Below are 144,179 nucleotides of genomic sequence, written 5' to 3' on the forward strand. Positions count from 1 at the left end.
AAGTGATCGATGCGGCTACGCATGGAATCGATGCGGCTACGCATGGAATGACTTCGCAAAAGAAATCTTTGCACGGCCATTTCTTTAGATCTCCTTCTTCCCCTTTTTTTTTCTTAGGCGCCCATTAACTAGTCGGGCTTATTATTTTATTATTTAATTATTGTACTTATTTATTATGTTATTATTATGTAGATTTTTTTTTATTAAAAATATTTATTGCTGAAAAAGAAAAAGGTTTCCGGCCTCGCACGGAAACAAACATACATACATATTTGTACCTGTAAATAAAAATATGGCTCATAAATATAATAGAATATGGTTAAGTGAGAATAATATAAATAAAAATGTAAAAGTGTGTAAAAGCTAAAAAAGGTTAAGAACAAAATCTGAGTGTGCCGTAACACGGTTTTTGACCGGACACTACTCAGCTATATTGTGAAAAGTGAAAAGTTATCCCATTTCCCAAAAAAAATAAGAGTATAAGAATTTTTTTTTGTGGTTTGGTTTTTTTTTCATATTTATTTATTTAACATTTGATATTAAATATAATGATTTACAATACTACATTTTCACGATGGCTGCTATTTCTTGCCTCGCTTGGATCCCAAGTTGAGGGCTTCGTAGGTAAAGCCGTCAGACCGCGCGATTCATGCGCCTGCTCATTTTCCACGTTTCCCCATGTATCCGGGCGATGCGTGTTTGGCTACTTTGCAGTTGCTCCTGGACTCGAAACAACTGGTTCTGATCGTTCTCCTGATCTCTGCTCCGGTGCCGGATCTCTCGCTTGAGCGAGTTCTTCATTTCCTGTCCGGTATCTTTGTCCCCAGCACTGCTGTATAAGGTCCTCGTTCAAGTGGATGCTACGGCAGAGCTGGTTCATCCACTCGACTAGGAGCGCCAAGTATGATGCCTGGTCCCCGTATCTAACCTGTAGCCGCCGAAGCCGGCGGGCAGCTCGGACGGCCTGGTTGTACATGGAGGAGGACTGCACCATGTCTGGTGACTGGTCGGTCCCTGGTTGTGGCTTTTATAGCAAATTCGGGGTAGTTCTGATGACTGTTCTACCCATCATGTGATCGGGGCTTCTATCAATTCGTGCAATTCCGCAGTTCTAAGTTTGTCGCCTTTTGGAGTCGTCGGATTACGTTCAGAGGTTCAGGCGACATACAGGTCTTTAGCATGGAACACCCCAACATTTTTCCCCACTGCATTGCCCAGCTCATATAGCGCTTTGCCCTTACGCTGGAGTACAACACAGAGAATTCGATTCGGGCCAAGCTTGGCATTATGTCCTTCAGCTTTGTTACTCCGCTTGTAGTTTTTCCTATAGACAACTTGTCCTACGGAAAACTCTACGAGCTTGCTACGGGTGTTATATGCCTTTTCCGCGCATTTATGAGTTCGGTTTAATCCTTGGGTCACTTTTTGTCGGATAAGTTCCATCTTGTCTGGGAGACTTATCTGTGGATCTCCTTCCTGTATTCCACACAGTTTTCGTAGAATCGGATAGGCTGTCCATGGGTAACCATCTGCGTTCCGAACATTGCGTAATATGGTTCCATGCCTATCGACTCGTGTAGGCCATTCCTAAGGGCACACTCTATTCGACTTAGTTGGGAATCTCAATTTCGCTGATCGGTGGCAATTGTCGCTCGCCAAATTTGGAGTACCGATCGGTTTACCCTCTCAGCCGCGTTTGCTTGCGGGGAGTAAAGTCCAGTCCTTACGTGTCGAATACCGTAGCGGGTCATTAGCTCGCCAAAAATTTGAGACACAAACTACTTGCTTGAGTGTATGAACTCGGGGACCCCATATTGATGGAAAATTTCGGTCTCCAGGAATTTGATGACTTCTGCAGCTACTGCAAGTCTCATCAGCTGCAGCCAGACAAACTTGGAGAAATGGTCTAGGCATACAAAAATCACCGAATTCCCAGCTTTGGTCCTCGGGTATGGACCCATAAAGTCGATGAACAACCTTTGGCCAGCCAGCTCCGTTACCCGCTGTTCTCCCATGGGTCATTTTTGTTGGCGGTCTTGGTGATCTTGCAAACCTCGCATTCTTTCACTACTTTTTGGACATCTACAATCATTCCTGGCCATAGTAAAACTGTTTTAATTTGGCTAGTGGTTTGTGCAACCCTCCATGCCCTGCGGTTATGGCATGATGTGCTCTCCAGACTAGATCGGGTCGCAGCTCGGCGGGAACCCAGAGCTTCCATGCTCGAGTTTCATCCACGGCGTCGTTTAGGCAGAATCCCATCCGTTGATATACATAGCCTTCTGATGTTTGAACATAATCCGATGACTGGAACAAAGTCGAATCGAGGTTGATGTGTATGTCCAGTTCTTCCGCACCAGCCGCAGTCAGCCATTTTAGACTAGCGTGGTCAGTGGCCATCTACGTAGTAGTGCTGAGGATAGCGGCATAGCATTCCAACTCGGTTATGCTGTAATTCCGCTGTGCTTTGTTTAATTTGGCTGACATATAGGCAATTGGATGTTCTCCGCCCTCGTCATCGGTTTGGAACAAAACTCTCCCCACTCCAGTGGTGGAGGCATCACATTGGATGGTAAATGGTTTTTTAAAATCTGGGGTGACGAGCACAGGTGCTGTTGCCATGCTGGTTTTTAAAAGTTCAACCGCCTGATTGCCTCTTCTGACAATTAAAATTTCTTTATGCGGTCTTTCTTCAAACAGTCGTGAAGCGGTGCCGCTGTCTGGACGTAGTTTCGGATGAACCTTCTATACCAGCCTGTCATCCCCAGGAATCTCCGCATCTGTTTGGCGGAGCTAGGCTGGGGAAATTCCTGGATCGATTGTATTTTTGCATCGCCTGTTCGGATGCATCCTCCCCCCTCGCAAAGCGCCGCTGGTATAACTTTATCCATTGGCATTGCACAAGCCGAACGGCATGGCGTGCCGGGCACTGTAAACGCGGGTTTCCCTCTACTTTTGGTTTCGAGAGGTATTTGCCAAAAGGCGTTAAGTCAATTGCGGAAATGTAACACGTTTCCTGTAGTCGGCTTAACAGACCCTCAAAATGTGGTAGTGGATACGCATCTTTGATCGTCCGGGAATTTACTTAACGCGCATCGAGGCAATCGTGAGTTTTCGGCCTTTTTTACACCAGAGTTACCGGTGAGCTCCAGCTACTATTGCTCTCCTCGATCACGCCTAGACCTAACATGCGATCTAGTTCGGCATACACCAGCTTCTGTTTAGCTGGGGATATCGGGTAATGTCGCTGCTTGATTGGTAGGTCCTCGTTGGTCACTTCAATTATATGTTGCTCTTAGCTCGTCATTAATAATCCTTTTTCTAGACAAGAGGGATATGTGTCTATCACTTGCAGCAGCTTGTTCAAGAGTAAGCTGATGTGGGGTATAGGCGGTCTCGGGCTTGAGCGTATTGTTCATGTCTAGGTCTCCGGTCTTAAGGTCGAAATCCGGTGTTGTTTCAACGGCGGCAACCTAGCGTCTACCTTTACCGAAGAATGTGAGGTCGAACGTAAACTAGAATTTAATTCCAAAATAAAATCGTTGTGTCAGACCTGGCACTATCAAAAATTCTAGGTCCTTGGTTTCTCATTCCCATTCCACAGGTAACGTTATGGCTCCGGTTACTTGGGTCTCATCACCGCTAGCTGTGCGTACACATTCTTCACTTAGCTTCCTTATCGGCCGCGTCCGGTTTTTTAAGAAAGCATTCGCTCCTTTGCCAAGATTGCCAGTTCGCAATAGCGCCTGTGTCCAGTAATGCGAGTATCTTTTCTCCATCGACCTTCGTTTTGGCAAAGAAATGGTTGTCGTTTTGCATGCTCACCACCGTGTCCACCACCTTTTGCTTGAGCCGGAAATAGTCTGCTCGGGCATCATATAATTTTAGTATTTTCGGTGTTGTTCGTGTCTCGCTGTCTGCATCTTCCGAGCCAGTGAAGATACGTTCACGAGCAAGTTCGTACTCCCTCTCTCGTTGTTCTAGGCTCTTATGGGGGAAGATTTGTTTGGGCTTCCGTGTTTTAACCGGAAAGGGTTGGTCCTGGTCCGCCCGGCTATCCCGTTCTTGCCTGACGGACTCCGCGCAAAAGCCGCTGGGTTAGCTTCTGCATCCGTCCCGACTTTCTCGCAGAACCTGCACGTGGCATCGTGGAATTTGATCGGGCAGAATTCGTCCTTCGAAGGATGCTTCCTGTAGAAATCTGCTCCTTTTCCACACTTATAACACACCAGCGCGTGTAATGGGCCTCGGCATCCTTGTCCATCCTCATAACGCCCTCGTGTGTGTGTGCGTCCGGCAAGTACTCCAGTGTCTGGAATTCCTCTATTTCGTTGACCGCCGCTCGGCTGCGCATGTTTCTTCCAGTGTTTCTCAACTAGCGATCAATTCGGAGACCCTCTCTTTTGAGCTCCGCTAATGAGGTTGTTGGGGATGTTAAGAGCAATCCCCCCATCTGGGAGTTCATATTGTCTTTCAAGAGCTCAACGAATTCATCTTCAGCGATTTTGTGCTTGAGCTTGAAATGCAAGTTATGCATGTCCGAGACATAATCGCTAAAGGTTTCGTGTGGCCCTTGCTTGCGTTCCATTAATTGCTTGACTTTCATAAGGTTACTTCCGTTAGTGGAAAATGCCCGTCTCATTTCCTGGGTCAATGAGTAGTAGTCAAAATCGTAATCTTCTGCCTTGTCCTCCATTAACTACCAATAGCATTTCGTTGCTGCACCTGCCAACAGAAGATGGAATTCACGAAAGACTTGTTGGCGGCTGAGGTCATACAATTCTTGTAATCGGTCCACGCGGAACAGGAAACTTTCAACTGTCATGCCGAGACCGTTTCCATCAAACTTTAGGCTATGCAGCGGATGCCCTTAAAGCTGCCTCCAATTTTGCTCGTCGCTGCCGACTTCGGGCCTCCGTGCAGAAGAAAAGAGAATATTTAAGTTAGAAATAATCTGTTCTAAATAGACACCGTGTGAGGAGTTGAATAACTCCCCACAAATAGAAGCAGCAGCAGATGGCCGGCCGCTTACCAGATACGCGGCGAATTCGCGTAGTAACGGCGCGGCGAGGAGATCGAGAGAGTTTGGAGACCAATGAAGGAGACCAAGGATGGAGATCGAGAGAGAATGGAGACTTCGCGGGCAGAGCAAGAGTGCCGTATGCAAAAGGGGATAACGGAACTCCACCGGACTTTGGACTCTCGCGCGAACTTTGGGCCGGGAGAGGAAGTGCCACATCTCGGCAGTGGAGCGGCACACAGGCGTGCCACAAGCGGCCCGGGAATCAGCGGGACTGCAGCAGTGGGCGGAGCATCGATTGAAAGCGGTACGTGAAGGAGAAGTGGGTCATCCAGGAGGCACGGACTTTGGACCCAGAGTGGAGAGATCCAGCGGGCAGTGCGCAAAAGGGAAATAACGGTGCTTGGAGGCCCTATATAAGGCCGCAGAGCGCTGGCAGCTGGATCAGTCGATCACGAGGAGTCAAACCTTCAAGATCAATTAAAGTACCAAATAAACAGCCAGTCAAGCAAATAATCTGCGAGGGAGCTACAACCAGGCGAGTCGTCGGAAGCAGCGCCGTGGGAAGCATACAAGGAGCAAGATCGCCACGTCGAGACGTTCGGGATTAGGACATCAGGAATCTCCGAATTGAGACACAGGTGGCTGAGTTCTGAAAGGCATCACGCGGCTAAGTCAAGGCGTTTGTTTTCTAACTTTGTCACGACCACACCCTGGCGAGTCGCCCGGCGGGTCTGTCAGAGACAAGCAAAAGAGTCCTACGACGAAGAGCCGTCAGCTTGGGGAGGAAAGTTGTCTGCGACCCAGCGTACCTTGCCCGACCAAGCAGGACATGGCGTGACGGACGAGCGGTAGATCGATTTGCGGTTTCAAGAGGCGGCAGCCTGGAGAGCCCTGCGATTACCGGCGAAGTTCCCGAGCAGCGACCGCCCAGCTCCCCGAGCGCCAGAACAACGAGATACTGGTCAGAAGACAGCGCAGAGGACATCGACAGCGACGCCAGCAGACATTTCCGGCAGCCACGTTACCATCGCCGCGCGGAGCTCATTGGGGAGCGCAGGAGCGTCGCGGACGTCACGCATTAGGGTGAAGCCGGGTGGAACGTTCGTCTGCGCTAGGCGTAAAGCGAAGTGAACCGCTAGACAGCCTCCGGGCGGCAGCCTTGACTGTCAGCGCGAACTGAGCAAGAACCTAGCGGGACCGTCCGGGACAGAGCAAGGGACAGGTATTGCCTCGAAAGGCGTCAGCCTGGAGAGCAAGGCTTGTTCACCCTAGTCTGAGAACGGTGACGCTTCCCTAAGCCCACAAGGCCGAACTCGATGCGGGTCTAAGGCGCAACAAGCGACCCCAAGGCAACGCGTCGGCCAGCAAGCAGAGGCGGCCACTACGAGCGTCCCGAGACCCAGGATCCAGAGGAGGACGAGTCAACGCGTCGAGGAGCCAGAAAGAGGAGCGCCAGCAGCCGGCGGAACCAGAGCCAAGAGATACCGAAGCCAGCCCAGCCACACACCCGCTGTACTAATACCACGAGAATAAATCCCACTGTTACCATTTGAACACTTTATTTTCTCACTGATCTACGGGCAATCACGTCATATAAATTTGGTGGGACGAACGCACAATCTTCTGAGCTAGCCGCACGAATCTCGTAGCGAGAAGACACACTAAATCAGTTCGTTACAACCGAAAGAGTCCCAATGGATCCCGGGTTAATAAATTCCATAAAGGATTCTAAATATTAAACTATTTCCCGTTTCATGTATAACTTATTTACTTTATCTGTTACATACTTTTCCCCAAATACAATATACCTTTTTAATCTACGAGTAACGGGTAAATAAGAGACAAAAATTAACTTAGTAAAATCTACATTTACTAAAGAAGAAGAGGTCCCACAAAAATATGGATTGTTCAATGTTGAAGTCAAAAGTTCAAAGTACCGTTTAAGCTATATTCTGGTTCTGGATCATTCGACAGACAGACAGGTGGAAGTCTAATCTGACATCTTTTCGGGGCGGCGAAGGCAGTCCCTTCTGTTCGGGTCTCCTGGATGTCGGAGACTGCAATTCGGTAATTTGTGCTTTCAGCGCCTCTATCTGGGTGCTCATACCACGCTGTATTTCGTTGCTCTGCCTCAAGAGCTCCATCAATCTTTGTTCCCGCCGCTCGGCAGCCTCTAAGTTGTCCTACTCATGCCTCTGAAATTGGGGAAGCATACTTGATCTCCCCTTCAGCGGTTCTAGGGGTAGATTCTTCCCACCGGCGGCTCCTTCTATTTCAGTGTATTGGTCCAGATTGTTATCCTCAGACAGGGTATCTACCTGTCCTGGCTGATTCTGTGCGATCTCCCACGGCTCTCTTTCAGGTGAATCTCCCAGCCTTGGCGCGCTTGCACTACGGGGTTGGTGATTGTCTCCGCGCGTTGTTTCTCGGGTCACTCTTCCGGTGCTGGGTTGGAATAGGACCTCCTTCTTGGCCCCCTTCTTTGAAGGCCTCCGCTTTCTTTTGTGCTGAATAATTCAGGCACTAAAATTTGTCTTCACCTTTTTTTTCGTTTGGTATAATAGGATCACGTAATTCCTTTCAAAGCACCCGGTCAGCGATGTAATCGCTGAATAAGTCGACAATAAAATATTTTTAAACTGAGGGTGCTTCTCTCTGCTTCTCAAGTTTCTCTTCGTTCAAGAACCGTACGATATTTAAGCCCCAAAAATAAAACAAAATAAATATCCCTAACTAGGGTTGTTAGCCGCTTCTACACAACTGCGTTCCGCGTAACTAATATGCCCTTACTTTCCCTTTCTATTCAGCTCAAATGTTCCAAACGGAACGGCTGTGTTTAGATAAGGAATCTGTCCAAAAACCCCCTCCCACCGGTAGTCGGAAAATCAAAGACTCGAACCAAGCAAACGACCGGACAAATGCCTAGCACGTCGTGGGGCGTCGGCTCTGCGTTTCCTGTCAGTTTCCCCACCTCCCATTCTGTTCTGCACCGACAAACGAACAGTAGACCCGCACCGCAACTGCTAAATGCGTTACCGTAATGCTTGCGCTCCTGCTCTTTCTGGACTGGAACCTATCAAACGACCTGACAAATGTTTAGTACGTCGTGTGGCGCCGGCCAGAAATCACCTATAAATTGTATTTACGTTAATTTCAACATATAGTCGTTAAGGACGTAGTTGTAAGTATAGTATTATAAAAAGGATAACTCATAGTTCTTGATTTAAGAAAATTCTGGTAAATTTTCCCATAAACAAAACGGGGAATTACTACGGTTAAAAACTTTTCAAGGTCAGGCCTCTATTCTGCGACAACGTTCTGATTGAGTGGCCTCTCAACACTGACAGTCACAGAAGTTGGGGACTTTACGGTTACTAATTTAAAGACAAAAACAAATAAGTAGGTGCATATTTAAAATTATTTAAGTGCCCTGCTCTATAAAACAGTCAAATTACTCTTGTCAAATAAAGATGAAAGCTTTGTCATCCCTGGACCCTGGTAAACTTCTTAAGGGATATGAAAAGTCCTAGCGTTGGGCGCCAATTCTGTTACGTGGGCATATTAGTGCCCAAGTCCTGACAGGGACTTGGGCCGAAGGAGCGGCGTCCGATGTTCGGGCACCATTTGCCGGCATAAGCTACGTCGTATTCGGGTCGTGGGATCTTGGTAGGCCTCTCTCCTCTCCAACATAACGAGAATAAATATTTAAAGTGCCTGGAAAATAATATTAGTCATAAAGTTCGTCAGTCAATAGTCCACACTGCCCAACAAGCTTAGCTGTCGCTTGGTCGCAATACGATCGGGCTGTGTTTTGGCCATATTCTTTCCCCTTCACACATTCGGGTTCCAATGGATCGTCGCGGGCCGCGCAACACGATCCCCTATTGTCAAGGTTAACCGTCAAAAGTTATGTCGTTGTTCTTGACCTACTCCACTTCTCGCGTCAGCACACCCCCCTTAATAAAGCTCTAGCCCTTCATGTTTTGATATTCTTTTACATTATAAATTTATTGGATAATATTTATCTGCGTCCGTTGATTAATTTAATTTAATTGACAATTATTCTGTTAGCGGAGAGTATCGAATTTATCACCTGTGACGGTGCACTCATCAGCAAAATACTGACTATTCACAACTACAAACGTCGCTCAGAGCTTATAGTAGTCTAAAAAACTGTAAGATACTGCACGAATATTTATATATGTATGTTTATAAGAAAGGAACCGTGTCCCGACAAACTTACCCCTTCTTTAAATCCTGGGCGATGAGATCTCGACGCTCCGGATTCTGGGCTTTGGGAAAATGTTATATTGGATATATATATATACTTATACGTGCACCAAAACGCGGCTGTTCTTAAGTATATCAATTCACTTAAACACAAAATATATATATATTACGCCAGATCATCACAGCATCACTACTTTCTCCGACGTATGCTATTGGTCGATACGCCTCTGAACGGATGGTTCCTACAGCTGAACAAATTTCAGGTGCATGGAGATCACGGATACTGCGTTTACACACATCGCAGTATGTTGGATGTCGTCCTTATTGTTGATCCTCTCCACGTTCTTTAATGACAATGGCGGCGCTGGTTCGACACAAACGATTCTTTCGAGCTGCGATTGTGTTCTCCTCAAGGACTGTTGGATATGGTGGCTGGTCCTGGTGACAGAAGACTCTGTGTACGGCTGCTCCAGGGAAAGTCGCCAGCCCTCGAAGCTGCCGGCTTCCCTCAGCGAGACACCCAAATGGATTCTTCCCCTTTCTCTATTTGTCTAAGGTTATTTATACCAGACTAGAGCTTTTACTTGGCTGTCGGTATGGATCGGATAAACTAGGTGTTCCCACCTAGGACTACTGTTTCTTGATATCTGCTTTCTTGGGAGTCAACGGCCGGCTGTTGCCCATTGCCAGCTACCGGAGTATGGTTACCAGTAGGTTGATCGTGGCCGTTGTTCTGGCCATTTTCTTCTGCCTTTACCAGTATGAGTCTGGTTAGTCACATGCACCCCTCCCACTGGTTATAAATTCGTCGTTTTTTCTCTATGTGAATTCCTCTATGTGGAGGGCATACGTAACAGGTCCTAAGGCCTGATACGTAGCACACCAGTACTTTTCGTCATCTGGAGCTTGCAGGTGGTCTTCCTTCAGGATGAGGTCGATCGCAGGATCGGTAATCGTGACTTTCCCCTTCGTAAAGTTTATCCTAGGGAATCGGTCAAGACATCCTTCTGGACACCAGTCTCTTCCAGTCGTGGTCTGCGCTAATGGGAGTTGTACTTTTTAACCACTGCCAGGAAGATCAGATCAAACTCTGTCTGTCTACTCTATTTGGCTGGAGTCTTTTATACCGGACTATAGCTTTCGTTAGCCTCCCATACTGGATGAATTAACTGAATGTTCCCACCTAGGGGTACGGTTTCTCTATTTCCCCTACTTTAGGAGTCAATGGCCGGCTGGTGCACTTTGCCACCAGTTACCAGTGGGTCGTTCGTGGCCGTTGTTTTGGCTACGCGACACCCGTGAGTGGTCGAATTTGCCTTGCTTGTCATTTGCGCCCCTACCTCAGACTCTTTAAGCCCAGTTCCCTATTTCCTAAACCTTCCACTGGTCGAATGACCCAGAACCAGAATATAGCTTAAACGGTACTTTGAACTTTTGACTTCAACATTGAACAATCCATATTTTTGTGGGACCTCTTTATTCTTTAGTAAATGTAGATTTTACTAAGTTAATTTTTGTCTCTTATTTACCCGTTACTCGTAGATTAAAAGGGTATATTGTATTTGGGGAAAAGTATGTAACAGATAAAGTAAATAAGTTATACATGAAACGGGAAATAGTTTAATATTTAGAATCCTTTATGGGATTTATTAACCCAAGATCTATAGGGATTCATTCGGAGTCTATTTAGAACAGATTATATCTAACTTAAATATTCTCTTTTCTTCTGCACGGAGGCCCGAAGTCGGCAGCGACGAGCGTTAAGGGCATCCGCTGCATAGCCCGCCGCATAACTTTCGCCTTGGTCAGCCTTGGGACTTGCGTGGACTCCACGACTCGGGTTTTGCATTTCATTCTTTCCGACCGCTGATTTGGAGATCTGCATCCGGTCTTCCAACACCTTTGGGTTCCATACTAACTCCACCCTCCTTTAAGTGAAGGACTTCTTCAGCATGTCTGGTGGCTACGAAAGCAACGTCGATGCGTCCCGTTACTCGTAGAGTAAAAGGGTATACTAGATTCGTCGGAAAGTATGTAACAGGCAGAAGGAAGCGTTTCCGACCCCATAAAGTATATATATTCTTGATCAGGATCACTAGCCGAGTCGATCTAGCCATGTCCGTCTGTCCGTCTGTCTGTCCGTCCGGATGAACGCAGAGATCTCGGAAACTATATGAGCTAGGCTATTGAGATTTGGCGTGCCGATTCCTGAGCTTCTTACGCAGCGCAAGTTTGTTTTAGCAATGTGCCACGCCCACTCTTACGCCCACAAACCGCCCAAAACTGTGGCTCCTACAGTTTTGATGATAGAATAAAAATTTTAACTAAAATGTATAGCTCTCATCAATACCTACCGATTGACCCAAAAAAAAAAAATGTGCCACGCACTGTCTTACGCCCACAAACCTCCCAAGCCTGTGACGCCCACAGTTTTCATGCTAGACTAAAACTTTTAACTGAAATGTATTGGTCTCGTCAATACCTATCGATTGACCCAAACAAAAATTTGCCACGCCCACTCTAACGCCCATAACGCTTAAATCGGTGGCGCATTTAATCTCGCTTTGCTGCTTGCATATCTCCATTTAGCTGAGTAACGGGTATCTGATAGTCGACTATAGCGTTCTTCCTTGTTTAAAATGATCTTGACCAACTATGCCGACGACCTTTCTTAGGTTTTCTACCTGTATCTATTATAAATGAATACGGAAGCAAGGACTCCCCTCTAACAAATTACAATCTTCAGTTGAGAGTAAATCATCCTTGAGTTCCTCTAAATTGGCCTGAGCTTGTTTATCATAATGCCAGGACCCTGAGGAAGGATCAGTTCCCCAATGACTTTCGCGATCTCCTTTGGCTGAAACAATGGTGGTAAGGAAATAGATTCTGATTCGATTTGTGGTAGGACAAATGAACCAGTGGCAGGGCTCGGCTGGAAGACGTTTCTGAGATGTAAAGCAAATGTATCGGCTCTATCTTCGTCGCTGCGGACCCAGCTGCTAGATGAACTTCTTATCGGAGTGACTGTTTCGATTGGTGAGCTCAGATTTGGGTGAGCCATCCACAGAGGATGTTTTGTACTGGTTGGCGAAAGTTTTTTAATGTACCGCAGCTGTGCCCTTTCTGTTTCTTGCTTAAGAGCTCGATTTAGTGTGCGAGTGGCTTCCTTGAGACGTTGTTTTGATGACGGCGATCTGTTGGTTTGCCAGGCACGCCTCTTTTCTAGGACTAACCGTTCAATTTGCAGATTAATTTTGAAGTGGTTGGTTTGCACGTCCCTTCCTTGTGGTGTTGAGATAGTGGCTGCCTCCACGAATACTTCTTCAAGAGCATCGGTAGAGCAGTCGATGTCCGCTTCGATGTTGAAGTGAGGGGTTAATTTGATGTGTGTGCTTACATACTTTTTATATTTTCACCATTTGGTTCTGTACGACGTCAGCCTGAGAGGGTGATCTGTAGTTTTTGTGCTTTGGAGAAGAGTTATAAGCACTGGCGAATGATCTGACGACAGGTCCGAAAGCGCTTTCGCGGTTATTATATTGCGGGCAATGTTTTTTGTCACCGCAAAGTCTATTAGGTCTGGAACTTTCCTGGGGTCTGTTGGCCACTATGTGGGGCTGCCAGGGGAAACATAGTCTAATTTGCTGTTCGGTTGCATTGTATAATTGCCTTCCTTTAGGAGTCACAAGGTGTGATCCCCAGTGCGTGTGTTTGGCATTATAGTCCCTGCAGCTATAAAGCGATCTCCAAGCAAGTTGTAGAAGTCCATAAATTGTCCTTCAGAAATTGTAAAACGAGGCGGACAGTAGACAGCGGCTATGGTGAGGTTTCCGTTGCCTGACTGCAATTTGATAGACGTGGCTTGTAAGTTATTAGTTGCAAATCTTTGATGAAAGTGGTGCTTGATGCGTTCCCTGATTAGGATGCCGGTTCCGCCGTGGGCCTTACCATCTGGATGGTCTGTGCGGTAGAAAGTGTAGCCTCTTATTTGGAAGTTGTATTTGTTTGAGGTGCGTCTCTACCAGTAGCATAATGTCGATATAATTCATTCAGGAACTGTGTTACTTCAAGGTTGCGCCGTGAAACGCCATTGACGTTCCACATTGTAATTCGGCAGCTATTCAACTGAGGGATACCGGGCAGTGGAAAGCCCAATTTTATGGCCATGCTAAAATTCTCCAACATGATAAATCGATTCCGAAGAAAACGGATCTTTGCAAATCCCTTGAATACAGTCACACATCCTATGAGGCCCTGATTCCAGATATAGAGCAATGGGAGCAGGGCCGACCGGGCACGACGGACGCAATCTGCTTCTATACAGATGGCTCCAAATTAGAAGGACAAGTTGGCGGAGGTATATACTCCGAACAATTAAATATCAGGAAGTCATTCAGGCTCCCGGATCACTGTAGCGTCTTCCAAGGGGAGGTCCACGCTATAAAGGAAGCAGTAAACTGTTTAGGGAACATATGCCTCCAAAGAGGACACCTTAATATATATTGTGACAGCCAACGGCTATTAAATCGATCTACTCGACAAGCACCAACTCCCGTACAATAGCAAACTGTCGCAGATCTCTCCACGAGATGGCTAGTCAGTTTACTATCAGCCTTATATGGGTTCCGGGCAGAGCACCATCAAGCCTCTCCTCCCAGGAAATGAGAATGTCGGTATGGCAACTTGCTAGCTAAATTTAAAAAACTACTTTAAAAAACTAGCCAACACCCATTGGCAAAACGCACCACAGTGTCGTATCTCTCACCAGACATGGCCTGTGATAAGCAACAAAAAAACATCGTAACTACTCAAATTCAGCCGCACAGAGTGTGGCATGCTGTTGTCTCTGATTTCGAATTGTTTGCTTCATTTACAGCAATATCAAACAAGGATTCGTCATTAATTTGTTCATCTTCAAACAACTCTTGCAAATCACCAATTACCATGTCACCTTCAACCAAGAGAGCAAAATTCAATGTATCCTGGAATCCACGTTTTGGCACATATTTTTCCTGGATTTTAACAACCTTTGGCCATAGTTTCCTCCAGCATCTATTTAATGTTGACACTTTAATCTCTTTTAAAGATAAGTTTACCAACTCAAGGCTATCTTTATTAGAACATTTCTTCCAGCGTATAGAGCCGGTTGTAATATGTCTTGAAGGTGTAAATTATACCCTGATCCATTGGCTGCAGAAATGATGTTGTATTAGGTGGAAGAAATTTTATTTTGACATTCGGATGGGTTACACCTTTTGGATGTCCTGAGTCATTGTCAAATAGTAATAGTGCTTTAAAGTGAAAATTCTTTTTTTTCAGCCTCAGGTACAAAACAATTTAAGAACCGGTCTTTAAATAATTCTGCAGTTACCCAAGCTTTGGAATTTGCTTTCCAGTAGACGGATAATTTGCTTTTGTCTATCCCTTTAAACGCACGGGGATTGAATGACTTATAAACAAGCATTGGCTTTACTTGACAGTCGCCTGATGCATTACTATACAACAAAAGTGTAAAACGATATTTTTGTGCCTAAAAGCCAGTGAGCTACTTTTTAATTCTTTGATTAAAAAGTTCGTTTTGAAATTTTTTTCTAGAAAATTCCAGTTTCATCCGCATTGAAAACTTGGTTGGGCAGGAATTCCTCTTCTTTAATGAACCCCTGAATTTCATCTGTATCGGTATGTGGTAGCAGCTCCATCATCGGCCGATGCCGCTTCGCCCTAATTTTTGAGGCTATGAATGGAGAACCTTTTTTTAAATTTCTCGAACCATCCATTACTAGCGACGATATCTATGCTGAAAGAAGGCTCTCCATTTTGCTCGAGCAGTCCATAAATCCTGAATGTCTTTTCCTGAATGATCCGCTGGCTTATAGAGCTCTAAAGGGATCCAAATTCAAAGTGCTCTTTCCATTTTCTCCAAAATTGGCGCACGTGCTCTACTGGTAAATTTTGTAGATATAGATGACCCAATGCTTCCTGCACGTCGTATTTCAGTATCATTCTTTTTGATAGTGCAAACTGTCCGTGGCAGTTTGCCGATTGTCTAAGGGGTTTAGAATTTGTATTTTTGTTTCTATAGAAATGCCTTTTCGTTTTAAAGGAGCTCTATTCTTTCTTTTTGCCATTGTAAAAGCTGAATTTTTTTTTTTAATGTGTATTGATTTTTTAATTTAATCAAGCTGTACCACCTCTTTACTTACCATAAAATCTTTGACATTTTCTTTACGCGTCTGCAAAGCTCAAGATTTTTGCAACTACTAAAACACGCATACATCTGACAGATGTAAGACCGACCGCTGAAGAGACTGGACGTGTCTTGTCCGCGAAAAGTTCAAGAAAGTTGATAAATTAAATGCAAACAAAACACAAAAACTAAACTGGTTAATTTCAAATAAGCGAAAAGACGCTAAAACTTAAAGAAATTTAGGTTTCAACACAAAGTCGGTGTAATGTCTTTAACTAGCACATACATTTTTTCATCTTATAATAATAAATAAGTGCCACGCTAATAAAAGCTCAATGAGCTACGAACAGAATAAAGAGCGACTCAGCTCCGCGAGCCGAAGAGACGGTTACTTTTCGTATGTCTCAACGCGTGATAGCGAAGTGCAAAAAACGACCCTACTGCCGGTCGATAGCCAAAGAGCACGATCTTGCTCACCATGCTTACTTACGGCTACCCCTACTCCGACGGCGTGGAGTCAACAATGCAAAACCCCCCCACCATCAGTTTCGACCCCTGGCGCACCAACAACATGCAACGGTAAAACTTCTGCATCCGCACTAAATTTGTCAGCAACAACTACAGCTACGGCAAAAAAACCAACGACAACCACAGCTACGACTATTATTTCGGAATCGACAGCAACCGCAGCTCTAAATACAACGGCAACAAAAACCACGACAACAAATCAAAACCAAAACAAAATTCAGCAAGCGGGTCCGGCCATACTGACCGGACTAGATCCGTACATTCACATCAAGCGTAAGCTTAGCCCGCAGAACACCGCGGTAGGTAACAAGTCAAAAATAAACCGTGTCCAAGTAGAAGATATATTACCCGGGAGATCCAACAGCAATCGATTTGCGCTTCTAGCAGAAAATGAATCAGGACGGGCTCAGGAGACCCAACCGAAACCTAAGCCCCCACCAATTTACATTAGGGAGAAAATCTCGAACGCCCTGGTCAACAAAATTGTTGCGCTGACCAGAGACGAAAACTTTCATGTTGTTCCGGTCACAAAAGGGGATATCCATGAAACCAAGCTTCAGACCAAATCTGAAGACAAATTTCCGAGCAGTATCCAAAAACCTGGAGGAAGCTAGGAAAAGCTACTACACGTACCAACTAAAAAGCAGCAAGGGCCTGCAAGTGGTAATAAAAGGAATCGAGCCCGACGTAACCGCCAAGGAAGTTATCGATGATCTCAAGGAAAAAGGGTTTTCTGCAAAGAACGTCAGTAACATTATAAACAGGAAAAAAGAGCAGCAAACACTCTTCAGGGTCGAGCTGGAGCCAGACAGCAGAGTCTTAAAGAAAAATGAAGTGCACCCCATTTATAACCTGCACTACTTATTGCACCGAAGAATTAACGTGGAAGAGCCACATAAAAGGAACGGCCCAGTGCAATGCACAAATTGTCAGGAGTATGGACACACCAGGGCAAAAGTGTTCGCTTCGAACAGTATGTGTAGCTTGTGGAGACTTCCACAATTCGGCTATCTGCCCTGCCAACAAAGAAGACCCCAAAAATAAAAAAACCCGTTAACTGCCAAGGTAACCACACGGCAAACTACAGGGGCTGTCCGGTCTACAAGGAGATGAAGGACCGCATGCGAAAAGTGATAGCAACGAGTCATCAGAATACCCAAAAGGCGTACACTTACTCGCGTACGACGCCGGAAGTATTTTTCGGCACGGCTGCAAGATCTTCCTTTGGTCAACTAAATACCCAGAAGGGATTCTCATACGCCGATGCCCTTCGATCGGGGACGGAAAACCCACTCCAGTCTAATCTAGGAAACGCTCAGCAGATCCAAGAACAGTCGCAAAGCACTCTGGAAACTATGATGGTCACCATGCAACAAAGTATGATGGAACTCATGTCATTCATGAAAACGACCATGCAAACACTGGTTCAAAACCAGAACATGGTGTTACAGCTACTTGCAGCTAAGCAGTCCAAATAATCAGATGGCAAATCTACGAATAACAATGTGGAACGCCAATGGCGTTTTACGGCACAACCTTGAAGTAACACAGTTCCTGATTGAAAATCATATCGACATTATGCTACTGGTAGAGACGCACCTCACAAACAAATACAACTTCCAAATAAGAGGCTACACTTTCTACCGCACAGACCATCCAGATGGTAAAGCCCACGGCGGAACCGGCATCCTAATCAGGGAATGCATCAAGCACCACTTTCACCAAAGGTTTTCAACTAAACCACGTCTACAAAAGTGCAGTCAGGCAACGGAAACCTCACCATAGCCGCTGTCTACTGCCCGCCTCGCTTTACAATTTCTGAAGGACAATTCATGGACTTCTACAACTTGCTTGGAGACCGCTTTATAGCTGCAGGGGACTATAATGCCAAACACACGCACTGGGGATCACGCCTTGTGACTCCCAAAGGAAGGCAATTATACAATGCAATCATAAAACCGAACAACAAATTAGACTATGTTTCCTCTGGCAGCCCCACATACTGGCCAACAGACCCCAGGAAAGTTCCAGACCTAATAGACTTTGCGGTGACAAAAAACATTCCCCGCAATATAATAAGCGCCAAAGCGCTAACTCTTCTTCAAAGCACAAAAACCACAGATCACCCCCTCAGGCTGACGTCGCACAGAACCAACTGGTTAAAATATAAAAAGTATGTAAGCACACACATCAAATTAACCCCTCACTTCAACATCGAAGCGGACATCGACTGCTCTACCGATGCTCTTGAAGAAGTATTCGTGGAGGCAGCCACTATCTCAACACCACAAGGAAGGGACGTGCAAACCAACCACTTCAAAACTAATCTGCAAATTGAACGGTTAGTCCTAGAAAAGAGACGTGCCTGGCAAACCAACAGATCGCCGTCATCAAAACAACGTCTCAAGGAAGCCACTCGCTCACTAAATCGAGCTCTAAAGCAAGAAACAGAAAATGCATAGCTGCAGTACATTAAAAAAACTATCGCCAACCAGTACAAAACATCCTCTGTGGAGGGCTCACCCAAAACTGAGCTCTCCAATCGAAACAGTCACTCCGATAAGAAACTCATCTGGCATCTGGGCCCGCAGCGACGAAGATAGAGCCGAAACTTTTGCTTTACATCTAAGAAACGTCTTCCAGCCGAACCCTGCCACTGGTTCATTTTTCCTACCACAAAGCGAATCTGAATCTATTTCCCTACCACCACTGTTTCAGCCAAAGGAGATCGCAAAAGTCATTTGGGAACTGAAACCGAAAAAGGCCCCTGGCGGTGACCAAATAACCCCAAAAATGTTAATTGAACTTCCAAACTCTGCCATTGAGGTTATTTGTAAGCTCTTCAATGGGATTATAATTCTCGGCTACTATCCGAAAAAATTGAAAAAATCTATTATCATTATGATACCGAAGCCCGGAAAAGACCACACAATTCCGTCATCCTACAGACCAATTAGTTTATTATCTTGTCTGTCTAAGCTGTTCGAAAAATGCCTTCTAACTCGCATAACACCATATCTAGGAGCACACAATGTTATCCCTGCTCATCAATTTGGATTTCGTCAAGACCATGGAACAATCGAACAAGTTAACAGAATAACATCAGAAATACGCACAACCTTTGAGCATCGGGAATACTGCAGCGCAATATTCCTCTATGTATCTCAAGCCTTCGATCGAGTATGGCTAGATGGCCCCATGAACAAAATCAAAACACACTTACCTGATTACACTCACAAGCTTCTTGAGTCGTATCTATACAACAGGACCTTCGCAGTAAGGTGCAATACAACAACATCCGACGACTACATTATAAAGGCTGGAGACCCACAAGGAAGCGCGCTAGGGCCTACTCTGTTCCTCCTATACACAGCGGATATTCCCACGAACGAGCAGCTAACAACACCTACGTTCGCTGACGACACCGCAATTTTAGGTCGCTCGAGGTGCCCAGGCCGAGACACAACACAGCTAGCAAACCACCTCCTTGTAGTAGAGAGGTGGCTATCTGATTGGCGGATTAAAATAAATGAACAAAAATGTAAACACATAACGTTTATTCTCAACAGGCAAACATGCCCTCCACTGTTATTGAATAATACGCAGATTCCCCAAGTCAACGATGTAACGTATCTCGGCGTCCACCTTGACAGACGACTAACCTGGAGAAGACACATCGAACGCAAGAAAGTACATCTAAAACTAAAGGCCAGCAGCTTCCACTGGATTCTTTACGCTCGTTCGCCCCTGCGTCTGGACTGCAAGGTTTTGCTCTACAACTCCACTCTCAAGCCCATCTGGACATATGGCTCCCAGCTATGGGGGAACGCCAGCAGAAGCAACATAGACATTATACAGCGCGTTCAATCGAAAATCCTGCGAACTATCACTGGGGCACCATGGTATATTCGCAACCAAAACATCCACAGGGACATAAGCATTCCTACCGTAAAAGATGAAATAGACAAACAAAAAGCGTCCTTCAACGAAAAACTCTCTGTGCACCCCAATCGCCTCGCAAGAGGCTTGACTTGGGTTTCCAGCCGATCCCGTCTACAACGCAACGACCTGCCAAGCCAGCTATAACTTTCATATGACTGTGAGTTAGATTAATTAGTCTAAGATTTAATAAACTTATTGTTAGTATCCAAAGGGAGAAGATTCAATATATAAACAGCAAAGCATTTAAAAAAAAAAAAAAAAAAAAATCTGACAGATCAAATGTGGGATTCCCCTTTTTGACAAGCACACCATGCGTATGACACAAGTACAAAGGCATTAACGCGATAATTGACAGGAAACAAATATACACCGATATTTTGCAATCGTGTAAGAACGAGGTTTTTATAATAAATAATAGCTACGGCTTGGTAGTGTTTAGAACTACCTTCATGGTTTGAATACCTCATACGCCACTGAGGCGGATTGTCGCCCCGAATCAAAGACTTTAAAGTGTCTAAAGGTTCATCCCACTTATTTTAGAGATTTGTTCATACACTTCGACGGCGGGGGACGTGACTCTCTGTTCGGAGAGTTCTTTAATGTTTACTTTAAATAAATAAATCTTTGTGATTAGGTGCTGTCTGTACAGCTACCACAACCGGTTCATAGATCAGTTGACATTTTATACTCTTCTGAATTTGTATCTTTTGTAATATTAAACATCTAGTAGGCATTAAATAGCTCCCCGTCTGATTCCTCGAATGAATAATTTTCAAAAGTTTCCGTTTTTAATGTACATTCCTCTTTCTGGCTGCCATCGGGATCTAATTTCCTATCTCTCCGCTGAGAGAATATTGATTTTTCAGAATTTTACATGCATTTTGCACAAAAACACTATAATTTAGTTCTCAATTCACAGATAAGACGGATAAAAGTTATTTTCATATTTATTATACCCGTTACTCGTAGAGTAAAAGGGTAAACTAGATTCGTCGGAAAGTATGTAACAGGCAGAAGGAAGCGTTTCCGACCCCATAAAGTATATATATTCTTGATCAGGATCACTAGCCGAGTCGATCTAGCCATGTCCGTCTGTCCGTCTGTCTGTCCGTCCGGATGAACGCTGAGATCTCGGAAACTATAAGAGCTAGGCTATTGAGATTTGGCGTGCAGCGCAAGTTTGTTTCAGCAATGTGCCACGCCAACTCTTACGCCCACAAACCGCCAAAAACTATGGCTCCTACAGTTTTGATGCTAGAATAAAAATTTTAGCTGAAATGTATTGCTCTCATCAATACCTATCGATTGACTCACTCTTACGCCCACAAACCGCCCAAGCCTGTGACGCCCACAGTTTTCATGCTAGACTAAACATTTTAACTGAAATGTATTGGTCTCGTCAATACCTATCGATTGATCCAAAACAAAATTTGTCACGCCCACTCTAACGCCCATAACGCTTAAATCTGTTTACCGCCGGTAGGTGGCGCATTTTAATCTCGCTTTGCTGCTTGCATATATCCATTTAGCTGAGTAACGGGTATCTGATAATCGATGTACTCGACTATAGCGTTCTTCCTTGTTTTGTATTTATTTTGTATATGAAAAAATGTTTGTATTCTTAATATGATAATAATTTTTTAAAGCAATTCAAGAATGGAGTAAATATTTCACGAAAAGTACACATACATGATTTCCATTTATCGCGTAATGTTTATATTTGCCCATTAAATAGCGAGGTCCTTTTCTTCTCCACAAGGGTCGTCTTTTTATACCCTTGCAGAGGGTATTATGATTTCAGTCAGATGTTTGCAACGCAGTGAAGAAGACGTTTCCCAACACATAAAGTATATATATTCTAGATCAGCATCACTAGACCTGTGGGAAAATAATATGAAACAAATTATAGCTTCGGTGTTTTTTAACCTACGCTTGGAAATAACATTTTTTAAATAGTTTTGAATTTTGAATTTTATCAAAATCGACGACTATATCATGTAGCTGCCATAGGAACGATTGGAAAATTGGTTGGAAAATAATATGAAACAAAGAAAAGCTTCGGTGTTTCTTCAAATATTATCTTATACTATGGGAATATCATTTTTTGTATTTTTAAATTTAATAATTATAACTGCAAGGGTATACAAACTTCAGCATCCCGAAGTTAATTTCCTTTCTTGTTTTTTGTTCACGTTCACTCCAAAAAGCCGTTTCATTTCTGGAGGCAGTGTCGAGCGGCAGTCATCTCCGGATGTCTACATCTCGATCGCTCGCACTGCCCTCCGCTCTGCCTCTTCAACTCTTTCCTACGTCTCCACTCCACTCTGGAGCGCCTTATTTAAGGTAGGCTTCAGCAGTTCTATTTTTCAAGTGTCCAAATAAACACCTACGTACCTCGCGCCACAACCCGAAAATACTGCCGTCTTTTTCATGCCTTCGTTCTTGGAATTTTCTACTATTTAAGCGATAAAGTCACACCTCGCCCCATCATTATTGTAATTCGAGCCGGATTTCAATATCTTTGGATTTTCCTCCTATGGAGTTTCCTTGGTTTTTTGCCCAGCAGCAACGGTGGCTCGAACCGCTTCAGACCACTTATCATTATTATTTGCCGATCATGCAGCCAGTATTTCAAATACTATTTAGACTAACTTTCTGTTTGTTTTTTATCGTTAATCCAAAAGTGTATTTCAATTCCGTTAATTGTGCCCGACAATATTTCAGTTTCCTTTGCCCACAATTGTACACTTAAAAAAATTCCAGTAGATATTACAATGCTACTACCCAACTCATATATTCCTCAAATATATTTTTACCCGTTTCTTTACTCTACGAGTAAGAGTATACTAGATTCGTCGGAAAGTATGCAAAAGGCAGAAGGAAGCGTTTCCGACCCCATATATTCTTGATCAGGATTACTAGCCGAGTCGATCTAGCCATGTCCGTCTGTCCGGATGAACGCTGAGATCTCGGAAACTATACAAACAATAATGGGATTAGGCATGCCGATTCCTGAGATTCCTGCGCAGCGCAAGTTTGTTTCAGAAATGTGCCACGCCCACTCTAACGCCCACAAGCCGCCCAAAACTGTGGCTCCTCCAGTTTTAATGCTAGAGTAATAATTTTAGCTGAAACGTATTGGTCTCATCAATACCTATCGATTGACCCCAAAAAAAAGTTTGCCACGCCCACTTTAACGCCCACAAACCGCCCCCAAACTTCTAAAAATCGTAAATATGAACGCGGATATCTCGGAAACTATCAAAGATGGAGAAATGCGATCTCAGATTTAGATTCCGTAGCCCTGTACGCAGCACAAGTTTGTTACGCAAATATGCCACGCCCACTTTAACGCCCACAAGCCGCCCAAGCCTGTGGCGCCCGCATTTTTCGTGCTAGATACAAAATTTGAACTGAAATGTATTGGTCTCGTCAATACCTATCGATTGTTCCACGTCCGCTCTAACGCGCATAACGCTTAAGTCTGTCTACCGCCCACATAACCACATATTGAGATCACGGTTAGGTGGCGCATTTCAATCTCGCTTTTCTGCTTGCATATCTCGATTTCCCTTTGGTCCCATTAGCTGAGTAACGGGTATTTGATAGTCGAGGCACTGGACTATAGCGTTCTTCCTTGTTTCTTTTTGGGGTCTTCTTTGTTGTCAGGGCAGTTAGCCGAATTGTGGAAGTCTCCACAAGCTACACAAACTGTTCGAAGTGAACAGTATGCCCTGGTGTGTACATACTCCTGACAATTTGTGCATTGCACTGGGCCGTTCCTTTTATAATGTTACTGACTGCAAAGAACAGAAAACCCTTTTTCCTTGAGATCATCGATAACTTCCTTGGCGGTTACCTCGGACTCGATTCCTTTTATTACCACTTGCAGGCCCTTGCTGCTTTTTAGTTGGTACGTGACGTGTAGTAGCTTTTCCTAGCTTCCTCCAGGTATTTGGATACAGTTCTGAAATGTTCTTCAGATTTGGTCTGAAGCTTGGTTTCATGGATATCCCCTTTTGTGACCGGAACAACATGAAAGTTTCCGTCCCCGGGTAGCGCAACAATTTTGTTGAGGCGTTCGAGATTTTCTCCCCAATGTAAATTGGTGGGGGCTTTGGTTTCGGTTGGTTCTCCTGAGCCATTTCTGGTTTATTTTCATCTAGAAGCGCAAATCTATTGCTTTTGGATTATTTTTGACTTGTTACCTACCGCGGTGTTCTGCGGGCTAAGCTTACGCTTGATATGGATTTACCGATCTAGTCCGGTCTGTATGGCCGGACCCGCTTGCTTAATTTTGTTTTGATTTAGATGGTTTCGTGGTTTTTGTTTCCGTTGAATTTAGAGCTGCGGTTGCAGTCGATTCCGAAGTAAAAGCCGTAGCTGTGGTTGATGTTGTTTTTTTTTTTGCCGTAGCTGTAGTTGTTGCTGACAAATTTAGTGCGGATGCAGAAGTTTTACCGTTGCATGTTGTTGGTGCGCCAGGGGTCGAAACTGATGGTGTGGAGTGGGGTAGCCGTAAGTAAGAATGGTAAGCAAGATCGTGCTCCTTGGCTATCGACCGACAGTAGTGTCGTTTTTTGCACTTCGCTATCACACGTTGAGACATACGAAAAGTAACCGTCTCTTCGGCTCGCGGAGCTTGGTCGCTCTTTATTTTGTTCGTAGCTCATTGAGCTTTTATTAGCGTGGCACTTATTTACTATTATAAGATAAAATAATTATGTGCTGGTTTAAATTGGTTAGGGTTTTAGCGTCTTTTCGCTTATTTGAAATTAACCAGTTTAGTTTTTGTGTTTTGCTTGCATTTAGTTTATCAATTTTCTTGCACTTTTCGCGGAGCTCGCACGAGACACCTCCGCTCTCTTCAGAGAACAATGTTGTTATTCACAACTTGAATCGAAAAAGATATATTTTATTAAAACGTCGTCTCAGCAGTTCAGAATCCGCGTCGGAAAATGAGAGTAAAATCGAATTAGTCGCAAAACTAAAATTTATGAATGGATCGGAGCCTGAATGTATCGAACTTTGGGAAGAAACTTATGATTATCACGCAAAATTCATTAACAAAAACTCAAATAATCTTAATGATATAATTGCTACCTTTCCAATTTTTAAGCAAGCGAGCGCCAGTTACTTTGAAGTCATATTTTTTTAATGCAATCCTTTTGTTTTGTTTGTGTTGTTTTGTATATTAGTTGTTGTGTTTTCTGTATATTTTATGCCTTTATAGATTTCATGCTTATTTTATTTTATTTTTTTACATTTTTAGATAGGTATTGACTTCGACAAACGATTCCCAGGGAAGTCCTACACGCTAATGACTTTATGGAATAAAACCATTGAAATACTAACTGCGTTTTTCGATGGAAATCTTAAAAATGCATATTATATCAGCTTATTTTCCGAAATTAAGGATGGTGCGTATGTCGTTAAGCTTTTTCAATTAAATCTAAATTGATTTTAGAACATAAAATGTTAAATACCATACTAATTTTAATTTTCTTCTCAGATGTCAAAAATTGCGCTTTATTTAAATGGCTGCACTGCATATTAAAGCCGACTGTGAGGAGCTGCAAACAATCAAACCCACAAGTTCATGTGCCTTCGATTCAAGATTCGATTAACATTAGAGTTATTGAAATAGGCCCTATTAACAATGTGCAGGAGGAGAAGGAACGGAAAAAGCGCAAGTCTGAGATAGACAACATTCTAGTACAACGCTATATGGTGGTGGTTGATGAAAACGATGACGAAGATCAAGAGTTTTTTGTTTTCTATGGTAGTTATCGACTCAAGTTTCACTCCTTTATAGGGGCTTTAGATACCCTATTTAAAATTGTTCATGTTTTTAATTTAAAGTATTCAGAAGAATCTTATTGGGTATGGAATCTTATTTTGACATAAATTGTCCAAGAGACAAAATGAGTCACTCAGTGACAAATTTGATGCATTACCTTAAGAAACCTTTAAAAACAAAAAAAAAAAACGAATTTCACTCAGACTTTTGAAAGTTCTGTACAATTTTTAAGTTTTACGAATTCATTAATTTTTTATATTTACTTTTTTTATTATTTCTTATAAACATACTTATTAAATAAGAAAACAAACACATTTAAAAACATAGCAAAATGAAATTCTTTAAATGCTTTAAATACTTTAATGAAAATATTTGTTACTTTCCACACCTGAAAGTCTTCCACGGAATGATGAAAATAAAACAGTTTAAGTGCACTCAAAAAAAAGCCGAGTTTTTTAAGGAATTTTTAAGTTTTAAAAAATTTAAAGAGCATAAAAACCATACACAAAAAATTAAAAATTCATTAAAAAAATCAATTTCAAAACAATGTATTGTTTTTAATGCAAAAATGATAAGAAAAATTTTTCCGATGACCATAACTTTAGTGAAGGAAACATAGTTTTTGAAAACCCGAACGAAGGTAATGTAAATATCGACGAATGAACTTTTTTAATGTTTCAATCACAAATTACTTAAGTTTGTCAAAAAATTTTACTTGAGTTACATTCCACAAAAACTTTTTGTCGAAAAGATGTACTCACCACTCAGGAAAAAATTCAAACTGTAACAACGACTATAGCTAATGCTCTAAGACATGTATTTTTAAAAAGTGTTCCAGACACTGTTAAGCAACCAGTTGAAAATATTATTTCTTTTTGTTCAAACCCTTTTCAAAATATTGGCACAGAGTATAGACGGTTTAAAAACCTTTTAAGCAAAAGTACCTTTGCTAAGCCTATTACTTTAAACGTCAATAATGAAATAACAGAAGTTATTAAGACGAATAGACCTACGTTAGATGAGGCTAAAGTAAAAGGATGCAATATGCCTATTAAATACCAAACCAAGACTTTCTTTGAACTTCCTTACGTGCTTGACCAAGCTTTAGACAATATGGAAAGGCTAAGCAAATCCACCAACACAAAAAACTTCGCCAATTCTAGTAGTTTTTTAGCTCTAAAACGTAATTTTCAACACAAAATTGTAATTCCCGTTCTTATACCCGTTACTCGTAGAGTAAAAGGGTATACTAGATTCGTCGAAAAGTATGTAACGGGCAGAAGGAAGCGTTTCCGACCCCATAAAGTATATATATTCTTGATCAGGATCAGTAGCCGAGTCGATCTAGCCATGTCCGTCTGTCCGTCTGTCTGTCTGTCCGGATGAACGCTGAGATCTCGGAAACAACAAGAGCTAGGCTATTGATATTTGGCATGCAGATTCCTGAGCTTCTAACGCAGCGCAGGTTTGTTTCAGCAATGTGCCACGCCCACTCTAACGCCCACAAACCGCCCAAAACTGTGGCTCCTACAGTTTTGATGCTAGAATAAAAATTTTAGCTGATATGTATTGTTCTCATCAATACCTATCCATTAACCCAAAAGTTAGCCACGCCCTCTTTAACGCCCACAAACTTCAAAAAATCTTAAATTTGAACGTGGATATCTCGGAAACTATCAAAGATAGAGAATGGGGATATCAGATTTAGATTCTGTAGCCTTGTACGCAGCGCAAGTTTGTTACGCGAATATGGCACGCCCACACTAACGCCCAAAAACCGCCCAAGCCTGTGGCGCCCACAATTTTTATTTTAGATACAGCATTTTAACTGAAATGTATAGGCCTCGTCAATACCTATCGATTGATCAAAAAAAAAATTTCCATGCCTACTCAAACGCCCATAACGCTTAAATCTGTTCACCGCCGATAGGTGGCGCATTTCAATCTCGCTTTGTTACTTGCATATCTCCATTTCCCTTTGTTCCTTTTAGGTGAGTAACGGGTATCTGATAGTCGAGGTACTCGACTATAGCGTTCTTCCTTATTTTTTACTAAAATGTATTGTTTTTATCAATACCTATCGATTGACCCAAAAAAAATGTTAAAAAACACCGAAGCTTTAATTTGTTTTATATTATTTTCCGACCAATTTTCCGATCGTTCCAATGGCAGCAATATGATATAGTCGTCCGCTTTTAAAAGAATTAAATTCAAAATTAATTAAAAAATGTTATTTCCAAGCGTAGGAGGTTATATGTTAAGGAACACCGAAGCTATAATTTGTTTCATACTATTTTCCCATCAATTTTACGATCGTTCCTATGGCAGCTATATGATATGGTCTTCCGATTATGATAAAATTAAATTCGAAATTCAAAACTAATTAAAAAATGTTATTTCCAAGGAAAGGAGGTAATATGTTAAAAAACACCAAAGATATAATTTTTTACATTTTTTTCCGATTATTCCTATTAATCCTATGGATTTCAGACCGATAACTGAGAGACTAGTTTGCGTAGAAACGGGCGGACAGACGGACAGACGGACATGGCTAGATCGACTCGTCTAGTGATGCTGATCAAGAATATATATACTTTATGGGAAACGTCGGAAACGTCTCCTTCACTGCGTTGCAAACTTCTGATTGATATCATTATACCCTCTGCAAGGGTATAAAAACGGCAACAACAAGAAATCGACCTACGATCCAGCGAGATGCATGTGCAAAAATTAACGAATGTCTCAAACGTAAACTTGGCAACGTTTCAATCACAGCAAAACTATAACTACCCAACTTAACCACACAACATGCACTTTGCTACGTCACAGCGAAATGTTATCCACCCGACTCAGCCACACACCGTGCAGTTTTCTACGTCACAAAAATTTGCAGACTGTGCTACATCACAGCCAAACGTAAACATCCCGGTCACTTAGTCAAACTTTGGAAATTTTGTAACTTCGGCAAACGAATTTAATCAATACAGTACTTTTCCAATACATCAACCGATGTATAACGAGTATCTGTATGCTCGTACTGGCTTCTGGTAAATCCTTGAACTCACACCAATTTGTAAAGCGTGTTAACTCCCTTCGTAACGCTTATCGTTGGGATGATCGTAAGGTAATATTTGCAGTTCAACAAAAGATGCTGGGTGCTGCTCGTTGTTGGGTAGACTCTACGGATCAAATATTTCAAACATGGCCCCAGTTTACTGCAAGATTTTTAAATGACTTTCCATGTTTTAGCAATCCGGCACACGTTCACCTTAAGATGTCAAAAACGCATAGAGATTCCACCGAGTCACCGGCTGATTATTTCTACAAGATGCTAGCCTTAGGTAAAAGGGGTGAGCTACCAGATTCAGCAATTTGCACACACATTATCAACGGGATTAACGACTACGATTTAAAGAGAAAGGTATCCAACAGTTATGTTTCGTGTAACGAACTTCTACGCGATATTCTTGCATACTCAGCGCATAATATCATAAAGCATAACGCCAGTCAAATGTCAAACAAACGGGATCTTAACGTCAGCGTTCATAAGCCGAATTCATCCTTTGTTACAAAACGTCCTTTTAACGATAAGGTCGAAGTATTGGTTAAATGCTACAATTGTCAGAAGGTTGGACATTATTCTTCGAAATGTCCTGAGTCCCAGCGCGAGTCTCGTTGCACGCACTGCAATCGCATAGCACACGATTCTGCCAGCTGCCCTGATAGCACAAAAACAGTGCCAAAAATTAATTAAATTGACTCTGATTCTGATTCGGAAATCTCCAAATTGATCTCGGTAAACGGCAATGAAACCGTCGCATTCGTAGATCCAGGCAGTACGCGAACGCTAATTCGAAAGTCATTCGCCGAAAACGTAGGTGTTTTACAACGATGTGCTGTTACTCTGAACGGATTTGGTGGTGGGAAATTCCTTTGCACACAGAAACTTTTCGTGAAAATTGTGATTGACGATTCTGTTTACGAAGTTGAAGTTTTGGTCGTAGAAGATAAACTAATAACTGAAAATGTACTTTTGGGTAAGGATATCCTTTGTCGCGATGGAAACAAATTGATCACTCTCGGTAACGAGTGTTACGTAGTGAATATTCGAACGGATAAACGGATTGATATTGTAAAACGCTTCTTGCTTTGCGGAGAAAGCTAATGAGCTCGGTAAATGTCCTCTAACTAAAATGGAAATAACATTAACATCAAACGTTCCGTGCTACCCTAAGCCCTACCGTACGCCTTTTGCACTTAGACCTGTCGTCGGTAATATTATCTCCGAGTTACTCGATAGTGATATTATTCGTCCTTCGGACTCTTCTTATGCATCTGGAATTGTCGTCGTTGAAAAACAGTATTGCCGTCAAAATGCCGTTTCCAATGCCAAATCTGAAGGAACAATTTGCCCAATTAGCCGGGAATGCATATTTTTCTCAGCTGGACTTGCGTATGCGATATCATCAAGTCGCGGTTTGCGAATTATCCAACAATTCACAGCATTTGTAACTTCAGACGGCCAATACGAATATAACAGGATGCCGTTCGGTCTCGTCAATGCCCCAGCAGTTTTTCAAGCGGTCTTGAACAAAATAGTCAAACGTATGGAGCCAGGTGAGGTACTCGCATATTTAGATGACGTCATAGTTCCCAGCAAAACGTTTGATGAGGGTATCCAACGACTCGAAAAATTCTTTCGAATTCTTAAAGAGAGCAGTTTAACACTTCGCTATGACAAATGAAAGTTTCTTCAATCAGAAATAACTTTCTTGGGCCATATTGTCACAAAAACGTCGCCGCTGTAAAACGTTCAAAGCGGGAACGAAGGCACAAAGAGGAAACCAAAAATATACCGCTTGCGCTTATGTACATGGAACGAAAATATCTAAAAAAAATTTGTTTGGTAGCACTCTAGTTATACCCGTTACTCGTAGAGTAAAAGGGTATATATGAATGTTACTCGTAGAGTAAAGGGGTATGTATGTATGTATATATATTCTTGATCAGGATCACTAGCCGAGTCGATCAAGCCATGTCTGTCTGTCCGTTTGACCGTCTGTCCGTCCGGATGAACGCTGAGATCTCGGAAACTATAAGAGCTAGGCTATCGAGATTTGACTTGCAGATTCCTGAGCTTCTTACGCAGGGCAAGTTTGTTTCAGCAATGTGCCACGGCCACTCTAACGCCCACAAACCGCCCAAGACCGTGGCTTCTACAGTTTTGATGCTTGAATACAAATTTTAACTGAAATGTATTGTCCTCAACAACACCTATTGAATAGCCCAAAAAAAATTTGCCACGCCCACTTTAACGCCCACAAACTTCAAAAAATCAAAAAATCGTAAGTTTGAACGCGGATATCTCAAAAACTATAGAAGATAGAGAATTGGGATTTCAGATTTAGATTCCGTAGCCTTGTACGCAGCGCAAGTTTATTACGCAAAGATGCCACGCCCACTTTAACGCCCACAAACAGCCCAAATCTGTGGTGCCCACAAATTTAATGCTAGACAAAAAATTTTAACTGAAATGTATTAGTCTCGTCAATACCTATCGATTGACCCCCAATAGTTTGCCACTCCCACTCTAACGACCATAACGCCTAAAACCGGCCGTCTACCGCTATACTGCTTTCAAATCTCCATTTCCCTATGGTTCCTTTAGCTGAGTAACGGGTATCTGATAGTCGAGGTACTCGACTATAGCGTTCTCCCTCTTTTTTATTGTTTTTAGATCACGTCGTTTCACTAACGCTGCCTTTTGTTGGTGCCCAAATAAAATAATACCGCTCAAATTTTCAATTAATTAAGCACTAAGTTTATTCTAAATGGCACCAAAGCCTTATTTACAAAGTTAAATTTTTATGATTGTTTATTTTTAAGATTCGTTGGTTGGGCAGGCAGACCGATTTGTCTGTGCCTTTTAACTAGCGAAGGTATATAAAACGAAGAAAGGAAGTTAACCTCGGCAAGCCGAAGTTTGTATACCCTTGCAGTGATAATTATTAAATTTAATTTGAAATTCTTAAAAATACAAAAAATTATATTTCCAATATTATAAGATAACATGTCAAAAAACACCGAAGCTATAATTGGTTTCATATTATTTTCCCCACCAATTTTCCGACCGTTCCTATGGCAGCTATATGATATAGTCGTCCGATTTTGATAAAATTAAATTCAAAATACAGAACTAATTAAAAAATGTTATTTCCAAGCCTACGAGGTCAAAAAACACCAAAGATATAATTTTTTAAAATTTTGTTTTTCTATTATTCCTATGGGAACTATAAGATAAAGTTTTTCGATTAGGCTGGTTCCGACTCACACACTACCTGCAAAAGAAAGAAGATTTTTTGAAAAGTTTCAGCCCGGTAGCTTTAAAACTGAGAGACTAGTTTCCGTTCAAACGGACGGACAGACGGACATGGCTAGATCGTCTCGTCTAGTGGTGATGATCAAGAATATATATAGTTTATGGGGACTCCTTCACTGCGTTGCAAACTTCTGACTGAAATCATATTGCCCTCTGCAAGGATATAAAGAATTGGCAGGCGATCTTCGAACGTGCCTTCAGCGAGCGAGTACAAAATCGAACTAACTAAAGTAGATGCTTGCCGTGGACAAAGGGCCAGGCAGCGATTGTCAAAAGAAATTAAAAAGGGAGTAGCAATTACAGCAAATGGAAGAGTTGCCACGCAGGGCAAATAGAAAAGGCAAAAGCAAACATCGAAAATTTAATTTACGTTAAGAGTTGGAATTTTTAGAATCTAATTAGGCTGCGGCGTGACCAAACATCCCCTTAAACCCTTAATCCCCTAATACAGTCCACTCAAACTGTTTTTCTCGACCTACGATTACTGCTAAATTATTTCTAAAATAAAAACATATGTAGTTACAATATCCACAAATTTTTCTTTAGCAAAACGTCAGCAACTATATTGTGCAGGTGACAAACAAACGGACCGACAAAGAAAGATAAGCAAAGTCTTCACAATTCCCGCAAACATTTTTTCGATTTCAACGCAATTCGAACCCCATATTCGTACATTGAGACACGTACGAACAACGACATTTTTACCTGCGCACAGTGGGTCAAGGGCTCACAATAAATGTTCCTTCCAAACAAGCATATTGTAAGTCCATAACATATAACATATAACAATCCGAACATCCGATAAAGAAATATTTATTGAATTTGCCTATCCGACAATGTGAACGAATATTTTTTCGGACTTCGATTGGTTTCTAAGTTCTAGTTAATTTCTAGCCCGTTTCCGTTTCCTTACTTCTGAATTAAAATTGGAAATTATTTTTCGTCATGATATCATAATCAAAATCCGCCTAAGCCACCACGCAATCGGAGCATATGTCACAAGGAATTGAATTGATCGCGACGGATTTTACAGGCGGATAACTTTGGGGTAGGAGCACCTGGAGCGTTTACAGTGGCCTCAAATTGGATCAGACGGTCAGCTGTGGCCATAAGGAATTGAATTGATCGCGTCGGATTTTACAGGCGGATAACTTTGGGGTAGGAGCACCTGGAGCGTTCACAGTGGCCACTTATGGCCACAGCTGACCGTCCGCGACACCAAATCCATACTAAAATCCAAGTATTACGAATCTAGTATACTCTTACTCGTAGAGTAAAGAAACGGGTAAAAATATATTTGAGGAATATATGAGTTGGGTAGTAGCATTGTAATATCTACTGGAATTTTTTTAAGTGTACAATTGTGGGCAAAGGAAACTGAAATATTGTCGGGCACAATTAACGGAATTGAAATACACTTTTGGATTAACGATAAAAAACAAACAGAAAGTTAGTCTAAATAGTATTTGAAATACTGGCTGCATGATCGGCAAATAATAATGATAAGTGGTCTGAAGCGGTTCGAGCCACCGTTGCTGCTGGGCAAAAAACCAAGGAAACTCCATAGGAGGAAAATCCAAAGATATTGAAATCCGGCTCGAATTACAATAATGATGGGGCGAGGTGTGACTTTATCGCTTAAATAGTAGAAAATTCCAAGAACGAAGGCATGAAAAAGACGGCAGTATTTTCGGGTTGTGGCGCGAGGTACGTAGGTGTTTATTTGGACACTTGAAAAATAGAACTGCTGAAGCCTACCTTAAATAAGGCGCTCCAGAGTGGAGTGGAGACGTAGGAAAGAGTTGAAGAGGCAGAGCGGAGGGCAGTGCGAGCGATCGAGATGTAGACATCCTGAGATGACTGCCGCTCGACACTGCCTCCAGAAATGAAACGGCTTTTTGGAGTGAACGTGAACAAAAAACAAGAAAGGAAATTAACTTCGGGATGCTGAAGTTTGTATACCCTTGCAGTTATAATTATTAAATTTAAAAATACAAAAAATGATATTCCCAATAGTATAAGATAATATTTGAAGAAACACCGAAGCTTTTCTTTGTTTCATATTATTTTCCAACCAATTTTCCAATCGTTCCTATGGCAGCTACATGATATAGTCGTCGATTTTGATAAAATTCAAAATTCAAAACTATTTAAAAAATGTTATTTCCAAGCGTAGGTTAAAAAACACCGAAGCTATAATTTGTTTCATATTATTTTCCCACAGACGGACATGGCTAGATCAACTGGTCTAGTGATGCTGATCTAAAATATATATACTTTATGTGTTGGGAAACGTCTTCTTCACTGCGTTGCAAACATCTGACTGAAATCATAATACCCTCTGCAAGGGTATAAAAAGACGACCCTTGTTGAGAAGAAAAGGACCTCGCTATTTAATGGGCAAATATAAACATTACGCGATAAATGGAAATCATGTATGTGTACTTTTCGTGAAATATTTACTCCATTCTTGAATTGCTTTAAAAAATTATTATCATATTAAGAATACAAACATTTTTTCATATACAAAATAAATACAAAACAAGGAAGAACGCTATAGTCGAGTACATCGATTATCAGATACCCGTTACTCAGCTAAATGGATATATGCAAGCAGCAAAGCGAGATTAAAATGCGCCACCTACCGGCGGTAGACAGATTTAAGCGTTATGGGTGTTAGAGTGGGCGTCGCAAACTTTTTTTTGGGTCAATCGATAGGTAATGATAAGAACATTACATTTCTGTTAAAATTTTTATTCTAGCATCAAAACTGTAGGAGCCACGGTTTTGGGCGGTTTGTGGGCGTTAGAGTGGGCGTGGCACTCTACTGAAACAAACTTGCGCTGCGTAAGAAGCTCAGAAATCTGCACGCCAAATCTCAATAGCCTAGCTCCCATAGTTTCCGAGATCTCAGCGTTCATCCGGACAGACAGACGGACATGGCTAGATCGACTCGGCTAGTGATTTTATCTAGCATAAAAATTGTGGGCGTCACAGGTTTTCGCGGTTTGTGTGCGTTAGAGTGGGCGTGGCATATTCGCGTAACAAACTTGCGCTGCGTATAAGGCTACGGAATCTAAATCTGAAATCCCAATTCTCTATCTTTGATAGTTTCCGAGATATCCACGTTCATATTTACGATTTTTTGAAGTTTGTGGGCGGTTTATGGGCGTTATGGTGGGCGTGGCAAACCTTTTTTTGGGTCAATCGATAGGTAATGATAAGAACATTACATTTCTGTTAAAATTTTTATTCTAGCATCAAAACTGTAGGAGCCACAGTTTTGGGCGGTTTGTGGGCGTTAGAGTGGGCGTGGCACTCTACTGAAACAAACTTGCGCTGCGTAAGAAGCTCAGAAATCTGCACGCCAAATCTAAATAGCCTAGCTCCCATAGTTTCCGAGATCTCAGCGTTCATCCGGACAGACAGACGGACAGACGGACATGGCTAGATCGACTCGGCTAGTGATCCTGATCAAGAATATATATACTTTATGGGGTCGGAAACGCTTCCTTCTGCCTGTTACATACTTTCCGACGAATCTAGTATACCCTTTTACTCTACAAGTAACGGGTATAACCAGCTTCTTGAATGTAAGACCATGCTACACGCGTTGCGGGTGAACTTTGAATACTTCGGTCACACTACAAAGAATAAGATTTTTCGAACAGTGAAACTTTTAGCCGATCTGAGTACTAGACTTAAACCTAAATTTCTTTGTCTTTTGTGAGATAAAATGTACACCCCATGATAAGATAAGATGTAAGCCGATTTTGTGCGTCGCATGCCGAGAAGGATCTGTGGTGCAGGGTTGTGCTCTCGACTGCGTTCGATTCTCGCCTCTAATTAACTAAAAAGGGTATACAAAATTCATCAGAAAGTATGTAGCAGGTAAAAGGAAGCGTTTCCCCATAATCCGAGTCGATACTCTGATAGTGATCCTGACTTTATGTCAGTCTGTCCGTCTGTCCGCATAAACGGTGTGATCTCAGAGAAACTGTAAAAGTTGCAATACTGGGACTAAGCATGCAGATTCTAGAGATTACTGGGCAGCGCAAGTTTGTTTCGTCAGCGTGCAACGCCCACTCTAACGCCCACAAGCCGTCCAAAAAAAAAGAGTAAGAATGGAATAAAAATTTTAAATTAAATAAATTGTTCTCATTTATTATTATAGCTTCGGTGTTTTTTAACATATAACCTTCTATGCTTGGAAATAACATTTTTTAATTAGTTCTGAATTTCGAATTTAATTTTATCAAAATCGGACGACTATATCATATAGCTGCCATAGGAACGATCGGAAAATTGGTGGGGAAAATAATATGAAACCAATTATAGCTTCGGTGTTTTTTGATATGTTATCTTATAATATTGAAAATATAATTTTTTGTATTTTTAAATTTAATAATTATTGCTGCAAGGGTATACCAGCTTCGGCTTGCCGAAGCTAACTTCCTTTCTTGTTTGAAGATTAAATAAAAACTATCTTTTCAGAAAATAACTAAAAATCATACATATTATTGTACTTTCAGCGTATTAATCACAAAACGGCACAAAACGTAATCACAAAACGGCAATGTATTCGTTAAGATGGATCTAACGATTTTCGGAATTTGTTCACGTTTAATAAAACAAGTGCTAGGAATCTGGCATCTTCAAATATCTCAAGAACTAGAAAAATAGGGTTTTAGCCATTATTTTGAAAAAAAGCCCTTTACTACACTTGTGCTGTCTATCCAGACTCTTGTTGTTAGCATCTCTATTTGTCTGCAGCTGGAATAGATTGCGTATGAGTTGTGTGTCGCCATGGGTTTCGAAGTATTGTAGTGTAGCATCGTTGATTCGAGTCCAGGGAATGAAATCCATTGAACGCCGATGATGGAGTTTCCCGCCTATGTTGCACTTTGCTGCTTAACCGCCGTTAAGCGTAATTCTGCCTTTCCGGGTGTAGTGGTCCCTTTGTGTCTTGCTCTGTGGATTTCATCTCATTACCACGGGAAGTTTCTGAAGCGATGGCCTAGTTACTCTTAGCCGCGTAAGAACTTTCAAAGGCCTCCGATGCCGTGTCAGCGTTCAGGCATTGTTGGGCCCAGACCTAACGGATCTTCAAGATGTGAGTAATTGATTCGTCACTCGGCAACGGTTGTACGAGAGTGCAGCATTGCCCAATCCCCAAAATGCCGACAAAAAAATCAAGCCAAGCCAATAATGCATTTTAAATGAACACCGATCCACTGTGTGACTCTTTGGTTAGTAATCCAATTAACAATCTTCGATCCGAAAAGCAAGATCAGTGGTCTGGTCAACATGTTATTATTGACAAATAGAAATGTCAAAATGAACAAGAGAAAACGCTATAGTCGACGGCCTCGACCACCAGATTCCCGTTACTCAGCTAACAAAAAAGCGCCACCTATCATTCATTCCTTTGGCCCAATCTGCATCCCATCTATTGAGTTTGTCCATTATTTGGAATTGTTTGGTATTGTTTGTTTTTAATAATTGGTTCGACTTAAGTAATTTATTGCGTGTTGATTGGTATTGACAATAAGATCAAAATTTCGTGTAGTTATGGGCGACTGAATTGGGAAGGCATTCTGCTGAAACAAACTTTCGCTGTGCAGGAAGCCGATGAATCTACATGCCAAATCCTAACATTCTAGCTCTTATAGTTAACGAGATCTCAGCGTTCATATGGACAGATGGCCAGTCGGACATGAATGAGTCAACTCGTCGGAAACGCTTCCTTCTAGCAGTTACATACTTTGCGAGGACTTAGTATACCCTTTTACCAAAGAGTATGAATACATAGAAATGACATATCTGACTAGCAACTTAAGCTGTATGGAAATCGAATCCGGCTGAAGATTTTTAATTTGTTTTTTGTTTTCTTGCTTTTATTTTGATATGGTATAATTTTAAAAACAAAAACATTTTTCGTATTGTTCTTGTATATATTTTTACGGTTTTTAGGTAGTGTATTGAAGTTTTTTATATATTTTTCAGTTTTAGTAGTTGTTAAGTTTTTAAATATTTTAAGTTTTTATACCCGTTACTCGTAAGTAAAAGGCTATACTAGATTCGTCGCAAAGTATCTAACAAATAGAAGGAAGCGTTTTTGACCCCATAAAGTACGAGTATGTATATTCAGGATCACTAGCCTAGTCGATCTAGCCAAGACCGTATGAACGCTGATATATCGAAAACTATCAGAGCTAGAGTGTTGGGACTAGGCATGCAGATTCTTGGGCTTCCTGCGCAGCGTAAGTTTCTTTCAGCAGGGTGCCCCGCGCACTTTAACTTTAATTTAAAGAGAATTTGTTTTTATTATTATTTCCTATCCATAAGCCAAAAATGATTGAAATCGGTTCAGATTGTAAGTCACATGCAGATGTTTTCACTAATACACCACCAAGCCGCTAAGGGCGCTATAAGATAGTTGGGGTTGTAGGCCAAGTGGCGCTATAGAAGAAGAAAATATGTGGCGCTATATTGGCAAGGTGTGTTAGTGAAAAAAGCTCAGTTGTTTAAGCATATCTCAATCCCTCTGGCACTCCCTTAAGCTGAGTAACGGGTATCTAATAGTCGAGGCCATCGACCAAAACGTTTTCTCTTGTTTTGTTTATTATTTTAAGGTTTGTTTTCTTATTTTCTTGTATTTCCATTCACTTTTTTTATACCCGTTACTCGAAGAGTAAAAAAGATTCGTCGGAAAGTATTTAACAGGTAGGAGAAAGCGTATCCGACCCCATAAAGTATATAATTTCTTGATCAGGACTACTAGCCGAGTCGATTTAGCCAAGTCAGTCTGTCCGTATGAACGCAATGATCTTGGAAACTATAAAAGCTATAAGTACTGGCAGATTATAGAGGTTTCTGCGCAGTGCCACGCCCACTCTTATGCCTACAAGCCGCCCAAAACTGTGGCTCCTACAGCTTGAGTGCTAGTATACAAATTTTAACTGAAATATACTGTTCTTATTAATACCTATCGATACCAATATACCCACTTTAACATCAACAAATCGCCCACAAACTTCAAAAAATCGTAAGCATGAACGCGTATATCTCGGAAACTATCAAAGATAGAGAATTGGGATTGAAGATTTAGATTGCGTATCCTTGTACGCAGCGCAAGTTTGATACGCGTAAATGCCACACCCACTCTAACGCATACAAGCCGCAAAAAAACATGTTGCGCCCACAATTTACATGTTAGAAAAAATTTTTAACAAAGTTTGCCACGCCCATTCCAACGCCCTTAACGTTTAGATCTGTCTGCCGCCCACATAGCCATAAATTGATATAGCGGGTAGGTGGATAACAAAGATGTGTGAATACTGTTTTTTGAAAGAGACCGAAAAATAAACCAGACAAAAATACGGCGACTATATGTACATTATCAGGTAGAGGGCTTAAAAGTCAAATTTTTGAGAAAGTGCACTTTTTATTACCAACTGAGTTTAATGAGAATTAAATACTTTACAAGATTAAAATGTTTATTTTTTTAGCTCTATTAAAGAAATAACATGTACTTAAAGTTTCTTGTTTTTCATACCCGTTACTCGTAGAGTAAAAGGGTATACTAGATTCGTCGGAAAGTATGTAACAGGCAGAAGGAAGCGTTTCCGACCCCATAAAGTATATATATTCTTGATCAGGATCACTAGCCGAGTCGATCTAGCCATGTCCGTCTGTCCGGATGAACGCTGAGATCTCGGAAACTATAAGAGCTAGGCTATTGAGATTTGGCGCAAGTTTATTTCAGCAGCGTGCCACGCCCACTCTAACACCCACAAACCGCCCAAAACTGTGGCTTTTACAGTTTTGATGCTAGAATAAACATTTTAACTGAAATGTATTGTTCTCATCAATACCCATCGATTGACCCAAAAAAAAGTTTGCCACGCCCAGGTGAGAATTAGAATTTGCACACGGTTATACGATTACCACAATCAACAAATGCAATATCAATGTCAAAAACACAGGAGCCCCTCTGATTGGGCGGAATTTAAACAAGAAAGGAAGTTAACTTCGCCGAGCCGAAGCTTGTATACCCTTGCAGTTATAATTATTAAATTTAACAAGGAAGATAGCTATAGTCGAGTACCTCGACTATCAGATACCCGTTACTTAGCTAAAGGGACCAAAGGGAAATGGAGATATGCAAGCAGCAAATAACATTTTTTAATTAGTTTTGAATTTCGAATTAAATTTTATCAAAATCGGAAGACTATATCATATAGCTGCCATAGGAACGATCGTAAAATTGGTGGGAAAATAATATGAAACAAATGATAGCTTCGGTGTTCCTTAACATATAACCTCCTACGCTTGGAAATAACATTTTTTAATTAGTTCTGAGTTTCGAATTAAATTTTATCAATATCGGACGACTATATCATATAGCTGCCATAGGAACGATCGTTAAATCGATGGGAAAATAATATGAAAGAAATTATAACTTCGGTGTTTTTTAACATATAACCTCTTACGCTTGGAAATAACATTTTTTAATTCATTCTGAATTTCGAATTTAATTTTATCAAAATCGAACGATTATAGCTGCCAAAGAAACGATCGTAAAATTGGAAATAAAATTTGTAATTAGTTCTGAATTTTGAATTTAATTTTATCAAAATCGGACGACTATATCATATAGCTGCCATAGGGACGATCGGAAAATTGGTGGGAAAATAATATGAAACAAATTATAGCTTCGGTGTTTTTTGACATAATATCTTATACTATTGGGAATATCATTTTTTGTGTTTTTAAATTTAATAAATATAGCTGCAAGGGTATACAAGCTTCGGCTTGCCGAAGTTAACTTCATTTCTTGTTTAACATATAACCTCCTACGCTTGGAAATAAAATTTTTTAATTAGTTCTGAATTTAGAATTTAATTGTATCAAAATTATCATATATTATCATATAGCTGCCATAGGAACGATCGGAAAATTGGTTGGAAAATTATCATATGTTATCATATAGCTGCCATAGGAACGATCGGAAAATTGGTTGGAAAATAATATGAAACAAATTATTGCTTCGGTGTTTTCTGACATATTATCTAATACTATTGGGAATATAATTTTTGTATTTTTAAATTAAATAAGTTTTGTTTCAGACCAAATGGGAATTTCTTTAAGAAAATTTGTCAACACACTTGGGACATTTTTTTGTTAAAGGGGAATCCGATTAATGATAATTTATTCACTTCCGACCGAACACTAGAACAGGCCTAATAAGTTCATATATAAGGAATAAAATTGAATATGATTTTTCAGTGTACATTTGGTGACTGGATACGGATGTAATAGATAAACCCTCTAGGACAGCATGTCAAACGAGACGCGGTAGCATTATAGTCAGCAGCGGCAAGAGGCGGCACAACAGCAACATCCAAAATGTAATACATTTAACTAAAATGCCGCATGCGATCAGAGAAATATTTTAAAAACCGAATAAGTAAAAAAACTATTTAAGGATGAACGGTCGGAAAACTGGTGGGAAAATAAAATGAAACAACATACACTCAAAAAAAAAATCACCATAAATATTAGAAAATCGCCCGTGATTTCAAAGCGCCATTGATTTAAGAAATATTTTCTTGATTATAGAAAAAATGTTGATAAATGAAAAAATTTGAGGAATTCGCCATAATTTTTTTTTTTTTTGTAATGAAGAAGAGGAAGAATCGCGTTTTTATATATATATATACTAGATTCGTCGGAAAGTATGTAACAGGCAGAAGGAAGCGTTTTCGACCCCATAAAGTATATATATTCTTGATCAGGATCACTAGCCGAGTCGATCTAGCCATGTCCGTCTGTCCGTCTGTCCGTCTGACCGTCTGTCCGTCTGTCCGTCTGTCCGTCTGTCCGTCTGTCCGTCTGTCCGTCTGTCCGTCTGTCTGTCCGGATGAACGCTGAGATCTCGGAAACTATGAGAGCTAGGCTATTGAGATTTGGCGTACAGATTCCTGAGCTTCTTACGCAGCGCAAGTTTGTTTCAGTAGACTGCCACGCCCACTCTAACGCCCACAAACCGCCCAAAACTGTAACTCCTACAGTTTTGATGCTAGACAGAAAATTTTATTAAAATTTTAACTGAAATGTATTTTTCTCATCAATACCTATCGATTGACCTAAAAAAAAGTTTGCCACGCCCACTTAAACGCCCACAAATCGCGAAAACCTGTGACGCCCACAATTTGCATGCTAGATAAAAAATTTTAACTGATATGTATTGGTGTCGTCAATACCTATCGATTGATCCAAAAATAAATTTGCCACGCCCACTCTAACGCCCATAACGCTTAAATCTGTCTACCGCCGGTAGGTGGCGCATTTTAATTTCGCTTTGCTGCTTGCATATCTCAATTTCCCTTTGAGTAACGGGTATCTGATAGTCGAGGTACTCGACTATAGCGTTCTTCCTTGTTTTATTTAACTAATGGCGAATTTTTATACCCGTTACTCGAAGAGTAAAAGGGTATACTAGATTCGTCGGAAAGTATGTAACAGGCAGAAGGAAGCGTTTCCGACCGCATAAAGTATATATATTCTTGATCAGGATCACTAGCCAAGTCGATTTTGCCATGTCCGTCTGTCCGTCTGTCCGGATGAACGCTGAGATCTCGGAAACTATGAGGGCTAGGCTATTGAGATTTGGCGTAAAGATTCCTGAGCTTCTTACGCAGCGCAAGTTTGTTTCAGTAGACTGCCACGCCCACTTTAACGCCCACAAACCGCCCGAAACTGTAACTCCTACAGTTTTGATGGTAGATAGAAAATTTTAACTGAAATGTATTGTTCTCATCAATACCTATCGATTGACCTAAAAAAAAGTTTGCCACTCCCACTTAAACGCCCACAAACCGCGAAAACCTGTGACGCCCACAATTTGCATGCTAGATAAAAAATTTTAACTGAAATGTATTGGTGTCGTCAATACCTATCGATTGATCCAAAAATAAATTTGCCACGCCCACTCTAACGCCCATAACGCTTAAATCTGTCTACCGCCGGTAGGTGGCGCATTTTAATCTCGCTTTGCTGCTTGCATATCTCCATTTCCCTTATCTGATAGTCGAGGTACTCGACTATAGCGTTCTTCCTTGTTTTAATGTCAATTGTTAAATGGGAATACCGTCTGTAAATTTGTATATTTACCTGAATTTGTTAAAGATTTATTTTATATAAATACTTTTTATAAACATATAAATAAATATAACAACTGGAAAAATCCTTACCTCAGACAACCCCGGCGTGAACTCGAACCCGCAACCGCTCACACCATAGCCAGACGTCTTAACCATTCGGCCACGCGTGCTTATTGTCATACAATGACTAAAGAGGGTTAAGATGTTTTTGGTCCAGCTTTACGCATACCAATAACGTTTATTTTAATCTAAACCTTTTTATCAACCGTTTAAGCAATTTGGTAAATAGAAAAGTGAAACTAATAGGAATAAAAATTACATAAATTAAAAAAAAAGAAAAATAAATAAACAAAGGGTACACTTGCCGTGGCGTGGGCTCGAACCAGGTACTTTTGTTCGATTGTTTATTGACCGGACGTCTTTACCAGCTAGACCACCATCAAAATGTATAAAAAAAAGTCACTTTCATTTAAAATATGGGTATTTCTTTCCTAAATTTAAGTAAGAATTTACCATTATTTCAAGAAAAAAAAATCAAGAAAAATTCGCCATTAGTTAAATAAAAAAATGCGATTCTTCCTCTTCTTCATTACAAAAAAAAAAAAAAAAAATTATGGCGAATTCCTCAAATTGCAGACATTTTTTCTATAATTAAGAAAATATTTCTTAAATCAATGGCGTTTTGAAATCACGGGCGATTTTCTAATATTTATGGTGGTTTTTTTTTTGAGTGTACAAAATGATTTAGAAATTTCACTAGTGACTAGTCACTAAATGGTAAAAAACCTTCACATAAAAATATTTGTATAACATTTGCTGTTTTCGGTAAATGCCAAGCAGCAGAAGCGGAATCTCAAGCGGCTTCATCGCGCTTTTAAAATTGTTATATTCACACAGCCAAAAACCCATACTCCCACTTAATTTAGCCAAATGTTGCACATCCAAACACCAGAAGCAGCAACCTGTTCAATGTTGCTGATTTTCACCTGCAAAAAAAAGTCAACAGGAATAGTAAAATGCTTAATTGAATTAACCGCAGATGTGCTTAGGTTGATAATAATTTAAGAAAGCCATCCACTCGTGTTAATTTCCATACGTCTGCAACTGTATGTATACATCAGTATCTGTAACGCTGTGGACTCTAAGTCTCCATCTCCATCTATCTATATCCCAAAGAGACGTGCCGGAGTCTCCGACATATGGACTTAGTTGTTATCGCAGTATAACTAGGGCAACAACAATGACGGCAGTTACCAGGATAAGCATGGCACAGTTGCGCTGCCATGAAATGTGTGTGCTTCGAAGAGCGAGTTCTTCCTGTAACTATGCATTAAACTAAAAACGGCAAAGAAAGTGCTCCACAGACGTCAGAGCCGGTCGGTTAGATTGCAGTTGTTACTGGGTTCTAGATTTCTCCTACGCCCAATTATGCTGCTGCCATCGAGTGTGCTGTCGTTTCGCAATTGGCCAGCTATTTGGCCCGGCTCATTGCTCAATGCCTGATAATGCTGTTGATATTTAAGATGCCTGCGAGGGACACAACCTCGTGGCTGGATGTCAAAGGTCGCCGACCTTTGCATGGCAGAAGTTGCACAAGTTTTTTGACTTTTGTAATCTTAATTATTAATCATTCCGGGGCGTCATCAGTTAGCAGCGGTTCATCGAGAGCCCATTTGACGCCTGAAGTCACTTCAGCCTATCTACTTGCAGCTCACTCTAATATTACTTGGTCAGCTTGCTCGACTGCAACTCAACACTCTTTCGGCTCAGTTTGTGACCCAATGCTCTTGGCTAAGAGCGAGAAACTTAAGCGCATGCGCAGCCGGCATGGCAAAGCCGCTCGCGATCTCTCTTTTGGGGACTCTCTTCTCTCTGCTTCGACATCTCGACCATTTGTGGCTGTGTCTAGTGTGTGATGGCTCTTTTGTACGACGCGTCTTCTTTTCTTTTGGGCCAACTTCTTGGACTTTCTTGGCAGCATGTTTAAAAGAATTTTGGAAGCGCCAACCTAACATTCAGTTCACTGCGAGCTCTTAAAGCGTCTGGTGCGTTGCGACAAGAGCGAGTGCCAACCAACACAAAAACCCATAAACCAATCCACCGCAGACCCAAGAAAACAAATCAAACTAAAGGACATAGTCCCAGCACAGCATCCCATAATAAAGCAAACATTCAGTGCAAAAGTTGTGCGTGCAATGAGTCTTGATTTGAATGTGGCACGATTTGAATCAACTCGACAGTTATTAAAAAATTAAAAAAAAGAAATATTAAGTACGCATGAATAGAGTGGAAAACCCGCGCGCCGCGTTGCACGGTTCAGAAACAGGATCCGGACCAGGATCGCATTTCAACCTATATTCGTATTAATATTTATATGCAGGGTCGGGAAATTCCTGTCTGTTGTCCTTGTCGAATTGTATATGCATTTGCTGGATTTTTGTTTCGCAAGTTTCCTTTTAACACGTATCAGCGGCGTCACCAGGTAAGCCTTGCATTGAGCCGCGATTAACTTTGCTTAAACTGTCAACTGTGACGGCAGCAGACATCGAGGTGGATGAGGTCCAAAGCTCCTGCTGCTGTTACTACTATTGCATCCACGACCAAGTGACGACAAAGAGGATTTCCAAGTTTTGGATTGCTTATCCCAGTGAGAGTGTTCTGTTTGTGATTGTTATTCCGTGCGTTAATATTAATGCATCGTATAGGAGTGGCCAATTGCAGGCTGGGGAAAGGGGCCGGACAGAATGAAATTAAAACTTGTCTTTAATTAAGGAGTAGGACAGGCCGTGCCGATATGTGGGAAAAGGGAAGGTCGGGTGCATAAGAATTCAACGTCAGCGGTAAGAGCATTGGGCCGGCAGCACTAACATGTGCAGAAGAAACAAGTACCACACACATAAGGAGGATTGGCAGCCACACACATGTAACTGGGAACTCGTTGAAATGGCTCAGCTACATTTGGTCCGGTTTATATGAGGCAAAGTACTTGGCCAAGAGCCGAGAACTCTTTCTCCATCCCCAGAACAAGTACCCGCAATCTAAAGCACAGATGTGAAGCAGAGGAGGCGAGGCGATGTTATTTTGATGAACTACTAAAACCTCGGCATCCCAAAACTAAAACAAACATAAACTAACTTGGTGCCGGCCTGGCCTACGATTGCATTATGGCTGCTACATGCAGCATCATCAGCAACACCAACAACATTTGGAAGCCCAGCAAAACACGACGAACAATGCCGCAATCTGTGCAATATATATGCATCCCATTCCCATTTCCACTCCTCCAGTTCCAGCTCCATCTCCAGCATCTGTTCATTGCGCTTGTGCCTGGTTAGTAGAGACTTAAGCTGACAGCCGTCACCGAGAAAAACGGAAAACAGTTTGAGTTTAAGTTACTTTCTACATAGCACCCGCTCATCCGCTTGTCGGTACTGGGGCCATTGGCTGGCCGAGATTAGTGCAGTTATTGCAGTTGCAAATACAGCTGCCGTTGTTTTCTTTGCGGTTTCTGCTACTGTTGCGGTTAAATAAGTAAAGCAGCGTGACTTCGCTGCTCAGCCTGAGTCTCAAGCTTTTTCTTCGACTTAGGCACTTGACTTTTCCCCGGCTCTGGCTTAGTTTTCAGCTCGGCATCCAAGAGATTGCGTTGCAAGAACACCCAACGGCTGCTGTGACTGAATTTGAAATTATAGACGGGTCTGTTGCCCGCTGCTTTCCAACCCGCTTCCTTTTGGGCCTGGCCCAATTACAGAGCTGCCGCCTGCATCCCGCTGAACCAGAACCGAAGAAGTTTCAATAAATTTTCATTGTCAATTAATATTTCGAAAACTGGAACTCTGGACAAGGCCTGAGACTGCTGTGGTTACATAAGCTTGCACTTAACAAACTCACGGCTAATGAGCACGCCATTGCCATTAAAAGCTGCTGCATTTTAATTAATGAAGTTTATAACGTACCAATTCAGCTGCTGTGGCAGCCTCCGCGCCGCAAACTAATTACATGCAACCCGTCGAGGAAGGGGTAAGCCCAAAAACCCGAATCCCAATCGAAGCGGCCACACATCATCATTGTTTGATGTGGGGCCCGCGTTTGAATATGCGCGATTACCAAATTAGATTTCTGTTTATTATGGCAGTTGCGCTGAAGGAAAAAAAACCGAAACCATAAGAACTGCAACAAAGAAATTAATAGTCCAGACGGCAAAAGTTTGCGCAAGAGATGCTAAACAAATGGATGCAGTAGAAACAAAACTTTAGAGCGAAGTCAAGTTATCGTATCCCATGCCAAGCCAGCCAAAGTTCTTCGGGTTCTTCCGCCTCTAAAGCGGGCTGGTTTTGAAAGGAGGATGCAGCACTTAATAATAATTAAATAATTTTCGCCAATTATAGAGCCAGCACATAGCCATTTTAATGGGTTTGGCTTAGACTTGGCATCTGTATCTGTATCTGCAAGCAGTATCTTTAACCCTATCTCTTCCCCTACCCTGCCTGAGCGTTTGCGTGCGTGCTGAACTACTAAATAAGATTGCTTTTAATTAAGAATGATACAATTTTTGCCACCGTCGACGTTTAGCAGCAAAAGTTATTTCTATCATCTTTCACGCCGCCGTTCTAACTTAAACAAGGAAGAACGCCATAATCGACTACCTCGTCTATCAGATAATCGTTACTCAGCTAAAAGAGCCAAAGGGAGATGGGGATTGTAATGCGCCACCTACCCGCGTTCTTATTATATGGCTATGTGGGCGGCTGAAAGATTTAGCATTCAGCTAACATTTTTTTCTAGCATGAAAATTGTGGGCTTCAGAGTTTTGGGCGGTTTGTGAGCGTTAGAATGGGCGTGCGCTACGTACAAAGCTACGGAATCTAAATCTGAAATTCCAATTCTCTATCTTTGATGGTTTATCGGCGTTAAAGTGGGCGTGGCAAACTTTTTATTGGGTCAATCGATAGGTATTGATGAGAACAATACATTTCAGTTAAAATTTTTTTTCTAGCATTTCAACTGGAACCACAGTTTTGGGCTGTTTGTGGGCGTTAGAGTGGGCGTGGTACTCTGACAAAACAAACTTACATGCCCAATCACAGTATTGCAGCTAGGTGTGTTAATGAATAAAGCAGAGGTGCTTTAAGCATATCTCAATCAGTCTAGCAATCCCTTAACGGGTAGCTAATAGTCGCGGCCAGCGACTACAGCGTTTTCTCTTGTTTTGTAGCTTTAAAGTAGACGAAAACGGCTTGCACCTAATAACAATTAAATAAAGCTAAAAACAGGCTTTTAAATGATAACATTTTCTTACTTATTTCTCACTGCACAACAAAACCCTTCTTAATACTCCTACCCATTTCTCCTCTATCTATATTATTAAGTAACATAATTTAAAGTAATCCGTCTTGACCGACAGTTACAATGACTTGCAGAACAATTCCCCTTGAAAATAAAGCTGGAATTCAGTTTGTTTTTAAAGCATTTCAAAGTTTTTGACGTTGGTTACCGGGTATTTGGGTTTAATTTCAGATTGACTTGAGGTGAAAGTACGCTTGCTCAGAGTACTAAACTGCAATTTGCAAACAATTGACTTATGTGCCTAACGCACACACTCAGTACTTTCTTTCAGAACTTTAAGTGATCTAACGAAAATGGAGAAATCAGGTGAGTGAAGTTTGCTCAGAGAAAATGTATTAATAAGCATTTGTTGCCCTGACAGCGCCACAGTTACCGCTGTGGAATTTTTAATTCAATTTATACATCATATTGGCCTAACACACATCAGCCTCAGTTCATGTGCACTGCCAAGTTCTCTATTTAGGCATCGTCACAATAAGAAGCGGAATTAGGGCCAAACACAAAGGCACGGCCGGCCAGCCTTTGTTTGCTGTCCAATAATAATTTTATTTATGTAGTACAACCGGATTCTCAAATAATTCATGCCATGTGTCTGTTTTCGGACAGCTTAAATCTTTTCGGCACTGAAACGTACGAATGACTTTGAACTTTATGGGAAAATGATGGTTGCCCAAGCGGGGTCCTTTCTTTTTAGCCAGGAAATATTATCTCTTCGAAAATATAAATACAAATCATGAGACATGACCTTTTGTCTTGCCCGAGAGTCAAACTAACGGGCATATCTGCCCGCACAAGAGACGGATTGGGGTCTACGACTTGTAACTTTTTACTTAGGGTTACGGTTATTTGTCCAAGTTATTATATATAATTGAGCGACTTATTCAACTGACGCACTTGTCACAAACTTATAGCCACAAGACGCATTCCATCGTGTCAACAGAGCATCACCAATGTGTCATCAAACGCATTGCCTGAATGCCTCAATTTATGTTGGATCACATTAGGGAAAAAAGCATAGCATATTTTTTCCATTGCGGCATTATTAACAATAACATGTATTACAACAACTATCTGCAAATTGCGTAGTAATTTTGCTCAGAGCTTTGCCATTTCTTTATCGGGGCTTACACAGCCACTTTCACAAAATACAAATTTAATTGAAATTGCCAGGGCCATTGCATTGTGGGGACAAAAAGCGAGAAACACTTAAAAAACAATAGAAGATACAAATTAAAGCATTAATTAGTATTTTATTTGTAACGATGGCCGATAGAGATAGCACATAGCTGACCCGGCATGAATAATTTCCTGGCCAATTGAGCGACCATTTGCACCACCACCTAATGCTGATCAACCAGCGGCAAAATCAGCACTAAAATTCTCTCTCAAGTGGATTCTAACAGTATGCTGCTAATGATGCCGCCACTGTCCATAATTCATTAGAAAAAGTAGGAAATTATGATTTATTGCACTTTGTCCGAAGAATTAAAAATTCATGAAAGCCACGAAGTCTGCCTTCGATGGAAAGTATGCTCCGTTCAAACCAAGCCAGGACCCTGATTTAGAGACGGTGATGTAGGAGGAAATGCGTGCCAAAAAGGCAAAAACTGCGAAGGCAAAAACTGCGTGGCCACTTTCGGCCACTCCACCCACAAGTGTTACAGCATGGCGGCCACAAAACTTTTGGTCTTGGTGCATTAAGTATACGCCTCGATGATGCATTGATTTTGAAAACGAGTCGCTGAAAACGAATGCTCTATTTCTGGCAATCACAAGGAACATAAGGTTAAGGTCATCATCGCAATTACACGCTTGAGCAATGTGCGTGTTTTTTACACGCCTAATAATAGGTCTTGGCTTCTGAGACCCCCTCAATTTGGACAAACCAACAATCAGATGGACAAATGCAACTGCGCGGCATTAACCAAGCTTCAGATAAGCTCGTGCTTAGCTCACAAAGCCAATGATGCGTAAGCTGAGCACCGGCCTAGCAAATAACTTTGACCGGAATACCAGAGACCAATAATATATACTTAGCATATACTTAGCACAATAACCAGTTTTATCTCTTTATCTTTTTGCTCTGTGGCGGCTAGAATTCGTTCGAGACTTTACAAAAGAAATGTAGGGAAAAGAGAGCAGCCAGACGGAAATGGGTCAAAAAGTTTCCCACTGATTTAGTCTTGTCTCAATTAACACATCCGTGGAGATCGGCCATATTCGCACATGTCATCGTAGATTTTTACAGCCGTGAGTCGGATTTGAGACTTAGTTGCTTGTAACGGCTTCTAAGAAGCTATCAAGAATGCAACTAGAAACGAGCACACATTAAATGGCAGAGAAAAGCTCAGCTTAGACGGAAACTTAATCGTCATCAGCGATGAATGGCAGTCGTAGCAGCGCAAGTGCAGACGAAATGGGTATAATAAGCCATAATAACAAAATTACTCAATTTAGTATGCTAAAATTCGGTCAAAGTGTCAGTAGGTTCTACAGAACGCCATCATCAGCGGCGCACAGCAACCGATGACGGTTTTGCTCTCACTTTGGCCAAAGCCCCTTCGCTGCCGAACATGATATTGCGTTTTTTTGATATTAACTTATTTTCACCTGAGCGATGTCACATCGTGTTCTCTTTATCTTAGCTTGATGATGCTCTTAGCGGACCAAAAAGCATTTAAGTTTTATGTATATAAATACAGGCCGTGCGTGACAATAGTACCAACCCACTCGTGAACTTTTTTCTAGCCCGGCAACTTTCATTTTTGCCGCTGTAGAATTTAAATTTACAATGGACACAATAAAAAGTGTACCGAACGCATCAATAGGTTATTGTGTGTGTGGTTGTCTTTTTATAGCGCCTTGTTTGCTTACCCATTCATCAAGCATTCTTCAAACTTGAGAGAGTGTGCACTCGAGGCCTCAAGTGCTGCAAATACGCACAGCTTGGGGACTGCATAAAGTCCACGTGTGCTTTATCAAAATTAAAGGACAAGAATGCAATGTACAATGCATCTAAAGGAAATTGAGAGCATTCTACCTGAGGCACATGTGCACACTCGTAAAAAATAACCAGACAGAGAATGAAGTACAGATACAGATGCAGAACCAGCTTCAGGAGTGGAACGGCGATTCGATATGATATTGGGTATTATTATTAAATTGAAAGCTTCCCATTAAGGTGACCTACATTCAAATTTATCTCCAAAATACCTTGGTGGCTGGGATTGTTGTTTTGGCTTACTTTCGGTTATGCTTATTGGCTCTCTTGGCCAACGGCAACTTCTGTTGACCGGGAAAGACTGTGTCCAAAAAGCAACAGTAAGAGCAAGGCAGCAGCGGCTGGTTCTGTTTTAATGTGCTCCTCTCGCGACTTTCAATCTCTTCCATTTCAGGTCATTTTAGTGCGTTTCTTTCTTTGTCGGTTGAACTTTAGCGGAATTTATAATACCAAAGAGATATTCTGCTACTCAAGTTAAGTACTAACAAGAGAGAACGCTGTAGCTGGAATCCACCATATTAATAGACCATTTTTAAAAAGAAAGAAAAACCAAAGGCATTTGGCAGCCCAGCCAATCAATAGGTTTGGTGGTGGCACAGTCATGTTCTGGGGATGCCTTTCCTATTATGGATTCGGAGACCTCGTACCGATAAAAGGAACTTTAAACCAGAACGGATACGTTCGAATCCTTAATGACCATGCTTTTATGTCAGGAAATAGACTTTTTCCTACTTATGAATGGATTCTTCAGCAGGACAATGCTCCACGCCACAAGGGTAGGATACCGACCAAATTTTTGAGCGGCCTTAATCAGGCGGTTCTTCCTTGGCCCCCACAAAGCCCAGTCCTAAATATCATCGAAAACGTTTGGGCTTTTATAAAAAGTCAAAGAACCATTGATAAAAATAGAAAACGCGACGGAGTCATCGCTGAAATTGACGAAATTTGATCAAAATTGACCCTTGAATTTGCCCAAACTTTGGTAAGGTCAATACCTAATAGACTACAAGCTGTCATTGATGCCAAAGGTGGTGTAACTAAATATTAATTATGTATTTTTATAAAATTAAAAAAAAACTTTTGTTAAAATTAGATATTAAGCTGAAATAAATTAAACTAAGTTTTGTGAATTATTATTCGGTCTCTGTTGTACACGGACGCGTTTTATATTTGCTCCTACATTTATTCGCCTAGTGTCTAAATTACCGATCTGATATATTCCCAAAGTTTCATTTTCAACTCGGTTGAGGCCGCCGTTTGCATGCAATTTAGTTATTTGTGTTAAAACCATTATCTGTATTATTATATTGGATAATAGTTAAAGACGCGGGTGCTTTGTGCATTGTTGTTGTTTCTTATTTACATTGTTGTTTTGGCGCTCTCTCACACCGTTCGCTCTGCTACATTCTCCCAACTTCAGTCACCGGCTCTCATTTTCGAGTTAACGGGTCTTTGCTGAATTGGTCTTACCGCTCTCTTTTCTTATCTTTCCTCTGCGTTTTGAAAAGCCACACAGCTGTTGCCACTCATCTAAAGCTTCCTACTTTTTCTACTTTTTCTACATTATACATTTAACTGACCTCAACTTGTAAACAAAATCTGCCTGCTGTGTTGTTGGTTGTCAATTTGTTGGTAAAATCACTTCTCGGCAGCCAATTGTTAGTTGCTGGTTATGTGAGAACATTGCGCACGCAAAATGTGCAGACTTTGGGCATAGTGCTGCCCAAATTGCTGATCGCACTAGATCTAATGCTAACCTGGACTGGACGTGCCCTACATGCCTACATATCAAAATCGATATAAGAGCATTTTTGAGGCAAACGGAGCTGGAGTTCCAGGCATTACGTGCTGGATTTACGGACTTAGTAAGTCGATTTAATGTTTGCGACTCCAACTTTAAAGGTTGGATTCTTCTAAGTCAATCTTCATTAAATATATATCGTAGTCCTACACTGACTAATGTCTCTTTACACGTTCCAGATCTCTCGACCAACCTCTCTCCTTCCAGCCCCACTGCAGGCTATGTGTCGTGCGACGAGGATGATCCCAATGGGATCGAGTCATCAACGAATGACGCCACGGGGCAATCGCTGCCAGATTCGGGGACTGTAGTTTCGCCTGAGTCATTAAGGCCTACTAACCGTTCACCGGCTGTTGCCACTTCCGGGGCTCTGCCTATAAAAAATACCCTTGCACCTCCTCCTGTCCCACTTACTAGCATGGAAAAACACGCATAGCCCTGCTCTCTCTTCTCCGGTACCACTCACTGTCATGGTACCTAGGAAATCTATTTTTGTGTCTAGGTTGAATGCAGCAATAATAGTAAATGACGTTATGCATCATATTGTCACAAACCTCTCCCTTCCCAATCAAAATGGTATTGACATCACCAAATTTAATTTTAAACAGATAAGAGATTACTCTTCATTTAAAATACTTGTTCCGGATGGGCTTTTCTCTAAACTTCTTTGCCCCAATTTTTGGCCTGCTGATATAATTGTCCACGAGTATATAAAAAACAAGGAAGAACGCTATAGTCGAGTACCTCGACTATCAGATACCCGATACTCAGCTAAATAGAGATATGCAAGTAGCAAAGCGAGATTAAAATGCGCCACCTACCGGCGGTATACAGATGTAAGCGTTTTGGGCGTTAGAGTGGGCGTGGCAAATTTTTTTTTGGACCAATCGATAGGTATTGACGAGACCAATACATTTCAGTTAAAATTTTTTTTTCAGCATAAAAATTGTGGGCATCACAGGTTTGTGGGCGTTAGAGTGGGCGTGGCATATTCGCGTGACAAACTTGCGCTGCGTATAAGGCTACGGAATCTAAATCTGAAGTCCCAATTCTCTATCTTTGATAGTTTCCGAGATATCCACGTTCATATTTACGATTTTTTGAAGTTTGTGGGCGGTTTATGGGCGTTAGGGTGGGCGTGGCAAACTTTTTTTGGGTCAATCGATAGGTATTGATAGGAACATTACATTTCAGTTAAAATTTTTATTCTAGCATCAAAACTGTAGGAGCCACAGTTTTGGGCGGATTGTGGGCGTTAGAGTGGGCGTGGCACTGTACTGAAACAAACTTGCGCTGCGTAAGAAGCTCAGGAATCTGCACGCCAAATCTCAATAGCCTAGCTCCCATAGTTTCCGAGATCTCAGCGTTCATCCGGACAGACAGACGGACAGACGGACAGACGGACATGGCTAGATCGACTCGGCTAGTGATCCTGATCAAGAATATGTATACTTTGTGGGGTCGGAAACGCTTCCTTCTGCCTGTTACATACTTTCCGACGAATCTAGTATACCCTTTTACTCTACGAGTAACGGGTATAAAAATAGCTCCCTTTCCATGACTTCTTTGTCGGCGCCCAGCTCTGATATAAATTCAAAAAACTAAATTTCCTAATTCACTATCAGAATGTTCGGGGGCTTCTTAGTAAACTCTCTACGCTTTATATAAATAGTTCAATTTTGATGCCAATGTTATTGTACTCACTGAGACCTGGCTTTACCCATCCGTACACGATAGTGAGATTTTGTCTAATAACTTTTTTGTTTATCGGAAGGATCGTCAGACCCGTCGAGGTGGAGGCGTTCTATTGGAGTCAAATCCAAATTAACTTCTGAGTTTGTTGATATTTCTGAATCATCAGGTATTGAATTTATTTCCGTAAAATTATCTTTCCCAAAAAGAAACATTTTTTTAACCTGCTCGTATATATCTCCTGGCTCTGAATTTAACGTATATCTACTGCACCTGTCCGCTATACATTCTATCTCCTTGTTGCTTACTGAAACTGACCAACTTATTGTGCTTGGTGACTTTAATCTTCCCAATATCTCTTGGTTGGAGAGTAAGGAGTCATTGGCAATGATTCCTAGGATGCAAAATGATTTTATTGATGGTCTTGTTGAACTATCTTTGCAGCAAGTTAACAGGATTCCCAATCATATTGGTCGTCTTCTTGACTTAATCTTTGTTTTTGATAGTAGCGATGCTGAAGTCAGTCGTATTTCGATACTATCTTTACCTGAAGATTGTTGTCATCCTACCCTTCAGCTCTGTATTAATGGATTTTTTAATAATTTAACAGGACTGATTACGGCAGACTAGTGGAATCTTTATCGACAGTAAGCTGGTCCTTTCTAGTTGACCCTCCTGTTGATGATGCAGTTAGACACTTTTATGAGATCCTTTACCGTCTATTTGAAGAACATGTCCCTCTTTCCTCCATGAAGAATTCTTACAGCTCTCCATGGTTTACCCGTCAACTATCTTATCTGAAGAATAAAAAAACAAGACTATTTAAACGGTTCAAAATATCCGGCTTACAGACAGACTTCACCAAATATAGCTCAGCTAAGGTGGAATTTGTCCAGTACAATACTGATTGTTACAAAAATTACCTGTCTCGTTGTAAGCGGGATTTCAAAAGTAATCCTAAGCTGTTCTTCTCTTTCGTCAATTCTAAACGAAAATCTAGCTGCTTCCCTCCCTCTCTCTTTCTCAATAATAAGGTAGCATCTGATGATAATGATATTTGCAACTTGTTCGCAGACTTTTTTCAATCCACTTATACGAAATGCAATAATGTCATTATCAAAGATTATCCATACCCGCTACCTCATTTGAACTCTATCTTCAAACCAGTGATTGATGTATCTGATGTTCTTCAGAGTCTTAATACTCTCAAGCTCTTATTTTCACCGGGTCCTGATAGAATACCAAGTTGTATACTTAGGAATTGTTCATCTTATCTTGCTCTTCCCTTAACATTGATATTTAATCTGTCCCTAAGTCAATGTAGATTTCCATCCATATGGAAGGAATCCTTTATTATACCATTGTTTAAAAAAGGGAACAAGTCCGATATCTCAAACTATCGCGGTATTGCTAAACTCAGTTCTATTCCTAAACTTTTTGAAAAAATTATTACCTGTCAGTTCCAGCATCATTGCAGGTCTATTATTTCACCTTGTCAGCATGGCTTCACTAGATGTCGCTCTTCTTCTACAAACCTACTTGAATTTACGTCTTTAATTACTAGAGGTTTTCTGACACATCATCAAACTGATGTGATTTATACCGACTTTTCTAAAGCTTTTGATTCAGTGAACCATAGGATTCTTATTTATAAATTGTCCCTTTTAGGTTTTCCACCCAACCTACTAGAGTGGATACTTTCCTACCTTTCTAATAGAACTCAAATGGTCTGTTTTAATAATAAAATTTCCAAAATAATTAATGTTACTTCTGGAGTGCCACCTGGGACCTTTACTTTTTGGCTTAATGATTAATGATCTACCTTATGTCATAAAATCGTCAACTGTTTTAATGTATGCAGATGATGTCAAGCTATGATTGTCCATGTGTTTACCTAATTCATATAATGACCTTCAATTAGATCTTGATTGTTTGTATACGTCGTGCATGATTAACATGTTGAATTTGAACTATTCTAAATGTAACTTTATAACCTTTTATCGTAGTAATCCATCTCTGTACTCTTATTCTATCGGAAATAACGCCCTCGAACGTATTTTTTCTGTTCAGGATCTTGGCTTTCTATTTGATCATAAACTTAGTTTTAAAGACCATATATCTACTATAACTGACAAAGCCAGAAGTCTCCTGGCGTTTATGAAGCGCTGGTCAAGGGAGTTTGATGATCCATACACAACAAAGCTTTTGTATGTTTCTCTTGTTCGTCCGTCAATGGAATATTGCTCGTGTATATGGTCACCACAAATTAGCTGTTACCAAAATATGTTAGAGTCCGTTCATAAACAATTCCGTTTATTTGCTTTGAGAGGTTTAAGCTGGGACACAGGAAGTCGATTGCCCTCTTATCATGCGAGGTTGCGCCTGCTGGACTTACCAACCCTGAACCATCGTAGAAAGTGTCATGGAGTTATGTTTTTGCATAAATTAATTAATGGTGATGTTGACCCTCCCGTCCTTCTTAGTTCTCTCAACTGGAATGTACCCTGTAGAAGAGTTCGTCGTTTTCGTCCGTTGTCCCCGCCAATTTGTAGATCCAATTATGCCCTTCATGATCCTTTTCGCGTTCTTTGTGACGACTATAAGGCACTGTGTCACGTCTTACTGTTTGATAGCCCTAATGCAACTAATTATGATAAACTTATGTATTTTCTATCTTCCAATAATTTGTAAATTTCTATGTTACTAGCCATTCTATGTGAGCATGTATTTTAGACTGTCTATTGTTATGTCGTCTTTTTCCATGTCCGCGATTTCGTTTACTTGCCCAAATCATTGCTTGGTGTCGTAAGGGCCACTTGTTTGTACTGACCATAGTGCAAAAGAAGTTGGGATGTGCAAATAATTGTGTGTTGTGAAAATAATTTTGACTAGGGTTGTATTTGCTTTTATCAAAAGTCTACTTGGATGTTGCTAATTCCTCGAAATAGGTTCGTAATGGACCCAAAATATATTGCAAATAAATACTTTAAGCATATTTAAAAGGAATTTTAATATTAAGTTTTTTAATAGAAGCAAAAAAGTAAAATAAAAACTGGTTAATATTAATATTAAAACATCAATCTTATATGAAAGAATATCAGTTTGATATGAAACAAGAAAGGAAGTTAACTACCCATGCAGTTATATTTATTAATTTTAAAAATACAAAAAATTATATACCCAATAGTATAAGATAATATGTTAAAAGAACACCGAAGCTATAATTTGTTTCATATTATTTTCCCACCAGTTTTTCGATCATTCCTATGGCAGCTTTATGATATAGTCGTCCGATTTTAATAAAGTTTAATTCGAAATTCAAAATTAACTAAAAAATTTTATTTCCAAGCCTAGGAGGTTGTATGTTTAAAAACACCAAAGGTTTAATTTTTTAACATTTTTTTTCCGATTATTCCTATGGGAGCTATAAGACATAGTTATCCGATCCAGCTGGTTCCGACTTATGTACTACCTGCGAAAGTTGTTAGACTTTTGGGAAAGTTTCAGCCCGATAACTTTAAAACTGAGAGACTAGTTTGCGTAGAAATGGACGGACAGACGGACATGACTAGATCAACTCGTCTAGTCATGCTGATCAAGAATATATATACTTTATGGGGTCCGAAACGTCTTCTTCACTGCATTGCAAACTTCTGACTGAAATGATTATACCCTCTGCAAGGGTATGAAAATACCTGTTTGTTAAGAAAAAATATCAGTTTGATATGAACACATATTAGATTGATATAAAAGCATATCAGTTTAATACTGGAAAATACCATTATATATTTATTTATTTTATTAATATCCCAGCGCTACAAGTGCACACTTATAAATATTGCGCTAGTCACTTTAAGCTGATATTTATACCCGTTACTCGTAGAGTAAAAGGGTATACTAGATTCGTCGGAAAGTATGTAACAGGCAGAAGGAAGCGTTTCCGACCCCACAAAGTATACATATTCTTGATCAGGATCACTAGCCGAGTCGATCTAGCCATGTCCGTCTGTCCGTCTGTCCGTCTGTCCGTCTGTCCGGATGAACGCTGAGATCTCGGAAACTATGGGAGCTAGGCTATTGAGATTTGGCGTGCAGATTCCTGAGCTTCCTACGCAGCGCAAGTTTGTTTCAGTAGACTGCCACGCCCACTCTAACGCCCACAGACCGCCCAAAACTGTGGCAGTTTTGATGCTAGATAGAAAATTTTAACTGAAATGTATTGTCTTCATCAATACCTACACCCAGAAAAAAAAGAACGAAAAAAATCAAGAACATTTTTCATGAAATGCGAACAGTCCGTTCTCCATTTTTAGTTCTCACATTTCGAACGTTTGTTCACGAAAATCGAACGGTGTTGGTAACAATCTCTACTGACGAACAACTTGGTTCCAAATTTCGAAAAATGTTCTCAGATATCGAACGCCGTTCATGAAAAAGTTGCGATAGACGCGTTAAAGTCTATCGAAATCGATAATTTTTCGCCACATGGTTGATGTTTGTTTATTGCAACAATATGTCGGTCTAGTGTCCCGATTTTCCGATATCGAAAAATTCGCTCGGTGGTCCAGCTGCTAGAGCGTCCGCCTTCGACACATGGTATCACAGGTTCGAGTCCGCGAGAAGACGGTTGTGAATTGTAAGTTTTATTAAAATATTATTTCTAATGTTTATATGTATGTACTTCTATTAATAATAAATTCTTTGTCTTCAGCAAAATAACCAAAATACATTGAATTCTAGCACTAACAAAACATAAGTGGGAAATTAAATAAATCTCTAGCAGGCGTTCAGAAAGTCTAGCATGTACACAAACCTCGTTTTTTTTATATTTTTATGTTCTCAAGTTAACCCCGAAATGTTCTTAAACTGACACCATTCGTTCGGAACCCAACTCTAAAGTTTCGGTCACATTTTACGAACGAACGTTCATGAACTGTCAACAAACGGGCTAACGCACTTTTTGACAACGTTTGGTCTTGATTTTTGAACGTTTCGAACGGATTTTTTTCTGGGTGTATCGATTGACCCAAAAAAAAGTTTGCCTCGCCCACTTTAACGCCCACAAACCGCAAAACCCTGTGACGCCCACAATTTTCATGCTAGATAACAAATTTTAACTGAAATGTATTGGTCTCGTCAATACCTATCGATTGATCCAAAAAAAAATTTGCCACGCCCACTCTAACGCCCATAACACTTAAATCTGTCTACCGCCGGTAGGTGGCGCATTTTAATCTCGCTTTGCTGCTTGCATATCTCCATTTCCCTTTGGTCCCTTTAGCTGAGTAACGGGTATCTTATAGTCGAGGTACTCGACTATAGCGTTCTTCCTTGTTTTTAATTAGTTTTGAATTTCGAACTAAGTTTTATCAAAATCGGACGACTACATCATATAGCTGCTATAGGAATGATCGGAAAATTGGTGGGAAAATAATATGAAACAAATTATAGCTTCGGTGTTTATACCCGATACTCGTAGAGTAAAAGGGTATACTAGATTCGTCGGAAAGTATTTAACAGACAGAGGGAAGCGTTTCCGACCCCATAAAATATATATGTTCTTGATCAGGATCACAAGCCGAGTCGATCTAGCCATGTCCGTCTGTCCGGATGAACGCTGATATCTCGGAGCTAGGCTATTAAGATTTGGAGTGCAGATTCCTGAGCTTCTTACGGAGTGCAAGTTTGTTTCAGCAGAGTACCACGCCCACTCTAACACCCACAAACCGACCAAAACTGTGGTTCCTACAGTACATTTATTTATTTATTTAACAAATTAAGCTTATCATACAATGTTAAACTTAATACTAAATTTCCGAGCACTGGCTGCGGAGTGCTTCGACAGCCTACAGTACAATACTACAGTACAATACTACAATAAAAATTTTAACTGAAATGTATTGGTCTCGTCAATACCTATCGATTGATCCAAAAAAAATTTGCCACGCCCACTCTAACGCCCATAACGCTTAAATCTGTCTACCGCCGGTAGGTGGCGCATTTCAATCTCGCTTTCTGCTTGCATATCTCCATTTCCCTTTGGTCCCATTATCTGAGTAACCGGTATCTGATAGTCGAGGTACTCGACTATAGCGTTCTGCCTTGTTTTTAATTATTTTTTTTGTAATTGATTTTTTTAGACATGTCCGGCTGTCTTAAAGCTATCGGGCTGAACCTTTCCCAAAAGTCTTCTTTCTTATGCAGGTAGTATATAAGTTGGAGCCAGCCTGATCGGACAACTACATCTTATAGCCCCAATTGGAATAATCGAAAATTTTTTTTTTAATATATCTTAAAAGGGTATACTAGATTCGTCGGAAAGTATGTAACAGGCAGAAGGAAGCGTTTCCGACCCCATAAAGTATATATATTCCTGATCAGGATCACTAGCCGAGTCGATCTAGCCATGTCCGTCTGTCCGTATGAACGCTGAGATCTCGGAAACTATACAAGCTACAATACTGGGATTAGGCATGCAGATTCCTGGGATTCCTGCGCAGCGCAAGTTTGTTTCAGCAGAGTGATACGCCCACTCTAACGGCTACAATTCGCCCAAAACTGTGGCTCCTACAGTTTTGACGCTAGAATAAAAATTTTAACTGAAATGTATTGTTCTCGTCAATACCTCTCGATAGACCCAAAAAAAAGTTTGCCACGCGCACTCTAACGCCCACAAACCGCCCAAGCCTGTGGCGCCCACAATTTTCATGCTAGATAAAAAATTTTAGCTGAAATGTATTGGTCTCGTCAATACCTATCCCATACCCATAAGGCTTAAATCAGTCTACCGCCGGTAGGGGTCGCATTTCAATCTCGCTTTGCTGCTTGCATATCTCCATTTCCCTTTGGTCCCATTATCTGAGTAACCGGTATCTGATAGTCGAGGTACTCGACTACAGCGTTCTTCCTTGTTATACCCGTTACTCGTAGAGTAAAAGGGTATACTAGATTCGTCGGAAAGTATGTAACAGGCAGAAGGAAGCGTTTCCGACCCCATAAAGTATATATATTCTTGATCAGGATCACTAGCCGAGTCGATCTAGCCATGTCCGTCTGTCCGTCTGTCCGTCTGTCCGTCTGTCCGTCTGTCCGTCTGACCGTCTGTCCGTCTGTCCGTCTGTCCGGATGAACGCTGAGATCTCGGAAACTATGAGAGCTAGGCTATTGAGATTTGGCGTGCAGATTCCTGAGCTTCTTACGCAGCGCAAGTTTGTTTCAGTAGACTGCCACGCCCACTCTAACGCCCACAAACCGCCCAAAACTGTGGCTCCCACAGTTTTGATGCTAGTTAGAAAATTTTAACTGAAATGTATTGTTCTCATCAATACCTATCGATTGACCTAAAAAAAATTTGCCACGCCCACTTTAACGCCCACAAACCGCGAAAACCTGTGACGCCCACAATTTTCATGCTAGATAAAAAATTTAAGCTGAAATGTATTGTTCTCATCAATACCTATCGATTGACCCAAAAAAAAGTTTGCCACGCCGACTTTAACGCCGTCAAACCGCGAAAACTTGTGACGCCCACAATTTGGATGCTAGATGAAAAATTTTAACTGAAATGTATTGGTGTCGATTGATCCAAAAATAAATTTGCCACGCCCACTCTAACGCTCATAACGCTTAAATCTGTCTACCGCCGGTAGGTGGCGCATTTTAATTTCGCTTTGCTGCTTGCATATCTCCATTTCCCTTTGAGTAACGGGTATCTGATAGTCGAGGTACTCGACTATAGCGTACTTCCTTGTTTTTATATTATTTTTTTTGTAATTGATTTTTTTTAGCTATGTCCGTCTGTCTTAAAGCTATCGTGCTGAAACTTTCCCAAAAGTCTTCTTTCTTATGCAGGTAGTATATAAGTCGGAAGCAGCCTGATCGGACAACTACATCTTATAGCTCCAATAGGAATAATAGAAAAAAAATTTTTTTTAAATATCTTAAAAGGGTATACTAGATTCGTCGGAAAGTATGTAACAGGCAGAAGGAAACGTTTCCGACCCCATAAAGTATACATATTCTTGATCAGGATCACTAGCCGAGTCGATCTAGCCATGTCCGTCTGTCCGTCTGTCCGTATTAACGATGAGATCTCCGAAACTATACAAACTACAATACTGGGATTAGGCATGCAGATTCCTGAGATTCCTGCGCAGCGCAAGTTTGTTTCAGCAGGGTGCCACGCCCACTCTAACGCCTACAAACCGACCAAAACTGTGGCTCCTACAGTTTTGATGCTAGAATAAAAATTTTAACTGAAATGTATTTTTCTCGTCAATACCTATCGATTGACCCAAAAGAAAGTTTGCCACGCTCACTCTTACGTCCATAACGCTTAAATCTGTCTTCCGCCGGTAGGTGGCGCATTTCAATCTCGCTTTCTGCTTGCATATCTCCATTTCCCTTTGGTCCCTTTAGCTGAGTAACGGGTATCTGATAGTCGAGGTTCTCGACTATAGCGTTCTTCCTTGTTTAACATATAACCTCCTAAGCTTGGAAATAACATTTTTATACCCGTTACTCGTAGAGTAAAAGGGTATACTAGATTCGTCGGAAAGTATGTAACAGGCAGATGGAAGCGTTTCCGACCCCATAAAGTATATATATTCTTGATCAGGATCACTAGCCGAGTCGATCTAGCCATGTCCGTCTGTCCGGATGAACGCTGAGATCTAGGAGCTAGGCTATTGAGATTTGGCGTGCAGATTCCTGAGCTTCTTACGCAGCGCAGGTTTGTTTCAGCAGAGTGCCACGCCCACTCTAACACCCACAAACCTCCCAAAACTGTGGCTCCTACAGTTTTGATGCTAGAATAAAAATTTTAACTGAAATGTATTGTTCTCATCAATACTTATCTATTGTCCCAAAAAAAAGTTTGTTTCACCAGAGTGCCAGGCCCACTCTAACGCCTACAAACCGACCAAAACTGTGGCTCCTACAGTTTTGATGCAAGAATAAAAATTTTAACTGAAATGTTTTGTCCTCATCAATACCTATCGATTGACCCAAAAAAAAGTTTGCCACGCCCGCTCTAACGCCCACAAACCTCCAAAACCTGTGACGCCCACAATTTTCATGCTAGATAAAAAATTTTACCTATCGATTAATCCAAAAAAAATTTGCCACGCCCACTCTAACGCCCATAACGCTTAAATCAGTCTACCGCCGGTAGGTGTCGCATTTCAATCTCGCTTTGCTGCTTGCAAATTTTAACTGAAATGAATTGTCCTCATCAATACCTATCGATTGACCCAAAAAAAAGTTTGCCACGCCCGCTCTAACGCCCACAAACCTCTAAAACCTGTGACGCCAAGAGTTTTCATGCTAGATAAAAAATTTTGAAAAAATATATCTTAAAAGGGTATACTAGATTCGTCGGAAAGTATGTAACAGGCAGAAGGAGGCGTTTCCGACCCCATAAAGTATATATATTCCTGATCAGGATCACTAGCCGAGTCGATCTAGCCATGTCAGTCTGTCCGTCTGTCCGTATTAACGCTGAGATCTCCGAAACTATACAAACTACAATACTGGGATTAGGCATGCAGATTCCTGAGATTCCTGCGCAGCGCAAGTTTGTTTCAGCAGAGTGCCACGCCCACTCTAACGCCTACAAACCGACCAAAACTGTGGCTCCTACAGTTTTGATGCTGGAATTAAAATTTTAACTGAAATGTATTGTTCTCGTCAATACCTATCGATTGACCCAAAAGAAAGTTTGCCACGCTCACTCTAACGCCCATAACGCTTAAATCTGTCTACCGCCGGTAGGTGGCACATTTCAATCTCGCTTTCTGCTTGCATATCTCCATTTCCCTTTGGTCCCTTTAGCTGAGTATCGGGTATCTGATAGTCGAGGTACTCGACTATAGCGTTCTTCCTTGTTTTTTTTTTAATACTTATGTGTACTGGTATTTTAAGAGATCTTAAACTTTATTGTAAAATTGAGTTGGGCTCCTAATAGTTTTGTATTGGTGCGGTAGATTGTTCCATAACCGGATACCATTTATGAAAAATTGCCTTCTCGAACACAGTGTTTGTATTCGAGGGCATATGTAATGTTTGGTTCCTACAGATGTGGCTGGGGTAAGTTTATTTAAAAGATAATATTAAAGTTCTAAGATCGATCCAGGAGGTCAAATTAAGGTCAAGTATGTTATATGTCAGTTGTGATACATGGTCAAAGCGGCTTAAGTTAAACACATAACGGACAATTTAATTAAAAGCTACAGTTAATGTGCGCATATGCACATATGCCGTAAAAGAGAGTGGGCATTAGCATAACTTTGGGGATTAATAATCTAACTTCCCCAGTTAGGAACGATTTAGAGAATGAAAATTTTCTCAACGGAGCATATGTACGTCCTGTCGCTTTGACTATATGGTTGCTCCATGATAAAGTATTGTTAAATGTTATCCCCAGATTAACTGCATTCACTTCATGGCTTATCGGCGTATGGTTTATATATAATTTTTGGAGTGAAATAGTTGAAATTGGCTTTTTGCCAATTACCAAGCACTTCGATTTCTTAGGATTTATACCCAAGCCATTTTCCTTTGCCCATTTTTCAACTAGTGACAAGATTTTATTACTTATACGGACACAGGCATGTATTTCAGTTACGGGTCTACTAACATATATTTGGACATCATCAGCCTATAAATGTACTTCACTCTCAGACATGATACTAGGGAGATCATTGACATATACCGAAGAGAAGAAACTTGCGTCCCAGAGACGACTGCTTGATACCTATTCGTTAAACACGACCTAATATGCTACGTCGAATTAGTATAGAAATTAAACATATTCCTAAGCTTGGTACAGAGAATATTATGATTCACAGAATCAAAAGCCTTACTGTGGTCAAGGAGCCTTAAAAACGTTACGCAGTTCCTGTCCAGTCCATATTAGTGATTGAAGTACTACAACTCTTTTTCTTACGGAATCCGGATTTTTTTTCGTTGAGTAGAGAATTATTAGCTAAGTATAGTTAAATCTGTGAGGACATGAGGTTTCTTTTGATAGAAAAGGTAATATTGAAATAAGTCATTGTTTAGCTTAGGAATTGGAAAATTTTTTTCGTTTTTTCATATTGTTGGAAATGAAGACGTTGTAATAGCCGTGCTAATAATATATGTAACATGGGGCAACATTAAGGGGAGCAAAAGCTTAACAAATTTTGGACTCATATTATGGAGACCTACAGCATCGGACTTGACATGAAGAATGCTAGCTAGGACATCACTTTGGTTTATACATATAAAGCTAAAACTAGTATCGCAAAGGGGTTGAGAATTCAGATGCGGATCGCATGTTGCTTCAGGTACATCTTTCGTATTTCCAAAAAATTTTTGCTTAGACTCTGACTGTTGCTTACATTTTCCAATACCTAACCGTTTTAGTTTGTTCCATCTGTTTTTTGAGTTAACACAGCTATTAAATTGTATATGCTCTCTCTTTGCTGATTTTATCTTTTTTTTACTTTTACCCTAGCCTCTTTGTATTGTTTGCGAAATTCATCAGTTTTGTATCGCTTCCACCGGAGGTAAGCTACATCTCGCTGACGGGTTAGGTTTTTAATTTCACTAGAACCACGGATTTTGCATTGGCTTAATCACCTTGGTCCTTAGGGGCACAAACTTGTTGAACAAATACTGGACATTGTTGGTTAAAACCTCTAATTGACAATCTACATGATGAAGATGGTAAATACATGACCAGTCACAACAAACCAATCCCGTCTTTAAATCAATGTAGTTTATATTTTTGTAATCTCTATACGTATCTTATATATATATGATGTCTGGAGAAGGCTGGTACAGAAACCTGGTTATAATGTGTGATTTTGCTAGGGTCATTAATAAGAAATAGGTCAAGTGATGTATCACAGTGGCTGCTATAGTGCGTGTGAATCGTTTCGTTTACGAAATACAGACCTAGGGATTTAAAGTTATTCACGAGATGGCTGTCTGACAATAGGTTGCTGTTGAAATCGCCTGCCAATATGATATCGGTGTACTCCAACGAAATGTCTTAAACAACATTAAGTATTGACCCGTAGTCAATTGTCCAATTCGGTATATATATGCAACCTAGAAGGGTTCTTCCATGGGATTTATTGGGAAGTTCTAATAGAATGTATTCAATAGTACTGTCACTCGGCTGTTTAAGTACCACTTTACATTTCAGCTTCACATTGACATATATAGCAACACCTCCTGCATTAAAGCCTTCACACAAAATAGACGAATCACATAGATCATGTACAAACCACGTCTCATATACACATATCACATCGACATTAGACTGGGTAAAAAGAATTCTAAACTCATCAATCTTCTTTAACAGACTTTGTGCATTTAGGTGAACGATATTGAGACCATTTTTATAACTACTTATAGTATCTATCATGGCACTAGCTATGGAAAAAACTTCCTCATCCTGCATTGTTGTTATCAATGATTATTAGGGGCGCGATCTTAATATTCAAGGAGTAACTTATACATTTCTTAAGGTATAATTTTCAAGCCAATCTTAATTAAGAGGATACAATTTATACGCCTAAGAACGAAAGCTATCAGCTTCAGGTCCAGTCGAAGCGTTAGTGAGAGATGTAGAAAGTGGATCAGGCGAATGATTAATAGACGAAAGTTTCTCCAAACTGTTAATTGAAAAGACACCCTCTCTTCAAGTGCAGCGTACGTGCACAAGGCCTCGTCGTGTAAAGGCAGCCGTAAGCACTTTATGCTTTTTCATACGCAAAGCCTCTTTAAAGATGAGATAATGCTCTTTAACAATGGCTCATTAATATAAATTATCGCTTCTGAGTTGAGTTATCGCTTCTAGTCTCCCTGCATTGCGTGGCCTCCAGTGAACCCAACCTCTCTCCTGCTGCTTGTAGATTTTCCACCTCCCGGTTCAGCGTCTCAACCCGCTCACCCATTCGGTCCCTCATGGAGCGAAGATCGGCAACCTCGCGCTCCAACGTCAGGACACGAGCATTTGCTTTACTTCCCCGGAGATTATGTCCAAGCGATCCATAAGGCGGCTGAACATTCGCTGTTCAGCTTCCCAAACGGCCGACTCAATTTTCTCGGTTTCTTTCTCGAAGCGAGTCTTTGGGAGCTCAAGAAGCTGTGGCGAACAGCTATGGCATTACATATACCATAGATTTGTCACAAAATTGATATATGCGCATGCGAAACTATTTTTTAAAGATTTGATTTTGCTTAAACATAGAAATGCAATTTCATTTGACAATATCAAAATTAGTTTGCAATGCGATAATAGTTATGCACTTTGAATTAAATATGTTAAATTTGTTAAAGGATATCAGTGGGTATTATAAAGAATTTGTATTTAAACAAATCGCGTTTCCCCCGTCAGCTGCTACTTTGGCAATATTTATAACAGGGCAATGGCAAAAAAAATAAGGAAGAACGCTATAGTCGAGTACCTCGACTATCAGATACCCGTTACTCAAAGGGAAATGGAGATATGCAAGCAGCAAAGCGAGATTAAAATGCGCCACCTACCGGCGGTAGACAGATTTAAGCGTTATGGGTGTTAGAGTGGGCGTGGCAAACTTTTTTTTAGGTCAATCGATAGGTATTGATGAGAACAATACATTTCAGTTAAAATTTTCTATCTAGCATCAAAACTGTAGGAGCCACAGTTTTGGGCGAATTGTAGCCGTTAGAGTGGGCGTATCACTCTGCTGAAACAAACTTGCGCTGCGCAGGAATCCCAGGAATCTGCATGCCTAATCCCAGTATTGTAGCTTGTATAGTTTCCGAGATCTCAGCGTTCATACGGACAGACGGACATGGCTAGATCGACTCGGCTAGTGATCCTGATCAGGAATATATATACTTTATGGGGTCGGAAACGCTTCCTTCTGCCTGTTACATACTTTCCGACGAATCTAGTATACCCTTTTACTCTACGAGTAACGAAGATAAAAATTTAAGAAGAAATACAAATGGAATTTTGGGGCAGTTTTGGGGCGCTTACTGTACCAATTTATACTTACCACACGTCTTTGAAATATTTTCGAGTTTTTGTTTTTTCTTCAGATTTTTATGTCAACCGGTTTTTGCTGTTGGAGCTACTTGGAATTTTTAAGGGGTACCTTTATATGAGATCTAGACTAAACGAGCCGATCTAGCCATTTCCGTCTGTCCGTCCGTTTCAACGCAAACTAGTCTCTCAATTTGAAAGCTATCGGATTCAAAAGACTTTTTTGTATTGCACGTAGTATAAATATCGAATATCGAAAATTAGTCGACAGTTTTTTTAAGTTGTTAATTTCATTTACATATAATATAAAGGTTTACAGATAACAAAAACAAAAAAGAAAATATCGTGTCTTTCGCAGGATTCGAAGCCGGGTCAAAACAGCCGTGAGCTGACACAGTTCCGCTAGGCTACGTCCTTGCTATGTTTTCGTGAGGCTAAATGCCTTTGTAAGTTTGGATTAAAATCTAAACTTTAAAAATGTTTTATATTATAGACTATATTATAGACCATCCATGACGTGGGGAGCCACACATTAAAAATTACAAAGATAATTATTTTGGATTCAAATAGTCAAAAAATAATCAAAAAATTGTATTTTTTTTTTAAGAATTATTATAATAAACGTATTTATATGTTTGTAAAAAAATACTGCATTTTAGAGCACCCTATCTAAACGGCTTATTTTCTTTTAAAGGTTTAGGTGACATCGTCCTTAAATCCTAAGTGTACTGTGCCTCCTATAGTTTTAATCTAATACTAAATTATAAACTAAGAGCCTAGACAAGAGCAGCCAAAACGGCATGACATAAAGTTCTAAAAAATATCAGAAGTTCGGAAATAATTCAAAGACGCGTGCTAACAATAGATGGTATAATAGGCGACACCGAACTGCCCCAAAACTTCACTTTTTTTTATACCTTTTCAGAGGGTATATTGATTTCAGTCAGAAGTTTGCAACGCAGTGACCCCATAAAGTATATAGATTCTTGGTCAGCATGACTAGACGAGTCGATCTAGCCATGTCCGTCTGTCTGTCCGTTTCTACGCAAACTAGTCTCTCAGTTTTAAAGCTATCGGGCTGAAACTTTCCCAAAAGTCATATTTCTTTTGCAGGTAGTATACAAGTCGGAACGAGCCGGATAGAACAACTACCTCAGGGAAAGAAGTATATGAGCACTTTTTAATTTTCTTTTATTTTCTTTAAAGTTAACGGTACATTTTTTGTAAGTACTCAGTTTTGTATTCTTATCTTTTATAAACATCTCCTAATTCAATGGTCCTCTTTGGGCATCATTAGTTGTACCGTTTTTAATAACATGTGCTGAAACTTGTGTTTTTAATAAGAAATAAGTATATGTGCAAATTGAGATTATTGTGCTATTGATAGCGAGTAAGCTAAGAAGTGTGATCTAAAAATATTTTTTAATCAGCGGAACGTAAGTAAAATAGATTGTTTATCCTTGTAGAATAAAATAATTAATATTAAGTTTGATTTTACGGTAGAATGCCACGTGGTTTACATTTGTCAGAGGAAGATCGCGGCATGATCAAAGGACTGGCTGAATCTGGCCAGACCATTTCTTATATTGCTGCCAGATTATAAAGGCACAGGAATACAAGTAGTAACTTCCTTAAAAATCCGGAAAGTTATGGAAAAATAAAGAGAAGCGGCAGGCCCACTGAAATCGACGAGCGGTGCAAGAGACAAATTCGGCGTCTAGCTGTTCAAGACAACAAGTCTTGCATGGAGATAAAAGGTCAACTGAATCTTGACGTATCCAAAAGACGTATAAACCAAATTTTGAACCAGAACAAAATGGTTACATATGGTTCAAGCGACGCTGTACCAAGGCTATTAAGGCGTCACAATACAAATTTTGGTCGGAGGAGTTAAAAAAAGTTATATTTTTGGACGAAAAAAAATTTAATTTAGACGGTCTTGACTCCTGTCAAAAGTATTGGCGCGACAAAAGGCAACCACGACAGATCTGCCATAAACGAAATCACGGTGGAGGATCATTAATGGTTTGGGCCGGATTTGGGTATGCTGGGAAGTCTCCACTTTGTTTTATACCAACTAGAACAAATGCAGAAATTTATATAGAGTTACTAGAAACTGTGCTTTTTGAATTTGCTGGAGACATTTATGGGGATGAGTGGATATTCCAGCTAGACAACGCGCCAATCCACACAGCTCGTAAAACTAAAGACAGCTAGAAAAATACCGCTTTTGCAATGTCCAGCGATCAGCCCGGACCTAAACCCAATAGAAGATCTTTGGGGAATACTTTCTAATAAAGCTTACAAGAATGCCGCCAGTTCGACACAGTTAATGACCTCAAAAAGGCTTTGATCAAGGAATGGGATCAAATAAATCCGACAACACTGCAAAACTTGCCCAATCGGATTAATCAAATTTTTATTAAGAAAGGAAAACATATAAATTATTAAGAAGTACTATATTTAAAATTGTTAAAAAATTGTTCAACTTGTATTTCTAATTTTCTTGCAGTATGCACATATACTTATTTCATATTATATTAAAGTTCTTTATTTAATTTAAAGTTAATCTAAACACTCACGAAAAATATGTTGTTATTTTTTTGTTAATATGTACTCAAGCAATATAAAAAAAATTTAATCAAAAACCGAATATAATTATTTTATGTTTTTCTTGATTAATTTCAATGCACATATACTTTTTTCCCTGAGGTATATCTTATTCATAGGAATAAGCGGAAAAAAAAATGTTAAAAAATTATATCTCTGGTGTTTTTTAACATATAACCTCCTAGGCTTGGAAATTACATTTTTTAATTAGCTTGGAAATTTTATTTAAGTTTTATCAAAATCGGACGACTGTATCATATAGCTGCCATAGGAACGATCGGAAAATTTGTGGGAAAATAATATGAAACAAATTATAGCTTCGGTGTTTTTTAACATATAACCTTCTACGCTTGGAAATAACATTTTTTAATAAGTTCTGAATTTCGAATTTAATTTTATCAAAATCGGACGACTATGTAGTATAGCTGCCTAGAAACGATCAGAAAAATTGGTGGCAAAATAATATGAAACAAATTATAGCTTCGGTGTTTTCTGACATATATAGTATTGGGAATATAATTTTTTGTAGTTTTAAATTTAATAAATATAACTGCAAGGGTATACAAGCTTTGGCTTGCCGAAGTTAACTTCCTTTCTGGTTTTTATTTTGAATTTAATTAAAAAATGTGATTTACTTGTCTATTTATTTGTCTAATTACCTTTTCCAGCTGTGTATTACTCTCTGCGCTATTTTTGTTGGCACATAACATTTCATCATGCAACTTCCGGCTAACGGAACCAGAATTTTCTAGGTTAAAGCCTAGTACTCAGATCGGCTAAGAGTTTCACTAGTCGAAAAATCTTATTCTTTGTAGAGTGACCGAAGTTTTAAAAGTTCACCCGCATTGCATGTAGCATGGTCTTACTGTCAAGCAGCTGGGTTTGTTGACAAAAGGAAAACAAATCATCTGGAGCCATTTAAAAAAGAAGAGTCTGCTGGTGTACAAAGAAATAAAAATAAATGTAATGTTCAACGAATGTTTTTATTTTTTTAAGTTAGTAGTATAAAGCTTCCTTCTCGTCCCACGGATGCTTCGACATCTTCCCTGCGCCACCTGCAGGCACCCAATAGACATATTGGACATTGAGGAAGTTGGAGCCGGGTTGGGAACGGGGTTGTTCCGCCTGATGCTGTAGAAGTCGTCCAGCATCCTGATAATGGCTCCTCCAGCTGTTCGTTAGCGGGCGACCTTATTTCCTCCTTTCTATAGAGGCTGGCGCGTCCTCCATCTCCGCTTAAGCTGGCAAGTAGCCTAAGTCCGGTGGTTCCTCAATGAAGAGCTCGTCGGAGATCGAGCGAATTTCCACTCGGCATGTTCCTTTTATTGGGATTCTCTAGTGGATCTCCTCCAGCACTTCAATTGTTCTTCGGATTTGCCCCGTTGTGGTATTGATTCCTGTCGGTCAAGTCCCACAACAATGGGCAACAGCTTGGATTAGGCGTCCTTTTTCATCTGCACTGACCTCCTTTACGCGTTTTTGGGGTTCTTCTTCCATTTTTACACCCGTTACTCGTAGAGTAAAAGGGTATACTAGATTCGTCGGAAAGTATGTAACAGGCAGAAGGAAGCGTTTCCGACCCCATAAAGTATAAATATTCTTGATCACCATCACTAGCAAAAGTTTGCCACGCCCACTTTAACGCCCACAAACCGCACACAAACTTCAAAAAATTGTAAGTATGAACGCGAATATCTTAGAAACTATAGAACATAGAGAATTGGGAATTGCAAATTTGTCACGCGAAGATGCCACGCCCACTTTAACGCCCACAAACCGCCCAAATCTGTGGATACAAAATTTTAACTGAAATGTACTAGTCTTGCTAATACCTATCGATCTATCCACGCCCACTCTAACGCCTTAGCTCCACAATTTTCATGCTAGAAAAAAATGTTAACTGAAATGTATTAGTCTCGTCAATACCTATCGATTGACCCAAAAAAAAGTTTGCCACGCCCACTTTAACGCCCACAAATCACCCAAGCCTGTGACGCCCACAATTTTAATGCTAGAAAATAAATAGTGAAAATGATAGATACAACAAATTTAACTTAAATGTAATAGTCTCATCAATACCTATCAATTGATCTAAAACAAGGAAGAACGCTATAGTCGAGTACCTCGACTATCAGATACCCGTTACTCAGCTAAATAGAGATATGCAAGTAGCAAAGCGAGATTAAAATGCGCCACCTACCGGCGGTATACAGATTTAAGCGTTATGGGCGTTAGAGTGGGCGTGGCAAATTTTTTGGACCAATCAATAGGTATTGACGAGACCAATACATTTCAGTTGAAATTTTTTACCTAGCATGAAAATTGTGGGCGTCACAGGTTTTCGCGGTTTGTGGGCGCTAAAGTGGGCGTGGCAAACTTTTTTTTGGGTCAATCGATAGGTATTGATGAGAACAATACATTTCAGTTAAAATTGTTATTCTAGCATCAAATCTGTAGGAGCCACAGTTTTGGGCGGCTTGTGGGCTTTAGAGTGGGCGTGGCACTCTGCTGAAACAAACTTGCGCTGCGTAAGAAGCTCAGGAATCTGCACGCCAAATCTCAATAGCCTAGCTCAAAGTTTCCGAGATCTCAGCGTTCATCCGGACGGACAGAGAGACGGACAGACGGACATGGCTAGATCGACTCGGCTAGTGATCCTGATCAAGAATATGTACACTTTGTGGGGTCGGAAACGCTTCCTTCTGCCTGTTACATACTTTCCGACGAATCTAGTATAAATACAAGGGAGAACGCTATAGTCGAGTACCTCGACTATCAGATACCCGTTACTCAGCTAAATGGAGATATGCAAGCAGCAAGGCGAGATTAAAATGCGCCACCTACCGGCGGTATACAGATTTAAGCGTTATGGGCGTTAGAGTGGGCGTGGCAAATTTTTTTTTGGATCAATCGATAGCTATTGACGAGACCAATACATTTCAGTTAAAAATTTTTATCTAGCATGAAAATTGTGGGCGTCACAGGGTTTTGCGGTTTGTGGGCGTTAAAGTGGGCGTGGCAATCGATAGGTATTGATGAGAACATTACATTTCAGTTACAATTTTCTATCTAGCATCAAAACTGTAGGAGCCACAGTTTTGGGCGGTTTGTGGGCGTTAGAGTGGGCGTGGCAGTCTACTGAAACAAACTTGCGCTGCGTAGGAAGCTCAGGAATCTGCACGCCAAATCTCAATAGCCTAGCTCCCATAGTTTCCGAGATCTCAGCGTTCATCCGGACAGACGGACAGAAGGACAGACGGACAGACGGACAGACGGACATGGCTAGATCGACTCGGCTAGTGATCCTGATCAAGAATATATATACTTTATGGGGTCGGAAACGCTTCCTTCTGCCTGTTACATACTTTCCGACGAATCTAGTATACCCTTTTACTCTACGAGTAACGGGTATAAAAATGATATATTTTTTTTAATTAGTTTGGAATTTGGAATTAAATTTTATTAAAATCAGACGACTGTATCATATAGCTGCCATAAGAACGCCATAAGAACGATCGGAAAATTGGTGGAAAAATAATATGAAACAAATCATAGCTTCGGTGTTTTTTGACATTTTATCTTATACTATTGGGAATAACATTTTATGTATTTGTCGAATTACGTTCGGGTTCCATTAGAGCGGTGTGCGTTTCGGTCTGAACACAGGCATCGATTTACAGAGAGTTACTATACGTTCTTGTAACTACCTATACTGTTCCTGCGAACCACACATGGCGACAGCGCCACAACGCTGACGCCTCGCTAAAACGGTTCCTCTCAAAAAAGGACATGACAAAATCCACGAAGCCTGCTACGCAGCCGTGTGTCGTGCTACACTTTTTGTAGCGCCGCACAGGCAACATGATATGCAAAAATTATGCATGGTATTGCAAAAATGCCACAAGAAACTAGCATTCCTTATACACTGAGATATACCAATCGCCGACACGGCCATACTGACTCTAACACGACCTCGTCTATAAAAGACCATATTTATACCCGTTACTCGTAGAGTAAAAGGGTATACTAGATTCGTCGGAAAGTATGTAACAGGCAGAAGGAAGCGTTTCCGACCCCATAAAGTATATATATTCTTGATCAGGATCACTAGCCGAGTCGATCTAGCCATGTCCGTCTGTCCGTCTGTCCGTCTGTCTGTCCGGATGAACGCTGAGATCTCGGAAACTATGGGAGCTAGGCTATTGAGATTTGGCGTGCAGATTCCTGAGCTTCTTACGCAGCGCAAGTTTGTTTCAGTAGAGTGCCACGCCCACTCTAACGCCCACAAACCGCCCAAAACTGTGGCTCCTACAGTTTTGATGCAAGAATGTTAGAATGCTAAAATGTAATGTTCTCATCAATACCTATCGATTGACCCAAAAAAAAGTTTGCCACGCCCACCCTAACGCCCATAAACCGCCGACAAACTTCAAAAAATCGTAAGTATGAGCGTAGATATCTCGGAAACTATCAAAGATAGAGAATTAAGATTTCAGATTTAGATTCCGTAGCCTTAGACGCAGCGCAAGTTTGTTACGCGAATATGCCACGCCCACTCTAACGCCCACAAACCGCGAAAACCTGTGACGCCCACAATTTTTATGCTAGATAAAAAATTTTAACTGAAATGTATTGGTCTCGTCAATACCTATCGATTGCCACGCCCACTCTAACGCCCATAACGCTTAAATCTGTATACCGCCGGTAGGTGGCACATTTTAATCTCGCTTTGCTACTTGCATATCTCTATTTAGCTGAGTAACGGGTATCTGATAGTCGAGGTACTCGACTATACCGTTCTTCCTTGTTTTTGTCTGAAGTTAAGAAATTTAACGGTTTCATACGACGCTAATCCAATAAATTGTCTAAGTGCTGTTACAGACTGATGAGGCGGCAGGGCAGTTAACGCTACAATTTTCTGAGGGTTGGGACGAATTTCACCAGCACTAACACTGTAGCCTAAATATTGAACCGATATTTTCAGGAAAGAACTCTTTGTAATATTGAATGAAAACCCAGCCTTTGTCAGAACATTTAAAACAATCTTTAATCTTTCAAACGCGTCGCATTGTGTTGTGGTATTTATCATGATATCATCCATATAGACGACAACATAAGAATTTCCTAAGTCCCCTAGCGCCTGCATTACTAAGCGTTGAAAAACAGAAGGCGCGTTTTTAAGCCCGAATGGCAAAGACAGAAACTCATACTGGCCATCTGGCGTCACAAACGCTGTGTACTCAATAGAATCCGCATGCAAAGGAATTTGGTAGTATACACTGGCCATATCTAAACATGTAAAATAATTAGCTCCTCGAAGTCTATCTATTTGATCCTGTATGAGTGGCAGCGGGTATTTATCAGCGGCTGTTTTCGAATTTAGCTCTCTATAGTCAACGCAGAGCCTATCGGAACCATTTTTCTTCTTTACCAACAATATAGGGCTTGCATAAGGTGAACAGCTAGGTCTTATTATATTACACCTCAACAGCTCCTCAATTTTCTCTCGAACTAAATCTCGCTCGCATGGACTTGATCGGTATGGCCTTCTTTGAACTGTTTTTCTCGGATCAATCAATCTTATTTTCATTTCGCCAACTTTAACCTTAGTACATGGAATGCCTTTTATAAAACAATCTGAGTACTCTGCTAACAATGAATTAAGTTTTATTTTATTTTCTTTGTCAAGTTCGGTATCAAAATCGGCTGGCTCAGAACCGGTACACAAATTAATTATTTTGGCTCTTGAAATTGTAAATTTGTTGGATGAAATGACAATATCAAAACCCTGCTTAAGTATTTCACGCCCAATGACGATATCGTTTTGCATGAGATCATCGCTTACTACATGAAAAAAAATCTCAATAAAATTGTCATTAATCCTAACGTTACTTTAAACTTGTAGAGTACTACATATTCCATTACTGCCTATGCCTTTTAACATAACAATATTATTTAATCGTTTACCAGAAAACTTAGCACTTAGCTTTTCTTTCATCAGTGAGCACTCAGCTCCGGAATCAAAGGTGACTTCAAAAATGTGTCTTCTGTGGTTCATGCTTCCTTTAGGTACTGCAACGCTGCACTGCTCCACTCATTTTTCCCGGTTGAATGTCTTGTTCCTAATAGCTTCCTTCTTTGTACATTGGGTAGATATGTGTCCCCAGTCTCCACACTTGTAGCAAGTTACATTTGATTTTTCACGTCGGTGTTCATCGTGTCTGACATGTCGCTCTTTGTCATTAGCAAGGTGATGTTGTTGTTTCTTGAGTCTGCACTCAAACATTTTGTGGCCTAATTTTCCACAAAAATTACACTCGATCGAAGATTGCTTTTGCCGTTTTGGATATACTTCAGATTGATGCTCCACAAAGCCACTTTTCCTTTTATTAAATGTGAACGCTTTTAATTCGGACTGTAGATCGCTTTTGGTTCGAACATTTGATGTGAATCTTAAACGCTGCAAACGGTTATCAAAGCTTGCCAGGAATGCGAGAGTCACGGACACAGCAATTTCTTCTTTCTCCATTTCACGCCACTTCGTCGTTAGCTCTGTAACCATGCGGCTTGCGTGCAGCGCGAGACACTCGCCATCAGTCGGTCGCTTTGTCAGCATATTTAGAAACATAGCGGCTGGAAACCTAAAGTATCAAAGCGCTGTATGAACAATTCCATTGCGAAGCGCTACCCTCCAATGCTGAACTTAACGTATTTTCTTGTAATATAATTTCCACCGTTGAACACCACGATGAAGCGATGGCACCTGCCTTGTCTGGGTTGAATTTGGGTAGGTGCACCGATTTGCTCTGCCCTGCATTGGGTTCCGTTGTTTTAATGGCTCGCCCAAGATCGATCAAATTTTTATTTTGCAATTCCATGATGGCACGCCATTGTCCATCCATTGTTATAGGTTGAGGGCCAGATCCCACTTCTGATGTCGAATTACGTTCGGGTTCCATTAGAGCGGAGTGCGTTTCGGTCTGAACACAGGCGTCGATTTGCAGAGAGTGACTATACGTTCTTGTAACTGCCTATACTGTTCCTGCGAACCACACACGGCGACAGCGCCACAACGCTGACGCCTCGCTAAAACGGTTCCTCTCAAAAAAGGACATCGTGCTACACTTTTTGTAGCGCCGCACAGGCAACATGATATGCAAAAATGATGTATGATATTGCAAAAATGCAGGACATAAGATGACACAAGAGAGGACACAAGAAACTAGCATTCCTTATACACTGATATATACCAGTTGCCGACATATTCTTAAGAATTTCTAATTCAATTTGACAAAAATCGGACAACTCTAACATATAGCTGTCAAAGAAACGGTCAGAGAATTAATGTAATAATTATTTTAAAAAAAATTGTGCTTTGTTGGTATTGATCGTATTTTTTCTACTCTGGGACTAGCATTACGAATTTAAATTTTCACAAATATCACTGAAGCTAGCAACAATCCTTAAAAATTTCACATTGTGTTACTAACATTGATTATTTCTTATAACTTCAAGGGTATACAAGCTTCGGCTTGCCGAGTATAACTTCCTTTCTTGTTTAAAAGGGTTTTGTTCCCATTTGGTGCCATAACATATTGATATTTTCGAAGTTTTCAAATTTGTAACAATTTTAATTTCAATATTTTTCAATATCAAACTTATATGCTTTCATATAAAAGATATATGCTTTCCTATAAACTAATATATACTAGATTCGTCGGAAAATATGTGACAGGTAGAAGGATGCGTTTCCGACCCAATAAAGTATATATATTCTTGATCAGGATCACTAGCCAAGTCGATCTAGCCATATCCGTCTGTCCGTCTGTTCGTATGAACTCTGAGATCTCGGAAACTATAAGAGCTAGGCTGTTGAGATTTGGCATTCAGATTCCTGGGCTTCTTGCGCGGCGCAAGTTTGTTTCAGCAGAGTGCCACGCCCACTTTAACTCCCACTGCAGGAAGTCACCCAGTATCCTGCAAATGGCTGGTAAGGGCTCCTTCAGCTGTCCTTTAGCGGGCCCTCCACCCTGTAGAAGCCAGGGTGTTCTCCATCTCCGCTTTAGCTGTCATGTAGAGGTCGTCGCCCAATGGAGACGTCTTCGGAGATCGTATTGCTGGTGGTTCTGCTAAAAATATAAGAGTTTCAGCGCGGTACTCGGATGAGCTAAGGAAATACCAGAAGAAATACATGATTTCGCTTGTGAATTTCGATGAACGACATTAGTACAACGTAACCAAATTTTTTGGCCAGAACTTTCTCTCCTTCCGTGGACCCGTCCGGCAGGATGTCCATGTAGGGAGCGAAGTCCCCCTCGTCACTCATCTTCCCAATGGCCTTCTCGATTGGACTATTTCCAGCACCTCCACAATTCTACGGATTTGGCCCGTTATGGTATTGCTTCCTGTGGGTCAAGTCTCACTATAATGGGCAACTTGAATAGGGCTTTGGGGTTTTCCTTCCATTTTTAGTTGTTTGTTTCCAAACCGCTTTTGCACGAACACCGCCAGAGATTACATTTCTTATTGTTTGGGTAGCGGCTAACGGCGTTCATCGAAATTCACTTGCTAAATTTGGTATTTTCTTAGCTCATTTGAGTACCGCACTGAAAAAGAAACCCGACGAAAAGCGTTAGCCGTGTACTTGCCTCACTCCTAAAATTAGCCCGGGGTTTTCGTCGATGTGAGTACTAGGCTTTACGTTTGATATGAAAAACATGTCCAATTGATACAAATTTTTATCCATGTTTATAATAATACCACAAGTTGCACTTAACCAATATACATATAGATATAGTTTGAAAAGGTGCACGTCTCAATTAGTCGATTTTTTCAGATTTTAAGATATCACAGACGCCTTACAGCCACTAAATGGTAAACAAATTCTACATTTTCAAAGTTTCCGAGATGTAGCTCAAAACATACTCAATGAATCCTAAATTATTTCTCAAAATTAAAGGGTGACATTATAGTTGTAAGCTAAAACGTTAAACATCTGAATTGGTTTAGCGCAAATCGAGATAAATTTAAAAACACGAAAAAACGAAAAAAATTCTTATCCGTAAAAAATATTTTTGACTTCTTTTAGCGGCTTACATCCTTCTTGGGGCAGTTTCAAAATAAGCTAGTGTAATTGAGTTTAGTAGTACCAGTACCAGTTCCCACACCACCTCTTTACGACACTTAACGGCACGGGTGCGCAGCTACATACTGCAATACCCAGGAGCGGCGCACTGTTGTGCAAATAAACTATGTACCTGACCACTATCGCAACCACATACACATCATGGAACCCCAAATTTCTATGATAACTTAAAATCCAACTTTACTAAGCTTTGGATCTAACATTTCCATAGTCACAAAAAATTTTACTGTTAAAATTGGCCAATACGGTTATGAAACTATAATAAATAGTTTAATACTAATAAGGGCCATTTCAGCACACTGAATACTTTTTATGACTTTGAAATTGAATTGTTTGAATACATTTTTCAAATGTAACCTTATTTTGAGACGCCCTGATGGACCCGCACACCCACTCCCTCACAGAGTTCTGGTGGCCCCCGAAATGAAACCTAAAGTATCTAGGCGCGCACAGCGGCAACCAAATCAAATTTGCCCGAAAATCCAAAGGTAAACTTTGATCGCTACTGGCGGTCAGCCCTCAACACCCACCGCTACAACCCCATAGACATTCGCAAATTCGCACGTCGCTTATTTGGTACTTTGCGTAAGTGAGAAAATGCGTTGCGTGTTTGCCTAACATGCAACATGTCCGTGAGTGGGCTGGTGGGCACTTCCTGCAGCAATCTTCATAAACTTGTGCACACCTGAGCCCACAAAGATATACACACACTCTCGCAGGAGGCCTGCAATAGCGCCTCAATTGAGTAAACCAGAGATTTTGGGAGGAAATATTTAAGCCCTGTGCGGTCAGAACGTAAATTTCGGAAAATTCCCGTCTGTGGCGCAATAAATTCGTATACAAAATGGGCCAGCGTTTAACTGTGTCGGCCCGGCACGCAACTCAAAAAGATTAAACAAAGCCGAGCTTGACAAGCGCAGTCCCTTCACCTGCCACTTCTGCCAGCACATAAAATGTTAAACAGCAGGCTAGTGTCCAAAAGGATGCACGGAGTGACCAAAATGCACCCCAGCCGATGGGGAGACTGCTTCTTTTGTGAAACTAAACTTCAACTGCAGGCACTAAATTATGTGCTTTGAAGCAAAGCGCTCCGCCGAAACGCCTGGCCTTTTGAGGTTAACTGTGGGAGACAAAAGGAAATTTTGAGGTACCAGTCTATTAAAGAAGCCAAATCCCTGCTAGTTCTGGACTTTATAATCGAAAAGGAGTGCCTATCCTTAAGCATACGGAGTAGCTGCAGGAAGAGATATCCCATGTATGGTACAGTTTTCTGTGCGAGTTGAGAGCAATATAGACATAAAAAACGGTTTAGTGCTTAACTGGCACGATTTGTCATATAACTAGCTAGATTTTGCTTGGAAATTTATAGAGCATAGGCTCATACCAAATGCACCACTCCACATGTATATGCAACTTGAACAAAAATGAAATAAAACAGATTGTGATCAACAAAGAACACGTATATCCGAATGCTGGCCAACTTATCACTCCTGATATCGCGTCCCCGTCTTGATCTTAACTTGGCCCATGGCGATATCACAAGTCTTCATAACTGTCCACACTTTTGGGACGTTTGTAGATTGCTCGATTTTGCCATCTCCTCGCGAATTTTTGCTAAAGTAAAGTGAAACAAAAAAGTTTCCCCAGTTTATCTGCCTTCAACTGCGACGGTAACAAAAGCAGTAGTTGTGACTGCAGACAGAATCTTTTCTTTCCTTGCCAGGTCCCACTTCCAGATCCCAGGACTGACATGGTCCGAGCAGATTTACATGAATATTGTTCGTATGTTTATATTCACGTAGTTATCGCCTTTTGTCTGAGGGTCTTTTTTGTTGGTTGTTTTCACTGTCCGGATAGTACACAACTACATACGGTTCTGTACGGGAGTACATCTCCTATGCCAAGTAAAGTACATATACCTTCAAAAGAAGGATTCTGCCTTCTAAAATAGATTTAATTCATCTTGGGCCTGGGCGCAGCATAATGTTATTCTGGCAACTAGATTATGAAAATACATGCCTCTGCCTAGGGTTAATTAACATGACTAATGCACTGAAAATAGCTGACTCACTGCGGGCACTAATCAGTCCTAGGCCATCTCACTTACAACCGAGTTGGCTTCAAAAGCCCGGCGTATACGGCAGGCTGGTAAAACAAGGCAAGTGATTGTGCAAGTCATAACTCAAAAGGATACTGATATGGCGAACATGGAGGGTGCCGCATGTGTATTTTATCATCATTTAAAAAATGACGCAGCGGAGGCCAAAAAAAAAACTGGCGAAAGAGAGTTAGGAAAAGCATCAAAGGGACCTCCCGACGTAAACTAACTCATGCGAGCTTAATCTATTCACACACCCGACCATGAACGGTGCAGAGTGCGATAGTGGCCACCAAAACTGACCAAAGAAAAAGCAGCTGAGCATGAAAGGATGCGACGTCTTTTGTAGTGAGCAGAGTAAAGGATTTCGTGCACCTTTCAAGGCCGTTTTTTGTACAGTTTGTTGACGATAAAGTCTAGGAATGAAGGTATGGTTAGAGAATGAATGTGCCAAGGTTGTGGGGTAATAAGTGTATGGAGGCCAGCATGCAAACCTCTCTTGGGGTTCACGTTCATACACCCAGAAAAAAAGAACGAATTGAATGTAAAACATTTTTCAATATTTGACAACAATCCGTTCGCTATGTTCCGTTCATTTAAAACGAACTCCACGTAGTCAAATCATGAAAATGTATGTGAAATTAGGAACGCGTCTCTTAAATATAATAATATATAATATATAATGGGGAGAACACCGTTCTTAAATTATCAACACCGTTATTGGAAACATGTATGTAGGTCTGGTGGCTTTGCAAACTCCTGCCAATTAATCCCAACGCGTTATATATTAAATGGCGTTAGTCAGGCCACGGACCACGCCACGTGTCCTAATCCCGTTCACGGCCTGGCCCCATAACTTTGGCGCTTTGTTCAGCTGCAGAGTACCAGGTATACCAGGCCACTGGACACCCCGTCAGCACCAACTGAAACGTGTGGGGGCTGGGCTTGAACCGGGACTGAACTATTTAATAAACAGAACCTCGCGCTATGACAATTGGAAAAAGATCTGAAGCTCGATGAGCGCCACGTGCGAAGTGGAATAATGCGAGACAAGGCCTTTGCTGAAACTTGAAAAACTTTTAAGCCAAAATGAGCTTCTTGTCCCGGCACGGGGATTTATTTATGGTGAAGTGCGCTGTTAGTGGCAAACATGCCACAGATTCACCTTAGCTATTGTGGGGTCGGGCAAAGAATAGGCAGCAAGATAAGGGGGTCGGCAACTGAAAAGTTGTATAGCCAAATGAAGATTGGCATAGGGAGATATGTACGTGATGGAAATGAAAAACCGAACATTATATCGAGCTCCTGCGGCGTGCGTGGATTTGAGCCCGTTGGGCTATTAATTTTACAAAAATCTTATAATTTAATGATCTGTGACATGGATACTATTTAAAATAATAGTTGCGTCCTTTTAAAATTTTTGGTTCTTACAAAACTAAATTAAGTTCAAAGCCAGCCAGATGATAAAGTTAATTTTGTTATCAAGCTACAAAGAGTTAAGCCCCGCAGAAATACAAATCGCTGATAAACAACTTACTGACTAAGACGAAGATCAACAGGACAACATGTGCGCAAATCGAAATAATTAAGTAAAATCAAAGGTGCGAAAGAACGAAAGAAGTTTGCAAGCTGGGCGAAAGGCACGGTGAGCGGTAAAATTACATTTTATGAGCGTCGGGAGGCCACGCTCGGAGACTCTTAGAGACTATTGCAACGTAGCGGAAACGGAAACGTAGCGATAAAGTTCTGTTAGTCTGTCAGCTGCCGACTGAGAACTGGAGGAGGTGGGCTGCAGGACAAATACAAGCCCCTCCAGTCAGAAGCAGCGTGTAAATGTCGGGCGCCACCTTGGGAATACCAAGGAATCTGAAATCAGGCTCAACCGATGGGTAATGCACTGAGCCAGGTGCCCTGGGTTTATAAAGAACAATTCTGTTTGGCAGTCCCAGACTTATGAAGCTTTGAGGAGACTGCGACCTGGCTGAAAACTGGGTGCGGTAATTTGCCTTGATTTCATTTCGTTGCGGCGAGCGATAGCTAGTAGCTCCAAGGTACTGCTGTGCAAAATAATAAGAAATAAATGGCTGGAAAGCAAAAAAGGGTAAAAATCTTAACACATTTTTCACGGTCGCTGTGAGCGCTGCAAGCTCCTCTCAACTTTTTACAGCACACACTTACCCTCAGATCTTGCACTCATGTGATGGGCTCCTTTGCTGGTCGCTTGTCTCTTCTGTTCGTTGTTGATTTTTCAGCCTTAAAACGAATTTGTACAATTATTTTCGTAACACAATTTTTGGGTAGCTCAATAGACTTATATTCCCTACTCCTAGCCAAAAGTATCTTGTTTCCACTTGACTCGCAAGAATTAATGACCCGGACAAAAGATTGGTAATTTAAAGTCCTTTAAAAAGATCTACAACAAAATTTGCTTACCATAGCTGTTCTACATTTAGCTAATTTTACCCGTTACTAGTAGAGTAAAAGGGTATACTAGAATCCTCGAAAAGTATGTAAACCCATAAAGTGTATATATATATATATATATTCTTGATCAGGATCACTAGCCAGGTCGATCTACCCATGTCCGTATGAACGCTGTGATCTCGGAAACTGTAAATCTTCAATACTGGGATAAGGCATGCAGGTTCAAGAGATTCCTGCGCAGCGCAAGTTGGTTTCGTCAGTGTTCCACGCCCACAAGCCGGCCAAAACGTTGGCTCCTACAGCTTAAATGCTAGAATAAAAATTTAAGGTAAACTAAATTGTTTTTATCAATACCTATCTATTAACCCAAAGAAAGTTTGCCACACCCCCACAAACCGCCCACAAATTTCAAAGTATTGTAAGTATGAAAGCGGATATCTCGGAAACTATCAAAGATGGAGAATTGGGATTTCAAATTTAGATTCCGTAGCTTTGTACGCAGCGCAAGTTTGTTACACGAATATTTTCATAATTCCTTAGCTTAACATCTGCAGTCTGATATCCGATAACCATTTTCTATGTATCCCATTTTGGCTAAATACACTTATTGTCGTTTGATTTATTGCCAGTCTCTTTCCCACACACTATTTGCAAGTGCTTCCTTTTTTGGACGGATTTGTTCCTCATTCCTCAGTATACTAAATGTTAGAGTGATTTGTTTAAACTAAAGTCTAGCTCGGGTGCGGTTCCATATATTTATACCCGTTACTCGTAGAGTAAAAGGGTATACTAGATTCGTCGGAAAGTATGTAACAGGCAGAAGGAAGCGTTTCCGAAACCATAAAGTATATATATTCTTGATCATGATCACTAGCCGAGTCGATATAGCCATGTCCGTCTGTCTGTCCGGATGAACGCTGAGATCTCGGAAACTATAAGAGCTAGGCTATTGAGATTTGGCGTGCAGATTCCTGAGCTTCTTACGCAGCGCAAGTTTGTTTCAGCAGAGTGCCACGCCCACTCTAACGCCCACAAACCGCCCAAAACTGTGGCTCCTACAGTTTTGATGCTAGAATAAAAATTTTAACAAAAATCTATTGTTCTCATCAATACCTTTCGATTGACGCCCACTTTAACGCCCACAAACCGCACAAACCTGTGACGCCCACAATTCTCATGCTGTATAAAAAATTTTTGCTGAAATGTATTGGTCTCGTCAATACCTACCGATTGATCCAAAAAAAAATTTGCCACGCCCACTCTAACGCCCATAACGCTTAAGTCTGTCTACCGCTTGTAGGTGGCGCATTTTAATCTCGCTTTGCTGCTTGCATATCTCCATTTAGCTGAGTAACTGCTATCTGATAGTCGATGTACTCGACTATAGCGTTCTTCCTTGTTTCGTTTTGATTTGATTGGTTGTCTCTACCGCTGTCATGTTCAATCAGTGTCGAACCTGAAACTGAAGCTGAATTGGATTCAGAGCAAGCTTTGAATGCTTATGTGTGGCGTTCCCTTTGTGTTTGTCAGCCACTTGTCATGTCAGATGGCATTATTGTCGACCCAGACAATGGCAGTCCGGCCGTCCAATCTTTCCTGGCAGCTCTCCTCAGTTAACTTACCGGCTGGTCTCGTCCTCCCGAAGGGTAAGGCACTCTTTGGGTTTTATTTACATTTTAATTTCAGTTGGTTGCGGCATTACCCATCCACCTAACCCCCTGCCAATCGTAATTTACCGTTACAAATCAATGGCCATCTTATGACCGTGAGGAGTCCGATATGAAACATGTATGCTCAATTTATGTCAATTGGGTTTTATTTCATGTTCAGTGCCTCCAAAACGAACGGAGGAAATCAAAAATTCGGCCAGAAGAGCCAATTCCGTGAACAACCAGTCAGCGACATATTTTTATGGACTGGCCTAGGTATTTACGATTTTTTCCACATTGAGCGGAAATCGTTTAGCTATTTGCTGTATGTAGACTTGTTTCATCGGTGTGTGTAAGTGATGTGGCAAAACTTGTCGGAGACACAAGGACACGACTTGTAGAGGAATAGTTGGGTGTGAGTGTGTGGAGGAGTGGTGGAAGGATCAAATTCTGTAAGCTAACTTTTTGACAGTGTCGGCTTTAAGTTGTCAGCGCATTCTTCGGCTTTGCTGCTGCCGTTGGACAACCGGCCTATTAAAATATTGCCTGTTTGCCTTCTTTCCTCGTGTCGCGTCATTGAGAATTTATTTGTGTTGTCACACACGTCTAAAAGGAGCTTAGCCCCACAACGCAAAACATGAAAGCTGTCAAAATGCATGCCAAGTATTTGCAAAGATTTCTGATTCTGATAGTAAGTGAAACAAGCAAAGAGGAAGCTTAGGCAAAAATAAAAATTGTTTTTCCCTGGCCAGGCCTTTTTGGAAGGCCATTTTTAATGTCGCTCTTAATTATTTCAAATCTTTAATATCAATCAGGTGGGATATGCACACCATTAGGCATACGACCATTGATGGGATGTACCAGATTGCCAAATTGCCTTAAGCCAAGGCACTGAAAGCATGCTTTACTGCAAAGACGCCGTCTCCAATGGTATTACGTACCCATACCCCTCGCCTCATGTGGCTGCACATTATTACTAGCATAATTACAGGCGCATTAGCATGCGTGGTTTTAGGTACTCGGCAATTTGCCTGCCAGGACGCCTGATTATGACAGGGCTTAAATGCACGCAACTTGCCATAATGCACGTCCTATAGCGCTTCTTAAAGTTGCGCTATTTTCTTAAAGGACAGCCTGTTTAATTTAAATGGTTCCATGGTATTCTTTACCATCGCCCTCCATTAACATAGCATTAATTAATTTTTTATTTCGTTTTGCAGGTTATACTTGATGTTTATGCAGCATCGTCCGACATTAGGCACTAATCGAATTTAGGGAGCCGAAGGCCTTCACCTCCCGTGAGCAGAAAGGAGACGAAAGCAATTTTAAGATTAGTCCAAGGCTGAAGCAAAAACAACCGCCCACTCCGAGCAAGCTCTTCAGGACTTCACAATGCGTCTACCGCGCTCACCCCCAGCGCTGTGGCTATGGCCCTTGCTAGCCTTGGCTAACTCCGGCATTCTTGCGTATCCGAATAGCGAGCCGCAGCAGCCGCTGGCCACCTATGTCACCACCCCGACGACATCGAGCCAAAGGAGCCAGTCTGCTAACCAGCACTTGCGACCGGCATTCGTCTATGACTCACCTCCCCCGGAAGGGGAGGTGGGCTCGAATTCTATGCGTCCCCTGGCCACAACAACATCCGATGTCCCGAACGAGGAGATTGGGCCGTCAAAGAAAGTCATCGGTTCCAGGTGAGTACTCCCACTGGATTTGTGCGGATACTGACTTACTAAAATTAATTAAAGAATTAAAGAACTTGCACAGAAAACAATGTACATCGAAAGCTTTTAGTATATACTTTGGACTCATAATGGATTTGGAAAATCACATAGTTTTGTGTCCTTATTGATGTGCTAAACGGCATATTTTTTGATAAGCAAACAATAAGGTTTTTGAAACTCAATTCACTTTCACCTATGGTAAAAGTCACATCTTACCATATTAGGAATTAAAAGAAGTTTTTTGCAGATCCAAAGAGCTCTGAAAAATGAAAATTATAAATCAAAATCTTAAATATTTTCACGCTGAGCTATGAGTTGATTATGTTGTTATACCCGTTACTCATAGAGTTAAAAGGTATGCTAGATTCGTCCGATAGTATGTAACAAGTATAAGGAAGCGTTTCCGACCCCAATAAGTACATATATTATTGATCAGGATCACTAGCTGAGTCAATATAGCCATGTCCGTCCTTCCGTATGAACGCTGTGATCTCGGAAATTATAAAAACTGCAATACTGGGATTAGGCATGCAGATTCCTGAGATTCCTGTGCAGCGCAAGTTTGTTTCGTCAGTGTGCCACGGACACTCTAACGCCCACAAGCCGCCCAAACCAGTGGCGCCCAAGTCTTAGTATTATTTAATAACTATTGACTGAACAAAAAAAAAAGTTTGTCACGCTATACTTTGTCTGCCATCTATTTGCTGCTTGCATATCTCCATCTCCCTTTGGTCCCTTTAGCTGGGTAACCGGTATCTGCTAGTCGAGGTACTCGCCTAAAGCGTTCTTCCTTGTTTAAATTAATTTGATCTGCGGCCGTAAAGCGAAGCGAAGGTGGTCTGTAACCGAGGGCCAGAAAAGAAGAGCAAGAACAACATCAACATTTTAGGGTGATATGCTTTGCCTTTTTGCCCCCCCAACCATTTTGACCATTCCACTGGTCAGGATACAACTATTTCGAAAAGGGTTCGGCACAGTTTCATATTAGTTCCACGCATAAACAAAGTCACAGCCAGCGGCGGTTTGCGTCAACTCATCATCATACTTTTCTTTTGCCCACTGTTGGTAATGTCTGCAAGTTGGTGCCCGTGATGATAGCGATGATAGCGATGATAACGGCAATGATTCGCAGCTTCAGGCTGGCACCTAGGAACAGTAGCCAAACGTATCTGCAACACTTATTGAATTTTTAAACCCGTTACTCGTAGAGTAAAAGGGTATACTAGATTCGTCGGAGAGTATGTTACAGGCAGAAGGAAGCGTTTCCGACCACATAAAGTATGTACATTCTTGATCAGGATCACATGCCGAGTCGATCTAGCCATGGCCGTCTGTCCGTCTGTCTGACTGTCCGTCTGTCTGACTGTCCGTCTGTCTGTCCGTCCGGATAAACGCTGAGATCTCGGAAACTATAAGAGCTAGGCTATTGAGATTTGGCATTCAGACTCCTGAGCTTCTTACGCAGCGCAAGTGTTTTTCAGCAGCGTGCCACGCCCACTCTAACGCCCACAAACCGTCCACCACTGAGGCCTCTACAGTTTTAATGCTAGAATAAAAGTTTTAACTGAATTGTATTGTTCTCATCAATACCTATCGATTGACCCAAAAAAGTTTGCCCCGCCCACTTTAATGCCTACAAGCCGCCCACAAACTTTAATAAATCGTAAATATGAAGGAGGATATCTCGGAAACTGTCAAAGATATAGAATTCGGATTTCAGATTTCTATTCCGTAGCCCTGAGCGCAGGGCAAGTTTGATACGCAAATATGCCTCGCCCACTCTAATGCCCACAAACCGCCCAAGCCTGTGGCGCCCAAAAATGTTGCCACGCCCACTTTAACGCCCAAAAACCGCCCAAACCTGAGGCGCCCACAATTTTCGTGCTAAAAAAAATTTCTAACTGAAATGTATTTGTCTCGTCAATACCTATCGATTGACCCAACAAAAAGTTGGCCACGCCGAGATTTGACGCCCATAACGCTTAAATAAGTCTACCGCCTACATAGCCATATATTGTGATCAGGGGTAGGTGACGCATTTCAGCCTCGCTTTGCTGCTTGCATGTTTCCATTTTTCTTTTGTCCCTTTAGCTGAGTAACGGGTATCTGATAGTCTAGGTACTCGACTATAGCGTTCTTCCTTGTTGATTGTGCTGTCCTTCCCTTGGGATTCTAATTTAAATTAATCTGTGCTCCGACAGTTTTTTAAAAATTTAATTGCAAATATGTCAATAAATCGTTTAAAATCAAATTGGCGAGAGCCAGTGGAAAATTTCAACAAATTTTACCACACACATTCATCTTTACCCCATGGCAACACATTCCTTACACTTAGTTTTCGCACTATGGGATTACAACGACTGCGCCGATGTTTTTGACGAGGCACCTCTGCCAGCAAAAGGGTTATAATTCTATCGCCTATTGGCAAGAAGTCACTTTTTAGTAACTTCTGCAAGATAGAAACACTATAGAACACATGTAACAATAACAAAATATATAGAAGTCACTTCTGGACGATAGAACACAATTTACAACAGCACCAAGAGAGGAAAATAACTTCGGCAAGCCGAAGCTTGTATACCCTTGCAGTTATATTTACTAAATTTAAAAATACAAAAAATTATATTACCAATAGTATATATGTCAGAAAACACCGAAGCTACAATTTATATCATATTATTTTCCCACCAATTTTCCGATCGTTCCTATGGCAGCTCTATGTTATAGTCGTCCGATTTTGATAAAATTAAATTCAAAATTCAGAACTAATTAAAAAATGTTATTTCCAAGCGTAGAAGATATAATTTTTTAAAATTTTTTTTTCTGATTATTCCTATGGGAGCTATAAGATATAGTTGTCCGATCCGGCTGGTTCCGACTTGTATACTACCTGCAAAATATATAAGACTTTTGAGAAAGTTGCAGCCCGATAGCATTAAAACTGAGAAACTAGTTTGCGTAGAATCGGACGGACAGACGGACATGGCTAGATTGACTCGTAAAGTCATACTGATAAAGAATATATATACTTTATGGGGTCGGAAACGTCTCCTTCACTGCGTTGCAAACTTCTGACAGAAATCAATATACCCTCTGCAAGGGTATAAAAAGGTCGGGATCGCAACAGCAACAAAGTTATTGGGCAACAAGAAAGGAAGTTAACTTTGGCAAGCCGAAGTTTTTATACTTTTGCAGTTATAATTATTATATTTAATTCAAAAATACAAAAAAAAAATTATTTCCAATATTATTAAATAATATGTCAAAAAATACGGAAGCTATAATTTGTTTCATATTTTTTTCCCACCAATTTTCCGATCGTTCTTATGGCAGCTATATGATATAGTCGTCCGATTTTTGATAAAATTAAGCTCGAAACTCAGAACGAATTCGAAGCCTAGGAGGTTATATGTTAAAAAACACCAAAGCTACAATTTGTTTCACATTATTTTCCCTCCACATTTCCGATCGTTCCTATGGCAGCTATATGATATAGTCGTCCGATTTGATAAAAATAAACTCGACATTCAGAATTAAAAAATGTTATTTCCAAGCGTAGAAGGTAATATGTTAAACAAGGAAGAACGCTATAATCGAGTACCTCGACTATCAGATACCCATTACTCAGCTGAGAAGGAGCTGATGAGGACAACACATTTCAGTTAAAATTTTTATTCTAGCATCAAAACTGTAGGATCCACAGTTTTGGGCGGTTTGTGGGCGCTAGAGTGGGCGTGGCACATTGCTGAAACAAACTTGCGCTGCGTAGGAAGCTCAGGAATATGCACGCCAAATCTCAATAGCCTAGCTCTTATAGTTTCCGAGATCTCAGCGTTCATCCGGACGGACAGACAGATGGACAGACTGACATGGCTAGATCGACTCGGTTACTGATCCTGATCAAGAATATATATACTTTATGGGTTCGGAAACGCTTCCTTCTGCCTGTTACATACTTTCCGATGAATTTTGTATACCATTTTACTCTACGAGTAACGGGTATAAAAATGAGTCCAAGTAATGTCCATACTTCCAGTGAAAAACAAATATTACAAACATCTTAGAAACACCTGAAAATATTTGTTGCAAGTAAATTCCGTAAGGGGGATTGCGTTCGTATTAGTAAGTATTAACATGTCTTTGAAAATGGGGATACACAAAACTATACAACTGAAATCTCTAAAGCTAGGGAGAACGCTATAGTCGAGTACCTCGACTATCAGATACCCGTTACTCAGCTAAAGGGACCAAAGAAATGGAGGTATGCAAGCAGTAAAGCGAGATTTAAATGCGCCACCTACCAGCGACCTCAGTATATGGTTATGTGGGCGGTAGACAGATTTAGGCGTTATGGGCGTTAGAGTGGGTGTGGCAAATTTTTTTGGGGTCAATCGATAGGTATTGACGAGTCTAATACATTTCCGTTTAAATTTTGTATCTATTGTAGCATGAAAATTGTGGGCGCTACAGGTTTGGTCGGTTTGTGGGCGTAAGAGTGGGCGTGGCAAACTTTTTTTTGGGTCAATCGACAGGTATTGATGAGACTATTACATTTAAGTTATATTTTTTGTATCTATCGTGTGTTGTAAAATGTGTTCTATCGTGTTTCTATCTTGCAGAAGTTACTAAGAAGTGACTTCTTGACGATATGCGATAGAATTATAACCCTTTTGCTTGCAGAGATGCCTCGTCAAAATCATCGGCGCAGTCGATGCGAATCCATAATGCGAAATGCGTTGCCATGGGTTTTTTTTGTATTCCTTTTTTCTTTTATTACTACTACTAATAAATATACATTTAGAAATCATATGGGCGTAAACTGCAGAAGTTGTGCGGTACGGCCGCAAAGCAATCCTTCGCACAACCGCGGCAGCTCACGGGTCCAGGACTCTCCTCTTTCTCTCAGCTATCCTGAGTTTTAACATTACAGACGCAGACAGAATTTGGCCGTCGCGTCCCACTCCATTTGGTCTCTTAGCATGGTTGGCACTAGCGTGCTGGGGCTAGTGCTGACACCGGTCGCTATTTCTAGGGCGGCCCTGTCCTCTACGAACCGCACGCACTCGAATAGGACGCGGCTTGCGTCCTCCTCGATTCCAGAGCCGCAGGATGGGCATCCGTCACTCGTGTCGTGTCCGTACTTCTTCAGGTACGACCGGAAGGATCCGTGACCACTCAGGATCTGGGTCAGGTAGAAGTCCACCTGCCTGTGCCTCCTTTCCAGCCAAGGGCTCGCTCTCGGTCGAGACGGGATGTCTGCGGCCTCGCAAACTGCCAGCTTGGCCCCGGGGTAGACCTCGCCGACCTTATTAATGGCAGCCTTGTAAAGTGCTGCCGACCTCTCGTCTTCACAGGCGATCAACTTAACGTTGCCCTGGTACCACCCTGCATCTGTGCATTCGGGTGGCGGACCTGGGTTCTCGTCCAGCACTTTTAAGGCCACTGACGCAAGGGCCCGTCTAACCAGACCCTATTGGTTCCTTGGGATCCTTCCGTCTTTATCGCTCTGGTCGATGACTCCAATGACCTTCCGATCCTTTACTACTTCAGCAAAGGATCTCGACCATATGCCGCGGTTTGTTACTCTGGCCTTCTTGGTGGGCGTTAAAGTGGGCGTGGTAAACTTTTTTTTTGGATCAATCGATAGGTATTGACGGGACTAATACATTTCAGTTAAAATTTTTTATCTAGCATGAAAATTGTGGGCGGCACAGGCTTGGGCGGCTTGTGGGCGTTAGAGTGGGCGTGGCATATTCGCGTAACAAACTTGCGCTGCGCTCAAGGCTACGGAATCGAAATCTGAAATCCGAATTCTATATTTTTTTACAGTATTCGCGATATCCTCGTTCATATTTACGATTTTTTGAAGTTTGTGGGCGGTTTGTGGGCGTTAAAGTGGTCGTGGCCAACTTTCAATCGATAGGTATTGATGAGAACAATACATGCAGTTAAAAGTTTTATTCTAGCATTAAAACTGTAGAAGCCTCAGTGGTGGACGGTTTGTGGGCGTTAGAGGTGGCGTCGCACGATGCTAAAACAAACTTGGGCTGCGTAAGAAGCTCAGGAATCTGAATGCCAAATCTCAATAGCCTAGCTCTTATAGTTTCCGAGATCTCAGCGTTCTTCCGGACGGACAGACGGACATGGCTAGATCGACTCGGCTAGTGATCCTGATCAAGAATATATATACTTTCGACGAATCTAGTGTACCCTTTTACTCTACGAGTAACAGCTAGAGTGCTGGTACTTGACGTGCAGATTCTTGGGCTATCTGCGCAGCGCAAGTGTGTTTCAGCAGGGATCTCGGAAACTATAACAGCTAGATTGTTGGTACTTGACGTGCAGATTCTTGGGCTATCTGCGCAGAGCAATTGTGTTTCAGCAGGGATCTCGGAAACTGTAACAGCTAGAGTGTTGGTACTTGGGGTGCAGATTCTTGGGCTATCTGCGCAGAGCAAGTGTGTTTCAGCGAAGATCTCGGAGTCTATAAAAAATCAAACAAAAACACCTCCTAACGAGGTAAAAAGTAGTGGCGAAAGCGCTCTTAACAAAAATTTCTGATATCAACAATTGTGACGAAAAATGATATTATATTCGATAAAATAAATAAACTTTATTAAATTTATGATTTCGGCCCGCAACAGTAAATATTTATTTACCTACACGTAAATTTTCCGCTGTAGCGTGCCGAATACATAAATTTAATATAGTTTATTTATTTTATAGAATATAATACCACGCCACTAACCCGCTAGGGGTGCTATGATCTAGTTGGTGTTATAGGCTAGGTGGCGTTAGGTGGCGCTGAGTAAGGGGTATCTAATAGTCGACGACAACGACTAAAGCGTTTTTTTCCTTTTTTAATAAAAAGTATAGATGCAATTCGTGCAAAAAATTTTTGGTTTCATAAAACCGAACCCAGTTAACTAACTTGAAATTTGGTAATTATACCCGTTACTCGCAGGGTAAAAGTGTGTATCGTATTCGGGGAAAGGTCCAAAAGGGGTAAAAGAAAGATTTTCCGACCCCATAAAGTATATATTTTCTTGATCAGGATCACTAGCAGGGTCGATCTAGCCTTGTCCATCTCTCCGTCTGTCCGAGCTAGAAAGTTGGGAAATTAGATTTAGATTCCTTAGCTTCGTACGCAGCGCAACTTTGTTATACTAATGCAATGGCTCCTACAGTTTTAAAGTTGAAAACAAATTTAACTGAAATATGTTGCTTTCGTCAATACCACAACAACTGCCACACCAACTCTAATGCCCTCAAGCCCGTACGCAGCGATATTTGGTTACGCTCTTTGCCAAAGCGCATTCTAGCGCTTACAAGCCTCCGAAAACGGTAGGTCCTACGGCTGAATAGTATTGCTTTCGAAAACACCTATCGAGTGACTAAAAAAAATGTTGTCACGCCTACAAGCGGCTCAAAACTGTGGCACTTACAGTTTTTATGGTAGAATACAAATTTGAACTAAAATGTATTGGTTTCGTCAATATCTATCGTTTGACCTGTAAAGGTTTGCCACGCCCACTCTAACGCCTGTAACATTTAAGTCTGCCGCCCACATTAACATATATTGAAATTGTGTGTAGGTGGCGCTTTACTAAGCTGCTAATATGTCTATTTCCTTTTGGCTGCCCTTGGCTGAGTAATGGGTATCGAAGCACTTGTCGTTTGCGTTCTTCTTGTTTTTCTTTCTGCCCAAAATCCTTAAAGACCATTTACACTTAACTCTTAAAACTCTTAAACTCTTTTTACCGTACCTAATTATCTTCTACAATCTATCTTCAATCTTTCATTTTTTTAGTGCAAGCCCGGCAGTGTCAGTTGTTCTTGATGGAAATGAACCTCAGTTCACGGATGTCCTCGGTAACAAGATGCCTAAACCGCATCCGTCCTTGCAAGTGGCCAGTCCAATCGTTCTTCTTAACCCAGACCGCTACGAATTCTACACTTTTGACGAGCAAGGCGAGTTGGTCAAGCGGTTGATGACCATGCAGGAGATCCAGAGCATCGTGGCCAATGGAGACGGCGAGGGACCGTCAATCATTCACCCGGCCGCTCTAACTGAGAACAATCCCGACCAAAATGTTCAAGATATTGTAAGCAGCGTGCAAAACGTGCTAAACAAGGAGGTTGCATCCAGCTCAGCAAAGAACAGCTCTGGGGAGCTTCTTCCTCCTATTCTGGATACCCCTGACGTCTTTTCCTCCTGGTCCCTAATACTGCCTGCCATTTTCGGAAATACAGGGGACAATATCTTTCCACAACAGCGACCGCAGCAGATTATTATGACTCCCGAGTCGGAGTTGCTGGAGACGTCCACCAGAGCGCCATTACCACTTACGATAGCCACAAAAAAGCCTATGCCCTCTAAGCGCAAACAGGTCACAAAACGAAAGCCCGCCACCACTATCAGCACCACCCCGGTTACACCTCAGGTAGTGCAGGAGGAGCTAGATCCCATGGACTCCGTGTACACAGGTATCCAGCAATATCAGCAGGTTGCTGCTAATATGCCAGAGTTCGAGCTTCTTCACATGCAGCCCATCTACCAGAAGCAACCGAGCACTACAAGACAGCCAGAAACAACAACGCGGCGAGTATTCTACAACAACCAGGAGATAATACACACGCCCACCTCCTCGAGCAGCGCCCCCTCGACCACCGAGATTTTTTTTACCCATCAACTGGCCAAGAAGCCGGTGAGTGTTCAGCGCAAGCCGACACAGCCTCAACGCGTGAAAAAACCTAACGGTGGTGCCGAAAGTACTTCCCAGGCTACCGGAGGAAAACAGAAGGTCAGGAAGAAGACAACCACCACAACAACAACTACACCAGCCCCACATTCCGAAACAGAGCCCTTCACCCAGGGGGAGCCTGAAACAATAGAAAAAACGACCACAAGCACCCAAGCACCTCCATCGACTACTCAAAAAAAGAAGAAACGGAAACCCACACGAACGCCAGGTACAGGATCATCTGCCGGCAGCTCCAAGCCATCGAAGACAAAGCGCAAACCAACGTCTGCACCACAGGCGCAAATTGCCGGAACTCTGAATTTTTCCAGACCTCATAGACCTCAAAAAAAGACCAAGCCTACTACAACTTCTACCACGACGACCACGACGCCATTACCAGAAGCCATTACAAGTACGACTTTGAAGCCAGTGACCACCCTTCCAGAGGCCCCAACTACAGAGCCGCCAGAAGAGAATCTAGTCACTACCACTCCAGAACCCCCAACCACAATCCCTACAACAACGATAACAGCAGAGGCTCCCACAACCACATCAACAGAGCCGCAGACATTAACATTAGAAGCCATAGTAACAGCAGCCAGTGCTACAACAACAACAGCTGGTTCTGTTAAATCCACAACGATACCACTTGCGTTGCACCATCAAAAATTGCACAACAGGCCCGCTAGCCGTCCATCCAGTCAACACCACAACCAATTCCACGCGAAGCCAGTGCACATCACAACAACAGAGTCGACTAAAGTGGCTGGGGAGGCAGAAGCCGAGAGCTATGGATTGCTTAATGTAATTTCCTCATCGAGCACCACACATAAGCTATACTATCCCCTGCCCAGTTCTGTATCTGACGCCCCTCAAAATATGACTAGTATTCTCGCTAATTCTGCGGGTCCTGATTCGCCTTTGAAGAAGACCCAACTGCCTTCGCTTGCGCAGCTCCAACAACAGTTGCACCCTGGATCACCATCTCCAGCGCCACAGCTCTCACCCGCACAGATACTCTCAATGGACCAAATATTGCAGTCGCTGTCCCAAGACCTTTCCACCACAGATAAGGGGAAAAAAGATTCCACTGAGAGTCCTCTGAGACATGGCAACGCGGGTAGCAAATTGCAGATGGATGCCCTGACCAGTAAGAAGAAGGTAGCAGTCATGCCCTCAGCACAAACAACGACTACTACAACTGGAATTTCAACTACCTCTTCAAAACCCACCACAATTTTGACAAACAACAAGCCCCTTATTTCCCACTACGGTGGCAGCACTTTGGCCACGATGCTCAATGAGGAAGGGGAAGATTTTACCGACTCTAAAGAATCTTCTAAGGTCCATCAGCTAGCAGCGAAGACTACGCTAAGCAGCCTTGATGACGATGACGAGGAGCAAGCCCCCGTTGTGGTGATCACCGCTAGACCACAGTTCTTTACGAGGAAGCCGGAACCACTGCTGCCCATTAAAACCAATCAGATCCAGGAAGAGCCAGAGACCACCGAGTTGCCCAGACAGACACAGTTTCTGGTCACAACGCCAATGTCACCGTTGGAAGAACTGGATGCTATTACGGATAAGCCTTTAGTGGAACCAATCTTTGTTCATATACCGGAGGCTAACGAACCTAACGTACTTAGCGGTAATAACCCACAGTCAGTGGAGGCTGAGGATGGGGCGAATGCATCGGTGGCTACCACTGAACAGACGCTGAGGCTTCCAGTCTCCGAGAGCAGCACAGTGTCCGATTTTGACAGTACTGAAGTTACCCCCATGATCGCTGACCTGGTGCACCAACTCAATTTGGAAATGCTTAGGCCCACGGACCAAATATCCATGGCCAACTTTCAGACGCAGGCGGCCACTGTCGCCTCCACACTAGTGGATGGCAGCAACTCGCTTTTCTCGGATGTCCCTATAAATTTAAGCGAGACTAAGGACGAGCTTGAATTCCTAATGTCTGATGTTATCCAGCAGATAGCTCAGGGGGATCAGAGCATTTCCCCGCTAAGGGAGCAGCCGATATACGATTCACAACGATTGACCAATTTCGCCCAACTGAATACTTCTTTCTTGCTTCAGCCAAAACCAGAAAATACCGCGGAGCCTACAGAGCCTCATGAACCATACAAACAAGAATCAACCTACTCGGAATCTTTCTCTGCAAGTCCGATCCATGAAAAGACGGGCACTCAACGGATTCCAGTTCTATCGCTTTCCCAGATATATGCGCAGCAACAGCAAGATAAAGATGAGGAGCAGAAAGATTTTTTCAACGAACGAGTCGAGGAGCAGCCAACTTCAGAATCCTTTGGGTATGACCCTGATTCCGCCCTGGAGAAGGCGTCCACTACAACACCCACAGTAGATACCACCGAGACTAATATCGTTAAGGCTATCATCACCACCGAGCGACAGCCGGCAGATGAACGCAGCCAGGAATGGACAACTTCCAGAGAAGAGGGTTTCGGCAGCGAGAAGTACACCACGCACTCAAGTGACATCCCTGAAAGCTACGCATACAGGGAAAGTACAGAAGAAATGCCCGAGCTGCTCACAAATGCACAGCAGGCGGAAAAAGAGCCAGAGCTTGTACTTACAACGATGGCAGAGTCAGCGTTGACCACGAAACTGTATGAGGGCGAAAAGACAACATTAGCGACAAATGTTTACCAGGAAGCACAGGAAGATCAATCCTTAACAAAGCAAGAACAGCAGCCGGATGAAGGCCAAGCAGCCGTTGTGGAGGAGAGCGCCTCGAAGGACGCCCAACTACAACCACAATATGAGTCACCGACCAGCGAAGATCCGGAGGAGCCTGAAGTGAGGGTCACAGCAATTCCAGGTGACATGTCCTTGGCTTCTTCGGATTCGGACATGTCGTTGAGCTCCGAACAGGTCACTGAAAAAATCGAAAAGAGCACAGTCACGTCGCTGCAATTGAACGACGAGTCATTTGAGGAAAATTCCGACGAGCTGACTACTGTTATTTTCGAAGAACATGACGCTGAGGGTGAGGAGGCGGTAACAAGTGCTCAAGTATTACAGCCAGATGATGAGGATCCCTACGTGAAGCTAGGGGAAACGACGGCGAGTGTGGTGAGGCCGCTGAAATCCAACACAGAAGAGGTCGGTGAGGATAAAAGCGTGACTAAGCCCAAAGAGAATACCTATAAGGTAACATTGCCTAGCAATGGACAGCAGGGAGGAGATCAGGCGGATAAAGAAGACGAGGAGGATCAAGTAATTTTCCAACTACCTTTCTCTCTGCCCAGCACAACAATAACAACTACTACTACAAAGCCCACTACTTCGACAACTACTTTTACGACTTACAGTGTTTCCCCACCCACAACAAAGCGACTGAACACGCTGAAGCCGGTTTCGTACTACGTTCAGTCCTCGCTACTGGGTGGTTACAATCAAGTGGACTTAGAGCCGCTAAAAGAGCTTCCCTACAATGCCAACAAGATGGACCCAGCCCAACCACAGGCTCTATCCCATAGTCAATTTTCATCTACTTTGACCCAGCAGCGTCCTACCCAGCGACCTCTCTTGCTGACTAAACTTATGGCAAGCTCCACGCAATCGACACGACCACCCGTAATACTAGCTCCTAGTCCTGAATCCTCCCAGGGGCTTGAGGCCTCAACCGTGGTAATGGACGAGGATCTTCAACCTTTTGCCAGACTCTGCAACGAGCTGGCTTTCAGCTACTGGCGTGCCATTACCTCCGAGAAAATCAGCTCAGCCAGAAGTCTGGTCATCTCCCCGTTCGCCCTCACCTCTATGCTTTCAATGGTCTTTCTAGGGGCACGCGGAAGCACGTCCGGGGAGATGAACGAAATCCTAAAGCTGGACGAAATGGTTACCTTCAACCCACACCTGATACTTAAAAATATAACCAACTCAGTGGAACAGGCTACGGACAGAGGTATCGCGACAGCTGCTTTCGTACGTGAGATTTTCAGCGATCGTGCCAACGGGAAAATACTGCCCTTCTTTAAGGAGAAAACCCAGCAGCTGTACGCCGGTCACGTCGAGGAGGTCAACTTCCATGTGGTTAACGACATCGTGCGACGCCGCACTAACCTGTTGGTAAAGCGCCACACGATGGGGAAGGTTCTTGAGTATTTGCGTACCAACAGCGTCTGGGTGAACGGGCCACTAGCCACGGTCTCGGCCAATCTCTTCCAGACAGACTGCTCGCATGGCTCTACAGCGGATCGCGATGGAGAGATGTTCTTCCAAGTGCACCCCATGGTCCGCCAGCGCCGGCTCGTTCCCATTCCGGCCGTGCTGTACCGATCTGGCTTCTTGGCGGGATACGAACATAGTCTGGACGCTACCGTTGTGGCTTTCGGCCGAGTTCAAGACACAGTTAGCACGGTCTACGTGATGCCCGGCCGCCAGAGCTCTATCTCGCCGATGGACAACCTGGACCGGCTGGAGCGCAACCTGGTGGAAAAGGCTTTCGGAAAGTCGCGTGCCTGGAGCCGTCTTCTTACCTCTTTAACGGATCAACCAGAAATGGAGGTACAGCTGCCGCGCTTTTCACACCGCTCGTTTGTTAACTCTTCGTTGGGTCTGCAGAAGATGGGCCTGCGCGGCCTTTTCAAGTCGGACTTGGCCGACCTACGTGGTCTGACTGGCGGAGGAGGCCGCGATATCTTCTTATCCGACATGATCCAGATCAACACGTTCAGCACCTGCGGTGAAGAGAAGATCTCCGAGCATCACCATGTAGAAATGTACCCGGCGCCACCGTTGCGCAAGCGGAACAAGGACGTGGACGCCACTGACGACGCCTTCGACTCGTCGGAGGCAGTCGTTGAATTCGGCTCATTTGCGCAGGATTCGACGCTGGGACGGGGCTTCTACGACGACCTGCTGGACCCCAAGTACTTGGAACTTCCGCTGCCTCTCCGTCCACGGCAGGCTCGCGTCCCAGATGCACCGCGGCTTCGCTTCGACAAGCCCTTCCTGTACTTCGTGCGCCACAACCCAACGGGCATGATCCTGTTCATGGGGCGCTTCAACCCACGCCTGCTGCCGTGAAGCGGAACCAAAACTAGGAACTGTGGGTCGTTTTCTTGTTAATTCTTTGAATATGTCTTAGTGAATTTATATTGTACTTGTAATGCTAATATTATTCTTAACTACCGCTGCATGCTGTGCCTTAATCCCGCATCCGACATTCCCCGATACGAGATTGATGCGCAGCACACTTTTGAATTTGCCAAAGGCATCTGCAATTACTCTCTGCGCGCAAAAAAACGAAATCAATTATCTTAAATGCTTAAATTCAGTTTTTGCAAACGTATCTCGAATTGTCTGGCTTATTTAATTTGCCACATAAAGTACCATTGCGGCATGGTATACGAAAGTTCATTTTACTACAGTCGTTCTCAGAAAATTCCACCGTTTGGCAAACAAATGTTAAACAAATATATAGGCGGTGAATGCGAATGCAATCGAAAATTAAACACAATCGAGGAAATGTAATTTAGAAAAATATACCTTACGAATTCGCAGACTTCAAGTTATGTATGCTATTATGTAAGCTTAAAAAATAAATGGAAACAAGTAAATATAAATACATGCTACAAAAACAAATGCCCGTTCGATTAATTTGTTCAAGGCAGGTAAGGACAACATTCCTAATACATAATGCCGTGCTAGTAAATTTCAGTAAGCAAAAAAACATCGGACTATCTTCGTTAAAAAATTTTTCTGCTAAATACGCTGATTACTAAAGCGCACGAAAACACCGAAATTAAATATGAGCTTTCATATCTGACCATGTTATAATTGAGGTTTGACAGAAATCCCTTTGGGCGAAACTTGGCTTGAACTTGTATAATTATAATTATAACTGCAAGTAACAATAAAATTACAGGCTATGCTGTGAGAAGGTCACGAAGTACATCACGCCTCTTCTGGTTCTCAATTCACTCCACATTCAAAAACATTTTTTATTTATTTAATTAGGTTTTCATTCTTCCTAATGCTATAAGTACAAGAATACTTATAAATTAGTGCGCTAGTCACAATTTAATTTACTTTATTAACATAATACAATTTTCTTAACTATATAGTTATAATACAAGACATTAAAACTAGGACATTTGACATATGAAACATTAAGTTCTTAAAGACTAAGTTTTGTTGTAAATTATATACTTCTTTGAAGATGTGTGTGTAATTTCGTTTTGAATTGCGTGGCAGACTTAATCGTTTTTATTGGATGTGGTAGTTTTTTCCAAGAACGTACAGCACAGATAAAAAAGTGTTTCTCAGCATAGATTACTTTTTGACAAATTAGATTGTTTGTTCTATTGGAAGCGCTGAATTTTAGTTTACTAAAGAGATATTTTGGCTCGTAAGTTGTTATTACATTGTGCAACAGTACAGTGTTTTGTACTCGATCCAGACTTTTAGCGGCATATCAAAAATTTTAAAAGTTGCATCAGAGATTCGATTTGTGCCCCTGCGATTAAGTATATTGTTTGTGCCTAACCGAAGTAGACACTCTGTGTCACACCGCGGAACAAGGGGTAATAAGCACTTGTCGCTGGCACGGGGACGCTTTGATGGCAGGACGATCGCGTCGCGGCAATGGTAACGATGGTTACTGCGATGCCGGACCACAGGCGATGCTGGAGCTGCGCTGAGGGTGAGCTAACGTGGTTAGCTGCTAGTTGAGATAGTGTATTACGAGCCCTATTCCCAGATGTAGGAAGTAGAACCGCGGAGTTAAGAAGTGTGTTGATAACTGATTTATTCTTCATTTGATTCCTGCTTATATACTACTTGGAACACGGAAGCTTAGTGTAATGATTAGTGAAATAAGCTATATTCTAAAGTAGGTCAGGGAATTATTATTATGGTGCAGCTGGCTCAGCTAAAACTGCAATATGTGCCGACTGCATTGGCGCGTCAGTGTGCCGTTGAGTCGGTGAGACGGTGAGTTAGTCTGCAGTGAGTGCTACTGAGCGCCTGGTACTGTTCCCAACTTGGCTACTGATGATTTGTTGGGTGTGGTCATGTTGAGTATCTTTGGGTTCGAACATATATATCTCGCTACATTATTGAAGGCTACAAGGAGTTTGTGCTGGCTAGTAGCATCAGAATTTCCAAAGACTTCGACTGCATAGAATAGTAGTGGTGTCAGCTTAGTTTTCCCAATAAGAATTTTTAAATTTGTTGATAAAGAGGTCTTCGTGTCATTAATTTGTCTAAGTATCCCATACATTTTCCTTTTACCTTATACCTCATATACTTCTTGATCCCTGTTTGTGATAAAAAAACGGGCTTTTTATTCTTCGTCTTTGATTAAATTCATAAATTGCGTTTTGTATGTATTGGTCGAAGTATGTACATGTGAAACACGTAAACACGTGTTCTATGCCGTTTTCCTTCATCTACTCCGCAAACTCGTTAGCTGTGAATTCTGAGGTTTTTCAAAGCAGATACAAAACGTACTGGGTTACAAAAAACTTCAGACTTGCTCGAGCTCAGGGATCTAATAAGATTGTTTACAGCTTGTTTTTTGGAGAGCAAAATGAACTTATTGTGGGCGTCGACAATAACAACCTTCTTCATAGCTTTTGCTACTATATAAAAATCATTTCCATTAGCCTTCTTAAAAATTAAACCTCCTTTAATCTTCACTTGGTCGATTTGCTAGAAGGTACACCATCGCCTTTAGCAACTCGTCTTTTCCTTGAGCATTTTTAATACGCGCTGTAATTTCAAGAGATACAAGCAATACACGGTTGGGAAAACGACTAAGGCAGTCAACGTGTTTTAGTCGCTCGACAGGTGGATGTTCGACTTCAAATTCAAATTCCGAAGATAAGTTTTCCACTAAATGACTGCTCTTGGTACATTCGACTTCTTTAGAGTTTCCTTAAATGAGATGCAATCTGTGTCTTACATGAAAGGCGATCCTAGCAAAAAGTGTCTGAATCTCTTGACGGCAAGATATACGGATTTGCTTCCAAGATGTTACTGTGTTTGCGAGTCTCTGCTTCGGATGTTTTTTACTCCAATATTGGGCAGGGGGCAGTTTCCCATCAGACCACTGAATTAGCACCGCCACAAATCCGTCTATTGATACATTCGTGTGTGTTTCCGATTTAGCCTCTCGTTTAAAAAGTTTTAGGGCAGGCTTTTTTGTCAATGCGTTAACATCTGAAATGCATTCAGCTGAGTCTCAGCAATTCGAAATAAAGATCCTTTCCGAAGAAGATCAGTTAATGGGCGGGTGCACTGTGAATAATCCAGAACAAATTTATATATATTTTTCCATCAACTCCTGGAGCACATAGTTAACATAGCGAAAAAAAACTTCAGGCGAATTTCGTAATCCAAATTGGTTTCTGTTAAATTCGTGCAGTCCTCTTCTACCAACAAGTAAAAAAAAAAATCTCCAAATCCATGACGCTGCACAGGAAAGCAGACCTTAAACACCATCGAATTTAAGTCAACGCATTTACGACTTGAGCCATCCTTGTTATACCCGTTAGTCGTAGAGTAAAAGGTTTATTGTATATAATGGACGTTGATTAAACGACACCAAGCACGTGCTTGTTACGCGCGGGGCCCTTTTATCAATTTTGGCAAAAAATGAGAGTTCGCGGAAAGATACATATAACAAATAGAGATGCGCCACAAATTAAAATGAAAGGCGTAACTAAGAATGAAGCAAATGAGTTTAAATATTAGTTTTTAATACCGGGGTAGAACTTGAAGTGCGAATTAAATGATAAAGGTTATTATAACTATTACATAGAAACGCAAAAGGGCTCGTACAGACAAAAATTTAATATACATCGGGGCAAATTTAGAGGATAATAAATTCGTCAATATGCACTTGATACTCCAAACCGAAGAACAATATTTAATAATTTGGTTTTATAACTTTTGACAGTGGACATTATGTGGCAGTCAAATTTAAGTTTTTTTTCCAGAAGAACACCTAAATCGTTAACTGAATATATATATATATATAATATAATATATATATATATATATGAATATATAAAAAAATAAACGTCGGAGCACACCTATAAAAAGTGATAACGTTGCATTTAAGGCAGTTCAAATTTAAAAGGTTGTAGTCTCACCATCCCTGATAACAATCAATATCTGACTGTAAGTTGAAGCCCGACGCTATATCATTATATGATAAGCAAAGCTTGAAATCATCATCATTAGTGCACGAGAATGTGCTATGATAGAGGAGAGATCGTTAATAAACAAACTAAACAGGAAAAGGCCCAAATGACTACCCAGATGTCACGTAGATCAATTTTGAAACAGCGTTTTTAAATACAACGCCCTAAGTCCTAAAATTCTAATAACTTGAGATCCAAGTTAATATAATAGATTACATGGAAACCCAAGCTGATCTAATTTAAATAAAAGAAGAGAGTGGTTGATAGAGTCAAAGATCTGTGAATATAACGCCAGTCTGCTTTTTTTTCTTAAATCCATTTATTACATGGATGACAATTCAAGAAGGTTGGTGGTGGTCGATCTTCGCTGAACAAATCCATGGTGACACGGTGATATAAGCGAGGAACATAAATGTTGCAAATGAGAAGTGATAATACGTTCAAATGCTTTAGGAATTGCCGACAGTTTAGAAATACCTCTATAATTCTGGGCATCCACCTTCGCACCCTTTTTGTGAAGTGGAATAATAAAAGAGTAATTTTAGATAGTAGGAAAAACTTATGATGAAATAGACAAACTAAAAAGTTTAAGAATCGGTTTACAAGTGGTTGACGCACAAAACTTAAGCACACATCCAGAGAGTCCAACTGGACCGGGAGAATAAGTTGGCGGTGTTGTTGCTAAATTTCCTAAGAGAGAACTTTCTGTAATTACAGGGGCAAAAATACAATTTGCCCTATTTAAGGTATTAGGATAGTTAGAATTTGACCAAGAAGCCGAACTATAAGTAGTTTGGAAAAACTCGAAAAATAAATCAGCGATTTCAGAATCCGTCGATGCCTTTATTGAGTTTAAACGTACCGATGAAGGCAATACCGATGACTCAAGCGTAAGTCATTATAACTGCTTCGGAGCATTTGATAATTCAAATTTTCATCGATTTGTATACATAGAATAACAATGACTGTTGAGGACATTAAAATTCGATCGAGCCACCACATATTTCAAAAAACCAGATGGCTTACCCGATTTTTTATACTTTTTATAAGTGTTTGATTTAAGGTTTTCAAGTCTTTGAAGCAAATTCTTAAACCAAGGCCTGTTCAGCTTTGAAGGAAGCCTATCAGGAACGCATTCATTATATAGAATAGTTCAGTAGCACATTCAATATTCATACAATTGTACATGTCTGTCCAATTATATTGAGAAATCATATCGTTAAGTTTATTATAGTCACTTTTACGAAAGCATCTCATTTTAGTTGGAGAAACTAAAGGAGAGATGGTATCAACGCAGGGGAGGAAAATTGTCAATTCCATTGTTGGATAATATCGGTCTTCAGGTACAACTTGAGCGTCAATTCTAGATACCGTGACTTCAGACGGGTCTGAAACAAACACAAGATCTAATTGCCTGTTTAATGAATTTCGTATAAAGCTTACTTCCTGTTACGATAATTCTAAAAGGCCATCCACAAAATCATGGACGGATAAAGGTATAGCGACAGTAGTGAGTCAGTAGGAGGAAACCAATAAATATCAGGGAGATTAAAGTCACCCAAAACTATCAAAAGGTCTCCGTTAGAAAGAAGAGATAGAACAGATTTTATTGCAGACAGACGGTGCTCATAAATTATTTAATCAGAGCCAGGTGGAATATAACAAATTCAATGTCGTCAGGGATATGAGACTCGATTTTCTCAGATGTTAGACTAGAGGTAACGGCAATCTGCCTATAGGTATTAAAGTTGTTTGACAGAACTTCAGAGTCAGATATCTCTGGTTTCAGCCAAGTTTCCGTAAAAGCCAAAATATCTTTAGTAAATGCAGAGGAGTCAGCATAAAGATTAAGTAGCCAAAAACAAACTTTTTAGTTTTTTGACACAGTGGATGCCCTGTTATTTGTTATCGATTTATTGGAATCAAATTCCTTTATTATCAAAGCATCATTAAGCCAAAAGCTTTCAGAAAGTAGTACATTAGACAAGCGGAACAAATATCCTACGAGCGTAGGAAAATCGAAATTGTTTAACTGCAATATTGTCGGATGGGAATTTTTCAAGTATAAATTCTAAAACATCCTCAGATGTGGTATCTGGGATGAATCATGCCTTTAGGCTGGCTTTTTTGCGTTTAGCGACTCGGTTAGTAATTTTTATACCCGTTACTAGTAGAGTAAAAGGGTATACTAGATTCGTCGGAAAGTATGTAACAGGCAGAAGGAAGCGTTTCCGACCCCATAAAGTATATATATTCTTGATCAGGATCAGAAGCCGAGTCGATCTAGCCATGTCCGTCTGTCTGTCCGGATGAACGCTGAGATCACGGAAACTGTAAGAGCTAAGCTATTGAAATTTGGCGTGCAGATTCCTGAGCTTATTACGCAGCGTAAGTTTGTTTCAGCAGAGTGCCACGCCCACTCTAACGCCCACAAACCGCCCAAAACTGTGGCTCCTACAGTTTTGATGCTAGAATAAAAATTCTAACTGAAATGTATTGTTCTCATCAATACCGGTCGATTGACTCAAAAAAAATTGTTTACGCCCACTTTAACGCCCACAAACCGCTCAAACCTGTGACGCCCACAATTTTCATGCTAGATAAAAAATTTTAACTGAAATGTATTGGTCTCGTCAATTCCTAGCGAAAATTTACCACGCCCACTCTAACGCCCATAACGCTTCAATCTGTCTACCGCCGGTTAGTGGCGCATTTTTATCTCGCTTTGCTGCTTGCATATCTCCATTTTCCTTTAATCACTTTAGCTGAGTAACGGGTATCTGATAGTCGAGGTACTCGACTATAGCGTTCTTACTTGTTTATTATTAAATTGGGCGCAAACGGAATTGAAGCTTTTTAAAAGCTTGCAGCACCCACATGAGACCAGAATTCAGATCAATGAAGTCTTTAACTCTGCCGTAAGTCCAGCACATTCAACGTGCATCATCGATTCGCAGAGCCAGCAGAAAATATAAAAGTCTTTGTTGAAGACGGATGAGTAAAATTTTTTCTTAGAACAGAAAAACAAGAAAGGAAGTTAGCTTCGGCAAGCCGAAGCTTATATACCCTTGCAGCTATAATTATTAAATTTAAAAACACAAAAAATTATATTCCCAATAGTATAAGATAATATGTTAATAAATACCGATGCTATAATTTGTTTCGTATTATTTTCCTACCAATTTTCCGATCGTCCCTATGGCAGCTATATGATATAGTCGTCCGATTTTGATAACATTAAATTCGAAATTCAGAACTAATTAAAAAAGGTTGTTTCCAAGCAATGGAGGTTATATGTTAAAAAACGCCGAAGCTATAATTTGTTTCATATTATTTTTCCACCAATTTTCCGATCGTTCCTATCGCAGCTATATGATAAAGTCGTCCGATTTTGATAAAAATTAATTCGAAATTCAGAACTAATTAAAAATTGTATTTCCAATTTTACGATCGTTGCTTTGGCAGCTATATGAAATAGTCGTCCGATTTTGATAAAATTAAATTCGAAATTCAGAATGAATTAAAAAATGTTATTTCCAAGCGTAGGAGGTTATATGTCAAAAAACACCGAAGTTATAATTTGTTTCATATTATTTTCCCACCGATTTTACGATCGTTCGTATGGCAGCTATATGATATAGTCGTCCGATTTTGATAAAATATAATTCGAAATTCAGAACTAATTAAAAAATGTTATTTCCAAGCGTAGAAGGTTATATGTTAAGGAACACCGAAGCTATAATTTGTTTCATATTATTTTCCCACCAATTTTCCGATCGTTCCTATAGCAGCTATATGATGTAGTCGTCCGATTTTGATAAAATCTAATTCGAAATTCAGAACTAATTACAAATTTTATTTCCAATTTTACGATCGTTGCTTTGGCAGCTATATGAAATAGTCGTCCGATTTTGATCAAATTAAATTCGAAATTTAGAATGAATTAAAAAATGTTATTTCCAAGCGTAGGAGGTTATATGTTAAAAAACACCGAAGTTATAATTTGTTTCAAATTATTTTCCCACCGATTTTACGATCGTTCCTATGGCAGCTATATGATATAGTCGTCCGATTTTGATAAAATATAATTCGAAATTCAGAACTAATTAAAAAATGTCATTTCCAAGCTTAAGAGGTTTTATGTTAAAAAAAACACCGAAGCTATAATTTTTTTCATATTATTTTTCCACCAATATTCCGATCGTCCCTATGGCAGCTATATGATATAGTCGTCCGATTTTGATAAAATTTAGTTCGAAATTCAGAACTAATTAAAAAAATGTCATTTCCAAGCTTAAGAGGTTTTATGTTAAAAAAAACACCGAAGCTATAATTTTTTCATATTATTTTCCCACCAATTTTCCGATCGTCCCTATGGCAGCTATATGATATAGTCGTCCGATTTTGATAAAATTAAATTCGAAATTCAGAATGAATTAAAAAATGTTATTTCCAAGCGTAGGAGGTTATATGTTAAAAAACACCGAAGTTATAATTTCTTTCATATTATTTTCCCACCGATTTTACGATCGTTCCTATGGCAGCTATATGATATGGTCGTCCGATTTTGATAAAATTTAATTCGAAATTCAGAACTAATTAAAAAATGTTATTTCCAAGCGTAGGAGGTTATATGTTAAGGAACACCGAAGCTATAATTTGTATCATATTATTTTCCCACCAATTTTACGATCGTTCCTGTGGCAGCTATATAATATAGTCTTCCGATTTTGATAACATTTAATTCGAAATTCAAAACTAATTAAAAAATGATTTTTCCAAGGAAAGGAGGTAATATGTTAAAAAACACCAAAGATATAATTTTTTAACATTTTTTCCGATTATTCCTATGGGAGCTATAAGATATAGTTGTCCGATCCGGCTGGTTCCGACCTATATACTACCTGCAAAAGATATAAGACTTTTGGGAAAGTTTCAGCCCGATAGCTTTAAAACTGAGAGACTAGTTTGCGTAGAAACGGAAGGACAGACGGAAAGACGGACATGGCTAGATCGACTTGTCTAGTGATGCTGATCAAGAATATATATACTTTATGGGGTCGGAAACGTCTCCTTCACTGCGTTGCAAACTTCTGACTGAAATCATTATACCCTCTGCAAGGGTATAAAAATTATTTAAATAAAATAAAATAAAATATGAAAAACACCTCAAGTAAATTTGGCACTGGGATAAAATTCCAAAACCACAAAGGCACAAAACACGAAAAAATTAAGAGCCCGAGATCGCGTATCAAATGTAAGAGAGCACAAGAGAACAATTCCTTTATCAACTGAGCGTGGCTACAATGTAAGGCAAGCAAGAGAGAGAGAATAAGAGAATAGCCCACAAAAAGTCTACCAGAAGTTCAGCAGGTTCAGAGAGAGTGTAAATTACAGTTATAATATAGAACGGGAGAGAGATAGGGAATAAAAGAGTTTTAGCAAGTTTAGAGAGTGTAAATTACACTAACAAAATTACAATAACTATAACCACGTTCCCGTTTACAGGGATATCTATTTAAAAACACTAACTCAATTGTTAGGCTAAGCTTTGTTAATAAACAAACACAAGACACTCGCAAAAAATCACTGAATAAGACAAAAACTCAGAGCACAAGAGTAAACATAACTGTTCACAAGCGACGCTAAATCGATATAAGGGGAAAAGTATGTAAAAGGTACGAGGAAGCGTCTCCGACCCTATAAAGCATGTTTATTCTTGATCCCCATCACTAGCAAAGTTGATTAAGCCATGTCCATCTGTCCAACAGTTCGTCTGCCCTTCTGTCCGCGTGAACGCTTTGATAGCTGAAACTATAAAAACCAGAGGTATGAGATTTCAGACTTCGACATGACACGCTCACTCTGACGCCTACAAATCGACCAAAAATGACGCACACACAGACTTAGAGGTAGAAAAAAAATGTTATCTGTTAGTTATCGTCAATACCTATCGATCAACCTAAAATAAAATGTTGGCACTCCCACAACGCCCAGAAACCACTCACAAACTTTATAAAATCTTAAATTTGAACGCTGATATCTCGGAAACTATGTATGTCTGCCGCCCACATAACCATTTATTGAGGTCGTGGGTAGGTGGCGCATTACTATCTCGCTTTTTTGCTTGTACATCTTCATCTCCCTTATGATACCTTTAGATGAGTAACGGGTATCTGATAGTCGAGGCACTCGACTATAGCGTTGTTCTTTGTTGTTTACTAGAACTTTTCGGCCTTTAAAGTTTGATGTAGACGGGCGTATCATTCCAGCAGTCAACCATTCGTCGATCTGTTCTGCAGCATCCTTCTCCTCGGAAATTGCGAAATTGCTTGGCGACTGACGAAAAGGAAAAACCTCGCTTTACTGAAACCTCTGTTAGAGGGTTTACTGCTTTAAAGGTTTTAATCAGCGTCAAAACCTTATTTGAAATCTGTGGAGGTATATCGATTTCGCCAATTGTATAAATCTTAACAAAGTTATAAATGTACAACTAAATAATAAGGCAAGTAGCTGCTGAAAAAAACGGCTTGACCTAAAAATCTAATAAATAAAAAATAGAAATTCGAACATAATTCAAGGGCGCGTGCTAAGTACAAATTGGTACAATAAACGACCCAAAGCTGCCCCAAAGTTTAATTTGTTTTTTTCCATTTTTTTTTTTGCCATTTTTCTGTTGCAAATTTTGCCCAAGTGTTTTTAAAATGTGCTGCTTAAGGCATACCCGCCAGTAACTGCATACAATTTTTTCTTAAATTAAGACTTCTTGACCAAGTCCCCCAATTTGTTCTATTCCGCTTTGTTCATTGTCATGGCCTCCACATCTCTCTGCATCCCTTTCAAGCATATGGAAATAGCCAAGCCGTTATATGTGACCGCATACTAACAAAATACCACGTGCTTTATTTAAAAGCCGTTTTTAAAATGGCGTTCATTTAACAAAAATAAGTTTATTTTGAAAAACCTATTAAACACTTTAAAAATTACTTTAAGTACTTTAAACATAAATAAAGGCACTACATCTTTAACTTTAAAAAAAAAAATTTTTTTTCTTGCGGGGTGCTACGGCTACCTTTTACGCCCAACCGACCGAGGGACGCTGCCGTGTGTCGTACAGCACGAATTCGGGAGATGTTAGACGCGTAGAAAAATAAAGATATGGTTCGAGGTAAAAAAGTTGGATCTAAATCTGTGCTTGAAAATGTAATACTAATCGTGTTAAGAGAGGCAGAGAGTCAGATTTTGAGATAATAGGAGAAAGTCTATTATAGTCAGAACGTAATACTCTTAAAGGTTTAAGCAAGTCTTAGTTAGAAATACAATGATTCAAAATTAGGGAAATGTAATTTCTTGTTAATCTGCATGGAACAGAAAAGTTTAACCGGCTAAAAAAAGTCAGGGCTATCAATTTCGCCTCGAATAAGGTTATAAAGAAAGACTGTTCCAAGCATCGTTCTGCGGTTGGCTAGGGAGGGTAAGGTAATTAGGAGTAATCTTCTAGAATAAGAAGGAAAATCAGGTTTGCATCCAAGGCGCCTTAAAGCAAATAGCAAAAAGTTCTTCTCTATAGATTTGATACGATCAACATGAATTCCGTATTGGGGACTCCAAGTATCGGGAGGACAAGGGAACAGGGATCATTAAATTCCTTTGAACACCTTTTAATAAAGCCAAGCGTGCCCCTAGCTTTTTTTACAATGGACAAAATATGATCAGTAAATTTTTGCCTTGGGTCCAAAAAACGCCAAGATAGTTCACTACAGTTATTTTATGCAATGAGCCATCACTCAGCGTGTATGTCGCATATTGTGGATTGACTCGACAAAAAGTAATTACCTTACACTTAGAGCCATTGAAATCTATTAAATTGTCAGAGCACTATGTTTGATAACTATTCAAATCGGATTGTAGGTTGGACTAGCAAGAAGTATCCTTGTACTGCAGGCATAATTTAACATCATCTGCTTACATTAGTACACGAGAATAAGTTAAACCTGAGGTAGGTCATTTATAAATAAAGGAAAAAGTAGGGGCCGCAAGTGGCTCCCCTGTGGGACACCGGAGGTAACGTGGAGTATACAAGAGAGAGCATTTTTAAAATGTAATCCTTATGCTCTGCATTTCATTTCTGCATCCAGTTTCTAGCCAGAAGAACGCTATTAACAGAGTCAATTGCTTTACTTAAGTCAGTGTAAATGGTGTCTATTTTAAGATGTTTATTAAATCCCTTTATCACAAATGATGTAAGTTCCAAAAGGTTAGTGGTTATTGATATACCTTTCTTAAACCCGAGTTGACACGGAGATATAACTGACCTACAGAAATGCTGCAAGTGGAGAGTAGTAACATTTTCAAAGAGCTTTAGGATCGCTGACAATTGGGGTCTTGAGTTTCGGTTGTTTAAACAGTTTGTACTTAAAATTTCCTGCACCCCCATACTCTGATTTAAATGAGTTATAATTATAAAAAACGCTCTAAAATTCACCTTTTATTTTGGCGACTAACGTGGGGCAGTGTTTGCAAATTTAAAAGTTATAGACAATTGAACAATTCCTAATTTATCGTCGTGAAAATTTACGGCCGCTGTAGACGCTCATTTTCTTATTTCTTCGTTTCGGCGTCACGCTGAAGCTGTGAATGCAGTCAGCTCTACTCTCGTCGCATCGCAAAGCTCTTTATAAAAGCATCCGACTCATCTTCTCGCTCTGCCGAAACTTCAGTTTTGCTGCTCGCCTTTCGTCGCCGCTGTTGCCAATCTTCAGCTCGCTCTCGCTCTCGTCGCTGTTGAAACTTCAGATGGCTTCTACATTGATCGCATTCGCACACATTTCGCACCAGGATCGCTGCTCGACGCACTTAGCAAATTTATCGCCGTTTATCATTGCTTTAAGTAATATCTACAATGTGAACTATTGAGCAATGTAAGCACCAACAGACCATCATTAAAAGGAATATAACTCGCACTAGAACCCTTGTAACAACAAGCGCTGGCGAAGACACCGGACTTTCCAGCGCCGAACTGCAATGCCGGCTAGGAATTCTGGAGTCTTACTTCACGCAAACAATGGCAATCCAATCTGAAATTGAGACGTTGGATCCCAACGACAGCGGTCGGGGAGTGTTGGAGGACAGTTATGTCGAGACCTAAGTCAAAGTCAAGAATCATCTAGGTGAGGAACTCAACAGCACCAGACGACCACATTCACCATTTTCGCTGGCCTAATCCAGTTCGTCGTCGTCCGTTCGACGGAAAATTGGCGGAGTACAAAATTTTCATCAACTCGTTTACACAAATTATCGCTCGTGAGGTAACCATGTCCAATCTAGAAAAGTTCAACTATTTGCTTCACAGCTTAAAGGAACCAATAACCGACGAAAACTATCCCAAGGCTTTGCAGCGGCTTAATGAAAGATTTGATAATTGATAATTCAACACTTATCTTTCTAGAAACCATGTCTGCGTTATTTAAGCTCCAACCAGTCGAAAAACCAAACGCAATACAGCTTCAAGGATTGGTGGACAAGGTGTCTGCTATGTTCAATGTCGTCAGGGATATGAGACTCGATTTTCTCAGATGTTAGACTAGAGGTAACGGCAATCTGCCTATAGGTATTAAAGTTGTTTGACAGAACTTCAGAGTCAGATATCTCTGGTTTCAGCCAAGTTTCCGTAAAAGCCAAAATATCTTTAGTAAATGCAGAGGAGTCAGCATAAAGATTAAGTAGCCAAAAACAAACTTTTTAGTTTTTTGACACAGTGGATGCCCTGTTATTTGTTATCGATTTATTGGAATCAAATTCCTTTATTATCAAAGCATCATTAAGCCAAAAGCTTTCAGAAAGTAGTACATTAGACAAGCGGAACAAATATCCTACGAGCGTAGGAAAATCGAAATTGTTTAACTGCAATATTGTCGGATGGGAATTTTTCAAGTATAAATTCTAAAACATCCTCAGATGTGGTATCTGGGATGAATCATGCCTTTAGGCTGGCTTTTTTGCGTTTAGCGACTCGGTTAGTAATTTTTATACCCGTTACTAGTAGAGTAAAAGGGTATACTAGATTCGTCGGAAAGTATGTAACAGGCAGAAGGAAGCGTTTCCGACCCCATAAAGTATATATATTCTTGATCAGGATCAGAAGCCGAGTCGATCTAGCCATGTCCGTCTGTCTGTCCGGATGAACGCTGAGATCACGGAAACTGTAAGAGCTAAGCTATTGAAATTTGGCGTGCAGATTCCTGAGCTTATTACGCAGCGTAAGTTTGTTTCAGCAGAGTGCCACGCCCACTCTAACGCCCACAAACCGCCCAAAACTGTGGCTCCTACAGTTTTGATGCTAGAATAAAAATTCTAACTGAAATGTATTGTTCTCATCAATACCGGTCGATTGACTCAAAAAAAATTGTTTACGCCCACTTTAACGCCCACAAACCGCTCAAACCTGTGACGCCCACAATTTTCATGCTAGATAAAAAATTTTAACTGAAATGTATTGGTCTCGTCAATTCCTAGCGAAAATTTACCACGCCCACTCTAACGCCCATAAAGCTTCAATCTGTCTACCGCCGGTTAGTGGCGCATTTTAATCTCGCTTTGCTGCTTGCATATCTCCATTTTCCTTTAATCACTTTAGCTGAGTAACGGGTATCTGATAGTCGAGGTACTCGACTATAGCGTTCTTACTTGTTTATTATTAAATTGGGCGCAAACGGAATTGAAGCTTTTTAAAAGCTTGCAGCACCCACATGAGACCAGAATTCAGATCAATGAAGTCTTTAACTCTGCCGTAAGTCCAGCACATTCAACGTGCATCATCGATTCGCAGAGCCAGCAGAAAATATAAAAGTCTTTGTTGAAGACGGATGAGTAAAATTTTTTCTTAGAACAGAAAAACAAGAAAGGAAGTTAGCTTCGGCAAGCCGAAGCTTATATACCCTTGCAGCTATAATTATTAAATTTAAAAACACAAAAAATTATATTCCCAATAGTATAAGATAATATGTTAATAAATACCGATGCTATAATTTGTTTCGTATTATTTTCCTACCAATTTTCCGATCGTCCCTATGGCAGCTATATGATATAGTCGTCCGATTTTGATAACATTAAATTCGAAATTCAGAACTAATTAAAAAAGGTTGTTTCCAAGCAATGGAGGTTATATGTTAAAAAACGCCGAAGCTATAATTTGTTTCATATTATTTTTCCACCAATTTTCCGATCGTTCCTATCGCAGCTATATGATAAAGTCGTCCGATTTTGATAAAAATTAATTCGAAATTCAGAACTAATTAAAAATTGTATTTCCAATTTTACGATCGTTGCTTTGGCAGCTATATGAAATAGTCGTCCGATTTTGATAAAATTAAATTCGAAATTCAGAATGAATTAAAAAATGTTATTTCCAAGCGTAGGAGGTTATATGTCAAAAAACACCGAAGTTATAATTTGTTTCATATTATTTTCCCACCGATTTTACGATCGTTCGTATGGCAGCTATATGATATAGTCGTCCGATTTTGATAAAATATAATTCGAAATTCAGAACTAATTAAAAAATGTTATTTCCAAGCGTAGAAGGTTATATGTTAAGGAACACCGAAGCTATAATTTGTTTCATATTATTTTCCCACCAATTTTCCGATCGTTCCTATAGCAGCTATATGATGTAGTCGTCCGATTTTGATAAAATCTAATTCGAAATTCAGAACTAATTACAAATTTTATTTCCAATTTTACGATCGTTGCTTTGGCAGCTATATGAAATAGTCGTCCGATTTTGATCAAATTAAATTCGAAATTTAGAATGAATTAAAAAATGTTATTTCCAAGCGTAGGAGGTTATATGTTAAAAAACACCGAAGTTATAATTTGTTTCAAATTATTTTCCCACCGATTTTACGATCGTTCCTATGGCAGCTATATGATATAGTCGTCCGATTTTGATAAAATATAATTCGAAATTCAGAACTAATTAAAAAATGTCATTTCCAAGCTTAAGAGGTTTTATGTTAAAAAAAACACCGAAGCTATAATTTTTTTCATATTATTTTTCCACCAATATTCCGATCGTCCCTATGGCAGCTATATGATATAGTCGTCCGATTTTGATAAAATTTAGTTCGAAATTCAGAACTAATTAAAAAAATGTCATTTCCAAGCTTAAGAGGTTTTATGTTAAAAAAAACACCGAAGCTATAATTTTTTCATATTATTTTCCCACCAATTTTCCGATCGTCCCTATGGCAGCTATATGATATAGTCGTCCGATTTTGATAAAATTAAATTCGAAATTCAGAATGAATTAAAAAATGTTATTTCCAAGCGTAGGAGGTTATATGTTAAAAAACACCGAAGTTATAATTTCTTTCATATTATTTTCCCACCGATTTTACGATCGTTCCTATGGCAGCTATATGATATGGTCGTCCGATTTTGATAAAATTTAATTCGAAATTCAGAACTAATTAAAAAATGTTATTTCCAAGCGTAGGAGGTTATATGTTAAGGAACACCGAAGCTATAATTTGTATCATATTATTTTCCCACCAATTTTACGATCGTTCCTGTGGCAGCTATATAATATAGTCTTCCGATTTTGATAACATTTAATTCGAAATTCAAAACTAATTAAAAAATGATTTTTCCAAGGAAAGGAGGTAATATGTTAAAAAACACCAAAGATATAATTTTTTAACATTTTTTCCGATTATTCCTATGGGAGCTATAAGATATAGTTGTCCGATCCGGCTGGTTCCGACCTATATACTACCTGCAAAAGATATAAGACTTTTGGGAAAGTTTCAGCCCGATAGCTTTAAAACTGAGAGACTAGTTTGCGTAGAAACGGAAGGACAGACGGAAAGACGGACATGGCTAGATCGACTTGTCTAGTGATGCTGATCAAGAATATATATACTTTATGGGGTCGGAAACGTCTCCTTCACTGCGTTGCAAACTTCTGACTGAAATCATTATACCCTCTGCAAGGGTATAAAAATTATTTAAATAAAATAAAATAAAATATGAAAAACACCTCAAGTAAATTTGGCACTGGGATAAAATTCCAAAACCACAAAGGCACAAAACACGAAAAAATTAAGAGCCCGAGATCGCGTATCAAATGTAAGAGAGCACAAGAGAACAATTCCTTTATCAACTGAGCGTGGCTACAATGTAAGGCAAGCAAGAGAGAGAGAATAAGAGAATAGCCCACAAAAAGTCTACCAGAAGTTCAGCAGGTTCAGAGAGAGTGTAAATTACAGTTATAATATATAACGGGAGAGAGATAGGGAATAAAAGAGTTTTAGCAAGTTTAGAGAGTGTAAATTACACTAACAAAATTACAATAACTATAACCACGTTCCCGTTTACAGGGATATCTATTTAAAAACACTAACTCAATTGTTAGGCTAAGCTTTGTTAATAAACAAACACAAGACACTCGCAAAAAATCACTGAATAAGACAAAAACTCAGAGCACAAGAGTAAACATAACTGTTCACAAGCGACGCTAAATCGATATAAGGGGAAAAGTATGTAAAAGGTACGAGGAAGCGTCTCCGACCCTATAAAGCATGTTTATTCTTGATCCCCATCACTAGCAAAGTTGATTAAGCCATGTCCATCTGTCCAACAGTTCGTCTGCCCTTCTGTCCGCGTGAACGCTTTGATAGCTGAAACTATAAAAACCAGAGGTATGAGATTTCAGACTTCGACATGACACGCTCACTCTGACGCCTACAAATCGACCAAAAATGACGCACACACAGACTTAGAGGTAGAAAAAAAATGTTATCTGTTAGTTATCGTCAATACCTATCGATCAACCTAAAATAAAATGTTGGCACTCCCACAACGCCCAGAAACCACTCACAAACTTTATAAAATCTTAAATTTGAACGCTGATATCTCGGAAACTATGTATGTCTGCCGCCCACATAACCATTTATTGAGGTCGTGGGTAGGTGGCGCATTACTATCTCGCTTTTTTGCTTGTACATCTTCATCTCCCTTATGATACCTTTAGATGAGTAACGGGTATCTGATAGTCGAGGCACTCGACTATAGCGTTGTTCTTTGTTGTTTACTAGAACTTTTCGGCCTTTAAAGTTTGATGTAGACGGGCGTATCATTCCAGCAGTCAACCATTCGTCGATCTGTTCTGCAGCATCCTTCTCCTCGGAAATTGCGAAATTGCTTGGCGACTGACGAAAAGGAAAAACCTCGCTTTACTGAAACCTCTGTTAGAGGGTTTACTGCTTTAAAGGTTTTAATCAGCGTCAAAACCTTATTTGAAATCTGTGGAGGTATATCGATTTCGCCAATTGTATAAATCTTAACAAAGTTATAAATGTACAACTAAATAATAAGGCAAGTAGCTGCTGAAAAAAACGGCTTGACCTAAAAATCTAATAAATAAAAAATAGAAATTCGAACATAATTCAAGGGCGCGTGCTAAGTACAAATTGGTACAATAAACGACCCAAAGCTGCCCCAAAGTTTAATTTGTTTTTTTCCATTTTTTTTTTTGCCATTTTTCTGTTGCAAATTTTGCCCAAGTGTTTTTAAAATGTGCTGCTTAAGGCATACCCGCCAGTAACTGCATACAATTTTTTCTTAAATTAAGACTTCTTGACCAAGTCCCCCAATTTGTTCTATTCCGCTTTGTTCATTGTCATGGCCTCCACATCTCTCTGCATCCCTTTCAAGCATATGGAAATAGCCAAGCCGTTATATGTGACCGCATACTAACAAAATACCACGTGCTTTATTTAAAAGCCGTTTTTAAAATGGCGTTCATTTAACAAAAATAAGTTTATTTTGAAAAACCTATTAAACACTTTAAAAATTACTTTAAGTACTTTAAACATAAATAAAGGCACTACATCTTTAACTTTAAAAAAAAAAAATTTTTTTCTTGCGGGGTGCTACGGCTACCTTTTACGCCCAACCGACCGAGGGACGCTGCCGTGTGTCGTACAGCACGAATTCGGGAGATGTTAGACGCGTAGAAAAATAAAGATATGGTTCGAGGTAAAAAAGTTGGATCTAAATCTGTGCTTGAAAATGTAATACTAATCGTGTTAAGAGAGGCAGAGAGTCAGATTTTGAGATAATAGGAGAAAGTCTATTATAGTCAGAACGTAATACTCTTAAAGGTTTAAGCAAGTCTTAGTTAGAAATACAATGATTCAAAATTAGGGAAATGTAATTTCTTGTTAATCTGCATGGAACAGAAAAGTTTAACCGGCTAAAAAAAGTCAGGGCTATCAATTTCGCCTCGAATAAGGTTATAAAGAAAGACTGTTCCAAGCATCGTTCTGCGGTTGGCTAGGGAGGGTAAGGTAATTAGGAGTAATCTTCTAGAATAAGAAGGAAAATCAGGTTTGCATCCAAGGCGCCTTAAAGCAAATAGCAAAAAGTTCTTCTCTATAGATTTGATACGATCAACATGAATTCCGTATTGGGGACTCCAAGTATCGGGAGGACAAGGGAACAGGGATCATTAAATTCCTTTGAACACCTTTTAATAAAGCCAAGCGTGCCCCTAGCTTTTTTTACAATGGACAAAATATGATCAGTAAATTTTTGCCTTGGGTCCAAAAAACGCCAAGATAGTTCACTACAGTTATTTTATGCAATGAGCCATCACTCAGCGTGTATGTCGCATATTGTGGATTGACTCGACAAAAAGTAATTACCTTACACTTAGAGCCATTGAAATCTATTAAATTGTCAGAGCACTATGTTTGATAACTATTCAAATCGGATTGTAGGTTGGACTAGCAAGAAGTATCCTTGTACTGCAGGCATAATTTAACATCATCTGCTTACATTAGTACACGAGAATAAGTTAAACCTGAGGTAGGTCATTTATAAATAAAGGAAAAAGTAGGGGCCGCAAGTGGCTCCCCTGTGGGACACCGGAGGTAACGTGGAGTATACAAGAGAGAGCATTTTTAAAATGTAATCCTTATGCTCTGCATTTCATTTCTGCATCCAGTTTCTAGCCAGAAGAACGCTATTAACAGAGTCAATTGCTTTACTTAAGTCAGTGTAAATGGTGTCTATTTTAAGATGTTTATTAAATCCCTTTATCACAAATGATGTAAGTTCCAAAAGGTTAGTGGTTATTGATATACCTTTCTTAAACCCGAGTTGACACGGAGATATAACTGACCTACAGAAATGCTGCAATTGGAGAGTAATAACATTTTCAAAGAGCTTTAGGATCGCTGACAATTGGGGTCTTGAGTTTCGGTTGTTTAAACAGTTTGTACTTAAAATTTCCTGCACCCCCAATCAGTTATAATTATAAAAAACGCTCTAAAATTCACCTTTTATTTTGGCGACTAACGTGGGGCAGTGTTTGCAAATTTAAAAGTTATAGACAATTGAACAATTCCTAATTTATCGTCGTGAAAATTTACGGCCGCTGTAGACGCTCATTTTCTTATTTCTTCGTTTCGGCGTCACGCTGAAGCTGTGAATGCAGTCAGCTCTACTCTCGTCGCATCGCAAAGCTCTTTATAAAAGCATCCGACTCATCTTCTCGCTCTGCCGAAACTTCAGTTTTGCTGCTCGCCTTTCGTCGCCGCTGTTGCCAATCTTCAGCTCGCTCTCGCTCTCGTCGCTGTTGAAACTTCAGATGGCTTCTACATTGATCGCATTCGCACACATTTCGCACCAGGATCGCTGCTCGACGCACTTAGCAAATTTATCGCCGTTTATCATTGCTTTAAGTAATATCTACAATGTGAACTATTGAGCAATGTAAGCACCAACAGACCATCATTAAAAGGAATATAACTCGCACTAGAACCCTTGTAACAACAAGCGCTGGCGAAGACACCGGACTTTCCAGCGCCGAACTGCAATGCCGGCTAGGAATTCTGGAGTCTTACTTCACGCAAACAATGGCAATCCAATCTGAAATTGAGACGTTGGATCCCAACGACAGCGGTCGGGGAGTGTTGGAGGACAGTTATGTCGAGACCTAAGTCAAAGTCAAGAATCATCTAGGTGAGGAACTCAACAGCACCAGACGACCACATTCACCATTTTCGCTGGCCTAATCCAGTTCGTCGTCGTCCGTTCGACGGAAAATTGGCGGAGTACAAAATTTTCATCAACTCGTTTACACAAATTATCGCTCGTGAGGTAACCATGTCCAATCTAGAAAAGTTCAACTATTTGCTTCACAGCTTAAAGGAACCAATAACCGACGAAAACTATCCCAAGGCTTTGCAGCGGCTTAATGAAAGATTTGATAATTGATAATTCAACACTTATCTTTCTAGAAACCATGTCTGCGTTATTTAAGCTCCAACCAGTCGAAAAACCAAACGCAATACAGCTTCAAGGATTGGTGGACAAGGTGTCTGCTATGTATGCAGAACTGGAATCCCTTGGTACCCGCTCAGATATTGCCAGGCAATGTTGATCTACATCGTGATTGACAAATGCGATCAGCACACCCGCAATACATTGAAAGAGTCGTTGGATTTCGAAAATCTGCCAAACTGGAAGCAGTGTTCGAAGCTGTCAATATCTTCAATCAAGCAACCCCACATCACAAGGACCATTCCATCCAAGCAAGCCATCTCGAAATTTGTCGCATGGACATAAATCATTGTTCGCAATCATTCAATCTGCATGCGCGCTATGTTCGTCAGCTGCCCACAATCTGTTTGTATGCCCAACATTTTATTCGATGACAACACCTGATGCCTTAACTGTCTCGGCAGTGGTCATCGAATCGCTCAGTGCTCATCAAGGAGTCGTTGCCGCAGCTGCAACCAAGCTCATCACACAATGTTGCATCATGACGAGGACATTCTTGCCATAGAAGCGCAAGTTACACATCGTTGCGGACACATCGCCGCCCTCCACACCTCAGCGACTCAGACAAATGGTCATTAACCCAAACACTGTAGGCATAAACGCTGAGTTTGGGAACCAACGGAAGTAAGCAGAACCAACACTTAACAGCTATGCGAAACCACAAACAAACCAACACATCAGATACGCCAAACCTGCCAACCATGCAGATTCTCATTCTCCACTCGAATCTGCTAGATATGCGAGTTCCCAATCATACCATTTCATTCCCACATATTCCACTGTATTCCACAAGTAACTCTTTAGTTTGTAGAACAATAAAGATTTATTATAATTTTGACCGAAGTCAAAAGAGGTTCTCATTTATTAAACTTAATTATATCAAATACACTGAAAACACCCGTTGGACTCAACTCACAGTATACCTAGACACTGAAAGCACCCGTTGGACTCGACCCCCAGTATACCTAGATACTGTAATTGGCGCAGCCGGATTCGGACCAGGAGATCGCAAAATGCTCCTGCTCCTGATCATACTGTACCTGTAAGATAGGTAGGTGAACAAATGGTGGCGAAATTAAGAAGGAAAAAGAAAGGAAGAATGAAACAAATAAATTGGTTAAAAATATAAAAAAAGAAGAAGTGAAAAGTGACGAACCAAATTCAGGCAAGTGTACAAGTGTTGGTGTTCACAAAAGTTGCGACCGAATATGTGCAAGTTATCCAACCCGTGAAACGGTTCCACTTATGGAATTTATAAACAAATTTTTGAATTCAATCTCAGCTATGTTACCCTTGCCTTCAGCGACATTGCCTTTGCATTTGTTTAAGATTCTGCCTTTGCCTTTGCCATTCACTTCGAGGGCCGCGCTTGACCGTCCTGCTAAGATAAATAAACCAATCGTAAAGGAAACACAAGCTTCCGTTCGAAGCCCAAACTTTTCCGTTTAAAGCCCACAGTATTGCGTTCTAAGTTCAGAACATATTGCGTTCCGATTTTCAATCAAATTGCATCGGTCAGCATAATTTCATTTCACATCGAGATGCGACAGTTTCAGCATAAGCTTTTATTTTAAACGAAAATTAAAGTTCTGGAAGCTTAAGAAAAGGAAAGCTTCTGGCCGAGGTTCATTGGATAATTTTTTAGAATTAAGAGCCAGTCCTATTTTATCCGAGACCGCGATCGGTTCACAGTTTATAAAAAGTGTCTTGTATTAATTGAGTTTTAAGAATAAAGGCTTATCACCCGAGTTTTAAAAATAAAAAAATAAATTTTTTTAAATCATCTACTAACGACGAATTTAATTGGCGCCCAACGTGGGGCCGAGTTAAATAAAAAGTTCCAAAAATTATTTAATGAAAAATAAGTTAAATATAAACGGAGCTCGCGCGGCCAACAACTCAACATTTCTAGTGGAGAAATTAAAAAATCCACCAAACATCACAACAAAGTGACAGTGGTCGTTAACAATAATTAAATGGAAATTAAAAAATGAAATAATCCATTTAAAGGTGAACTTTAAAACTTTTGGCAAAACGATAATCATAATAATAATCAAAACAACAAGCCGTCGAGCCAATGGATGTTGATCCATCGATTCAACTCAAGAATAAACCTAGTCACAATCGACAGCCGAATAATAATTGGCAGGTAAATAATAATCGAGGTAGATACAGTAATAATTTTTATCAAAATAATAATCGATCAAATTACTATCGCGCTAATCAAAATAAAGAGCAAACTCAAGCTCAGAAAAGGGAACCAGATGGAACAGTAAATCAGCCAGCTAATAAAGTAACCAGATTAAACAATATCAACGAAGATCATTTTTTAGACCAGACCCCTACAGGGGAATGCCTTATTTAAATAGGACAAACCGAAAAACCATGAAGCAGTTAAAGATTTTAATAGATACAGGAGCCACTGCTTGTTATATAAAAAAGTATTCAATTATTAGGTATTACCATATTATAAATATATTTGAAACAAGACAATTATTTTATGAAATCGAAGGATTAGAATCTGATCTGCTAATTGAATTTAATTTATTAAGAAAAATTGGAGCTATAATAAATATAGAAAAGGGAGTCTTGGAATATAAAGGGAAAACAGAAAAATTAAAATATTATGATAATGAGGAAAAAAATGAAATAAGTTTAATTAAAGAAAATAATATTCTTCCGTTAAAAGAATTTATTATAAAAAAATATTTTGATGAATATACGGGAAACAATACCCGTACGCTTTTTCTGTCACCGACTTCGTGAACAGCGAAATCAGTAGAATGTTAGCAGAGGAATGAATGAATGTTAGTCGAAGCCCTTATAATTCACCAGTTCTGGTAGTACCAAAGAAAGGAGAAAATCAAGACGGAAGCCGTAAATTAAGACTCGTCATTGACTATAAAAAATTAAATGAAAATACCATACCTGTCAGGTACCCAATGCAACACCCATCAGTAATTCTACCTAATTTGGGAAAAGCAAGATAGATTTAGAATCAGGTTTTCATCAGATATTAATGAAAGAATCTGATGTAGAAAAAACATCCTTTTCAATAAATAATGGAAAATACGAATTTTTAAGAATGCCATTCGGACTAACAAATGCACCAAGAATTTTTCAGAGAGCAATGGACGACATCTTAAGAGAACAAATAGGGAAAACATGTCATGTCTACATGGACGACATTATAGTATTCTCAAACTCGATTGAACAACATTATAAAGACTTATACAAAATTATAAATATATTATTAAAGGCAAACATGAAAATCTCTTTAGAAAAATCAAAGTTTTTTAAACGCGAAACCAGCTTTCTGGGATACATCGTATCTTATAACGTCATCAAGACAGACCCAGAAAAAATTGACACCATAATTAAATATCCGCTTCCAAAAAATATTCGGGAACTAAGAAGTTTCTTAGGCCTTACGGGCTATTATAGAAATTTGTTTTAAGTTACGCCTCTATAGCCAAACCTCTAACAAAATATCTTGGAGGTCATAATGGAAAAATTTCAAAAAGAATGTCAACAAAAATGTTAATTCAGCTGGATGACCCAGCTATTAAAGCTTTTAACGAGCTGAAAGAAAATCTCATTGCTCAAGTAGAATTAGTTCAACCGGATTATAATAAAAAATGTACCTTGACCACGTTATCTCAAGAAGGTAAACCAATTACTTTTATTTCAAAAACGTTGACTAAAACGGAACAAGTTTATGCAACTAATAAGAAGGAACTTTTAGCCATAGTATGGGCTCTTAAAAATCTAAGAAACTACTTATACGGAGTGATTTGAATTGAAATCCAAACCGATCATCAACCATTATCTTTCGCAATCTCTGATAAAAATCCTAGTATTGAAATGAAACGCTGGTACTCCTTTATTTTCACTCCTAAAGTCATTTATAAGCCAGGTACAACTAATGTAGTTGCAGACGCCTTATCAAGAATTCAGATCAACAACTTAACTCAAATCTAAACACTCAGCATTCAGCAGAGAGTAGTTTTGAGAATGTTATACAAAAACCCGTAAACCCTTAAACCAGATTAAGCAACAATTGCTATTAGCAACGAGGAGGTATACAATACAGGAGTCGATTAATATATTCGAAAATACCAGACATATAACAGAATTTGACACTCCCGAAAATTTGATATCAATCTTAAGAGAATATATTCCTCCTAATTTAACGGTAGGTATTCATTGTACTTTAGAGGACTTTTATAGAATTCAAAAACCACTTAAAGATTGTTGTGACGATTCGCACCCGATCGTCAAAGTTGAGCAGAAGTCTACTCTGGGGGTCTTTCACACACTTTGTAATAAAAACTCGGAAATATGTTGAACTTCACCAGTTGTATTCATTTGTATACTTTCAATCCTTGACTTATTGCTAACTTTGATTTACAAATTCGGAAATATAAAAGCTCGGTTATAAACGCGACCAGCTTCTCCTTATGTCTTCTTCGTAGTGTGGTGCTGCTAACATTAGCAGCAGAAATCTAACATTCGCTGTTAAAACTGCTGTTGTCCACTGCATCTCAGAGTCGCCAGAAAACAGCTGTCCAACTTCTCCTAATCGACAGAAACACCCGTTCATGCCGCCCCCAATACTGGACCCAGTATTCAAAGCCTTAAACCATGCTTAACTCTGAAAAGGTTGAAGTGTGTTATGGAGTGAATGCGGGTATATTCAAAGGTGCATGGGTTGTGTACTTGGGCTAGACTCTTCAGTAAATCTTGGAAAGGGCAAACGACAAATCTTTGACACAGACCTCTTGTAAATACCCGTTGAGGTCTTAATTGTAGCTACTCGAACGAGCCCATCGGCCCCAGGATGTAAGTCGATGATTCGCCCTAATTTCCAGTCAGAAGGACCAGTTTGATCATCCTTGATGATGATCATGTCGTTACGCTGAAGATTGTCAGTTTCGTGGCGCCACTTGGGGCGCGCCTGCAGATGAGATAGCTAATATGCACTCCATTTTCTCCAAACGAGGCGAAACATCCTTTGACCATTCAGGAACTCTGTGTTTAATGAAGAATCCTTAAGACTGGGCTCAGGAAGTGACATCATCGAATCCCCGATTAAAAAATGTGCAGGGGTGAGAGCTTGCAAATCATCTAAGTCAGACGTTAAGGGGCATAATGGCCGAGAGTTCAAGCACGCTTCTATCTGGACAAGAATGGTAGACAGCTGCTCCTACGTCATTCGAATCCCATTAAACGATCGATAAAGATGGGTTTTAACAGCTTTTACGTTGGATTCCCAGAGTCCTCCAAAGTTTGGACTACGTGGAGGATTGAAATGCCACTAAATGTTTCGACGAGTAAGTTCCTTTATAGAATTCATTGGTCCACAGCTTTAGAGACTTGTCGGATGAGATAAAGTTGGTTCCACAGTCGCTGTATAGATGTTGACAAAAACCCCTACGTCCGATAAAGCGCTGCAGCGCCCACAGAAAATGCTGTGCCGACATTCCCGCGAGCGCTTTCAAATGAATCGCTTTGCTCGCTAAGCAAATGAAAACTGCAATGTATGCTTTATAGCAAGTGTGACCTCTGAATCTGGATGACTTTATCTCAATCGCACCAGTGTAATCAACTCCAGTTGCTTCGAACGCCCGTTTGGGCGGATTGACACGGTGCGCTGGTAAATCTCCCATCAGTTGGCTTGATGGTGACGGTCGGTGTTTGAAACAGGTTACGCACTGTCGCAGAATCCTTTTTACTGCCTGTTTACCGTTGACGATCCAGAAAACTTGATGAATTGTAGATAAAGTTAGTTGCACACCGCCATGTAAGGTGTTGTGATGAGCGTTCCTTATAACCAAAATCGTCAGGTGGTGGGCCTTTGGAAGGATTATTGGTGTGCGTTGAGACATGGAGAGCTGCAAAGCATTCTTAAGTCTGCCTTTAACTCTCATGAGCCCCTCATCGTCGAGAAACGGTGATAGCTGGCTGAGTTTGTTGTGTTTGGATAGAAATTTGTTGGATCGTAGTCATGATAATTCTTCCGAATAGACTTCTTGTTGAACCATCCGCATGCGAACAAAGCCTGTTGAAACTCAGATACCTGAATAGGGCCGGTGAGTCCATCCGCTTTTTTGTGACGAGTATTATAAATGAATCGTTTGACGTAGGCTGTAACGAATAAGAGTTTATTATAGGAGGAATATGATTCGATAAATGGTTGCACTTCTATACAAATGTGGGCTCCGATGTGCTTTAAGGGTTGCTCTCCTGAAATAAGTTCTGATTTTGGGGACTGAACTGGATTGACTGGCCAATGCTCCTCTGAAAGATGCAGCCAATGTGGTCCGTTCCACCAAAGCGTGTGGTGTTTCAGCTGGGAAGGGGTGAGTCCGCGTGTAGCACAATCTGCTGGGTTTTCTTGCGTAAGAACATGTCTCCACTGCGATGGCGAGCTTGCCTCCAGGATTGCTCCAATTCTATTCGACACAAATGTCTTCCAACGCCTAGGGTCACCGCTGATCCAATACAGCACTATCATTGCATCCGACCAGTAGTGTACGGATATGGTGTGATGTGATGCTTGAAGTTGATTGACAATCCAATCGGCTAATTGTGTACACAGCAGGGCTCCGGATAACTGAACTCTCGGAATTGTTAGCGGCTTAACAGGTGTGACTCGACTGCGGGCGGCTAATAAGTTAACCTGCACGGAACCATCCGTACAACTAGCTCGAAGATAAGCGCATGCTGCATACGCCATGGATGATCCATCACAAAACATGTGTAGTTGCAACGTCGAGACATGGCTTAAATCGAAGCCTAACCACCGAGGGATGTGTATCTCTTCAATGTCGGGGAGCTCTTGAATGAGCTGTCGCCACCGCTCGGCGAGTTGATCTGGCAATGGGTCGTCCCAATCTTACGAAAACTCCAAACTTCCTTCAACAGGATTTTCGCAGCGATGATCACTGGTGCCAGGTATCCCAACGGATACGTGCTACTGTGGATAGTATAGAACGTTTGGTGAATATAGGATTGAGAGAAAACTTAAGATTAAAACCAAAACCACTTTTGTTTGGATGCCAATACAACCCTAAAGTTTTAATGGAGTCCTTATTGTCTATCTCAAAAATGCTACTGTTAGAGAGATCTGTAGTTGGGATGCTTTCTAAGATATCTGGATGGTTGGATGCCCACTTCTTGAGCTCCATGCCTGCTGATTGCAGAGCTGCGATGACATCATTGCGAATTTTTAGAGCTCCGTCGATGGTCTCGTGTCCTGTTTGAACGTCGTCCACATAGATTTCTTTTTTAAGGACATGCTCGGCCAGAGGATAGCGTTCGCGCTCGTCGGACGCAAGCTGATGTATGACTCGAATTGCAGTGAATGGTGCCGAGGCAGTGCCAAACGTTACTGTAGTCAAAAAATATTCCTTGATGAGTCCCTTTTCATCGCGCCAGAAAATTCGCTGATACTGGGCATCTTCTTCATGCATATCTATGCAGCGATACATTTTCGTTATATCGGCCACGAAGACATACCGATGGAGACGCCAGTTGAGTATAACTCCTCCAAGATCGTTTTGTAGAGCGGGACCCGTGCATAAAATGTCATTCAAAGACCTCCCGTTCGACGTTTTGCACGAAGCGTCGTATACGACGCGCATCTTCGTAGTTAAACTGTCGTCTTTGATCACAGCATGATGTGGAACGGTGCACGTAGAGATTGAGAGTTGCCTTTGAGCGTTGATCCTAGTGTGTTCTTCCTCACTACCTTTTACCTCTTTTATCTGCTTGAGATCAAAGTACTCTTGAATAGTGCTGACATACTGTTGACTGAAATTTGGCCGATGATTAAGTTTCCTTTCCAGAGCGTGGAAACGGTTTAATGCGATTTGCCTTGACCGGCCGATCACCTGTGTGGGGTCAAACAACGTTTTTAAAGGCAAACGAACTAGATATTTCCCATTCGGCTGACGGACATGAGTTTGTTGAAAATGGTGTTCACACCATTTTTCCTCTGCGTTGAGTTGTCTTGTTGTGGAGACCTGATCCAATTCGAAAAGCCTCTGTACGATGTTGTTTAGGTTTGCCAAATTACAACGGATGGAGATTGATGTCGTCTGGGCTGCTTCAGCTGGTCCAAAAACTATCCAGCCCAGCTGTGTGTTTTGTGCAATTGGTTCTGCAACCGTCCCTTTGCGTATGTCCGGAAGCATTAAATGTGGGATAATGTCGACACCGATAAGTAGGTCAATGCGACCCGACTTGATGAAATTAGGATCTGCAAAGGATAACCCTTGGAGATGTTTACAGGACTTAATGTTTACATTTTTTTTTGGTAAATGACCTGTTAGTGACCGAAGGATGAAGGCTGAGGATACGTAGGCATTAAAATCCGATTCTGAACATGAGATTATGGTGAAGTCGGTGCTGTGCCTGCACTGATTATGCGACGTATTACCAATTCCCGTGATCTCAGCTCGAACAGGATGCCGTTTGAGTCTAAGCGCTTGAACGATGTTTTCCGTGGTGAGGGTGCCTTCCGAGCCATGGTCGATGAGAGCTCGAACTAAAGCTGACTGCCCAGTGGAGTTATTTACGATCCGAACCAGTGCAGTAGCAAGAAGGGTCGTTGAGTTCAGATGGGAGGCAACTGCGCTGAAGAGTTGCGTTGATGGTGCATTTTGTACAGCGGCTGCGCTCCGACCAGAGTCTGAAGCATGCTCTCGGGATACTTCAGGAGTCAATGAAGAACTTTGTTGAGCATTCGGGAAATGTAACAAAGTGTGGTGCCGTTGACCACACTGCGAGCAGTTTCGGTTGCTGCTGCATTGACTGAGAGAATGGGAAACACTAAGGCAGTTGATGCATGCCTTCGAGCGGTCGACTATAACCTTTCGCGCGAAACAATCCTTGGCAAGGAAGTCCGGGCACCGTCTTAGAACGTGATTCTGTTGGCAGAGCGAGCACCTGATGGATCCAGACTCAAGAGTACTGTGGAAGCTGTGTCCCCTAACAGTGGAGTTTCCCGATGGTCTGGTTGTCTGGCGATGGTTGGTCGATTGTATAGATGATCTAACTGGAACGGCTGGTTTCCTACTCTCGATTAGGTCGATGCTGACCAATCGATTGTGAAGAAACACCTCCAGCTTTGTGAAGGTGGGGATTTCCACGTTGTTGCCCAGGGAATGTTCCCAGGCCTGTGTTGTGCTGATAGGCAGCTTTGTGAGTAAGTGATGTACCAACCAATGATCACAGGAATCAATGGCAATGTGTAGTCGTCGGAATTCACTAATACATACATTTGCCAAGTTTAACAAATTCCTCAGGTCCACCGCGATCTCCTTGGACAGTGGCTCGATTCCGTACAGTGCATTCATATTGTACATGAACTGCAGTCGAGGGTTGTTGTATCGTTTTACCACAAGGTTCCATGCCACTGAATAGTTGGTTTCTGTTAATGCCATATGGTTTATATCCTGGTCTCGTCCGTGCGGTAGTGCTTGCTTCAAGAAATGAAATTTTTGAATGTTTGAAAGAGATTGATTTTCATGTATTAGCTGCGTAAAGCTGTCATAAAAAGATGGCCAATCTGCAAAATTTCCTGAAAAGTGGGGTACGGGCAATTTGGGCAGCTGAATTGTGGAAACAGGAATGGGCACAAGGGTGTTGTTTATGGATAGATCACCTGATACCTGTATTGGGACTGGAAACTTGGTTTCGTACTCATCGGCGAAAGAACAATAAATGTGGCTGTATGCTTGCTCAAAATTGTCTTCAACAGCATCCGCAAAATATGGATGCGATCGTGGAAATTGCTGTAAAATGAGCGCTTGATGATTTGTATAAAATTGTTTTGAAAGCTCGTTGAGCTTGTTGAGGCGAAACTCATAGTAGGTGTTTGTGCCTAACCGAAGTAGACACTTCCGGGTCACACCGTGGGACAAGGGGGTAATGAGCACTTGTCGCTGGCACGGGGACGCTATGATGGCAGGACGATCGCGTCGCGGCAATGGTAACGATGGTTACTGTGATGCCGGACCACAGGCGATGCTGGAGCTGCGCTGAGGGTGAGCTAACGTGGTTAGCTGCTAGTTGAGATAGTGTATTACGAGCCCTATTCCCAGTTGTAGGAAGTAGAACCGCGGAGTTAAGAGGTGTGTTGATAACTGATTTATTCTTCATTTGGTACATGTTTATATACTACTTGGACCACGGAAGTTTGTGTAATGATTAGTGAAGTAGGCTATATTCTAAAGTAGGTCAGGGAATTATGATTATGGTAGCAGTTTGCGTAGTTGACCTTGCGTAGTTGGCTGACATTGCAAAATGTGCTGACTGCATTGGGGGGTCAGTGTGCCGTTGAGTCGGTGAGACGGTGAGTTAGTGAGACATATAATATGCTGATCAGCCATTCTCATATGCAGTGGGTGCTACTGAGCGCCTGGTACTGTTCCCAACTTGGCTACTGCTTGATTTGTTGGGTGTGGCCATGTTGAGTACCTTTGGGTACGAACATTCTCCCCCCCATTGAGGGGTACCCTCAATTAAGTCGTGATGTCGGTCAGCCCTTGACCGAATTGTATAGGAAGCACCTAACAAATCATTGACCAAGGTGGATCTTTCCTTCAACTGCGGTTCATGTTTGTGATTCAGGTCCTTCACATCTTCTTGATGCTGCTTAACACTCCCCTTTGCGATAAAATTGACATTATCGTGGGGACTGAAATTGTGCTCTCGTAGAACTAGATCATTTGGCACGTCTATGGTATGTGGACATTCTGCAACAAAACTAAGATATTTCTTGGTTAGGTTTAGAAATGTTGAACCAAAGTCAGCCTTCTTGTAGGTTTTAAATTGATGAGAAGTCGGTTCTATATTTATCGGATTTTTCTCTTTTGTTGGCTCAGAGGCAGCGTTCGGTCCTGCAAAATCACCTCTGCCTTCTACCAGAATAGGGTTGATTTCAGTATCAGACAAGGTTTCTTTATTGAGATAACCTGTGATTACATAACCAAGCCTAGTGCCTTGTGCCAAAGGTTTATTAAGTCCTAGATCAAGAAGTTCACCGGTTATTACACGAGAATACACCTCAGACCCTAAGGTTAGGTCAATGGGTCCAGGTTGCCGAAAGTCAGGATCTGCTAATGGCAGTCCCCCGGGGATATTAAGATCGTTATCATTCGATACTGACGGTTGGTCTGGAATGACTGTGGGAATAATAAATACCTCTATTAGTCTTTCAAGCCCTGATGTAACTGATGAGAGCTTTAGTGTTGATCTAATTGCTGTTGATATTTTTCCACCGATTCCAGATATTTCAATCGGTGACCTTTCCTTAAGAGATAGCAGATCTGCCATTCTCCTTGAGATAAGATTCACCTGTGATCCACCATCTATTACAGCGCGACATGTTTGTAATTGACCGTTTGGCCCTTGTAATGAGACCTTGGCGGTCGCGAGCAGAGTATATCCTCCTACGTCGTCGTAGCCTGCAATGGTTACTGCGCCGGCCACTGGATTGCTAGTCGGTCCTTGGTGTAACAGTGAATGATGCCGTTGCTGGCAGACTCGACAAGCAGTCGGTGATCCACAGTTTTCAACCTTATGAGCTGTAGACAAACAATTTGTGCATGCTCCTACTTGAATAATGGCTTGGCGCCGTGCTTTGGGGTCCATTTGCTGGATCCGGCTACATGCTCTAAGATTATGTTGTCCTAGGTGACAAATCTTACAGCTCTCTTCGTTGTGAACTGACTGATGGCGGAGTGTTGCTGTAGGTTGAGCGCTTATCGTCTCCAGCATGCAAGCGCGCCGCTCAATAAACGTCAGTACACTCCATAACGTTGGAATTTCCGTTGGTGCATCTGCTGAATTTTCTAGAGCAGTTAGAGACTGCTGGTCTAGTTTTCTTCTGATAAGAAAACACAGGATTGGATCCCAGGATTTTGTGCTGATATCGAGGTTTTGAAGAGTACTCATTGAGTTTTTTGAAGTGTCATGTAAGGCCCTTAGTTGGCGCGAGGAACCGTCTATAGGCGTATGGTCAATAATTTTTGCAATGGCGGCGAATACTAGTATTTTTCCGTTCTGGTACCTGGCCTTTAAACGCAACCAGGTGTCGTCATAGCCACCCTGTGAGAAGGCTGTGTCTGTCAAGACGTTTCTCGCTTCACCACGAAGCGAACTCTGTAGAATATGTAGTTTTTGACTGGCCGAATATGGTTTATTATGTACCAATTCCACAAAGAGATCATGGAACCGTGGCCAGTCTAGATACTCGCCGTTGAACTCCGGAATGCTAATTGGCGGTAGTGCCAAGTTTAGGCTCATTGGCGAGTCGTTTTCTCGAAGCAGGTTCATTTCGTATTCTTCGTATAATGTGTGGAACTGAGCTAGCTCTGCTTCTGTCAGGGCTGCGGCTCCAGGTGTGCTGTCCAATTCGTCGTGGGCTTGCCTCAGCAACGCCCAATGGAGATCCAGGTACCTTTGTAGGGCTGGGGTGACGGTTGGGGCGTTCGATGCTAATGTTAATGATGACTCCAATTCGTTGCATCTTCTCTGCAACTGTCGGATCACCGTGTCAATTGCGGAATCTCCTTTGACTTGATCTCTTGTTGTGATCTTGATGTTGGCCGACGTTCGTCTCGGGGCCTTCGGAAGCCCGCTTCCAGTCGGCATGTTGTCCAGAAAGATATTCTGATATTTTTCGACCAGCTCCTTAAGTGCTAGTAATCGTGAAGAGTACTCACTTCCAGTGGGTAATGCCGCTTGCTGGACTTCTTCATCTAGGTCGCAAAACTGCTGCCAGAGATCGTTTAACTGATTTAGCTTACCGGAATAATAGCCGTCTCGGTGGCGTCGGTCGGCAGAATCCTTGCCATAATTCTTAATGAGCTGTTGGATTTTCCCTTGCAGCTCGTCTTGGGTGTCTAGTAATCGATTGTGTAAATCGATTCTTGTGTGACTTGTTTCCTCAGTGAATGAAGTAGACATATTGTGTGTCTTGGAAACAAAGAATCTTGTGAAGCTGGATGAAGCTGAGTATCCTGTGAAGCTGGATGCAGCTGAGTATCCTGTGGAGCTGGATGAAGCTGAGTATCCTGTGAAGCTGGATGAAGCTGAGTATCCCGTGAAGCTGGATGAAGCTGAAGTTCCTGTGACGCTGGAAGAAGAAGCGAATCCTGTGAAGCTGGATTAAGCTGAAGTTCCTGTGACGCTGGAAGAAGAAGCGTATCCTATGAAGCTGGATTAAAGCTGAAGTTCCTGTGACGCTGGAAGACGAAGCGTATCCTGTGAAGCTGGATTAAGCTGAAGTTCCTGTGACGCTGGAAGACGAAGCGTATCCTGTGAAGCTGGATTAAGCTGAAGTTCCTGTGACGCTGGAAGAAGAAGCGTATCCTGTGAAGCTGGATTAAGCTGAAGTTCCTGTGACGCTGGAAGAAGAAGCGGATCCTGTGAAGCTGGATAAAGCTGTGAGCCCTTTAGTGGGAAGGGGGTTGCTTGTGTGTGATCCTTTGTTGTTAAAGGATCACGTCGGGGTCACCAATGTTTGTGCCTAACCGAAGTAGACACTTCCGGGTCACACCGTGGGACAAGGGGGTAATGAGCACTTGTCGCTGGCACGGGGACGCTATGATGGCAGGACGATCGCGTCGCGGCAATGGTAACGATGGTTACTGTGATGCCGGACCACAGGCGATGCTGGAGCTGCGCTGAGGGTGAGCTAACGTGGTTAGCTGCTAGTTGAGATAGTGTATTACGAGCTCTATTCCCAGTTGTAGGAAGTAGAACCGCGGAGTTATGAGATGCGTTGATAACTGATTTATTCTTCATTTGGTACATGTTTATATACTACTTGGACCACGGAAGTTTGTGTAATGATTAGTGAAGTAGGCTATATTCTAAAGTAGGTCAGGGAATTATGATTATGGTAGCAGTTTGCGTAGTTGACCTTGCGTAGTTGGCTGACACTGCAAAATGTGCTGACTGCATTGGGGGGTCAGTGTGCCGTTGAGTCGGTGAGACGGTGAGTTAGTGAGACATATAATATGCTGATCAGCCATTCTCATATGCAGTGGGTGCTACTGAGCGCCTGGTACTGTTCCCAACTTGGCTACTGCTTGATTTGTTGGGTGTGGCCATGTTGAGTACCTTTGGGTACGAATTTAGTTTTCTTTATTTGACCATCCTTTTTAGCATTTTTAATTAGTTGGGTCAACCTGGAAGATAAGTCCATCTGCATTGCGTACATGTCTGCAAAAGGCTCGACCACAGCCAAAGGTGCCGAGCTCTGTTGTGCCAAATCACTACCATTACTTTCATTTTTACCCATTTTAATGTTTTCCTATTGCACTCTGCTTTGAAAAACCACGCACAAATACTCTCACAAGCACACTCACCTGTTTCAGTCGTTCCGCTCGTATTGCGATCAAACTTTGAAGGAAGGGGACGGCAAACTTCACGAGACTAGTGTGTCGCATGAGATGGCAATAGGCATGGGTTGAATCCGCTATTCTCCTCGACTTCTTGATTCTTCCGTTATTCGAGGCTCCGTTATGGCGATGTACGTGGCAAAGGTTACGTAGCTTTGCTGGTTTAAATTAATAGTAGATTTGCACATTCGAACATTCTCCCCCCCATTGAGGGGTACCCTCAATTAAGTCGTGATGTCGGTCAGCCCTTGACCGAATTGTATAGGAAGCACCTAACAAATCATTGACCAAGGTGGATCTTTCCTTCAACTGCGGTTCATGTTTGTGATTCAGGTCCTTCACATCTTCTTGATGCTGCTTAACACTCCCCTTTGCGATAAAATTGACATTATCGTGGGGACTGAAATGTGCTCTCGTAGAACTAGATCATTTGGCACGTCTATGGTATATGGACATTCTGCAACAAAACTAAGATATTTCTTGGTTAGGTTTAGAAATGTTGAACCAAAGTCAGCCTTCTTGTAGGTTTTAAATTGATGAGAAGTCGGTTCTATATTCATCGGATTTTTCTCTTTTGTTGGTTCAGAGGCAGCGTTCGGTCCTGCAAAATCACCTCTGCCTTCTACCAGAATAGGGTTGATTTCAGTATCAGACAAGGTTTCTTTATTGAGATAACCTGTGATTACATAACCAAGCCTAGTGCCTTGTGCCAAAGGTTTATTAAGTCCTAGATCAAGAAGTTCACCGGTTATTACACGAGAATACACCTCAGACCCTAAGGTTAGGTCAATGGGTCCAGGTTGCCGAAAGTCAGGATCTGCTAATGGCAGTCCCCCGGGGATATTAAGATCGTTATCATTCGATACTGACGGTTGGTCTGGAATGACTGTGGGAATAATAAATACCTCTATTAGTCTTTCAAACCCTGATGTAACTGATGAGAGCTTTAGTGTTGATCTAATTGCTGTTGATATTTTTCCACCGATTCCAGATATTTCAATCGGTGACCTTTCCTTAAGAGATAGCAGATCTGCCATTCTCCTTGAGATAAGATTCACCTGTGATCCACCATCTATTACAGCGCGACATGTTTGTAATTGACCGTTTGGCCCTTGTAATGAGACCTTGGCGGTCGCGAGCAGAGTATATCCTCCTACGTCGTCGTAGCCTGCAATGGTTACTGCGCCGGCCACTGGATTGCTAGTCGGTCCTTGGTGTAACAGTGAATGATGCCGTTGCTGGCAGACTCGACAAGCAGTCGGTGATCCACAGTTTTCAACCTTATGAGCTGTAGACAAACAATTTGTGCATGCTCCTACTTGAATAATGGCTTGGCGCCGTGCTTTGGGGTCCATTTGCTGGATCCGGCTACATGCTCTAAGATTATGTTGTCCTAGGTGACAAATCTTACAGCTCTCTTCGTTGTGAACTGACTGATGGCGGAGTGTTGCTGTAGGTTGAGCGCTTATCGTCTCCAGCATGCAAGCGCGCCGCTCAATAAACGTCAGTACACTCCATAACGTTGGAATTTCCGTTGGTGCATCTGCTGAATTTTCTAGAGCAGTTAGAGACTGCTGGTCTAGTTTTCTTCTGATAAGAAAACACAGGATTGGATCCCAGGATTTTGTGCTGATATCGAGGTTTTGAAGAGTACTCATTGAGTTTTTTGAAGTGTCATGTAAGGCCCTTAGTTGGCGCGAGGAACCGTCTATAGGCGTATGGTCAATAATTTTTGCAATGGCGGCGAATACTAGTATTTTTCCGTTCTGGTACCTGGCCTTTAAACGCAACCAGGTGTCGTCATAGCCACCCTGTGAGAAGGCTGTGTCTGTCAAGACGTTTCTCGCTTCACCACGAAGCGAACTCTGTAGAATATGTAGTTTTTGACTGGCCGAATATGGTTTATTATGTACCAATTCCACAAAGAGATCATGGAACCGTGGCCAGTCTAGATACTCGCCGTTGAACTCCGGAATGCTAATTGGCGGTAGTGCCAAGTTTAGGCTCATTGGCGAGTCGTTTTCTCGAAGCAGGTTCATTTCGTATTCTTCGTATAATGTGTGGAACTGAGCTAGCTCTGCTTCTGCCAGGGCTGCGGCTCCAGGTGTGCTGTCCAATTCGTCGTGGGCTTGCCTCAGCAACGCCCAATGGAGATCCAGGTACCTTTGTAGGGCTGGGGTGACGGTTGGGGCGTTCGATGCTAATGTTAATGATGACTCCAATTCGTTGCATCTTCTCTGCAACTGTCGGATCACCGTGTCAATTGCGGAATCTCCTTTGACTTGATCTCTTGTTGTGATCTTGATGTTGGCCGACGTTCGTCTCGGGGCCTTCGGAAGCCCGCTTCCAGTCGGCATGTTGTCCAGAAAGATATTCTGATATTTTTCGACCAGCTCCTTAAGTGCTAGTAATCGTGAAGAGTACTCACTTCCAGTGGGTAATGCCGCTTGCTGGACTTCTTCATCTAGGTCGCAAAACTGCTGCCAGAGATCGTTTAACTGATTTAGCTTACCGGAATAATAGCCGTCTCGGTGGCGTCGGTCGGCAGAATCCTTGCCATAATTCTTAATGAGCTGTTGGATTTTCCCTTGCAGCTCGTCTTGGGTGTCTAGTAATCGATTGTGTAAATCGATTCTTGTGTGACTTGTTTCCTCAGTGAATGAAGTAGACATATTGTGTGTCTTGGAAACAAAGAATCTTGTGAAGCTGGATGAAGCTGAGTATCCTGTGAAGCTGGATGCAGCTGAGTATCCTGTGGAGCTGGATGAAGCTGAGTATCCTGTGAAGCTGGATGAAGCTGAGTATCCCGTGAAGCTGGATGAAGCTGAAGTTCCTGTGACGCTGGAAGAAGAAGCGAATCCTGTGAAGCTGGATTAAGCTGAAGTTCCTGTGACGCTGGAAGAAGAAGCGTATCCTATGAAGCTGGATTAAAGCTGAAGTTCCTGTGACGCTGGAAGACGAAGCGTATCCTGTGAAGCTGGATTAAGCTGAAGTTCCTGTGACGCTGGAAGACGAAGCGTATCCTGTGAAGCTGGATTAAGCTGAAGTTCCTGTGACGCTGGAAGAAGAAGCGTATCCTGTGAAGCTGGATTAAGCTGAAGTTCCTGTGACGCTGGAAGAAGAAGCGGATCCTGTGAAGCTGGATAAAGCTGTGAGCCCTTTAGTGGGAAGGGGGTTGCTTGAGTGTGATCCTTTGTTGTTAAAGGATCACGTCGGGGTCACCAATGTTTGTGCCTAACCGAAGTAGACACTTCCGGGTCACACCGTGGGACAAGGGGGTAATGAGCACTTGTCGCTGGCACGGGGACGCTATGATGGCAGGACGATCGCGTCGCGGCAATGGTAACGATGGTTACTGTGATGCCGGACCACAGGCGATGCTGGAGCTGCGCTGAGGGTGAGCTAACGTGGTTAGCTGCTAGTTGAGATAGTGTATTACGAGCTCTATTCCCAGTTGTAGGAAGTAGAACCGCGGAGTTATGAGATGCGTTGATAACTGATTTATTCTTCATTTGGTACATGTTTATATACTACTTGGACCACGGAAGTTTGTGTAATGATTAGTGAAGTAGGCTATATTCTAAAGTAGGTCAGGGAATTATGATTATGGTAGCAGTTTGCGTAGTTGACCTTGCGTAGTTGGCTGACACTGCAAAATGTGCTGACTGCATTGGGGGGTCAGTGTGCCGTTGAGTCGGTGAGACGGTGAGTTAGTGAGACATATAATATGCTGATCAGCCATTCTCATATGCAGTGGGTGCTACTGAGCGCCTGGTACTGTTCCCAACTTGGCTACTGCTTGATTTGTTGGGTGTGGCCATGTTGAGTACCTTTGGGTACGAATTTAGTTTTCTTTATTTGACCATCCTTTTTAGCATTTTTAATTAGTTGGGTCAACCTGGAAGATAAGTCCATCTGCATTGCGTACATGTCTGCAAAAGGCTCGACCACAGCCAAAGGTGCCGAGCTCTGTTGTGCCAAATCACTACCATTACTTTCATTTTTACCCATTTTAATGTTTTCCTATTGCACTCTGCTTTGAAAAACCACGCACAAATACTCTCACAAGCACACTCACCTGTTTCAGTCGTTCCGCTCGTATTGCGATCAAACTTTGAAGGAAGGGGACGGCAAACTTCACGAGACTAGTGTGTCGCATGAGATGGCAATAGGCATGGGTTGAATCCGCTATTCTCCTCGACTTCTTGATTCTTCCGTTATTCGAGGCTCCGTTATGGCGATGTACGTGGCAAAGGTTACGTAGCTTTGCTGGTTTAAATTAATAGTAGATTTGCAAACAAGTAAGCACAACGATTGAAGTAAGTTTACAAATATTGGAAGCTGATGAAGTTATGAGTGTATGTTCCCCTCATGGGCCACCAAAATGTTGTGACGATTCGCACCCGATCGTCAAAGTTGAGCAGAAGTCTACTCTGGGGGTCTTTCACACACTTTGTTATAAAACTCAGAAATATGTTGAACTTCACCAGTTGTATTCATTTGTATACTTTCAATCCTTGACTTATTGCTAACTTTGATTTACAAATTCGGAAATATAAAAGCTCGGTTATAAACGCGACCAGCTTCTCCTTATGTCTTCTTCGTAGTGTGGTGCTGCTAACATTAGCAGCAGAAATCTAACATTCGCTGTTAAAACTGCTGTTGTCCACTGCATCTCAGAGTCGCCAGAAAACAGCTGTCCAGCTTCTCCTAATCGACAGAAACACCCGTTCAAAGATAATTTTGTGAATAAATTTTTGTATACAAAAATATTTGTCCAAGATGTAGAAACTCCTGAGGACAGAGCACTTATAATCGAAGAAACACATTGCAGAGACTTGACGAAAATGATAAACAAATAAGTAGATTGTATTATTGGCCAAACTTATTTACAAAATTAAAAGAATATATAAAAAATTGTAAAATTTGCAATGAAAACAAATATAACAGACACCCAACTAAAATTCCAATTGGAGAAGCCCCAATCCCGATAAAGAAGGCGAAAATTTACACATCGACATATATTACGCGCAAAGTCTTACTTTCATAACTTGTATTGACGCTTACTCAAAATTTTTAGTAGTAAAAGAAATCCAAAATAAATTAAATATCGGAAACAAAGTAATGGAACTTCTTCAACAATTTCCACAAGCCAAAGTAATAATGACCGATAATGAACCAAGCTTTACCTCGGCCCAATTTAAATCTTTTGCACAAAGGTGCGGTTTAACTTTACATTACGCAGACCCGAGGCACAGTACCTCAAACGGACAAGTTGAAAGGGCACATCCTACACTAACAGAATTAGCTCGATGCATTAAAGAAGAATTTAAACTAACCGACTATTCCGAAATAGTAATAAGAGCCGCTCAAGAATATAATCAGAGCATTCATTCTACAACGAACCAAAAACCTTTTGACGTACTATATAATAAAATAGAGCACGATAACATTCCTCAAATTTTAAAAAATACACAAGAGAAAATGTTAGAAACACATAATGAAAACAGAAAAGAAAAAGTATATCATGTAGGACAGGTAATTTATGAAAAGAAACACGGGGAAAGAAATAAACTTAAAGCTAGATATAAAAAACAAGTAGTTAAAGAAAATGTACCTAACAAAATAATAATCAACAATAGAAATATAATTATTCACAAAGATAATATAAAATTCTTAAAATTTATATGTTACTTTTTTTCCTTTTCCAG

The 144,179-nt window shown here is 41.0% G+C and overlaps 2 protein-coding genes and 1 long non-coding RNA gene across 3 annotated transcripts; 2 read left to right on the forward strand and 1 right to left on the reverse strand.

The window, feature by feature from the left end:
• The first annotated feature begins 24,809 nt into the window (after nt 1–24,809).
• LOC139352555 (uncharacterized) lies at nt 24,810–25,927 on the forward strand. Its single transcript, XR_011603773.1, has 2 exons — nt 24,810–25,330; nt 25,423–25,927. It is a non-coding gene; the product is annotated as an uncharacterized lncRNA (long non-coding RNA).
• Nucleotides 25,928–45,264: 19,337 nt separating this feature from the next.
• LOC108005676 (mucin-2) lies at nt 45,265–103,126 on the forward strand. The gene is made up of 3 exons (XM_036812972.3): nt 45,265–45,739; nt 88,267–88,740; nt 96,581–103,126. Exons 2-3 carry the CDS (start codon nt 88,439–88,441, stop codon nt 102,576–102,578), a joined length of 6,300 nt encoding a protein of 2,099 aa, XP_036668867.2. The 5' UTR covers nt 45,265–45,739; nt 88,267–88,438; the 3' UTR covers nt 102,579–103,126.
• Nucleotides 103,127–130,849: 27,723 nt separating this feature from the next.
• LOC136116594 (uncharacterized) lies at nt 130,850–133,500 on the reverse strand. Its single transcript, XM_065863487.2, has 4 exons — nt 132,381–133,500; nt 132,041–132,314; nt 131,228–131,866; nt 130,850–131,030 (listed from the first exon to the last, which is right to left on the reverse strand). The coding sequence occupies exons 1-4, from the start codon at nt 133,498–133,500 to the stop codon at nt 130,850–130,852; spliced, it is 2,214 nt and encodes a 737-aa protein (XP_065719559.2).
• Nucleotides 133,501–144,179: the final 10,679 nt, after the last annotated feature.

The sequence above is a fragment of the Drosophila suzukii genome, chromosome 2R (assembly GCF_043229965.1).
Source record: "Drosophila suzukii chromosome 2R, CBGP_Dsuzu_IsoJpt1.0, whole genome shotgun sequence".
Lineage (NCBI taxonomy): Eukaryota > Metazoa > Arthropoda > Insecta > Diptera > Drosophilidae > Drosophila > Drosophila suzukii.

Excerpts from the sequence above, each read along its gene's own strand:
- LOC108005676 (XM_036812972.3), top strand. The coding sequence starts at position 88,439 with ATGCGTCTACCGCGCTCACCCCCAGCGCTGTGGCTATGGCCCTTGCTA. Across the intron at positions 88,741-96,580 it reads AAGAAAGTCATCGGTTCCAG|TGCAAGCCCGGCAGTGTCAG; the intron begins GTGAGTACTCCC and ends TCATTTTTTTAG.
- LOC136116594 (XM_065863487.2), bottom strand. The coding sequence starts at position 133,500 with ATGGCATTAACAGAAACCAACTATTCAGTGGCATGGAACCTTGTGGTA. Across the intron at positions 131,867-132,040 it reads CTCAACGCAGAGGAAAAATG|TCAACAGTATGTCAGCACTA; the intron begins GTGTGAACACCA and ends GCCAAATTTCAG. Across the intron at positions 131,031-131,227 it reads GCAGGCATGGAGCTCAAGAA|TAGCACGTATCCGTTGGGAT; the intron begins GTGGGCATCCAA and ends TACTATCCACAG.